General features: G+C 33.6%; 1 protein-coding gene across 1 annotated transcript in view; it reads right to left on the minus strand.

The window, feature by feature from the left end:
* Nucleotides 1–2,551, minus strand: part of LOC128985376 (probable cytochrome P450 6a14) — a 17,388-nt gene extending 14,837 nt beyond the window's left edge. Inside the window, exon 1 of the mRNA XM_054404813.1 lies at nt 2,499–2,551. The gene's annotated coding sequence lies outside the window, so the exon portion shown is untranslated. The remainder of the gene's footprint in view (nt 1–2,498) is intronic.
* Between the last annotated feature and the right edge of the window lie 141,628 nt (nt 2,552–144,179).

Here is a 144,179-nt window from a genome sequence, read left to right on the forward strand (position 1 = left end):
TATCCCCTTAAAATTGTAAGATTGATTTCCTATTCAAATTTTAATGAGTACTTAGGTTTGCTGCTACAAGAAAGGAATGAGGTGTGTTATTTTTTTATATGTTGTTAGCTTAGTATGAAATAAACAAAATTGCCAAATTTGTTTAAAATGTATCCACAAACAAGCAAACTACCACAGATTATTTATTCTCCCATAGAATAACATGGCAATTTTCAATTTACAATTTTTAAATTATCTCCGTAAACGTTAGGCACAACGCTTCAATATACAAAGTTATTTCTTTTCTTTTAAAGCTCTTCGAAATGGTTTGGAAAGAAATTGTAAAATTTGATGTTATGACTCTAAAGTCACAAATAGAAAAAAAATTTTTACCCTATAAAACCGTAAACCCCCGTTCCCGTAGTCCTATCATGCTGGTTCTCGAACACGTTCGATTGTACCAAATTTCATCAAAATCTGCCCATTTTTGCTCGAGTTATCGCGCTAACGGACAAACATATTTTATATGAATTTGAACGGATTGTGTTTTTGCGTCTGGGGACCTCAAAAGGAAAAAGTAAATCGGTCCCGGGTCTAGAACGTACCACGAGACCTACGGTAATAGTTTGTTTCCTATATGGGAAATTCGCCAAAAGTATTTTTGGTAAAATATCAATAGTATTGGATGAAATAAATAATTTGCCAAATTAGATTAATATATAGTATTATGAAGGAAAGGTCTGTATGTGTGTATTTTTGTAAATACTGAACCGACTGGGGTTTTTTTAGGGAGAGGAGGTAAAAATGCTTTTACCCACACAGGTAGAACCCCTTTTTTGCACACAGAATACGCTGGACGAAATGTGACATACAGGTCCAATTGTCCTCACCCTCCATCATCGTCGGAATGACCGTGACAACTGTCCTATTGGGCTTAAATTTTAAAAATAAAGCTACAGCTGCAAGGATTTGTATTAACTATTCCTGCTTCGACATTGCCCCCAAGGATTTTCAAAGTTCTGAGGTGATAGTTATAAAAGTAAATATTGATTGGTCTCCATGAAAACAACGAGCAAACTCATAATTTTTACGTTTCCTTTGACATTTCTATGTAAACAAACAGAAATAGAACTGCCAGGTCTCTACAAAGATCAATTTTGACGGGATTATTTTGTAAACAAAAACTCCTACTCGTGTGTGTTTTCAACCGATTCTAATGTTTGGTTTTATACAAATAACCACATAGACTAAATAATTAACGATTCAATATTAAATGCAAAACTTCTGCTTTGTTTTTATTTCAAAACATATGTTATAGATTTATCCTAAACTTTCTTTATTTTTTAAATTTTAGATTTATTGTAGTGTTTAATCAATATTGTTTATGAAGTGGAATAACCTCAACGGCTACTCTTGGAAAACAACCTAGGAATAAAGATGGAATAGGTTCGTACAGGAAATATATATTTGTTAATTATTAAGTAAGTACTATGACAAGTTCCAATGGGAAGAAAAACAATGTTGTTTAGAGATTTTAAACAGGCACTGTTTGTTGCTCTCAAAAGAGTTAGGAGGGTGTCGATGATTAGGCCTAATTTGATAGAATATGAAACGTAAACATATCGCACTTTAAGAGGTAGGGTATACCACCACATAAACTTACACTAATTGTAGTTTTTGTTTGTTGATCAGAAAACAATCTAGGGTTAAGTTTTGTCAATGGGATGCCTTTACTTTACACTAATGTTGTTGAACCTTAACAAAAGGAGTATAAACTTAGAAATATAAACTGGGTAGGGATGCCTATTTAGCGGGTTTGGCCAAGAACTAAGCTTACCTCAACACACCTTTATTTGCCTTTTCATATTTGATGAAGACAATTTCCTAAATTCCAATCAGAGAAGTCTTTTTTTATCACCATTAACCACGAGACCAAAGCTACCGCAATAAACCACTATTTATTCACAAACAATTATATGTTTGCTGCCTTTAGAAGAGTTAAACCTATGTAGTGATTCGAATGATTTATTGATTTAATGAAAATAACATTATCAAAAACAAACAACAAACTTTTTTTACACAAAAGATATGGTGTACAGGGGGATTCTGACACATAGATTATATATTTCTTAGTTTGTTTCACTATTAGAATTATTTGTTTTATATTATTGAGCTTTTTAGGGACTTATGTCCCTACAATCCACTAGTTTAAATTATTATACTAAACAAATGTAAGGGTTAAATCTATACAATATAATACAAACAGACAAGAATCTTTTAAAGGCAAGTGGAAAGAATAGTAGACACCTTACGTGATTCTTCCTGTATACATACATGCAAATATATTATTTTAAACGAAGTTTTCGCGACCTGGCAGTGATCAAAAACTGTTGCAATGTATTTAGATGTAGGTTTAGGTTATTGCGGCAAGGTGTTAAAAATCATATCCCGTTACAAAAAGTGATACAATGAGTAACCAGGTGAATCAGCGATCTGAGTATACACAAATGTTTACTTACTTGTCAGATGTTCCGGTCCTTGATCTTGGCGAGTAGACAGGTGACTGTTGAGTTTGGAGTTGTAGTCATCTGACAGCGGCAGCTTGCAGCTCTTACATCACCTCCCCTCCACGCCGTCTACAATCTTCGGCAACCTACATCTGTTATTACCACAAGGCCAAGGCCAGACGATCCTCCTCTTCAGCAAGGCCACTCTTGTTTTGGACAAGAATTGCGAAGAGCTTCATGTTTAAAGCTTTTAGGTTATTCTTAGCGTTCTGTAAGGTTGTTACTACAATATAGTGGTTACTTTCAACATTTTCTTTAATATTAGGACAAGAAGGTTTGGTTGGAAAATAATTAGTACAATAAACATTTTTATACTTCTTTATTTTATAGATTTATAATTTATTACATGTGGATTCATCATCCCTTAAAATCTTACTACGTTTACAATTTTTATTCGTAACATAGTTATCGTTGCTTTCATCCTCTTTGAAAATATGTATTTTAGTTGTAGTAGTAAGTTATGTTGAAATATAGTTAGATCAAATTTTATATTTTTGAAAATGCTAATTAGCTATAGCGATTCCTCATTGCATACCATAGCATATTTTCCCATATTAAACTAGCAAATTATACAAAATTAATTGAGAAAACTACATGTTGTTCGTGGTTATGAGTGGCTCGTTCAACTATGTTTTTTTATTCCTGAACAAAATATAGCTAAAGCCGGTTCATGAAGATGGATTATAGATGGTCTATTTCAGTTTACAAATGTCACTGTTATAACTAAATTGTCGCCTAGTATAAAATCAACAGAAATAATGAAATCGTAAAGAATCTGTTTTACAGCTAATTCAAAAACACAAATCCTAGCTAAAAACATAATTGTTAACTCAGTCTCGGGTTGCTTTTAACCGATTTTCCAATCATTGCACAAAGTTAAAAGGATTGATTGATATGCTACATGCCATGATTTTAAAATTTTAAAGCCTATCTATAGGTATCTTTGTGGGTATCCCACGAAACAAAATTAATTTACTCAATCGATTTCCGAGCTAGAGTTTTCAAATAGGGTTATTTTATAAATTCTGTCTTCTCTGTATTTCCAATAGTTTACTTATAGTAGGTTGTCGATTTTTAAAATAAATTCCAGCCTTCGGAGTCTGTAGGTTCTCTGTGCTAAGTTTTTTTGGATTGTACACGTTTCTTATAACCGAAAGCCATAGCGATAGTCCAAACTTAACAATCCTATCCTAAAATATTATAGCAGTAAGGTTTTGAATACATTGAATTCTACACAATTCTACCAGATTTGTTAATAACTAAAGGCAATCCGGGGACGAGTTTAACGTCCATAGGTGATAGTTGTAGCTTATACCCGTACCAAATACATCTGTACAAACATTTTAACATAGGCAGTAGTATACTTCTTGAATCTATGATTATAGTAGTGTCTGCAGAGGCCTCAGGTAACGCATACTGGTTATTCTGGTTCCAGTTTCCACCGAATAATGACTTGCAGTTTCTTGACCTTAGTGAATCGGACCCAGACTCATTGAGATGTAATTTTGTGACTCGCCGTTTCACAAGACCGCAAATGCTTGGTCATGCTGATGATTGCAAAATTACATCGCATTTTCTATTTCGATTCCGTCTTTCTATGGTATCGTTCGATTATGAATCTTATGACTTGTTGGTAAAAGTAAAGATTTTAAGTTGTCTTAAATCATAATCTGTGAATTTAGATAAAATTATAACCGGTTAGTTCTCTAGAAAAGACCTAGAACATCACTATTTTGACAACCAATACTCATTCTGTTCGTGCTTCGAAAACACAAGGCGTGTTATCTGTTATTTCTGTTTATTCTTTCAATAATAATTTATTCTTTCCTCAGCCCTTATGACGGTAATATCAGTCTACCAAGAATGAATGAAACAATAATTCACTTGAAAAATATGCAGTAGAAGTGAACACATATGGAATTAATGTGGATCGCACGAGTAGAAAGCTTTAAACGAAATACATCCTAAGAGGATATTTCCGATTTCCTTAATTGATTTAGAGCTTAAATGATGAATAAACCTTCAACATTCAGTTATCTGTAAGATTTGCCATTTGAACATATTCGGTATAAAATGAATCAAGTTTAATGACATAGTGTACGGATGCGTAAGTTGACTGTACAATGTGTAATAAGATTTTGTGTATAGGATATAGAATGTGTATAGATTTTGTGTAATAAGTTGTACGGTACAGATGTGTGAACGGATCGTTTTCCAGTAATTGGTAGACATCCTTTGAATCTAACTTGTAGTTCTAATATATTTGTTGCTACTTCCTTACTGTCTACATAAAAGTATTGAATACATGTAAGGTTTTTTTAACAAAATAGTATTTTTTACGGAGAGTAAAAAGAGTCATTTTAGTCACTTTGCTCTTTGTAGTGCCACCTACACCTTAGCAGGCATTTTTCCGTGCTCAGTAGAAAAATTTGCCACTCAGCTGGAATTCCAAAATTATTTTCATGGCAGCATAGATTAAAAAAGTTTTTATTTTTGTACTGGCTGTTCCATCAGTGAAATATATTATCTTTTTTATGGCCGGTACATAATTTATTATGTCTTCCTTCAATAAGGTATTTTTGAAAAGTATGGACTACTGCAGTGTTGTGCTGCAGATGGTTGCTTATGTTGCAAAGGCTATGGTATTTTCCAGTCCAGAGTCTTCATCAATATAATAAATACACAAAAAGGTTTACGGTAGCATTTTGTTAATCCAGTTGTTAAATCCTGTAAAAACTCCGGATCTTATCTTGTACAATAAAACTAACATTTTCAGAGAAGTCACCTACAACAACACATTCTTCCTTGGTCAGAGTACTTTTAATGTCTTTACTTGAGACTGGGTGTATATTTGAAACATAGTGGTGGACTGTTCTTTCCCTATGAGTGATTCTAGAAACGTTTCTTGAGGCTTTGCCACTGTGATCGTCTCTGCACGGTCAACAGTAACCCATTGCTTGTATGCGATATCATCAGGCATTTAATTATTTCACTCGACTATGAAAATGTATTTACAAGTGCATTTTCATCTCCACATACCTCTCATTCACCCCTCATACATCCATAGGTACTTATTTACACCACACGCTAATGCTTCTATCAAATCTTTGTAATCAACATTAAATTTAGTTCCGTCTTTCATAAGCTTGATGTTTTGGTGCTTAAACTACCTTTTCTCTGTGACAAGTCAGGCATAATACTTTGCTTTTTTGTTATGTATCTTGTAAGTTTGACAAGACGTTCAGAAACTTAAGTTCTTGGCTTATTTTGTTCCTTGACCATAAAGGTGGTAATAAACTATTTTTTTTTAATTTGTTTCTACTTTGTTGGAAAGTTGACATTTTTCTTTCAACTTAGTTATTAGCTACTCACATACATTACAGTCAAATTGATTTTCATTCTGAATTGGTAAAGGATCAGCTAAACATGCATGGTTTCGTCTAGATTTGCATACAATTTCCTTTTTAAAGTGTCAGATATTTTACCTCCTTTGGCTTTGTTGACACTAGGTCTTTTGTTGGACTTAATTTTCTAATTTTTCAGGCTGGTGAAACATCTAAAGCGGAACAAGTCTGACCGACATGAATGGTTTCTGGATTCACAAATTTTGGATCGTCTAAAGGATCTAAAGGACAGTTGTCTTCTTTGTCTTCTATGTATCTTCGTCTTCTTTGTCTGTAAGCTTAAAAAGTTTCTTATTACAGGTTGAGCATAATGCTTTCCCTGGTACGAGGTTCACCTCAATACCTTTAGGTCTGGATAAGTGGGGTAAAGTCATTTTTCTTAAACTCTTTTTTACAGGTTTTTTAATGATATTGTAGGGGATCACCGCATGTTCTGCCATAAAGATGAAAATATTTGTTTAACAATTTTATTCCATGATACTTACAAATGTTGTGTGACGTAAATTATTGTGTTTGAATTCCTCTAATTCTTTGTTTGGCTCAGCTTTCTTGTATTTGCGCCAAGACTTACTTCCTATAGAAGAAAGGCCATGGCGTGGTTCTTCGTCCGTCGACAACTTCTGGTAATAAGTAGCCCACATTGCTTGGTTCAAACTTTCTACGCATTCTAAGTTATTTTGGATGGCCAATCCATAATATCGTTATAGGTTATCAATTTATACGTCTCTAAGCCTTCCTTCCTACTGAGGAGCTTACCATCCTTCAACTGAACACCTTTCATATCCTTTTTTTAACGTTCTTAGTCTTGTTCCTAGACGTTTCTGAATGTGGCCAACGCATTCGAGTTAGCTTATGGAGACATCTTCACTATAAGGAATATTTATAGGATATTGGCAACCCCTTTTGAATCCCCGTCTCCCAAGTATTGGGTGTAACGGAGTTGCAATTATGTCTCAGAGCGACCACAAATGTTCGTTGCACCTTCCACCTCCATTCCACCGCTTGAGCCAGAGTGGTTAGCTAGTCATGTAATTCTTTATTAGTTCCCAAAGGCTTTCTAACGCAAATGTTGCAATACTTGGTGAGGTACTCAAAATCCAGAACTTTTCCTGTATCAAACTATGTTGTTGTCACGTCCCGTCAAATGCGGTAGCGATATCACCGCAGTTTTCATTCAGTTCACGGGCTTCGTCAGCAGCATATCTTAGGGACGCATCTACTACCTCGGTTACAGCTTTCAAAAGTCTACTGTTGTATTTTCCGGCTCGGCTGTTCGGTTGAGCGATGTTCATAACAGCAGAGAAAACTTTCGCTGACTCCAGGCCTTTGCCGATTGAGCGTAACGCATTCACATTTCTCAAGTTCAGCTAATAAATATTATGAATGCACTCAGAACTCATTGCATTACTTTTCATATCACAAAAATTACAACTAATAGGCTAATGATGCGGTAAAGCAAGCTATATTTGAAATCATGATCTAGGCTAACCTCAATGGAATCCGCACTTCCACAATACCTAGACACTACAAAGGACTTCACTAACTTTGATATTTCTTCAATACGGTACCTAAGTTAAGATAATTTTTATTATCTTTAGTACATTGTGGCAACTTTGTATAATTAATTATTTTAGAACTAGATGACTTCTTAGGAGTAATAGGCTTAGGCCATTCTGAAAATAAACATAAAACAATATAATCGTTCAGTATTTACAACGAAAAACACCGATAGTATGAAACTTCTGTTGGTGATGCGTAAATTAATTCTTTTATGCCTATGGTTATATTAAGAACTAGCTGTGTGCCCGTTCTACGCACGGGGATCTTATCATAGTCAGTTAAAACCTTCTTATATAAAGCACAGCAGTTGGTTTGCATACTTTCAGATATGCTGACAAAACTATTCCTTCGCAAATACAGTATCTGACAGTTTCAAGCCAAAACTAATGCTTCGCAATTAAATGTCACCCGGATCTTGTTGGTCCATATGTTATATCCAATGATTAAACTAAATAAACGGTATCAGCATTCTGACACATACTTTCTCCCATAAGTTTGTCAACAACCTTTATCATGTGTAAGCGGTGAGAGTAAATATACGGAAATGGGATTTGTACAATTTTGTTCAGAATTTAAAGGATTATAACATAATGGTTAAAAGTATTTAAGGTACTACCTCAACCTCTTAATTTAACACTTTATTCGGGTTGACATTTTCATTATCAAGGCGCTCTTGTCCTTTCCGTGAAACATTGAGAAACAAGGACATTAATGCGTTACCATCATACATACACACAAAAATACCGAACTTAATTAGGGAATCTGCTACGCTTTAAGCATAAAAAGGTACATATAAAATTAGTACTTGAAATCTTTGTTAATGCCATAAAATTTGATCATAACAATTTATATTTGCTTGGACCGGAGATGACTCGAAATTCTGTCGAAATGCTATCTGAATCGGTTTGCTATATGAAATGAAGTACAGTAGGCCTACTATAGACGATTTAGATTGGTAATTTGTAATAAAAATTACCAAAATAGGCCACGAACTATTGATACATAAACAACGTTCAAAGTGTTTGAACTAGTCATGATGGTTTGCTGAATAAATGTTTTACTAAAATGCGTTATAGTTTTCTTAGCATAACATTTTGGAATCCAGACAGAAAAAGCAAAAATTATACAGTTAAGACATCAATTAAATTGAATAGGCCTACGCCTGTAATAAATAAGGTGCAACACCAACGATAACTAATTTGTAAATTACTGTGATGTGTTGGTACGTAAAAATGATTCTTGCTGCTACTAAAGGTTAAAAGGAAAAGAACCAGTACCGTACCAAAAACCAACGTTTACAGTTAAGAACTGTAGTACAGCCGACCAATTATATGCGTTAATCAAGGTTATTGATCTCTTGGTTTTGGATTTTCTCGTAAAAAGTTATCGGCAATCAAAGTTATTTCCCATTAATTGCTTTATTTGTACACAACTCTTAATGTAAACTTATCGGTGTCAGTTTGAAAAAAAACCTTATACAACATAACTTTCTGTTATTTAATAGATTACGTATTCTCTAAACAATGGTTGCTGGTATATATATTAACATTATAAGGAAATGTGACAAAAATCACACAACGTTGGGTTTTTGGACGTTTATAATTTTATTTCTTAAGTACCTAGGGAGGCCGTGTATTCTATGGAAAAGTACCGGTATCAAGGATCGTTGTCGAAAGGATTGTTATAATTGGGTAAGCATACGTACCACACGTACCCAAGAGAAGGGCTATGGGCCTATTGGCTGTATTGTCCAGCGATTGCATCACACGGTGAGTAGGAACTATTGACTTTATATAGTCAATGGTAGGAACAGAAAGTGACACATTGGAAAATCGAGTTCAGCATCATCCGTAAACCTCTGTTACAATCACCCACTGCAGTTGTAATTTTTTGCTTTACAATTTACACAACCGCCATTGAAGAGCCGTCAATGAGTGGAACATTGTTTCTAAGCTATTGGCGACAGTCATTAGTAAATTTAAGTTTCCCAGCCGTATACAACACTGATTCAATCTTGATTCAATGTCTTCTTTCTGGTTATCAAAACTCCAAAACAATTTTATACACATATTTCTGGTTCCTGACCTGGATGATGCCTAGTTATTTAATTTACGGTTACACTATATTATTCCACTTGCGATTAATTAAATCCTTTATGTAATAAAAACGTTTTTAATCTCACTTGGATGGGATTTGCCTTCAAAACGTGATCGGAAATGGTTGTGGTGTTTGTAAACAACATTTGTAAACATTTCAGTGACAGCTAGAAAAAATAATCTTGATCCGAACAGCTGTTCGTTGTTTCATAGATGATTATGTGATACAAATTGGAAGAAAACTTGACAAAAATCGCACAAAACTGCATTTTTGAACGGCCGTAATTTTAAATACAAAGTAGTGAGACCATATTTTAATGGCTAAAGACACTCTCGCCAATCCAGTGAATACATTAAAATGACTTGGGTCTTGATAGGTACTCTCGTTTTCCTGGAGAAGATTGCGTAAAATGCCATCTTGAGTGTGTCAGACAGACAGACAGACAGACAGAAATTTAGATGAGACTTGTTTCGGCTTCTTTAAAGTATAAAACGTAAAAATAACCTAAAAATTTATGATTCTGAGCAATGTACAGACAAAACTCTAATTTTATTTATATAGATGATTTATACTCATATGTTTTTAAGTCAAAAACATAAGTCAGCAAAGCATTAGTAAGGCATTGGTAATGCGTCAGTAAAGGACCATTTAATGAAAAATTGCATCTGGGTTAAGAATTGGCCCATTGAATGTAATTTTACAATGCCTTCTTCTATTATAATTTAATTAATGTAAACCCATTATTATTATTATTATTATTATTATTATTATTATTATTATAGTTTTGAGTGTCCGTTGGAAGAGATATGCCTGAGACATGGCTTGGTACTGATGTATTGCCGGTACAATCCGGAGAGAACGGTCGTCCGGATTTTTGGAGAAGGCCAGACCGTGACCGTCCAGGAACATTTTAAATTAGTGAATCTGAAGTTCCTACAACAACTTAACAGCAACGTCAACGCTTTAACGTTATGCTGAATTAGTACTGGGCTCGTAGGCACCAGACCTATCGAAACTAATGTCTTTTGTTATAAAATCATAAATATATTATGTCGGCAGGGGCCCAATTTTTGAAATAGTTGAGAGTTGAGTCAATCGTTAACACTCAACTCAACCAACAACAGGATTTGGTATTTTTGAAATCCAACAGTTGAGAAGTGAGTCTCTTTTTAAGGACAAATAATCTTTTTAGTTCCCTTCATCGGTTTGTTTCATGTTATTTTTAATTGTGTTTGTGTTAAAAGCTTTAATGGATATTTGGTATTGTACTGATAGCACACAGTAATTTAAATAAATGTTATCCCCTTATTAGGTAAATAAATTATTATATTTAAACTAACTATTATGTTTATCTTTACCACAACCTTTAATAAATCATAACAACATATCTTAGGCCTAGTTTATTTCAAAGTATTGCAAACATCCCAACAAAAATTAACAGTTAATAGGAAACAACATTTATTCCACAGAAACACAAAAATAAAATAAAGTATTGGGCGACACGACAACAAAAATACATAGCCTCTAATCTAATAGCCTACTTTTAAACTAACTAGCCTATGCATTTTTTAAAACATAATAACGGGTACATATCCACATTTTGTGCGTTTTTCTGAGCTTGGGGTCAATATCCAACCATCCATTTTTTACATAACCTACTTGGGTTTTTAACTGCCCAACATATCACTTCGGTGTGTCATGTTATTTTTTACCATAATTGTTTACGCTCAATAAACATAAAAACCCCCGCAGCGGCAAACCTGCAGACTAAGCGAATTTCAATTTGTCTAATGGGATTTATACTAAAATCTTACTGATAGTATAAATGTGAAAGTTTGTGTGTTAATTTGTTCGTTTGTTTTAAGTTCAATCAAGCATAAACCACTGGACGGATTGGGCTGAAATTTGGCATGAAGATAGGTCACATTCCCGATTAACATATAGGCATATTCTTATCTGAAAAACCCTTTCGGGCTCCGCTCCACTGGCTCTGTAGTTTCCCATGTTAACTTTATGAGTATTCATATTTAGGGAGAATTAAAGAATTTAGTCAGCTGTTTCAACTAAAAAAGTTGGTTCTATGATTACAAAAGCATTAAAAAGTGATAAGAATTATCAACAGGGTGCAGCAATATTTTTTTGCATTTATGTAAATAGCTAATTTGAACTAAGTAGCAACAAAAACTGTGATACGCAATGAGAACTGTCAATGTAGGATTGTTTACAGTTATCTTTATGTTTTTAATGTCATGAATAGTTTGTGATTTTTTAATAATTTATTTGTCTTTATTGTTTAGGTGAAGTGGTAGAACATTGTGGCTATAGTAGATGTGTAATACCATCAATTTAAAGAAGCAAATTTTATCTAACTTTATTCTCCCCCATTTTAAACGCAAAGCTTGAGTATAACTGCAATAAGCATTTTAAACTTATATGCCAATCCCGCACGAAGGACGGGTACTCTGCTAGTAATTCTGTAAACAAGAAATATTCATTTCCCATTTAAATAACATAACATTATATTTAACGAGTACTTAGGTTTGCTGCCACGGCGAGGCTTAAGTGTTAATTTGTTCCAATATTAGTAGTACAGGGTGAAATTAATAAATTTGCCTAATGTGATCAACATAATACATCCATAAACAAGAAAACTCCAACTGTTTTCTTTTCCTTTATTAGAATAACAGTACAGTTTACTTTTAGATGGTGGAAATCCAAAACGGCCCTTTTCAAGGCCATTTGTAACGACTTCAATCAACATTGAAGGACTAAGCAAAAATAAAGAAATCTTATTAGCTGACTTCTGCAAGAAAAGCAAATGCGATATTTTAGTAATGCAAGAGACCCATCGAGGGATTACAGACAGAAGACCTAGTATTGAAGGAATGAAACTTGTCATTGAAAGACCTCATGCACAATACCGAAGCGCTATCTTCGCTTCTCCGGACATCACTATCAAGTCAATGAACCTGACAGATTCGAATGATAAAGAGATTTTAACCATTGAACTATCGTCATGTACCGTAACATCTGTGTATAAACCACCAGGAGCTGCTTATAGTTTTGACCCCCCATGTAACTACAGAAATACAAATGTGAGAGTTGTACTTGGAGACTTTAACTGTCACAGTACAAATTGGGGATATAATGCAACTGACGAAAATGGGGAGTTACTGGAGAGATGGACGGATAGTGAAGGACTTGCACTCATTCATGACCCAAAGTTACCTGCGTCTTTCAATAGCGGTCGGTGGCAACGAGGCTACAACCCAGATAACATTTTTGTAAGTGAAAACGTGACAAAGAACACAGTTAAATCAGTGGGCCCCCCGATACTTAAGACACAGCACAGACCTGTAATATGCACCATCACTAAAGTCGTTCAACCAGAGATTGTCCCATTCAAGAGAAGATTTAATTTTAAAAAGGCAAAATGGCAAAGTTTCTCTCAAGAACTCGATTCAGATGTAAAACGGTTGAACCCTTGTCCTGAAAATTATGAAAAATTTGTTGTCCTGGTAAAAAATGCCTCAAGAAAATTCATTCCTAGGGGATGCCGAACCCAGTATGTCAGTGGCCTCAACCCCCAAGCGAAAGATCTCCTTGAAAATTACAATAACAACTTTGATAAAGATCCTTTCTCAGCAGAAACTATCGAACAGGGTGAAGAACTTCTGCGCTGCTTGAGCGAGGGAAGGAAGGAGAAGTGGTCCAGGCTTCTCTCTGACCTGGATATGAAATTAAACAGTAGGAGAGCCTGGAAGTTGATAAAAAACCTTAGTAACGACCCAACACAAGCAAAACCAGACTATAGTCAAGTGACTCCAAACCAAATAGCTCACCAATTACTTATGAATGGAAAACCAAAACGTAGGGTCAAAAAACACAAATTGGAGCGATTGAAGAATGAGGAAACGGAAAGCTCTTTAGAGAGGTCTTTTACTATTGAGGAACTGAGAACCGCTCTTAGCCTAATGAAAGAAAATAAGGCTGCAGGACCGGATGATATAAGAACAGAGCAAATAAAACGTTTCGGGCCAGAAACCCTCAACTGGATATTGAAAATGATGAACACATGTATGGCAACAATGAAGGTTCCGAAAATCTGGAGGAAGTCTCACGTAGTCGCACTCCTAAAACCAGGCAAAGAACCAACTGAAGCCAAAAAATTCCGCCCGATTTCCCTTCTCTGCCATCTGTATAAGGCCTTTGAGCGTATGATCCTAGAAAGAATCAGTGCGATCATCGATTCTAAGCTTATTCCGGAACAGACAGGCTTCAGACCAGGAAAAGCATGCGGTAATCAGGTCCTCAACCTTACACAGCATATAGAAAATGGCTTTGAAAAGAAACTCATAACCGGAGCAGCGTTTATTGACCTCTCGGCAGCATATGATACGGTTAACCACCAGAAACTGCTGACAAAGCTATACTCCCTTACAAAAGACTTCCACCTGACAAGCGCAATCAGAATGATTCTACAGAACAGAAGGTTCTACGTGACAATTCAAGGAAGGAAAAGTCGGTGGAGGGAGCAGAGAAATGGCTTACCACAAGGTAGCGTACTCTCCCCACTACTCTACAATGTATATACAAATGATCAGCCAAGACCTAATGGGACTAGAAGTTTTATTTACGCTGATGACACAGTAATCACGGCCCAAGGAAAAAGTTTTGAAGATGTAGAAAAGAAGATCACTGAATCTCTGGAAGCCCTGAGTACCTACTATGAGCAAAATCTGTTAAGACCAAACCCTCAAAAAACTCAAGTTTGTGCTTTTCATTTGAAAAGTAGACAAGCAAGGAGGAAGCTAAAGATCGTTTGGGGTGGCGTAAACTTGGAACACTCAGATCAGCCTAGGTACTTGGGAGTCAAACTGGATAGGACACTAACGTTCAGAAACCACTGCAAAGAGCTTAAGGGTAAGGTTGGTGCCAGGAATAACATCCTTCGTAAACTGACTGGGTCAACATGGGGTGCCTGTCCTGAGGTATTAAGAACAACAGCTATGGGCCTATGTTTTTCAGCTGGTGAGTATTGCGCTCCGGTTTGGGGAGCTTCAACTCATGCTAAGGAGGTTGACGTTTCACTCAATGAAACGGTCAGACTTGTAACAGGCTGTTTGAAACCAACCCCCATTCACAAAGTATATGCATTGGCGGGTATAGCACCTCCCCATATTAGAAGACAAGTGGCATCTGAAAAAGAAAAACTGAAGCAGGAAACAGATCCAAGGCACCCAATGTTCAACCAAGTAATAGTGCCACAACGTCTACGTTCTCGAAGGAGCTTCCTAAAAAGATGCAGGCCATTGGAGACCAATGCAGAAACCAGGCGACTCTCCTTATGGGAGGAGGAAATCCCCCTAATATCGAAGTTTACGGCAAAGGAAGAACTGGCACCTGGGCACTGGCTTCCGTATGATGAATGGCGGGCTCTCAACAGATTAAAGACGGGCGTCTCAAGGTGCAAAAGTAACCTCAAGAAGTGGGGATATGTAGATGAAGACAAGTGTGATTGTGGTCTCACCCAAACCCCGGAGCATCTTCTAGTGTGCAGAGACATGGGCACAATTTGTCTGGAGGACGATATTTTTAGAGCAAATGACAAGGCTATTCAAGCTGCTAGATTTTGGAAGAAGATGATTTAATCAGTCAGTCCGGACACGGAAAGTAAAGTAAGTAAGTTTACTTTTATTTTCTCCGAAACCTTTAATTATACAAGAACGCTTACAAATACAAAATTATTAGTTTTTTGAGCTTAACAAGATGGTCTTGATAAAAAATTAATTTTTTTTAGTTTTAAGGGTAAACTTTAAAAATAAATTTTTGAAAATTTTAAAACCTCAAGGTAGCCCGTTCCCACGATCTTGATGGTTCGCGAACCAATTCATGTTTATGCCAACATATACCCTAAAACCAAATGTCATCAAAATAGGACCAACATTACTTGCCTAACGTGTTTACGGACATGCACATTATGTGTGGTACAACCCCCACATAAAACCACACACAGTGGTTTTAGTTCGTTTGTGACCACTCGCCGCTGTTCGTTAGTTCTTCCATTTCATTACTGTTATTCCATTCGTTTTCGTCCTCGATTCTTACGTCTTTATTGTAAGGAACGCTGAGCCATGCAATCAACGATTGCCTTTTGTGAACTCTACTAAGAGGGTTACTAATTTTCAAGACCCTGATGAAGTAGTTACGTACGTAGATTTGGTTTTGCCACGGCAGCACCGATATTTCTGAAATATCTGAGTTTCCTTATTATACTGTATTGTTAAGAATTAAACAGTCCACTTGTTCTCAGATATTTAAAGTTACACCTAGCGGTTAATATGTAAGTCTGTATAGTTATATAGATACGCTTGAATACTAAACTATTATTTATAAGTGAAATAGTAAATAAGCATGCCATATAGAAGGTAAAATTTTATCTACCAACCAAGTAGTAATTGTTACAACAAATACGGTTAGGCAATTAAGTAGAAAGGACATTATCTAATTGAGTGGAAGTAATGCCATTTAATGGAGCACATTTATACCCAGCAATTCATTCTTACGGAGGATAAATGACACTATTCGTCATACCTAGGAGTCTGAAGTAATCTAATGTGAAAGCTTTTGCTATATCTTTCTTTAAATTTCGTAAAGTTATTAGGTCATACTTCTCATATAGTTTTCGAGATGAAACATTAAATAAAAATACTGGTAAAGTCATGGTATTTAACATGATTTATAACTTAAATTGATATTTTTATAGTTTGGAAGTCCAATTAAATTTGGAAAAGATTTTTGTTTTCTGTATCCTAGTTTAGCAAATCAAATATATTTTCTTACAGTTACCTGACAAAGTGGGCTTCCTTGCACTGATTATAGCACGCCAAGTGTTTCCAATTTCGTTCAACGCTTGGATTTAACCTAACCTAAAACATGTTGTATGGTGTTTTAAAGACAAATTATTTATATGCTTTATAGTAACTGTAGGAAAAATATAATGTGTAACACGAGTGCAAAGTGCCTTTGCTGCGCTCGAGAAACTTTCCACACTCGCCTGTACATTTCTCTCGTGAGTGAGGGTGGTGAAATGTGTTAATTAATGCGAAATGTTAAACCGATTGAGTTTATGTCTTTTAGACATAGTTTTAATATGTAAAGACTATGCTTGTTTTTAGTTTTACGCATACATTTATACGTAAAAAAGTTGTTTTTAATTATAAATTAGGATTTTTCTCCGTAATGTAATGCAAATGCACTTTAGGTTAAGCCCCTTCTACTTCTTTCCTGGCACCACGACGATAAATATATGATATTTATCGAAACTATAATATCAATTTGGTATGGTTGTAAAAGGATAAAAAATCAAAATTTAAACTAAAAATAAACATAAAACAATACATTTGTTTTGTATTTACAACCAAAAGCACCAACTATGAAACTTCTGTTGGCGATCGTTTGATGTGTAACACGAGTGCAAAGTGCCTTTGCTGCACATGAGAGAAATGTTCACGCACGAGCCGCAGGCGAGTGTGGAAAGTTTCTCGAGCCACTTCGCAAACTAGTGTTAATTAACTAGTAATTTACAAAAGGTAAAAACCACATACCTCGCAAAGAATCTATAGGAAATAGCTTCGAACATGGGATGACCTGTAGTAAAAACTTACAAATCTATTTCTCGTACGAAATTTTAAAAGTTTCCACATCATGGTGGTCGCCTAAGTAAGATTTAAACATATGCAGTCCCACATCAATCGGAGCCGCCTCAATACAACACGTGGCGTGGAAATCTATCTCTGTCAGTCACCGTTTCTTTTACTCTGGTCGTTCTTTTGTTTCAACTCTTCCACATATTTTTATAAATTTAAACCTATTATAGTTGCAATATTTAAAGTAAATTTTATTAGAAATACACTTAAATGGAACCATTTAGAAATACACAGGTTGTTGAGCAATGTTAACACTTAAATACAACTGACGCTCTAAAATCAAATTAAAATAAATATTTTTGTATTTTTCTTTATATTATTCTACAATGATCGGCTTTTAATTGGAAATGAGATCTAAAAAATGTTAAATTATACCAAGAAAGGAGAACGGTTTTAAATAAAAAAATTGGACACCAATTACAAGTAAGAAAAGCGTTATTATCTTTCCCACGGATAAAATAGGAAAAAGATAATGCCTCCATAATATCTACATTCAATCAAGCAGTATAAAGTAAATATTTTGTCTTGACTATTGATGAACATAAATTGGATTTACCAAAATGAATTTAATCAAGGACTTTTGAATAGGAAGTGCATTTATTGTCAGCCCTCTTACACTCTTTTGTAAACATAATGACAATGTCATTACAATTTGAAAGAAAGTAAATTCGGCATAACCATAAATTAAACATGAGATACTACTTTATTTATTACTCGTGGCTTTTTACGCACAAATTTTTTATGATACACTAACAGTAATTACCGATGCAAAAGGTGTAACTTTTAAAGTAGTGGTAGGATTATTCCATTGCACAGAGCTCTCTATTTGCGAGAACTATCAAACAACAGAATCGATGTCCGTTTACAACACTACCTGGTCTGCATGTGATTACTAGAACAAACAAAGGAAGCAAGTTGTAATGAATATTTTAGAATTTTAGATAATCTGGTTCAAGGTATTTTTAACTAATTAAGTTATAATGTAATTAGTTAAAATAGTATATGAAACAATGAATCATATTCCCACGCTAAATGAAATTAAGTAAGTATGGTGAAAATATACATAACTAACTGTCTTTTAGCTTTCCTATAATATTTTTTTTTTTTAATCTCATTCCCAGAGACATTTTTACAAAACGAAAAACATATTGTGCGACATCTACTATAAAAATAAAAAAACAAATGATGTAAAATTATATAATGTCCTCAGTGTCGCCTGACCTTAATGACTCTGCATGTGGTGACATTTTGGTAATGTTCAGTATTTTGCTAAAGGTAAAGTCTTGGTTCAATAAAGAGAAAAGTCAAAGGCTATTGCATGAGACAGGTTTGAAGACAAGTGTAATCATGGACTACTTATAAATTAGCTACCATCTTGGAACTGGGACGATGAAAGTGTCTTTAAGTAACCAAGATTGTTTCACAAGCACTTGAAATAAATGAAAATGTATCAGGCTAATTGGTATGTCTGACTGGGTAAAGATTTAAATTCTGCTAGTGGCAGCGTCGTATTGGCTAGTAAAGATGTGGTTTTATTTTCAAAACAAGGTTTTAAATACTTCAGTATTTGTAAATCCAGTTTGTTGACCCAACTGTTATTTAAATTAATTCTTTACACGTACAAATTTAATGATTGATTTAAATAATTGATAGGATCACTGTGCAAGTTTTATTTAAATATTATACTTGCGTTTGGACTATTTTATTGCCCTTTATAGCTGCGTGTTGTACATGGAACTATACCTTTTTAGTTTGTATTATACTAACGTTATTAGCCTTATAGTCGAAATACTCAGTTGGCTACTAATTTTGACTGCTTATGAGCCTGTCACCACGTTTATATAAGTAGCTTGAATCTAATATTTTGGTGTTGTGTATAGTTTTTCTATTTAATGTCAATCTGTTTACCTTAGACAGCTGTTCTAATATAATTTAAAACTGAAAAATAAAGAGCTCAATGATAATGCAATTTAAATCAAAGATATTTTACACATTTTAGTCAAAATAATATTATAAGAATAAATATCCTTAACTGGACGAAATATATTCACCGAATGATGTTTCAAAGTATGTTCATAAACAAACAAATCCTCAAATAACATCGGAGGAGAGTTTTAAGGTGCCAAATGATGGTCATTACACTAAGATCTTCTGTGTGAGTCCCGAGGCGTTTCAACCAAACATTTCTCGTAACTCTGCTCTTGGTCTAAAATATAGCAGAAATGTGAAGAAGAGATAATAATATGTAGTTAAGACGATTAAATGATTCGACCCTTCTTTATAATTTTAAAATGTTTATTTAAACGAATAGGATTCTATTGACTTTTTTTAAATAATTGGTTACACACGATAAGATAAAAACTATGACAGGACAATAAATCATAACCAAATATAACCATACAATACCGTGTACTTGTTAAGTAACTTCATACGATTTTTGAAGTATACATGTACGTTCGATTTAAAGAATCAGTATAACTTGGATTTTGTGACGCTAAGTTTTCAAACACCTTCTACCATTTATACGGAGCTAATAATGTGTTCAATGACATTTATATGCTCACAGAACGTAACAGGTGGAAGAGAGCTCGGCAGCGCCAGCAGCTGATTATAGCGTCCATAACGACTGCCTTATCAGACGCCTCCAGCTGCCAAGTCATCGTTTGCATTTCGCTTCGAATCCCAGGGTTCGGTTTAGATGACTGTGAATTTTTAGCCTACCACCTAAAAATATTTTCCACAGTGTTAGACCCGTGTTACACTGTAAAATGTTTTATAAATTATCTATATTTATAAAAGACGCCGTCCATCTTTTATAAAAGATTTGAAGCGTAATTCTTTTATAAAACAGCTTTTATAAAAAAACAAGACTCTTATTTAAGAACCTTTACAGTACAACTGTTGAAGATCGCTTCGAGGTCACTCTGAGATTTTTAATGACCAGAGAGAGCTTCAAAAACCTGCAATATAGGACCAGAATAGAACACAATATCTATGATAGTACCTGAAACTTGTGAAGCAATTCATAAATCACGTAAATAGGAGGTTTTTAGGTAACAATTAATTTATTATTTCTTGAAAACAATGTTTATAACTAAATTATAAATAAATAAAAGTTAGGATTTTTTAGGTTAATCATTTTTAGGAGTCAGTATTTTCTACTTATGTAGTTCAAAGTCCAAAGTCAATTCCTCGAAAAATTTACATGAAAAATGCATGTGGTATCTTTTTTCAAAATTTGTCAAATGTTGGGAAAAGCCGTAATTTTTAACCGTGGTTTAGGCGGCTTCCCGTGGACCGATATTTGGCAACTTTTAGTATGTCACTCTGCACACCCAACACTACAAAAGAAAACCATAACACGTTTTCTTGCAATTTTTTTATAGTTTGCCTGGACTAAAGTACCATGACAGGAGAGACTTATTTTGTAATTCAGGTGTGAATGAGTTGGGTTCAGTAATTAAAAATAAATATATCTAACAGTTGATGGAAGCTTATTGTATTATTCCCAAAGAACTTAACTTATATGAGCATTCATGTAACAGTAGTTAGTTAACTGTTGTTTCTTCTTTATTGTCAATATTGCTCATGAAATCATCACCAGTACTGTAGTTGACGCTTCAAGAAATCGTAGCATAAGATACCAGTATACAGTAGGTGCACTGTATAGACATCGTTGCCGTTGGTACCACTTCTAATGCTGTTCAATACCTGTGGAAAATGATCATTTATTAGCAATAACTGTACAGTTATTAATCAAATCTGGGAATAACTATTTACATTATATTACAACAGATAGAAATTCTAACCTAAATGAACTTCACATTTGGGTTACGTTCTAATAATAGTTCATCTACAATATTAACCCCATTTCATATGTTGTATAATCTATAAATTTGTAAATAAACTCATTAAAACATTATATTTTCTTGCCTTAGTTTTTTTTTTTAATTGGTTCCCAAGTCCATTTTTTTATCCTTTACTTCTTCAACTGAACAACCAGGTTTCATGATGTTTATTCAATCTGCAATCTTTAGATACAATTATTGGGTTGTTTTTTTTTATTCTGGACGTTTTGGCTTTTACAGATGTTCATAGCATTTATCTATCTATATATTAATAGGCAAGCATGTTTCTTTAAAACCTTTTTTCTCAGCTCGTGTGCATCGTTGGGAAAATCTACGCATACTGTTAGAAAGCTATTTTCCTGTAGGTGTGCAGAATCCCTTTATACATTAAAATAAGCTCAAAAATAAGCACAAAAAATGAATTTAAAATTTTGAAAATTTTGACATGGATATTATGAGTTGTCATGCTGGTGACGAAATAACAACGAAATATAAAGAGAAAATCAAAACAAATGTAAGAAACTCCAATCACATGTTCTATTCAAAGTTTGGAATGAAAATAAAGAAGTCTGTACATTAAATATTTTTGGTCGAGTTTCGACCACTAGACGACCTCTAGTATTAATAAATTAACAGTTTTTTTTTTGTTTCTACTGACCAAGCTTTGAGCAATTTCTTAGGCCTACAACATAACCAAACATAACTTCTAATGCAGTTCTCCAACTTTTATATAAGATAATGTCAAAAAGATAGCCTATTAGTCTTTCAAAGATGTTTGTCAAAGAACTTTTATAAAAGTTTTTTTTTCCCTTTTACATTGTAATACATAATACATTGTAGCAAAAGACAATCATAAGGAGGATTTAAATTCAAGGATTTAATCCTCTGCATCTCTGCATCATAACACGTTATTATTAATAAATGTTTACCTATAAATACATTATTTTTTGTTTTCAATGATAAATACAAATTTTGAGCTTAATATGCTCTCTGTTATTTTGAATTTGTACTGTTAATATGAAGTATGGAAATATATCAGTCGGAGATGTGAACAGAAATAAGCTGTAACAATTATAAAAGGATTAGTAAAGACAGCTAGAAAACAAACTGTAAACGTATTATAGTTAGATTAGCAAAATATTTAATTATTAGCGTGTTTTCAAATAATGTAGGCATTGTTTGGTTAAAATATTAAGCTGTGATTCGCAAATCAAGCATTCACTAATAATTTCCAACGGGATTGGGCTTAATGTAATTACACAAAGGATTTGTTCATTTTAATTCGTAAAACAAACTTATTAGCCATTCATCCAGAGTTTTCAGATCGAGTTAAAAACAAACGACAGTTACGTTTTACAACAACTTTTGCTTAAGAAAATTTTATAAAGCTATAAGTTGTTTCAGTTGGATTCTACGAGCTTTATATGTTGTCACTCACATATTGTATTAAATAGCTTTGTCGATTTTAGATTTCTAAATTCCTAATACGTTTGTTATAGCTGTTAGCAAACAATTTTACTGTATGAAAATATTGTCTGAAGTAATATATTTAAAACAACAATTTGTCAACTAATAAAACAATTTAGGTTTCTTTAATTTTAATGTAGGACCTATACCGGACACTTAAGCGTGGATACTGGTTTAAGTTTTTGCACATTATTAGCTAATCTAAAATAAAAACATTGCAAATACTGTGCACAGTAAACATACAAATTTTGAAACATTAAGCGTTATATTTAATTCTTATAGTTTCTCTTCTCTAAGCACTTTTTACTTTTGACGATCAAGATAAATCATTTATATTTAGAGGGAGGACTTAAGTCTGCAACTGTATAGTGGGATGGATTTGTTAATCACTATGGACCTATCAGTGCGATCCGTCTTATTTAGTGAAGATCTCCATCAGCTCTTTCAAATCCATCAATCGCTTTGCCTATTTAAATAACTTTGAATATATATCTTGATTATTTGAAAAGAGCTCCAAATTTCTTAAGAAATCATTATATTTTCAAATAGCGTGATAACTATTCTTGGCATCTTAGTTCTAAATTAATTTAAACGTTATTTACAATTTTAATTTTGTGAATTTGTAAATTTATTGTTAGTCTAGTCAATAAAGGGAATGTAGGTGTAGAGGACATGGAGAGGGGGAAATTTTTTCTGCGGGAATGTGTTCGGGGTAGTTCGAAGATAAAAAATACCAAAAGTCCTTGCCCCTGGCCCTGCTGCTTCAGCGGGGGGAGGGGGGGAAAGACCCCATTTTTTATGTTTTACTTCTACACTGAAAACCGTGCATCGTACGGAAAAAATGTAAATTATAAAAAGAAAGGTGGTGAAATTCTCTACAAGAACGGTCCTATTCATTTCTTCTGTATATGCATTAGTTTCAAAGATATTCTCAAAATAATATGTATTATGTGAAGAAACCACAGAATAATCAAAAGAGTTTGCGTATAATTGGACAGTTAGACCTCTGTCGGTGGAGAGTAAACAACTCTTCTAAATAACGACACGCGTAATGACTTTAAATTGTCCACTAACTGTTGGTACTTATCACAGAATTGTATCCTCACAAGACTGTCAGTGATATCACGGACGATTTTGATAACCGAAAAAATGTAGACGATTTGCATGTAGGGTTAGATCAACACTACGACAGCTGTCCATGCTGAGATGGAAAATTATCTAAGTTTTAAAATAACGACAGTGGGTAAACTAGGTTCCGCTTATCACTTCTGGACCAACGATCCTGGAACAGTTCCTGATTAACTCGGACCTAGTTATACAGTTTCCAACTGATGACTGTGAGTTATGGCACGTTTTTTGTAACTACAGTTTTCATTTTCATTGTTGTAATTTACATCACTAGTGTACATGTTGGTCGAAATCGAGCAATTGCAAAGTATTACAGGAGTTGCTTGAAAACGACTGACGGTAATAATTATCGAAAGAGTCAACACAAACTTCCCAATGATTATTTAACTATTATATGGAAATACTCACGATGTTCATAACAGGTTAATGTAATTAACATTTCTTGTAAATATTTTATCATTGTTCAAAGGTTGATCTCGTTTTTAGTGTTTTCTAATAATGTTTCCCACTTAAGCCGGGTTTTCCTAGGCGCGGAGTCGGCCAGCGGAGAGAGGAACGCGGAGAGCGGACTCAGCTTGTCTTAGGTAATAAGGGGGCTAGCCTAGCAAAAAATTTCAAATTTTTCAATTTGTTAAAAATATAATTTTTTATTTTGTGAGTTCTTTCTGAACATTTTGGCACCAGAATTATAAAGATATCTATTTTTTTAGTTGAGATATGACCAAAAACATTTATCAGTGCACATGCCTTTTCATTGTTAGTTATCCGATACTTGTCCGCGACTTGGGGCAAGTGTCCGAAACTAGTGTTTTTTCTTACTATTTACATGATATCTTCTAAGCCAGTTGAGATATCATTACCAAATTTTTACAGGATGTTTATACCATCAGTACCTATGACCTGAACTAGAATTATAGCAGTAGGTATGGTTTAGGTAACAAAATATATAAATTTAACAAAATATAAAATAAAATATTTTTTTTATAATCTAAAATGTTAAGCCAACTAACCAATTTCAATTATAATAAGATATTTTTAGTTCAGGCTATAGCCCTAGGCATAAGGAAAAGAACCATACCAAATTTATTTGTGTAAATTAAATACAAAAAAGCACAATATGTAAAATTGTTACCTAGGTTTTTACAAATATGAAATTTAATTTTTTTATCATAACTCCCAAACTCATCAACATTTTTCAAAATATTTTAAATGATTATATGCCCAGATTTGTGCTTAAAATGCCCTGAAAAATTCAAAATCCTAGGTCAAAAAGTGTATTCACAGCAAAATGTTTTCTATAAACGTGCGTTTTTAGCTAGGCTAGCCCCCAATGTTACTGTTTTCCTAGCAGTGGAGCGGAATGCCATGTTAATTTCAATTCCGCTCTCCGCGTTCCTCTCTCCGTTCGCCGACTACGCGCCTAGGAAAACCCAGCTTTACAGCCGCATTAGGTTGTTTATGTTTATCTTCTATATAATTTACACAATGATTGTTTTACAATTAACATCCGTTCTTCTTCTCACTTTTAATTTCTGACAACAGCTGGAGTTTCATAACAATTACTGTTTCCCATGTTAATCTTATGGAGAAATACTTTTAAGGGCCCCAGGGCCTCACTCTCTTCCCTAAAAAGATAGTTTCCTGCACAACATCGATTCTGTTGTTTGATAGTTCTCGCAAATAGAGAGCCCTGTGCTATGGAAAAATCCTATCACTACTTTAACAGTTCCACCTTTTGCATCGGTAATTATAGTACTGTCAGTTTACAGTTTTTAACTAGTGTCCCTGTTGCTCGAATTCGAGCAATTGTCAAGTATAACAGGCGACATTTTAAAACGGATAACAGTCATAACTTCTGATGACCTGAAGAATCGACTTAAAGATTATGGAAATATTAAGATGTACATAACAGATCGATATAATCAACATTTAATGTAAATTTCTTAAAATTAGGTTGTACATAATAACTATTATAAATGAAAACAAAACTTAATATAAACTAAAAATTATTTCTATTTCTTCTTCCCAAGTCAGTAAATGTTTGTAGCAAACTGTTAAATTAGCAAACTTATTGCCTGTTTAAAATTGAAATTTGTTCTTCTTATCACTTTTAATTTCTGACAACAGCTGGAGTTTCATAAAAAAAAATTGTTTCCCATGTTAATCTTATGGAGAAATACGAAACTTTAAAGGGTCCCAGGGCCTCACTCTCTAATTATTTTCCTAAAAAGAAAGTTCCCTGCATAGCTTCACGTTACGCTCTTTCCAATGAAACCAAAAACATGTCAATCGGTTCAGTAGTTTCGGAAGAGTAATTGTCACAAAAAACCTGCTTGCGTATGAAATAAGTATATAGATACTCGCATGTTGCCAAAATTACAACGGTCTATTAATAACGCACGAGTTATAAATGTCCACAATTGACTTCTTAGAAGCTTTAGAAAATTAATATTTAGAGTATTTTGATGTATTATAAAATGAAATAAATCTTATGAATAAATATGATATGTTAAGGGAATATTATAGTGAAATCAAGCCTGAAACGTAACTGCAATAGTGCTTTATTACACGCAACTTACGATTTTTGAAAAACCTAGAATTGCGGTTCTGGTATCCCATAAAAAACAAATTTGGGAGGAACTAATACACGTGGGAGGAAAGGTAAGAACTTGTATTACACATCACGGACTTGCTTTTCTATGCATGAACTTTGTAACATATTTTCTCTCTTTATTTACATAACCACATTTCTGTTTATACGGTTCTTAAAACAAAAGTTTTGTTCGTACATGTTTTAATTGAAAGCTTTTCTTGAAACAAAACTAGTTGAATACTTTTCTTTTAATTACCGTAGTGAAAAATTTTATTTTACACACACAAAACTAAAACACGCTGTTTTGTATTTGGAAATACAACAAGCACACTACAAACATACGACGACAATATGCGGAAGATGGATCATAAAAACAAAAAGAGAAAAGACGCTACATTGATATAGCTGGGAATTTAAGATTGAAAGCACAATTGAAAATTCCAAACGCCTTTTGAATTTTGAAACAATTTATAATAGTTCAAAATAGTATATATTTATTACAACGCTGGTAGTCACAGTTTAACTTTCTTCTGCTTAACAGATTAAAACGTAACCTAAGAATAAAACATAATCACTTTAAGAAGTTATAAGTAATGATTTTTAGTAACTAAAACAATGTCGTAGGTAAAGTAGTGTACACAACTCGCGTAAATAATGTTTTTAAGTTTTTAAGTCACTCGCCAAGGCTCATACCTTAAATTTTCTACTCGTGTCGTTAACACTATCGTTACGCAATCGTTGCGTAAACTACTATTAAAACCTAAAAGAAGTATTTGAAAAATGTTTTATTCGAATATTGCATATATTTTAATGTGGATGTTTTTGTGGATTCTCTATGTCACACATAGAAATAAATGCAATTAGAGGAAAGATGTCCGTTGTTCGATGAACATTTTTTGATTGGTTATGATGAAAATCATTGACACTAATGTGGATGATTAATGTTTTAGCAAAATACATGAGAAGCGGTGTCTTCAGGAAGGGATTGGTTTCGTCAGCGGGTTGACTGGTAGAGGCTACATTTCTTTTGGCATTCTAATCCTCTTCTCAAACCCTATAGACATTTTACGCCCCAGTGGTTAAAACTCTAAACTAAAGCTAAATAAAAGAAGACTCCTATTGTGTAGATATTTGGTTATTAGATTAAATTACATACATTTTCATTCCTTAAAATGTAATCCAAAATTAGATAAACTTCTCAGATGTTGTTTTGTTTACATTTTGACGAGTATTACGGTGTTTATTTATACTCTAACTTTTGCATTGAGTTTACAAATCTTCTAGATTACGTTATGTTGTATCATTGTTTTCAGAATAAATACATTTCATAAAACTGTCAATAAATTTTGCTGGTGCTAGAAGTAAAGCAAAAGAGTTAAATAAAATATTAAATAGTTTATCGGAAAAGAGGTATTCAACTATTTTAAAGCTGTATGTAGTTCCAGGCAGACTACGTTTTACAAGAATACATGTTATCGTTTTTATTGTTCTCATAAGTAAATTTCATTACAGGTAAATATAAACCTTTATAGTAATTCAGTATAATTAAATTTTAATTGATGTGTATTCTAAGCCTTTGTTTCTTTTTTCTATTGCATCCTTCCTTTTATTAATTCTCTTTACTTTTATTCTTTCTCCTTCTTTCCCTGCACCATCAACACGATAATCTTCAGGCATTCTTGTGTCATATGTATTGTTTGGGTAACATTTGGCCTTTTGTTTTATGTGGCTTGGTCTTTGAACATTATCTTCGTCGACAGCCACATTTTCCCGTTCATTTTTACCAGCCACTTTTTTCATTTTTCATTTCATTTTTTATAAAAATGAGAGTCGGAATGTAAATGAGTGTCGTTCTTACAATTTTAAAAACTTATAACTTTGAAAATTTGGAGAATATAGATACCAAACGTCAAAACCTAATCAAACTTTAATACATAACTAGCTGTACCCGCGGGCTTTGCCCCGTTTTACTTCACAAATGAGCTTGTTCGCATGGCTCAATCACGTCCTGGTTGAAGTTCGTTCGCTACGCTCACTCACCTTTGGGTTGGAGCTCGTTCGCTGCGCTCACTTTCCTTCAAGTTAGTTCGTTCGCTACGCCAACTCGCCTCCAGGTTCAAGTTCGTTCGCTACGCTCACTCACCTTTTGGTTGCAAATTAGCTGTTGTCATAAATTAAAAAAAATAAAAGTGCTGCACCCTGTTGGTAATCCTTGTAACTTTAATGCTATTGCACATTATGGAACAGAACCAACTTGTTGAAACAGCTGTGAAGATTCATTAATTCCATTTAAATATGAGTACTCATAAGGTTAACATGGGAAACCCCAGAGCCACTGGGGCGGAGCCCGAGAGTCCGATCAGAATAAAAACAACTTAGTTATCCGATTTAATGCTTAAAGAATCAGTGTACCAAATTTCAGCCTCCTAGGTAAATGGGAAGTGGGAGAATTAGTGATGAGTGAGTGAGTCAGTCAGTCAGTCAGTCAGAGAGGGCTTTGCCTTTTATATATATAGATAATAGATACATACATAATGAATTAATTTGTTTTCACAATTTTTGTCTGGTAAAATGTGTGTCTGGTAAAGCATAAAAAGAGGTACATTTTATTTAAAAACTATTATTTCAAGACTATTGATTTATAATAAAATTGTAATTTTGTCATTGTATTTAATAAAAATTTCATGTTTTTTATTAGACCTACATGTAGCATACTGATACTTTATTCCTCTATAATTCACCTAAATTATTACTCTTACAAATCTGAGAGAAATTTTTTAAAATTATATTGGGTGGAAGATAAAAACGTAAAAAAATAAATCCTCACCTCCAGTATTGCCGTAGTGGCTCCCAGCATTCTAGTATGCGTCTGACACACATCTGCAACGACAGCCAACGAGTTTGGCCAGGAGCTAGCAACGTTCTGGGGCTCATGTCGGGTTAAAAAAAAAAATTCTGGAACTTAACAAATTCCGCAGTGCGCTTAGGGCTCCTCTTCATGTCATTGAAGTCGGTTCTTACCAAATCTTCTAAAGAGCTCGGTAGCATCTTACAAGCATAAGATGCTACTAGATATATAAGATGGCAAGAACATTTCACAATCACAACCTTCGGGTACTTAGATGCAATCTTGGTCGCTACTGAGTTTTTATTCCCCATCATTACTGAAGTAGTGTCTGAGCAAAACACTTCCCAGTTCTTAAGGGGGATTTCCAGCCGACAAACATTGCATGGTTGATGATGCACCGCAGTTTGTGCCTGAAGTCTGTGACGAACTGGCTTTAGAGATCATGTGGAATGACGTTTTGGGCATTGTGACTCATGTTGGTCGATGTTCTGTTGGAGTTGAAGCGGACTGTCCGGGTCATCTGGATCTTCCGGGTGCTGATTGTAGCTATATCCCTAGTCCTGTGTAAATATAATCTTGAGTATGTTACTGGCAAACTATGAACGGAAAGTAATAACAAGAGGATCAATTACACTTTGCCTAGGCATTCTGTAGAAGGCCCAAATGTGTATCTGGCAAAGCATAAAATGAGGTAAATTTTACTTAAAAACTTTTTTCTTAAGAGTATTTATTTTTTCTGTGTATGGTTCGGTTTGGTTGGTTAATCTTAATTCATTTTGGAACAGACTGGCTCGTCCCAAAAAAGGAATCAAACGTCTAAAAATATCCTTTATAACAGTAGAAAATGTGTATATGGTTAGGTTAGTTAATTTTAGATCAGATACGCTATTGCCAAACAAGGATAAAAAAGCCTGGCTTATAAAACTATGTCTGTTGAATTTAATCTGTATATTGCACTGGTACATTGGCTTGCACTGTATTCACAGTTGTTTTGATTTGACAACCTCACACACAGATTTTTAGTCTACCTATGTAAACCTCAAAAGTACATTATATTTAAGGAAACAGTAATATTTCTTACTTCTTCTTCTTTAAAATATTTCTTAAGTCTTTTGTTGGCTTTGAAGATTCAGACAACTTGACGGTTGGGTGTTTCCTTATCATGTGTTTCTTTAAATTTTGAAATACTAGTTTTAAAAGTTTATGTTTACACAAATAAGAAACTAAATATTTCACTACGTTCTTTCCTCGATGATGAAGCTTCAGATGAACTCATTTTTCTTGATACTTTATTAGGTAAACTTTTGGGTGGCGTCATTTGTGTCACCAGTACCCAGTGCGTTGCTTACATTAACGTTTCACAATGACAAAACATATTGATATGTTTTGCTTCCTCAATCAATTTCACACTTTTGGAAAAGTACTGGTAGCATTGTGTGTGTGAAATAATTATGTTGTCTTGTTGGTAGTTCGTAAGCCGGGTTTAGAGATTTGACAAAAACCTCTAATCCCTTTATTTTCAACCACACTGAATGGCTACATGTCTAGGGTAAAAAGCTTCGTCAACTCTTGATCTATTTTCTTTTTTTGTCCTACACCTTATTTACTAGAGATGCAGTCATTCTCTGTTGCTTACGTAATGAAGATGAAGGTGGCTGAATCGGCCTAGTCTAATGCTGCGGTGGTGCTGGCGGCTCTCGACCAGGATTTCCAGCCGACAAAAATTGCATGGTTGATGATGCACCGCAGTTTGTGACTGAAGGCTGTGACGGACTGGCTTTAGAGATCATGAGGGATGACGTTTATGGGCATTATGGCTCATGTTGGTCGATGTTCTATTGGAGTTGAAGCGGACTGTCCGGGTCATCTGGGTCTTCTGGATGCTGAGTGTAGCTCCAAAAACTCTGAAATAATAACATGTCATATTTTAAATAGACGTGTCTAAAAAAATCTTTATATATATATCCATAGCAGTATTATATATAATCTGAAAGCATAACGCATAAAATGAGGTAAATTTTATTTAAAAACTATTATTTCGAGTGTATTGATTTATTTTGTGCATGGTTATGTTCGGTTGGTTAATTTCAACTCATTTTGAAACAGACTGGCTCGTGCCAAAAATGGAATCAAACGTCTAAAAATATCCTTTAGAACAGTAAAAATTGTGTATATGGTTAGGTTAGTTAATTTTCGATTAGATACGTTAATTGCAAACAAGGATACAAAAATCCTGGCTTATAAAACTATGTCTGTGGAATTAAATCAGTATATTGCACTGGTACATTGGCTTGCACTGTATTCACAGTTGTTTTGATATGACAACTTCAGACACAGATTTATAATCTACCTATGTAAAGCTCAAAAGTACCTTATAATAAGGAAACAGAATCAGCAATGGAAATAAAAGTTTAAAATATGCCTTACCTTTTTTGTTGATATTGAAGATTCAGGCAAATTGACCATTGGGTGTTTCTTTAAATATCCCATTTACGTGAACCAAAAAGACCACTGACTTTGGATACTGCAAGTGGACATCTCATTTGCGAATAAAAGATGTAGCATTGACTTTGGGTTCTGCAAGTAGACATATCATTATTTATGTAAACCATACTTAACATTGACTTAGCATTCGGTAAGGATACATCTCATTTACGTGAACTAGATTTAACATTGACTTTGGATACTGTAAGTAGATATCCCATATACTGTACCTATAACAGACGTAGCATTGACTTAAAAAAAAAATTGATTAATATGCTTGCTCCGCTCAATATTGCAAGCAAACGACTTCATTGCACACCTAATTTATTTTGAAACAGTTTTTCTTTGTCTCCCCTAATTTGACAAATCGGCTGGACGTAGAAATTTGGTAGAGGTGTCTAACGAAAAGTCTTGGTCTATTAGATGAGGCATCAAAAATGAAACATGGTTTCAACCTTTAAAGTTTCTTCCACATATTTGTTTACATTATGACCAGATGGATTTTTATAATATTTTTTATGTAACAGCTGTTAATATTTAAATTCTATTTCAAATGTCATGTGTTATAAGCATTTACTGAAGCTGTCAAAATGAAATTTTTACATTATTTTGTGTATATTGGGTTTCCACTGCATGGTAAGCTTTTTGATAGTTTGAACAAAATCATGAATTAATTTATTTTGTTTGTTTAAAAATCTTTGCTTCACGAGGCTTCTACCCAGTCAATTCAACAGATTTTTTCGGGCCCCCTTGCAAACATATGTTTCGGGCCCCCTCTCTCGAGTCATTTTTAGACCACCGGTACAACAAAATCAAACGCCCTCCCCTCCCCCGCTTCATTAAAAGGCCTGTTAAGTATTTCAGTCAGTCATGGTTTGATGATGAATAAAAATGGATATTTTTTTAATCCGTATCAGATTGTTTTAAATCATTGAAGTTTGATATACACATTTTATAATAAATTATTTATTCGGTTAGTTTTCGTCAATTTTTATGATTAACTCATACACTTAAAGTTGGTTAATTTAAAAATTACACACTTTAAGCACAGAATAAAATATTGCATTTTTTAATTTTATCTTTATATGAATATCAAATATTGACCTCACCTAGGAATACAAATATATTTTAAGTATTGATGTATTGTGAGGAAAAATAAGTAAGAAACAAAGTCAGTAGAGTAGCAAAATGTTGTATTTAACTGAACACAATCAATATTAGGGCAAAACCAAAATGTAAAGTAATTATTTGCTTTTAGAAAATTGTTAACAATGTACTATAAAAAATGGATAAATTCTTGGATTTTAATAGATTAACTTACAGTTTAATTAACTTGATTGATATACTTGAATACCAAAATGACTCCTGATTAAAACAATGTTATACAACAATTCTTTAGTATTAATAAATTGTGAGGTAGGCCTAAAAATGCAAAAAAAAACAGTAAGCTTAATAGAGTAGCAAAAAGTTGAATTAACTGATTAATGTTAGGGCAAAACCAAATTGTGAAATTATTATTTGGTTATTGAAAATTGTTAACAATGTACTTTCAAAATTAATAAATTCTTAGATGTAATTAGCTAACTTACAACATTTACAAATAACTTGTTTTGTGTTTGAATACCAGAATGACTCATGAATAAAACAAGGTTAACAAAATGTCTCAAACTCAAGTTCTTCTTCACTTAAACCTGCTCATTCGTACAGAGTTTTGTGAAGCAAATGCTATTATCACCTCTTTTAAATCAATATTCCTTGCCGTTTCGCGCTAAGTCCACTAAGTCTTTCTTGACACATGGTACTTCTTAGATAGTTTTTATCAACTTTAACTTAGAAAACGATCTTTCAGCTGAAGCAACAGCTACTGGTAATGTCAAAAAACAAAATGTATGCTGTGCACACGTTTGGGACGCTGCAAGCAACACAATAATACTCAATCAACAAAAGTTCGCAAATTGCTTTTACTGATTTCTTATTTACGATTTCTGTTTTCAAAGTCCTTCGAAAACTAAGAATTTGGTGAGGAAAATCTGAAGTAAAATCATCTTTATATTCAGCAGCTAATTCTGTCGATTTCAGATTTAACTGTTCGTCCGTGGATGGCGATAAATACTCCGGGGTGAGAAAAGAAAACAAACTACTGACTTTGTTTATCCCCTTAAATTTTGACGTGATTTGGTATCTTAAGTTCCATTATTGAGCGGAGCGAGAGTAGCTCTTATACGTCGACTCTTATGCATTTCGTAATACGCAAACTCCTCCTAGATGGCTGAATCAATCGTTTTCAAATTTTGCATGGTGATAAAGACGATATCGGTGAGTGCCAACATCTATATGGCGTTAAAAAAGTATCTCAAGAATCCGCCTCACTGGGTTTCAAAGTTTCAATGTAATCCTTATGGAAACAGAATTTGACACATAAACAAAGACATATGATGAGCTTTTGACTTTTGAATGCAGTAGATAAGAAATAGCCGATAGCATTATTCCACAGATAACAGACTCGGTATGGATCATAAATATAATCAAATGACGACAATAGCTTGACGTCCGTGACGTAGGAAGTGGTGAAGGAAGTAGTAAAGGTGAGCAGTCTGAAGTGTGGAAACTGTTTTTGACGATTAGATTAAGGTATCTGCAACCCTAAAATGCTATGGGAAGGGAGGGAAACAGGTTTGTGACGTAGGAATTGGTGAAGGAAGTAGTAAACGCGAGCAGTCCGGAGTGTGGGAACTGTTTTTGACGATTAGATTAAGGTATCTACAATCTTAAAATTCTACGGGAAGAGAGGGAAACAGGTCCGTGACGTAAGAAGAGGTGATGGAAGTAGTAAAGGCTAGCAGTGCAGACTGTGGGGAATGTTTGTGGCAATCAGATTAATGTATCTAAAATACTAAAATGCAATGGAAAGTGATGACAACAAGTCCATGATGTAGGAAGTGGCTTAGGAAGCAGTAAAGTATGAGCATAGTGTGAGAACTGTCTGTGGCAGTTATATTAATGTATCTTCAATCCTAAAATGCTATGATAAGGGAAGGAAACAGGCCCCGCGACGTAGGAAGTGGTAAAGGAAGTTGTAAAGGCTGGCAGTGCAGAGTGGGGAACCGTTTGAGCAGTTAGATAAATGTATCTAATACTTAAATGCTATGAGAAGGGAAGGAAACAGGTATATGAGGTAGGAAATGGTGAAGGAAGTAGTAAGGCTTGCAGTACAGAGTGTGGGAACCGTCTTTGGCAATTACATTAATGTATTTGCAATTCTCAAATGCTATGGGAAGAGAGGGAAACAGGTCCACGACGTAGGGGATGGTGAAGGAAGTAGTAAAGGTGAGCAGTGTTGAGTGTGGGATTGGATTAATGTATCTGCAATGCTAAAATGTAATAGAAAGAGATTGTAGACTAGGTTTAAATGATTACGAAGCAAGAATCGATACATATTTCGATACATTAAATCGTTTACAATTGAAATTTACAACTGAGTTGACAACAGCTGATTTTTACTTCCTTAGAGGCTAAAAACGATTTTTACTCCATAGAGGCTAAAAACGATTTTTACTCGTTAAAGAGTAAAAATGTTACTTTAGCCCCGCAACGCATGCATTAAAAACTACTGTTTTTACTGCAGTATGACAAAAACAATATAATATGAACCTTGATGACTCTGCTCAATTTTGTGGATGCCTCTGCGAACGCCACCTAGTATATAACGGTTTTAAAACAACGGTCAGGATTCGTTAGGCGTTCATCCTCTGCTAGTTCGTCGAAATGTTTTTTAACTCTCTTGTCTTTAAATTTGGTCTCAATTCCCCACTGTTGAGCAATTGGAGTTGCTGTAACAACTGCTGTGTCATAGTTATTTCTAATATTTACCAGTTCACTTTTTGAGTCATTTAATAGTTTGGTTGCCTTATGTAGGTCCGTGTCTTCTCTTTGAAGTTTCTTTGATACCAGGTTTGTTGACTCAAGGAATAGAGTGTGTAACACGACTTGTAAGACAAACTCGAAGCTCTTCAAATGTTTTTTAATGAAATTGCTTGTGATTTCTCATTTGATTGAGATGAGTTTAATATGATTGTTGTTAAAGCTTTCATAATGTCCACATAATTATGTTTAAAAGCTTTTAAGGAGTCTATTCGGGATGACCAGTGTGTTGGGCAAAGTTTGTTTAACGTATAGGTAGTTGTACCCTAAGGGAGTATGTTTTATCTATGGTTGTACTTAGTATTTCCCACCTTTTTATACTTTGGCTAAAAAAAAACATACAGCTGTTCGACTGTGTCAAAAAAAGTTTCGGTTTTCTTGAATTTTCTAGATGGCATAATTTAAAACCAAGTTCAAATTGTGGGCAGCACAATGCACGTACTTGGCAGTTTTCTGTTTATTTTCGATTCTTGATTTTACCCCTTGGTACACCCCAGACATATTTGCCGCCCCGTCGTAACCCTGCCCTCGGCATTTTGATAACTTCAATCCCTTATCTTCAATACTTTTTAATATATCTTCTGCTAGACCTTGTCCCGTTTGGTCGATTACCTCTTTAAACCCCAAAAAACTTTCTTTTATATTCAAACTAATTGGTCTCCCTACTTCATCCTCTGAAATTGAAACGTATCTTATTACTTGGCTCAGTCGGTCTTTTTTAGTTACATCTTGTGTTGTATCCATAATTATAGAAAAAACTGTGCTGATTTAATTTAAAATACTATTTTCAAATTTGTTTGATAAAAGTTGTATGAGCTCATTCTGTATCTTAGGGCTCATATATTTATCGCTATGCTTAGGTCCAGTAACAATTTCTTGTAACACTGGATCATTACTCAAAAGGTCAATTATGGCCAAAAAGTTTCCACTGTTCGGCCTACTAATGTTTTCTCTATGGCCCCTAAAAGCTAAATTAGAAGCAGCCAAAGTAGGCGTTACATTTACCATTCGATCCAACACTTTAATACATTCGTTGGTTTCGTTTTTAACGTTGGATTCCATATTAACGTCAACAGTTTGATTTTTTCTCCAAAGGTTGAATACGACACATGCGTTCAAATGACTATAGCTAGACTCATGTTTTTCATTTTTTTTTTTGAAAGACCTTGCCAGTCTCGTACACCATCAATCCACGTTGTTGACTGTATGTTTCTTCTTTCCGAAAACAACCAGCAGGCTTCACAGGATACAGAATCTTTTATTGGCGAATAACCAAGCCATTCTCGTGATATTTTCAATCCAGTTTTTGTGGTTTTAAAATAATATTTCTCAGAAAAAGATTTGTTACTTTGTTTTGAATCTTTAGGAAAAGGACCGCGAGGTTTGCAAGGGCCTTTTCTGATGAGGAACTTTTTTGTTTCGTCATCTAAGACCAAAGGAAAATTTGCGCAATCAGTTGGATATTCATAAACTACGTTTTGTAATATTTCATTAGTAGTTTTCTTAGCCTTGTCACTGGAATCTTGAACGATAGGATTAGGATTAATTAAATTTGACATCCGTAGCTATGTTTACGCTATCGTCCCTTTCTGGTGAAGGTGAATCCTCCCTGAACGAACTTTCGCCACAATTACTATCGTCTTTTTCGATTTTATCAATCGAAGTTAGCTGAATTTTTGTGAAACTTCTTGAGTATACTCTTGAGTAGGCCTATCCGTTTATTTACTCCTTGTATATTATAAATGGTAAGGACTGCAAAGATATTTACTTCAAACAAGTTTAGTAGTGGGCAACCGAGAAGTGTTTTGGAAATTGTCTACAATTAATAATAACAACTCTCCATCTCTATATCATCGATACAAATAAGGTTCTGGTGGACGATTAGAAAAAAATATTAGAAAATGATATGGCATTGAACCCTTTCTTGAACCGAAGTCCAAGGTGCTAAACCACTAAGCTTGCAACAGATCTTTTGGGTCCTATAAATGATTTTTCATGGCATGAACTGCAAGAGACATTCAGTATTTCGAAGACTTGATATAATTTGAAAAACAAAAAGAAAACACTAGTAATAATATATATACACGTAAACTGTTGACTCACAAGACGGTAAATACATATGAAAGATGGTAAGTGGTGATCGATTTCGATTGGACACTCCAATCATCATCAGGCCCAATAGGCGAATTATGATGATGATCTCTATTAGTCCAAACAACATCAGATCCACCGCCATCTTGATTTACCGTCCGATGTTGTTTTTTGTTTATTCGATAATTTACCACTCCTTTTGGTTTCCAGCGAAGGCAGACTATCGAGATTTTTCCATGAGATTTAGTTGGCAGTCCTAAAACATACTCTGTATTCGGTCTGTTTACCGAGTTTCCATCTACTTCCTCATTTACAGCTGAAGTCAAAAGCCCATCTTCAGGAGATTTGTGACTAGGTCATTTCTTCAATTTAAGTCACAATTTGTAATAATATTGTCACGTGGGAACTGGCTAACCGCTCAATGCAAATTACATAATCCATTTTATTTCTTAGACCATCGTTTCCTGATTGCAACTTATTGATCGAGGACGTTATATCACTTACGGTAATAGCCAGATCCACTATGTCGTCAAAGGCGAGTTTGCGTTCCCTGAGCTTAACGAGCTTAACCTCACATGAGTCACAAAACCACTTCACGTCGTCCCCTAGGGCCTGGACTTTCTTATATCTTTCAGATGAAAGTTTAATACATCTAGCGTGGTACCATGTGTCACAAAAGGTGTCACACAACACCGCTTGATCGTCAGATTTGACTAATTTATCGCAGACACGGCACGGATAGTCGTCGTCCACTGCCATTACGAACCGGAAATCTAAAGAGCTTGGTAGCATCTTACAAGCATATGATGCTACTAGATGTATAAGACAGCAAGAACATTTCACAATCACAACCTGCGGGTACTTAGATTCAATCTTGGTCGCTACTGAGTTTTTATTCCCAATCATTACTGAAGTAGTGTCTGAGCAAAACTACCCAGTTCTTCAGAGGAATGTGGCATTGTTGTGGGGCTTCAATCGTCTTGTTAAATATGCCCTCTGCAGTAAGTTTCTTTAGTTCAACAACATCTATAACTTCTACTTTGGTTTCAAATTCTTGGCAATCAAAATTGCATGAAACGATTTCCAGCTGACTGTTTGTGGTCACATCCATTGTTTCATCAATGCTAAGTTCATTGTTAAAATATGGCCTCAGTCCCTGCCTAATCACATTTGTTGCTTCATGTTTGCCCAACTATTATTAACTGCTTCTTTCTCAGGAAGGATTTTACAGAATGTTACCTATGGTTCTACAAAACATAAACATAAACATGCACATTGAGGCTTGAGATACTACCATTTTTCAGCTCTACAAAGCGGATAAACCTGTTGTGGTTATAAGATACTGTTTATTATTTACTGTTACTATTTATTTTTTATTTTATTTATTTATTATTTATTTATTACTTTCTTGGAATCACTGGTTTATTTCACGATTATGTGTTGTTTTCTATTGGCAAAGGCCTTTTTTTGCCTGGAGTGTTGCCGGGATCCACCCATGCTGCAATTTCCTCTTCATTGGACGATGAATCACTGTGACCTCCTTCTTTTAGTGATATTAGAAGATTGTGTATCATCTCCTTCACTATGGGAAGGGTAAACAAATTTAACAATATAATACCAAGTAGTAACTCCTAAAAATACTTGTAAGCTACTTCATTTTGTTGTCTTGGGAAGGATATAATTGTCAGTTTGGATCATTTTTCCGGGTTGATCGAAATGTACAATGTTGTGTTGGTATGTTGTTAGGGGTGCACAAATCATGTCTAGCCAGGGGTGAACCATCCTCTTCTATTGCCTGGATGATATCACCACTAGCATCAACGTCGACATTAAGGCTGGACCAGTTCTTCATTACGGGGTACATTTTCTAACGTTATCGAAACATCCATTTCCTCTAAGGGCTCTCCTTTCTTCATTTCAATCGTCCCGCCGTCCATGGCCATCAGCAGCTTGCTGACTCTACCTGCATTTAGGTCTGCGTCATGTGAACTGTAATATAGCAGGTGCGTTTTTCTGTATGGCTCATTGCTTCGGAAACTAACCTAAGACCCTCGTCTGTTAAATTTAGGTATCACAATGATACCGCCAATTGCTTTCTCAATCTTGTACCTGTGAGAAGCCTCCACTCCCTAGCTCCACAGTTTTTAGCGAATCCGGTTATTACAGGGGTGCCTTCTATGTACCAGTCATGGGTGGCAAAAAAGTATTGTTATCTTTTGGTATGTTTGCCATATCCCTCAAGGAAATTATTAGGTCGTAGTGCTCCAAGTCCTTCTTGGCGACGATAAGTGACGCCAGACTTTTCGTCAACTTCAGTCGCTCGAAGCCTTAAAGCATCAACCTCACCTATTCTTCTGCAGTTGAAAATCCACGACTTTAGGAGAGGCTCTTTCATTAAGTTTTGTAGTCTTGTAAGTTAATCCTTCTCTCAAAATTGTCATGAGATTCTTTGGTTGTATTTTCAATGTAATCAATTTGTTTTTGTACTTCGTCCATTGAAGGCGTCAGCTGCCTAGTATAGTACGTTCTGTGGTCGGCTTGCTTTCTTCCCTGTCAATCGAAGTCTCGGATGAATATTTCTTGCCATTCCTTGAAAACGATAATGCCGTTTAGATTCCATTTAATGGCCACTCGAGTGAGTTTGGCTGCATATTTTTTGAGGTTTGATTGAATGGAAAAGAACAGCACTCCATCAAAATATTTTTGGTTGAAAATCTTTAATGTAGTGCCCAGTCACTGCAATTTCCTTATTGGCACTAGTACAACAATCAGTGGTCAGACAAAACAGATTGATACGTTTTGCTTCCTCCATCAGTTTCACACTTTTGGAAAAGTACTGGTAGCATTGTGTGCTACCATGTGTGGAATATGTTGTCTTGTCAGTAGTTCGTAAGCCGAGTTTATGAGATTTTACAAATCTTCGAAACCCTTTATTTTCACCCGCACTAAATGACTACATGTCTAGGGTAAAAAGCTTCATCAGCTCTTGATCTATTTTCTTTTTTTTTTGTCCTACACCTAATTTACTATGGATATATGCAGTCATTCTCTGTTACTAACGTGATGAAGATGAAGGTGGCTGATTCGGCCTAGTCGATTTCTTCGGTGGTGCTGGCGACTCTCGACCAGGATTTCCAGCCGACAAACATTGCATGGTTGATGATGCACCGCAGTTTGTGACTGAAGTCTGTGACGAACTGGCTTTAGAGATTATGTGGAATGACGTTTTGGGCATTGTGGCTCATGTTGGTCGATGTTCTGTTGGAGTTGAAGCGGACTGTCCGGGTCATCTGGATCTTCCGGGTGCTGATTGTAGCTATATCCCTAGCCCTGTGTAAATATAATCTGAGTATGTTACTGGCAAACTATGAACGGAAAGTAATAACAAGAGGATCAAATTACACTTTGCCTAGGCATTCTGTAGAAGGCCCAAATGTGTATCTGTCAAAGCATAAAATTAGGTAAATTTTATTTTAAAACTATTTTCTTAAGAGTATTTATTTATTCTGTGTATGGTTAGGTTTGGTTGGTTAATCTTAATTCATTTTGGAACAGACTGGCTCGTCCCAAAAAAGGAATCAAACGTCTAAAAATATCCTTTAGAACAGTAGAAAATGTATATATGGTTAGGTTAGTTAAATTTAGATCTTATACGTTACTGTCAAACAAGGATACAAAAAGCCTGGCTTATAAAACTATGTCTGTTAAATTTAATCTGTATATTGCACTGGTACATTAGTTTGCACTGTATTCATAGTTGTTTTGTTTTGACAACCTCACACAGAGATTTATAATCTACCACACAATGCCACTGGCAAAGCATGAACGGAAAGAAACAACAATAGGATACACTTTGCCTAGACATTCTGTAGAAGGCCCAAATGTATGTCTGGTAAAGCATAAAATTAGGTAAATTTTATTTAAAAACTATCATTTCAAGATAATTGATTTATTTTGTGTATGGTTATGTTCGGTTGGTTAATTTCAACCCATTTTGGAACAGACTGGCTCGTGCCAAAAATGGAATTAAACGTCTAGAAATATCCTTTAGAACAGTAAAAAAATTGTATTTGGTACGGTTAGTTAATTTTAGATTAGATACAAGGATACAAAGATAATTTTATTGGCAAACAAGGATACAAAAATCCTGGCTTATAAAACTATGTCTGTTGAATTTAATCAGTATATTGCTCTGGTACATTAGTTTGCACTGTATTCACAGTTGTTTTGATTTTGTAACGAGTTATTTTTCCTAGGGGGGTAATTATTTGCTATTTGGCCGCGCACCGATTGTTGAGGTAAGCAAGCGGCGGTGGCGAACCTGGCTAGCGCCCTTTGACCTGGCTTATCAGTTCGGATAAGCTTGGGTATCCCGGGACTACTGGATAGCCGAGAAGGACATTCAATTCGTGGATCCCGTGCAGTGAAGAGCGAGCGTGTGTCTAGTGAGACGTCCAGTGGTGTACGTGGATTCTCCTAGGCAATAGTCTAAGGCAATTCTCCTAGACTAATAGTTTATTACTAAGGGTTGTGTGTAATTTTATTTAGGAGGACTTAATTAGGTATCTAAGTCACTCAACGAGGTAAAAGACTATTTATACTTATATTTACTTAAAGTTAGGCTTAATTAACTTTTTGTGACTGGGATGACCGGATTTCTTTTAAGGTCTTCTACTATCATGCACCAACAGGCATTTAGTACCATAATTTCTTGCAAAGTCAAAATATAGGTATTTTACTTGAAGTGGTATAGTGAGTGCTGCTTCTGTCAGTGTTTAAGGAAATCACTACGCATCATAAGTATCTAAGAAATCATAAGTATTTTTTGTATACTATTTTATATTTTTCTTTCAATCAGGGAGTGGACGCTATCCACCTCCTAAACAAGAAACAATTGTTCTACCCTAGCTTCAGCAAGAGTACATTTGAAAGAATCGAGTATACAGATATCTATATACAGATATCTATATACAGATATTCAGATATACTTGAGCATAGCTAAAAACTATTGTTCGTAGTTGGTAAACATTAATTTTCTAACAAGGTGTTATGGTTGCTTCAGAAGGCTGCTTCAAAAGGCTGAAAATTATGGAATGAATTCTCTTTAATGGGCTGTGAGCGTTTAACAATTGAAAGAGAGCGATCTACAATTCAACCCTTACGTTTTGTGGTCAAAATTTTTAACGGCGACAACGTTTTTTTTGTGCATTTATATAAACCTTTGCCAATAAAATGTTTCCTATTTGAATAAACGATAGTTACGTTTTACAAAAACGTTTGCTTAAGACAATGTTATAAAGCTATTGTGCAATAAGTAGTTTCAGTGTGATTTTGTGAGTTCCATACGTTATCACTCACATATTGTATTAAATATCTGTGTAGATTTGAGTTTCCTAAATTCCTAAAAGGTTTGTTATAGTTATAGTTGTTAGCAAAAAATATTACTGTATGAATATGAAAATGTAGTTTAAAGTGTACCTCAGTAATATGTTTAAAACAACAATATGTAAACCAAACAAAACGGTTTACGTTTATTTTAATTTATGGCCTATACCGGACTCTTAACCCTAGATACTGGTTTAAGTTTTTGCACATTACTAGCTAATCTTAAATAAAAATACTGCAAATACTCTGCACAGTAAACGAAGAAATTTTGAAACAATAAGCGTTATATTTAATTCTTATAGTTTCTTTCTCTAAGCATTTTTTTACTTTTGACGATCAAGATAAATAATTTATATTTATAGGGAGGATTTCAGTTTGCGATTTTGTTAATCACCAAGGACCTATCAGTGCGATCCGTCTTATTTAGTGAAGATCTCCATCAGCTCTTTAAGATTCATCAATCGATTCGACAATTTAAATAACTTTGAAAATATTTCTTGATTATTTGAAAAGAGCTCCAAATTTCTTAAGAAACCATTATATTTTCAAATAGCGTGATAACTATTCTTGGTATCTTAGTTCTAAATTAATTTAAACGTTATTTAAAATTTTAATTTTGTAAATTTGTAAATTTATTGTATTATGTGAAGAAACCACAGAATAATCAAAAGAGTTTGCGTATTATTGGACAGTTAGACTTCTGTCGGTGGAGAGTTAACAGCTCTTCTAAATAACGACACGCCTAATGACTTTAAACTGTCCATTAACTGTTGGTACTTATCACAGAATTGTATCCTCAACTAAGAACATACGACATGTACTCACAAGACCGTCAGTGATATCATGGACGATTTTGATAACTAAAAAAATAGACAATTTGCATGTAGGGTTGGATCAACACTATGACAGCTTTCCATGCTGAGATGGAAAATTATCTAAGGTTTAAAATAACGACAGTGGGTAAACTAGGTTCCGCTTATCACTTCTGGACCAACGATCCTGGAACAGTTCCTGATTAACTCGGACCTAGTTATACAGTTTCCAACTGATGACTGTGAGTTATGGCACGTTTTTTGTAACTACAGTTTTCATTTTCATTGTTGTAATTTACATCACTAGTGTACATGTTGGTCGAAATCGAGCAATTGCAAAGTATTACAGGAGTTGCTTGAAAACGACTGACGGTAATAATTATCGAAAGAGTCAACACAAACTTCCCAATGATTATTTAACTACTATATGGAAATACTCACGATGTTCATAACAGGTTAATGTAATGAACATTTCTTGTAAATATGTTATCATTGTTCAAAGGTTGACCTCGTTTTTAGTGTTTTCTAATAATGTTTCCCACTTACAGCCGCATTAGGTTGTTTATGTTTATCTTCTAGATAATTTACACAATGATTGTTTTACAATTAACATCCGCTCTTCTTCTCACTTTTAATTTCTGACAACAGCTGGAGTTTCATAACAATTACTGTTTCCCATGTTAATTTTATGGAGAAATACTTTTAATGGCCACAGGGCCTCACTCTCTTCCCTAAAAAGATAGTTTCCTGCACAACATCGATTCTGTTGTTTGATAGTTCTCGCAAATAGAGAGCCCTGTGCTATGGAAAAATCCTATCACTACTTTAACAGTTCCACCTTTTGCATCGGTAATTATAGTACTGTCAGTGTACAGTTTTTAACTAGTGTCCCTGTTGCTCGAATTCGAGCAATTGCCAAGTATAACAGGCGATATTTTAAAACGAATAACAGTCATAACTTCTGATGACTTGAAGAATCGACTTAAAGATTATGGAAATATTAAGATGTACATAACAGATCGATATAATCAACATTTAATGTAAATTTCTTAAAATTAGGTTGTACATAATAACTATTATAAATGAAAACAAAACTTAATATAAACTAAAAATTATTTCTATTTCTTCTTCCCACTCATTTCAACCAAGTCAGTAAATGTTTGTAGCAAACTGTTAAATTAGCAAACTTATTGCCTGTTTAAAATTGAAATTTGTTCTTCTTATCACTTTTAAATTCTGACAACAGCTGGAGTTTCATAAAAATAAATTTGTTTCCCATGTTAATCTTATGGAGAAATACGAAACTTTAAAGAGTCCCAGGGCCTCACTCTCTAATTATTTTCCTAAAAAGAAAGTTCCCTGCATAGCTTCACGTTACGCTCTTTCCAATGAAACCAAAAACATGTCAATCGGTTCAGTAGTTTCGGAAGAGTAATTGTCACAAAAAACCTGCTTGCGTATGAAATAAGTATAGATACTCGCATGTTGCCAAAATTACAACGGTCTAACAATAACGCACGAGTTATAAATGTCCACAATTGACTTCTTAGAAGCTTTAGAAAATTAATATTTAGAGTATTTTAATGTATTATAAAATGAAATAAATCTTATGAATAAATATGATATGTTAAGGGAATATTATAGTGAAATCAAGCCTGAAACGTAACTGCAATAGTGCTTTATTACACGCAACTTACGATTTTTGAAAAACCTAGAATTGCGGTTCTGGTATCCCATAAACAAATTTGGGAGGAACTAATACACGTGGGAGGAAAGGTAAGAACTTGTATTACACATCTCGGACTTGCTTTTCTATGCATGAACTTTGTAACTTATTTTCTCTCTTTATTTACATAACCACATTTCTGTTTATACGGTTCTTAAAACAAAAGTTTTGTTCGTACATGTTTAAATTGAAAGCTTTTCTTGAAACAAAACTAGTTGAATACTTTTCTTTTAATTACCGTAGTGAAAAATTTTATTTTACACACACAAAACTAAAACACGCTGTTTTGTATTTGGAAATACAACAAGCACACTACAAACATACGACGACAATATGCGGAAGATGGATCATAAAAACAAAAAGAGAAAAGACGCTACATTGATATAGCTGGGAATTTAAGATTGAAAGCACAATTGAAAATTCCAAACGCCTTTTGAATTTTGAAACAATTTATAATAGTTCAAAATAGTATATATTTATTACAACGCTGGTAGTCACAGTTTAACTTTCTTCTGCTTAACAGAACCAAAACCCGTGTTCCATTTGCTATGTAGTATTTAAATGTGACAAAGATAAGTTGTATAAACAGCGTTCTCAATCTAATCTGCTCTTGAAGCATAACACACTGAAAATGATAAAATAAATTAAGACATTGGCTGTTCCATCGATACCCAGGAAACTGAAACTTTTAATTTAAAGATTTATTCAAATACAATTGACAAATAGTAAATAATTATGACAAATTGGCTATAAAGTTGTATCTTGTTATTAGTTAAGACAGAGTATGCATAGCGAAAGTTTTACGTTAAAGAGAACAGAGTTTGTAGATAATTTGAGTAAGTATTTTTAAAGTTAATCAACGTAGATTACAAACTCGATTAAAAGTTACAGGCGATGATAAGTTTGTCATTCCAGTAATCATTAAAGCATTAAACTTTGCCCTAATATTGAACAAGTTAAGAAATTAAGCCCTTAATTCTTACTTACGTTTTATTTTATTTTTTCCCTTTAAAATAGTTCTTTACTCATTTATTTGGTCCTTTACATCGTTATGCGAGTTTTATTTTAAAGTGCTTTTTACAAACAAGGTTATCAGACATGGATACAACATAGATATCAGGTTTCTATTTTCAAACAGGTTTGTAAATAGTTATTCTGTGCTTAAAAGTTGTTTAAGTGCCAAGTTATATTTCGTACTCTCACAAGATGACCAGAAAACTATAAGTTTAATTGAGCTACGAATATAATACGTGAATGCTAAATGTCGTGTCTCAAGTTTGGCATTTTCTGTCGACAAGAAATTCCCCAATTATTGCCACGAAATACTTAACCAATGGATATTACTGAAATTTAATTTATCTAATGAGCTAATAACAGACATTACTCATTAAGAGAATAGAACAAAGTAATGGACAGTTTACAAGCCTTAATATTGAAAAATTAAATTACTTAAAACTTTTTTCATTAAAATGCTATTAACGTAAGCTTAGATTTATTTGAGAGATTATTAAATTCCACAGTATTTCACAGTAATTAATCATACAATTACATGAAATTAAGTTCATGCAATATGAAAAGCTCGCAATTTCTTTACTTAAAGTAAACTAAACTTAAATAGGTTTACCTTTGACTTTTTTAATAGTTTAGTTTTCAATTAGTTATAGAATTTTTATTGTCAGATATTAGCTTGTATCCATACGATAATGTTAGGCTATAACATTTTACATAAATCTTAAACATATTTATGAACCTTTTTCAACAGAAGCAAAAAGATGAACAAAAATCAACTACTGGAACATTTTAATTTGTTGCACAGATATACCAGTCAAGAGAAGTGATACCAACAAACAACAATTTGCAAATAATTTACGTTTGTTCTAAACAAACCCTACAGGGATACTCCAGCTGGTTGTAAATTGTCTTTATTAGTCAGCCATTACAATAACTCCGAAGTGACAGTGGTGCTCTCATTGTAGCATTGGATTTATACTTTATTGTATCTGATTCTGTAACGGACAGTCCTCGTTGTTTTATTCTTTATTTAATATAATGCTGAACCCATCACACAAAAGTATAGTTAAAATGTATTTTGCTCTGCAGGGTTTAATCCTTGTGAAAGGTATAATCGGTCGGCGGTTTATCGACAGATTATTATACAGACATAAGATTTATATTTATGTCTCACCTTCACATCCTATCACGCGGCATTGTCACGTACAAAAGTCCATTAGTGATTGGCGGGATTTGAACCCGAGGCCTCGGGGACCTAAGACCCGTACTCTAACAATAGACGAGCTTGCTTCCCTGATTACAGATTTATAAAAATTTGTGCATTTTACACTGGCGATAATAAATAAAAAATACTGTCTTAGAGATACCCTTTTACAAGTGAAACCACTAATAATTAATATCAGTATAGTGTTTGTATTGCATTTATTTTATGCATTAGTATTTAATAAAATGGTCGAACTGTATTTCACATTAAATAAAAATATTAAATCAAAGGTCCATTAAGCATAATTGAATTTCTCTTTGTCCTCATTGGATTTTATCAACTAGATTAAATTCGTTTCTAAATTCAATATTCCTTTTTACATTTCTATTTCTCTCTAAATTAGCCCGTATATGCATAGTAATACAATTGTCCTGAAAATCTGAAATCCACATCAATATTTAATTAAACAACTTCATTTTAAACCAAAATCTTCTTTTAAAAAGTAACACACAAAGCTCACCATAACTTTCAATATTATTTCTGTGTTAAATCAAGTAACACCTCAATTATTACAATATCAAGTGTAAACAGCTGCATAATTGCTATTATTTATCAAACAGTACTTATTTCAAATACACAATTAAAATGTGACAATGGTAATTTTGTAATCTTTAAGCTGCATTTTAATTGACGCAAAACTTGTTATAAAAATAAAAAAGTATTTCCCATTTTACTACAATTTTCATACACAAGTGACTTTTACATTCACTGATAAGAACATCCCAACGATACGTTGTAGGGGTTTTACACATTTGATTAACCTACTAGATGATAGAATGTTCTTATTTTTTAGATTGATTTATACCCTTCATGTATTAAAAAATAACATTATACATATGCACAACTTCTTAAAATTACTAATACATTAGACCATTACGTTACATTTACTTTGTTTAATTATAGAATTTTTCATAATGATTAAAGTTACTGCTACATAAACTGACTCAAGTCAGTGGAAATGGCAAGATTCAATCCGCTTTTCACAAGACTTTAGTTTTATAAACTTACTTTTTCAGTAAGAATTGTTGTATTGTTCCAAACAGCTCCACGCTATTACTTGTGTAGACAGTTTAAATCCCTGTAACTACTTGATCCCAAAATATGAGTTTGCTTAGTGCTTATAAGAATTCTGGTGGTAAAAATCAAACGAGATCAAACAGACAGAATTATGAATTACAGTTTAGATAATACGATGTTAATTTATCTTATGACTAATGCAAGAAAACTATAACGTGTTTTCAAAAGAATTTATATACACCTTTGATTGGCAAATATTTAACCATCTTTAGAGATAAATTATGGTCACGCAAAATATTAATCGTACAATGAATAAAACTCTACTCTATTAATATTAGTAACCTACATTAAGAAGGTTAAATTTAATAAAAATGTTCCGAAGTAAGAATTTTCTTGAGTAAAAGTAAAGCCCAAGAGTGAAAGATTCTCACAAATATTGAAAGAGAATCAATCACGTTGGTTTAACTCTGAATCGTGGAAAGAGGTTCTTTGTTATTGAATTTAGTCTTTCTTCTTTTAATGTTCGCGCGATTCATTGGTCCGTTTGTTTAACTGGAAACTCCTTTTTTATGAAATATTTGTCTGAGGATATTTTTTAACTGACACATACATACATACAGGTAACAAACATAGTTACTCTTGTACACTTTATGACCGATATCTGTGATAGGAAAATATTGGTATTTTTAGAAGTTTCTATGGCTGTGCTGTATACGTTAACATTAATGTTCAGGTAATTTGTCAAATAATTAACTGAAAATTGCTCAGTTTGCAAAATACGATTAAAAATTTATTAATTAAAAACAATATTGGAAACAAATATCATGAAAAAGAAGAACTTCTGTAATAATTTAACTTTTCCATAACACATCTCTAACGTTATAGATTAACAAACTCTGTAGCTTTACATCTCCAGCTAACTAGAGATTGACCAACTGTTACATTGGGTTACGCAGCTTAGGAACCAAACACAGCACTCGCTTACAAAACCAAACTTTATTATTAGACCATAAAACATACAAAGAACACAAAGCTAAATCAAATAAAAAGGTGGAGTGGACTGGAACAGTGATAATAATTAGTTTAAAACAGAAACTCCAATTTGTAAAGGACTCTAAACACCAATTTTTAAAACCTAAAAATTATGATTAAATGGAGATGATTTAAAAATAATCGTACCTGTCTAGGGTCCTTTTCTCTTCATCCATGGTAAAATAAGTATACGACGAAACCCCATCCGGCGCTAACGTTTTATCTTAAAACACAACACAATTGCAGTACTAAACACCAAGCTTAGATGAGTTTATGGCGGGAATGAGTGAGTGTGCTACACTGCTAACTAACGCTAAGCCAAACGCAACGTACTAACCACCGCTCAGGGGGGTCTACATAATAACACGCCGAAAACAATCTCACTCTCACTGGTAATAAGTTATACAAAATTGTAAATAAAATAGAATTTAAAATTAGTAAAACTCTGTTACTGTAATACCCCTCGTTACTAGACAGGTAGATACCGTATATCGTTAAAAACTGTTCTCTTGATGAACTATTTTAGTTTCTACACAAATGGGAACAGCCAAGTGGCGGTTGGCGGGAAATTAAAATGCCTTCTCTGGCGCTTTTTTTTAGTTGTACAAATAAAGCTCCGTGCTCACTATCTCCATAATAAGCATCCATAATATTCTATACTAATATTGTCTTTCCTAGACTCACACTCTAGCTCTCCCTGTCATCCAGTACACCACGCTCACCACTACTCACAAAACTGACACAGTGCACTTTTCCCCCGATCCACCGTTCCTTCCTTTCGGTATACCAGTGTTATCATCTCCTAAACTTTCATTAATTGTTTCCAGGGTTCCAGGTGCTTAGTGTAGTTTATAGTTTTCAATATATTAAGAAAACAAGAGCTTTGTAGGACGTTAATTGGACGTTAATTTGTATTTCAAACAATCTTTGAAACAACCAGTTAAAACTCGATTACAACGGGACAGTTGACAAGGTACAAGCCGGTTAGTATAAATAAAGCTTGTCAGCGACATATAAGTTAGCCTACGATTTGTTACCAGTATCACTCAATATTATCAAACAGTCAGTGCTCTTGGTTAGTTTACAATTTAGTTCGCTCAAATGCCGGTGAGTGACGAAGATCGCCGGCAGAGTTAACTTTTTCCAGAGCTTTTTAGTAACAGGTAAAGAGCGATTGAATGTACGGGGCTAGTTGACGAGTAGCCCGTAATATATGTCCCGTGTACTTTACCCGTTATTAGCTTGACTTCCTTGCAGAGTTCTGATGGCCATTAGGTATTTACGCGATAATAATTAAACAGATGAACAGAAACATTAATATTAACCTCATATAATATTTCTGAAAAAAAAAATGCGTTATTAGTCCAGAAAATATGCGATATTACCATACGAGTAACATCTTTTATATAGTTTGGAGTGACGTATCATATGTTTGCCTTTATTACCTTAAATTAACCTAAAGAGAGAAGAAACCCCGTCAAAACCGTTCAACATGTTCCCGTCGACGGACAGGGTGGTGTTCCTGGTCCGTTATTTTTGTCCTTGTAATATACTTCGTTGAAATCATATACACTTGATGTATTTAAGTAGATAACAATAATTGGAATTTTACTACATCAACTCCAGTTAGATTAAAGGATACTAGGGATCAATATACTACTTGATGTATTAAAGCAATCTAGGCGTAATATCTAAGTAAACGCTCACTCTCCCTTGGCTCGCCTTTGCCTTTGTGTTCCTATCCTTTGTGGCTCAGCCTTTCCTATGTTCACTTCTCAGTATTAGGTAATTAATCCAACATCTTGAACTCTGTTACTGACTTGGATATGCTAGTGTAACCTATCACGACGCCTTATTAAATTAACTTGCTCACATAACAACCAAATGAATTATAAAGAGATAAAATTAAAGAAATAACATTTTTAATTTTTTTTTTAGTTTTTCAGTCCTAATAGATAGTAAAAAATACCCATGTAACAGCAAACCGGCAGACTAAACCAACTTCCATTTGTCTGATGTGTTTTGTCTTAAATTCCTTCTCCTGTATCTCTTTAAGACTGTCAGATTTATTATCAATGTAAAGTAAAGTATTTCCGTAAAGAAATCTTATTCCTAATCTTCATATAAATAACATTATTTTTGGCGAGTAATTTGGGGTTGCTGCTACGCGGAAGGAAAGGGTGTTTTTTTTAATTAAAAATGTAAATAGTACGGTATTAAATCATTGATTTTTTTTTTTTTGGGGGGGGGCATTTAAAACACAATTTTTACATTAACCCCACAACACCCTGGTTCTCATGATCCAAACTTGCTTGTTCGCCAATTTATCCCAGTTATACAGCTATAGATGTTCATGCTATTACTCAAGTAATCGCGTTCACGGTCACACATATTTTTATAACACTTACAAATTTTTATGAATGATGTGCTTGGCCTCTGGGGACATTAAAATGAAAAACTAACACCACACCTAGTCCGCACATAGTCTACTTCCCTTTAAGGAAATTCGCTAATATATATTCGTTATGATTGTACTCGTTTTATGTATTTAAAACCCAACATATTCTAGAAAGAAATGTAAACTTTATAATTTCAATGAATTTATAATTGAACTCAATAAAAACTATTAGTCCTCAATAATTAATCATTTCAATTCAGCAAAATCTTACTAAAAATAGATGACACACTTTATTTTTGTGCTGAGTAGTGTTCTTAAAACTTTCAGCGATGTTAACTGACCGCAATTAATGTATATATTAAAATACCACAGTAGGCTTATTCGAGGTGATTTTATTCATGGACATAAAAATCTTACCAGGGTTTGAATAAAGGGATACCTTATACTTATCTATTGAATGTATCGTACTTATACTTGCAATGTATCGTATTATTACCAAAAACTATATTCATATTATAAAGAAAACAAAATTTACTGGTACGTAAAAATGTGCTAAGGCAAGACAATCCTGTAAGATTGATTCAAGCTTCTCCCATTCTCTCTCGACACAAGGTGGGATTGACTGAATGTAAATCCTTCAGATCTGTTACTGTACTCGGGGTTTTCGTATATCCTCTACCTCACAATAAGAACCATTATTTCACTTTTTATATTTTAGATAGCATATACTAAGCATATATTTTACCTACGATCGTTTTTTTAAGTAGCCGTTTCAGTACAGTTCTTAGAATTGAAAAGTATCAAATAACAGCATTGTTTACTTTCATAAAAGAATAGTTTTACTCATAACAACACGGGTAACAGACCAATGAGGTTCAAGGATTTAGAGAGAAGTGAAATTGTAATGATTCGAAATTCAACTAATCAGCTGTTCAGGCCAATTTAATTGTTTATTGGTGCAATTAGTGTTTGATACAATGTTTCGTTGCATCACTGACAGGGGCAATTAGAGATTAAAACGTAACCTAAGAATAAAACATAATCACTTTAAGAAGTTATAAGTAATGATTTTTAGTAACTAAAACAATGTCGTAGGTAAAGTAGTGTACACAACTCGCGTAAATAATGTTTTTAAGTTTTTAAGTCACTCGCCAAGGCTCATACCTTAAATTTTCTACTCGTGTCGTTAACACTATCGTTACGCAATCGTTGCGTAAACTACTATTAAAACCTAAAAGAAGTATTTGAAAAATGTTTTATTCGAATATTGCATATATTTTAATGTGGATGTTTTTGTGGATTCTCTATGTCACACATAGAAATAAATGCAATTAGAGGAAAGATGTCCGGTGTTCGATTAACATTTTTTGATTGGTTATGATGAAAATCATTGACACTAATGTGGATGATTAATGTTTTAGCAAAATACACGAGAAGCGGTGTCTTCAGGAAGGGATTGGTTTCGTCAGCGGGTTGACTGGTAGAGGCTACATTTCTTTTGGCATTCTAATCCTCTTCTCAAACCCTATAGACATTTTACGCCCCAGTGGTTAAAACTCTAAACTAAAGCTAAATAAAAGAAGACTCCTATTGTGTAGATATTTGGTTATTAGATTAAATTACATACATTTTCATTCCTTAAAATGTAATCCAAAATTAGATAAACTTCTCAGATGTTGTTTTGTTTACATTTTGACGAGTATTACGGTGTTTATTTATACTCTAACTTTTGCATTGAGTTTACAAATCTTCTAGATTACGTTATGTTGTATCATTGTTTTCAGAATAAATACATTTCATAAAACTGTCAATAAATTTTGCTGGTGCTAGAAGTAAAGCAAAAGAGTTAAATAAAATATTTAATAGTTTATCGGAAAAGAGGTATTCAACTATTTTAAAGCTGTATGTAGTTCCAGGCAGCCTACGTTTTACAAGAATATATGTTATCGTTTTTATTGTTCTCATAAGTAAATTTCATTACAGGTAAATATAAACCTTTACAGTAATTCAGTATAATTAAATTTTAATTGATGTGTATTCTAAGCCTTTGTTTCTTTTTTATATTGCATCCTTCCTTTTATTAATTCTCTTTGCTTTTATTCTTTCTCCTTCTTTCCCTGCACCATCAACACGATAATCTTCAGGCATTCTTGTGGCATATGTATTGATTGGGTAACATTTGGCCTTTTGTTTTATGTGGCTTGGTCTTTGAACATTATCTTCGTCGACAGCCACATTTTCCCGTTCATTTTTACCAGCCACCGTTTTAACTTTTTCCTTACCTTTTTTTTTTGTTTCATCATATTGTAGTTGCAGTCATTTTTATCCCACTTAGCCTTTTGTATATTTTTCTGGTAAAGAGGTGGTATATTTCCTCTTAGACTTTCTTTAACAAGGGTTATTTTCAATAGTGGTTTAATCTTTCTCTGTATTAATACATACTTCTTCTTGTATGATTTCTTCTTCTATAAAACTTTCTTCATCGTTGTGCCTACAAGTATCGCCTTCATAAATAAAGTGGTGAAAACCAAAATATTACAGCGAAGCACAAGATGCAAATATATCTTCTTTACAATATTTAACTTTACAAATTACTGTCTGCACTAGTAAGTACTCATCAATATCGTCACTAAAACTAAACTCGTAGTTTGTATGTGTAATGTTCTGAGACTTTTCACAAAGATTTTTTAAATGTATTAAGGGTTTTTCATCTTCCGAAGATGCTTCACTATCACGAACATAATTATTTTAATTACTTTCAGTTGTAAACATCTTGATTTATTCTTTCCGCATTAATGCATATTCAAACCTGAAACAAAAATTTAAACTATAAATACGTTTTTTATTTAAGCCCTCTAAGTATTGTGTGTTGTTAAGCTTTGTTTTTTTCACTTCATTACATAATAAGGAATGAGATGAAGATACGCTGCCAACATTCATACGGGGTTTTATCTTGTAAAAATCTTGCATACTATCGTACCGTCCACTTACGATAGTATGCATTATATTCAACCTTCAAAATAAGGTTTCAAAATCGTGCATACTATCATATCTTCACTTACGTTAGTGTGACACATTCAAATAACCACTTATAGCAGATACGATAAGAATTCACCATGTTATATCTTGAAAACGGTTGGAGATACAGATACGAAACTTTGTCAGATTGTGCGCCACACCATAATGAACAGCTGGGTGAAATATGTCAAAATCCGCATTTTGGCAGATGTGACGATATGTTATAGTAAATCTCTAAAACTGTTACAGTAAAATAATTAATTGTGAGTTAGAAATAAAAAAAATGTTTGTTGCATAATTATAACCGGTAAGGATATTTCAATTTTTTTTATGCTGAATGTACTGGCATGCATCCCAAGTTTTACAACAATATCTTTAACGCATTCATTGTCCTCCTAATCTTATTCATTAGAGATTTATGAAAATACTTTATATTCCTATTCTTAATTAAACAAAAGAAACTAAATAGCACAAAATATATTTACAGTAAAAGCCTAACACTGATGGGGTTGGCAGGCCAGGACTAATGCTGGGGCTGGGTCAGTGTGATGAATGACTGTCATTGGAGACTAGGCTGGGTGACGTCACCCCAGTGGAGACTCATACGTCAGCCATGAATTGGAGAAAATTGGTTCCAGTCATACTAAAGGCTAAGTACCATTTAACTTTTGCAGAAAATCCAAGATATCAATCAACGTTAGGAAGTATTTTTTTATTTACTTTGATTGATCATTAATCAATTAAAGGGCTTTGGCTAAAGAGAGTTTGCACAACATGCTTATTCATCAGGAGTTAATGCAAGGTCTATGAGTTTTTTACTAGTTAAATATGGACCAAGTCGTCATTAACTATGGGGATTTTTATAATGACCCCGATAGTAATGTGAAATCAGTAAAATCCCTACACTAAGAAATACACTTATGTTGCTTTTAAACTTTGCTTATATACGTTATGTTTCATTATAAAGATTGTTTACAATAATGTAATGTTTCTAATGTATTAGTAAACACAGATTTAATTTTAATTAAAGTATTAAAACAAAGAAGTCTTTAAAATGTAAATTTTAGTCAAAATAAAAAATAATGGTTGCAAGATAATTAGGAGGATAACAAACTTTATAAACCACTTACATTTAAAATAAATTAGGAACAATAAACTAACACAATACTACTACAAACGATTGTTATTCACTTCTACTAATTAAGTTCTAATTTGGAAAGTTAAAATTGTATTTTTACAAACTCAATCTTGTTGACGACAGCAACGGACTTGACAGTTACAGAACTACGTTCAGTCTATCAAGCGAGACTAATTACTTTCTGTACCTAAGTCATAATAAATCCATCACGGTATCAATATTTCCGTCCAAAGATATTGTTAGGAATAGAAAGAATAAATATAAGGGTTTTACGACTTAGTGGTCTCTGAAATAATAGAAGTTTATTTAATTAGTCAATTTTACCGTAGAAGTCTATGAGACTGTTTTGACTGTCGCCGTATACCAAATGCACGTTCTCCTGAGCTAAAGTATAAGATCAATAGGTTACATTGTCCGTTTTCAGTTTTAAACATCTAGGAGTTGTAGTCTAGGAGCTGTTGACTAGTTTCGGATCAACGACCAATTCGCCAATCTACACCAAATTAGTCCATAAATCCGACGCAAGTCTTCATCAATACATAAACAAATGTCGACACATTAAGTTCACATTTAAACGGTATTTACTCAGGGGAGGTCAAAACGATCAGTAAACATCGGCCTCGGTGGTCTAATGGTGAGCGTGCCGGGCTGATATGCTGAAGGTCCCGGGTTCAAATCCCGCTCGTGGCATTAACTTTTTGTCCAAAATTTTTTTATTATCAGCAAGTTTGGTTGGTTTGGTTCGGTTATGACAGTTTAATTTTATTATTAAGTCATCATAAAATGTTAGTAGAGCAATTTCTAGTTTTATTTAATAAACAGAATTATTTGTTCTATTAATAAACTTTTGTTACCTATATTATTTCATTATCAGCAAGTTTGGTTAGTTCGGTTAGGTTATGATAGTTTAATTTTATAATTAAAAAATAATAAAATTGAATTTGAGGCATTTATAATTTTATTTTATGAACAGAACTATTTTTGCGATTAGTAAACCTTCTTTGCCAAAGTACTCTCTACTACAGCGCTGTTCACGGAGGAATTTTGAACTAATGCCTCATTCGTATCTCCCCTAAGTCAGACCCCATTTAAACACAGAACACGTTTAAAAAAACGCTAGGTCGGCCACATTATTCACGGAACAATATAAAGAAGAGTGAAATTGAAAATATGTTCAACTTTAAGGTAAGAGCTAATTTATTATAACCTTGTATATTTTAAGAATGAAAATTTAGATAAAATGTAAAACCTTGATAAATTTTTAAGCCTATGTAAAAATAAATAATACATAAGGTTATAAATGATGTCAATTATCTACTACTTAAAAATATTAAAAATTGTAAAGTATGAAATAAAAAATCGTCTGTTCGTCAACAATTTAATGTAAAAAAATGAAATTACAATCATAACAGTACATAAGTAGAAAACATAATGCAAACGAAAAAGTAAATTAATTATGGCTATTTTAACCCCAAAAACGAATATTATTAATGTGCCTAGGTTTCATTACTAAGGTTTGTAGTAAATGTGAAAAATATTCTGGAGGTGGGTTAGTATTGATGTGGCGCATAATGTAGTAATTAGTATAAAAGTTGGCGAATATGCACCTGACCCGCTTTCGTTCGACGGTCCGCTTGAGAGGCTTACGATCGACTGGGAAGGAAATGGCAAGTCAACATGTAGATTTCCTGAGTTTGTATTTCTAGCCCATAGTTCAACTTCCATATTAGAAACTAAAGATAAAGTGTCAAGCTTTGCGCGTTGTTGGAGATCAGTGGGGGATTTTCTCATGGTCTTACAAATACTTATAAATAAATCCACATCGTCTGATTCGTCTTCCTTTGATTAATAACTCTTTTATCATCTTTTCTCCTTCCACAGACCTTTTTTCTATGGCCATACATAGATTTTCTCGAAAGTTGGTTTTCTTTTTTGCTTGCTGAGTGGATTTATTTCGTTGATTAGTATTTACATTTCCGGATAAAACTTCTTGTTCATAATTAGGGTGATGACGATCAACTTCGCGTGGAACACTGGTTTTGGTGTTTGTCTCAGAAAAGGAGACGGTGTTGTCCGGCACAGTGTCATATCGGGGAGTTGATTCCCTCAGTAGATCATCGGGATCGTCACTTTCCTCATCATCTTCTGTCGTTACATTGGAAAAACTTCTGAAAAAAATCATTCACTATGGTAACTAGTATAGTAGTTTTGTAACTACCGTTTACCTTACTCTCCTCCATCATCGTGTTATCACTCTTATCAGACCAAGGAGTGGGGGAAATACGTAAAAGGAAATGCCGCGCCGGCTCGATGGCGCCGGTGTGGAAGCGCCATTGGTACTGTATCTTCCAACTTCAAAGACCCAATGCCGCCCAACAACCGAGTCCGCAGATTTTGGGAATGGGCACAGCCTTTGCGCTATCAGAATATAATTACATAATGTTGTTAGGTTGGTTGTTAGGATTAATCTTATCATTGTTGGCTACATTATATTGTAAAGTAATTAAATAAAAAACAAAGGACCATATACATTTAAGAACTCTTAATGAATTCATATTTACTTATAAAAAAATTTAAAGTATGCATTGTTTATTATTTTAACAAATTGTAACATTTTATTTCAACAAACCCTCGCTTTTGTTCAGATGACAACCTGTCTTGTGAAACCCAGCCTTTTTTTCCTTTGATGGAGCTTCAGATCCCGTTCTATTTGTATCGCGGAGCCTTCTGTCATTGGTGTCCTTTATGTTTTTCCACCTTCGTCTACAATCGCCAGCTGAAAAAAAACACAAGGAAATTAAAATAATTTATTATTGCCTTTTAATTAAAAAATTTAAATAACTTCCTGATCAGCATTGTAGGTGTTATTAGATTTACGGTTGTAAAAACTTAACATAGTTAAATTTATTTAAAATGTTTACGTTTAAAACTTGGCCTACTTTGATTTATAAAAAAACTTTAACACTTTTTAACCCTTTTTCAGATTCCTGGCAACTGGAGAATCCTATCATTCACTCCAATTTGAATTTCGGCTGTCAGTGAGTAGTATCAGTAACATAGTAAAGGAAACATTAGCAGCTCTGAAGAAAAAGACTTGTCCCGTTATTTCTGCCTCAACCAACCATGGAAAACCTAGAAGCCAATGCTGAAGAATTTCACCGGAAATGCAATTTTCCAAATTGCGTTGGTGCCATCGATGGCAAGCATATTAGAATAAAGTGCCCAATGAAATCAGGCTATAATTATAAAGGAATTTCTCAACAGTCCTTTTAGCTATCGTGGATGCCAATTACAAATTTATTTTTGTTGATGTTGGATCTTAGTGCAGTAGAAATAGTGTTTAAGGTGAAACTAATTGCAACATAAATTATTCCAGTTAGATATAGTAGGTAATACACTTATAAAAAACATACTAAAAATATACATTTGTACTGTTACGCAAAATACGGTTTTTTAGCCACCATTTAAAAAAGTGTAAAATTTTAAATTATTGTAAAAAAATCTGGTTTGGCATCAAATTATAGAACATTTCATGCTGGAAAAGAATATAATGGTTGAATTTAAAATAAACTGTTAACAGTGATGCACTATGGGCGAAAAAAGGTGCGTTAAAAATGTGGCATTTGAAAGGTTTTTTATTTATAAATTGTTTTAAACTTTTAAAATTTGTTTTTTTTTTCATTTTTGACCCTTAAAACGTAAAATTTTTCAATTTCTCTCTAGACCTTTTTAAAGAGCTTAAAAACAAATAGTTAAGTATGTCAAAGGGTTTTGTACGAATATTGGTAACGGGGAAAACTCAAAAAATTGGAAATTTAAAATCACCATGTTATTCTTATGGAGAATATGGTAAAAAGTTGTAGTTTCCTTGTTTATGGATATATTTCCTCGTTGGCAAGATGCTCTATATGTTTGGAGGACTATACTGTAGGGGAGGCTGATCTGCAGTTTGTTTGCGGGCATGTTTATCACGAACTGTGACGAAGGAATTGTGACAACCAAAGCATGTCTTACAGTGTCATTAAAAAAACTTTTTTGTGCCGTGTTTGGAACACAAAGGTACTCGAAACGTCTTGTATTTCAACCAACAACGCCTAGTCCTTGAAAAGCCATTTTTAACATAAAACCTTCATTTTCAGGACCAACTATTCTGGTCCTGGAAAGGCCGCTTTCCGAATTTTATCCGAGGACCTGAAGAGACAAAAACGTTTTAAACTTATAAAGAGTCCTCAAAACAACGTTTTTGTGTCGGCAAATAGGCCTTTTGAGGACCTGGCGCGAGGACCTATACGTCCAGAAAACGCCGTGTTTGGAACGTTGAGGCACTCGAAACGCCTTATAATTAAATCTATCCTTAGCCCTATTTAAATATAATCTGGGTATGTGAGATGACGTTTATGGGCATTGTGGCTCATGTTGGTCGATGTTCTGTTGGAATTGAAGCGGACTAACCGGGTCATCTGGGTCTTCTGGATGCTGAGTGTAGCTCCCAAAACTCTGAAATAATAACATATCATATTTTAAATAGACGTGTCTAAAAAAATCAATATATAGTAAAAAAAATATATATATATATAATGATATATTATCGATAAATTATCTACCTATATCTATAATCCTATTGTTGCTATTTTCCGTTCATACTTTGCCAATAACATACTCAGATTGTATATAATAAAGCAAAGTATGAACGGAAATTAACAACAATAAGATTAAATACACTTTGCCTAGGCATTCTGTAGAAGGTCCAAATGTTTGTCTGGTAAAGCATACAAAGAGGTACATTTTATTTAGAAACTATTATTTCAAGACTATTGATTTATTTTGTGTATGGTTAATAAAGTTGCAATTTTGTCATTGTATTTAAAAACAAATTTCATGTTTTTAAGACCTACATGTAGCATACTGATGCTTTATTCCTTTATAATTCACCTAAATCATTACTCTTACAAATCTGAGAGAAAAATTATCAAATTATATTGGGATAAAAACGCAAAAAAATCAATCCTCACCTGCTTATTTGCATGGCTTTTATCCTCAAAGAGAACAACCGTCCAGTATTGCCGTAGTGGCTCCCAGCATTCTAGTATGCGTCTGACACACATCTGTAACGACAGCCAACGAGTTTGGCCAGGAGCTATCAACTTTCTAGGGCTCGTGTCAGGTTAAAAAACTTTCTAGAACTTAACGAATTCCGCAGTGCGCTTAAGGCTCCTCGTCATGTGTTTGAAGACAGTTCCTACCAAATCTTCTAAAGAGCTCGGTAGCATCTTACAAGCATAAGAGGCTACAAGCATAAGAGGCTACTGTAGATATATAAGATGGCAAGAAAATTTCACAATCACAACCTTCGGGTACTTAGATGCAATCTTGGTCGCTACTGAGTTTTTATTCCCCATCATTACTGAAGTAGTGTCTGAGCAAAACCCTTCCCAGTTCTTAAGGGGAATGTGGCTTTGTTGTAGGGGTTCAATCATCTTGTTAAATATGCCCTCTGCAGTAGGCTCCTTTGGTTCAACAACATCTATAACATCTACTGTGGTTTCAAATTCTTGACAATCAATATACCATGTAACGATTGCCAGCTGACTCTTTGTGGTCACATCAGTTGTTTTATCGATAAAAACTGAAAATGGAGTTAAATTGAACCTTTCGCTGAGATTTAAAATATGGCCTCAGTCCCTGCCTAATCACATTTGTTGCTTCATGTTTGCCCAACTGAAGTGTATTAACTACTTCTTTCTCAGGAAGCAGTTTACAGAATACTACCAAAGGTTCTACAAAAACCTGTTAGATACTGCTTATTATTTCATTTTAATTAATCAAATTAAGAAAATATGGATTTTAAAAAGTCGAAACTTTTTATCCTTATCGGAATCAGCAAGCTATTTTGTAATGAGCAAATATCATTATCATGTCGTCATTACCCCGTATGACACGACCGTGTCTAATATCATTATGAGTGTCGTCCCATCGTCCATGGCCATCAGAAGTTTATTGACTCTACCTGCATTTAGGTCTGCGTCATGTGAAACGCTGACATTGTCACCAAGTGTGGCCACTCCTCAGCGACTTGTCGTTGTGGCAAAAAAAAACACCTCATAGGCACAATGCGTTGACAACAGAGTTACTGGTATAACCTATGATTTATTGAACCTATTAAAAATACCTTACCAGTCCAAACCACTTCACAATGCAGGGTTCGTGATAAACATGCCCGCAAACAAGCTACGGAGCAGCCTCCCCTACAGTATAGTCCTCCAAACATATAGAGCATCTCGTATCTGAAATAAGTAATACAATATGAAAAATTCAGTAATTATTATGATTGTAATAAATTTGAAACTACGACCAAAATTAGTTTAACCCATGATTAGGACTCATCTGTTTTCATACCTAACATTTTAACTCTTCTATCTGAATGGAATAAAAATTACAAGGCCATTGAGAAATAAGTACAAATTCCATGTTTCTCACCACCATGATCAGCACTGATTGAGATTTTACGGTTGGCGGTGGCGGCAGGGTTGGAGCTGCGGGCTAGGCCTGCTGTTTCTGGCATCGAACTAAAACAAGTATTAAAGAGTTTTTAAACTACAGTATCAATGAAATACCTACGCATGGGTAAAAAGGCAACTGTTTTATCATACTAAATCAGAAAAAAAATGCAACGTGAATAATGTAAATATATAAATCTTGTCGATTGCAACTTGCCAAGCTACTTAAACAACACTGATGAAATTGAAATTACCATAGTTTTATTCTACGTAATCGTATGCAAATAAATATTTGTAGCTCCTTTTTAACAATCAACATGAGGGTCGGAATGTAAATGAGTGTCGTTCTTACAATTTTAAAAACTTATAACTTTGAAAATTTGGAGAATATAGATACCAAACGTCAAAACCTAATCAAACTTTAATACATAACTAGCTGTACCCGCGGGCTTTGCCCCGTTTTACTTCATAAATGAGCTTGTTCGCATGGCTCAATCACGCCCCGGTTGAAGTTCGTTCGCTACGCTCACTCACCTTTAGGTTTGAGAGCTCGTTCGCTGCGCTCACTTGCCTTCAAGTTAGTTCGTTCGCTACGCTCACTTGCCTTCAAGTTAGTTCGTTCGCTACGCTAATTCGCCTCCAGGTTCAAGTTCGTTCGCTACGCTCACTCACCTTTTGGTTGCAAATTAGCTGTTGTCATAAATTTAAAAAAATAAAAGTGCTGCACCCTTTTGGTAATCCTTGTAACTTTAATGCTATTGCACATTATAGAACAGAACCAACTTGTTTAATTGAAACAGCTGTGAAGATTCATTAATTCCATTTAAATATGAGTACTCATAAGGTTAACATGGGAAACTCCAGAGCCACTGGGGCGGAGCCCGAGAGTCCGATCAGAATAAAAACAACTTAGTTATCCTATTTAATGCCTAAAGAATCAGTGTACCAAATTTCAGCTTCCTAGGTAAGTGGGAAGTGGGAGAATTAGTGATGAGTGAGTGAGTGAGTGAGTCAGTCAGTCAGTTAGTCAGAGAGGGCTTTGCCTTTTATATATATAGGTAACTAGCAGAGTACCCGTCCTTCGTACGGGGTTGGCATGTAAGTATAAAGTGACATTAGCGTATGGTTTGACAGCTCCATTTAAGTAATGTTAAATAATGTTTACATTCAGGATAGTGACATCATTATTTTAAATATGATCCTTACCCTCTCTGTTCTAATATTCATGCAGTATTTAAATAACCAGCTGTATGGAATTGTGAAATCAAAATTAATTTGACAGTTAGTACTGCTTGTTTACATTTTTAAACTTTGTAGGTTTGTTCTTTGTTGTCATGGATACCATCAATCAAAATTTACTTTGAAATCTCTCACCTCCGATTTTTGAAAGCCCACGGGGCATAGCCCTAGGACAATATTGAAGCGGGAATAGTTCTATATGTATCCTCGGAACTGTAGCTTCATGTGTGTGCAATTTGAGCCCAATAGGTTCAGTAGTTTTTGAGATTAGCTCATACAAACACACACACACACACACACACACACACACAGACACCACCTCTTCTTTATAATAGTATAGATAGATACATACATAATGAATTAATATTTGTTTTCACAATTTTTGTCTTGTAAAATGTGTGTCTGGTAAAGCATAAAAAGAGGTACATTTTATTTCAAAACTATTATTTCAAGACTATTGATTTATAATAAAATTGTAATTTTGTCATTGTATTTAATAAACATTTCATGTTTTTTTATTAGACCTACATGTAGCATACTGATACTTTATTCCTCTATAATTCACCTAAATTATTACTCTTACAAATCTGAGAGAAAAATTTTTAAATTATATTGGGTGGAAGATAAAAACGTAAAAAAAATCAATCCTCACCTCCAGTATTGCCGTAGTGGCTCCCAGCATTCTAGTATGCGTCTGACACACATCTGCAACAACAGCCAACGAGTTTGGCCAGGAGCTAGAAACGTTCTGGGGCTCATGTCGGGTAAAAAATATTAATTTTTTGGGGCGGTGGCGGCAGGGTTGGAGCTGCGGGCTAGGCCTGCTGTTTCTGGCATCGAACTAAAACAAGTATTAAAGAGTTTTTAAACTACAGTATCAATGAAATACCTACGAATGGGTAAAAAGGTAACGGTTTTATCATACTAAATCTGCAAAAAAATGCAACGTGAATAATGTAAATATATAAATCTTGTCGATTGCAACTTGCTAAGCTACTTAGAAAAACACGGATAAAATTGAAATTACCAGCGTTTTATTCTACGTAATCGTATGCAAATAAATATTTGTAGCTCCGTTTTAACAATCAACATGAGGGTCGGAATGTAAATGAGAGTCGTTCTTACAATTTTAAAAACTTATAACTTTGAAAATTTGGATAATATTGAAACCAAACGTCAAAACCTAATAAAACTTTAATACATAATAGATACATACATAATGAATGAATTTGTTTTCACAATTTTTGTCTGGTAAAATGTGTCTAGTAAAGCATAAAAAGAGGTATATTTTATTTAAAAACTATTATTTCAAGACTATTGATTTATAATAAAATTGCAATTTTTTTATTGTATTTAATAAAAATTGCATGTTTATTATTAGACCTACATGTAGCATACTGATACTTTATTCCTTTATAATTCAACTAAATTATTACTTTTACAAATCTGAGAGAAAAATTTTTAAATTATATTGGGTGGAAGATAAAAACGTAAAAAAATCAATCCTCACCTCCAGTATTGCCGTAGTGGCCCCCAGCATTCTAGTATGCGTCTGACACACATCTGCAACAACAGCCAACGAGTTTGGCCAGGAGCTAGCAACGTTCTGGGGCTCATGTCGGGTTAAAAAAAAATATTCTGGAACTTAACAAATTCCGCAGTGCGCTTAGGGCTCCTCTTCATGTCATTGAAGTCGGTTCTTACCAAATCTTCTAAAGAGCTCGGTAGCATCTTACAAGCATAAGAGGCTTCTGGATATATAAGATGAAAAGAACATTTCACAATCACAAACTTCGGGTACTTAGATGCAATCTTGTTCGCTACTGAGTTTTTATTCCCCATCATTACTGAAGTAGTGTCTGAGCAAAACCCCTTCCCAGTTCTTAATGGGAATGTGGCTTTGTTGTAGGGGTTCAATCATCTTGTTAAATATGCCCTCTGCAGTAGGCTCCTTTGGTTCAACAACATCGATAACATCTACTTTGGTTTCAAATTCTTGACAATCAATATACCATGTAACGATTGCCAGCTGACTCTTTGTGGTCACATCAGTTGTTTCATCGATAAAAACTGAAAATGGAGTTAAATTGAACCTTTGTTTCGTTCAAAAGCTATTAACGAAGATTTTAACGAAAATTTAATTAATTGGACTCGCAACAAGGGCTCCTCACAGCCAGTGATGCAAGGTTGAAATTTTCTGTGTGTTTTTAGTAGTACTGTAGTTTGTTTACACGAGTTCGTTGTTGCAAAGGTTTTATGAAACATCCTTGGCAATGTGGTAAAAAAAAACATTTACTTTGCTGTGTAATTGTTTCAATGACAGTCATGGTTTAGAATTATAAAAGGAATGTTGAAAGCTGTTTGCCGCACCGGCTCAACATATTACAATGTTATCAGTCCTTCGAGTACAAACTACAACTGGACTTTTCCTAATGTGAAAGGTCAACAATACGAATTGTACACAAATATAAGTGTTATAACAACTATCTTATTCAGAAAATATTAATATCAACGTAACTTAGTCACTTAATCAACTCGCTTTCGTCCCTAGGATGCTACCTGATAATCGAAGTCTCGGATGAATATTTCTTGCCATTCCTTGATGTACCCATTTTTATTGTTTAGTTCTACTTGAGCTGGCTCGTTAGGGTTCGATGGATCCTATAACATTGCTAGCATTATCAGATACTGCTAACAGAAAACAAAGCCGTTTAGATTCCATTTATGCCACTCAAGAGCACTCCATCAAAATAGTTTTGGTTCAAAATCTTTAATGTAGTGCCCAGTCACTGCAATGGAACTTTCCTTATTGGCACTAGTACAACAATCAGTGGTCAGACAAAACAGATTGATATGTTTTGCTTCCTCCATCAGTTTCACAATTTTGGAAAAGTACTGGTAGCATTGTGTGCTACCGTGTGTGAAATATGTTGTCTTGTCAGTAGTTCGTAAGCCGGGTTTATGAGATTTTACAAATCTTCGAAACCCTTTATTTTCACCCGCACTAAATGACTACATGTCTAGGTAAAAAGCTTCATCAGCTCTTGATCTATTTTTTTTTTTTTTTGTCCTACACCTAATTTACTAGGGATATATGCAGTCATTCTCTGTTGCTAACGTGATGAAGATGAAGGTGGCTGATTCGGCCTAGTCGATTTCTTCGGAGGTGCTGGCGACTCTCGACCAGGATTTTCAGCCGACATACATTGCATGGTTGATGATGCATCGCAGTTTGTGACTGAAGTCTGTGATGAACTGGCTTTAGAGATTATGTGGAATGACGTTTTGGGCATTGTGGCTCATGTTGGTCGATGTTCTGTTGGAGTTGAAGCGGACTGTCCGGGTCATCTGGATCTTCCGGGTGCTGATTGTAGCTATATCCCTAGCCCTGTGTAAATATAATCTGAGTATGTTACTGGCAAACTATGAACGGAAAGTAATAACAAGAGGATCAAATTACACTTTGCCTAGGAATTCTGTAGAAGGCCCAAATGTGTATCTGTCAAAGCATAAAATGAGGTAAATTTTATTTTAAAACTATTTTCTTAAGAGTATTTATTTATTCTGTGTATGGTTAGGTTTGGTTGGTTAATCTTAATTCATTTTGGAACAGACTGGCTCGTCCCAAAAAAGGAATCAAACGTCTAAAAATATCCTTTATAACAGTAGAAAATGTGTATATGGTTAGTTAGGTTAGTTAAATTTAGATCAGATACGTTACTGTCAAACAAGGATACAAAAAGCCTGGCTTATAAAACTATGTCTGTTAAATTTAATCTGTATATTGCACTGGTACATTAGTTTGCACTGTATTCATAGTTGTTTTGTTTTGACAACCTCACACAGAGATTTATAATCTACCACACAATGCCACTGGCAAAGCATGAACGGAAAGAAACAACAATAGGATACACTTTGCCTAGACATTCTGTAGAAGGCCCAAATGTATGTCTGGTAAAGCATAAAATTAGGTAAATTTTATTTAAAAACTATCATTTCAAGATTATTGATTTATTTTGTGTATGGTTATGTTCGGTTGGTTAATTTCAACCCATTTTGGAACAGACTGGCTCGTGCCAAAAATGGAATTAAACGTCTAGAAATATCCTTTAGAACAGTAAAAAATTTGTATAAGGTAAGGTTAGTTAATTTTAGATTAGATACAAGGATACAAAGATAATTTTATTGGCAAACAAGGATACAAAAATCCTGGCTTATAAAACTATGTCTGTTGAATTTAATCAGTATATTGCACTGGTACATTAGTTTGCACTGTTTTCACAGTTGTTTTGATTTGACAACTTAAGACACAGATTTATAATCTACCTATGTAAAGCTCAAAATTACCTTATAATAAGGAAACAGAATCAGCAATGGAAATAAAAGTTTTAAATATGCCTTACCTTTTTTGTTGATTTTGAAGATTTTGGCAAATTGACCATTGGGTGTTTCTTTAAATATTCCATTTATGTGAACCAAAAGGACCACTGACTTTGGATACTACAAGTGGACATCTCATTTACGAATAAAAGATGTAGCATTGACTTTGGGTTCTGCAAGTAGACATCCCATTATTTATGTAAACCATACTTAACATTGACTTAGCATTCGGTAAAGATACATCTCATTTACGTGAACTAGATTTAACATTGACTTTGGATACTGTGAGTAGATATCCCATATACTGTACCTATAACAGACGTAGCATTGACTTTAAAAAATTATTTGATTAATATGCTTGCTCCGCTCAATATTGCAAGCAAACGTCTTTGACAAATCGGCTGGACGTAGAAATTTGATAGAAGGTGTCTAACGAAAGGTCTTGGTCTATTAGATGAGGCTACGGGGATTCCTAGGAGGGGTGCCGAAATGCTGTGTCTTACTTGTGGGGATGCTGTCCCACCTGGTCCGAGCCCAACAAAGGAATTGGATGGCGATACTGCTGCCGAGGATGTAGACAGAGGTTCAGCCCTACGCAAAACGCTCTCATCTACAACTTTAGGTAGGCCTACTGTTGACAATAGCCTGGGTTGGGAAGCGAGCTGGCGTAGTGGTTAGAGTGTTGGACTTCAGTCCCTGAGATCCCGGGTTCGATTCCCGTCAAGTCACCAATGGATTTTATCCGTATGATAATGCTGCAACCCCTAGGTCTAGCCTGAAGTAATGTGAAAAACAATCCCAGGCTCGTGCCTAGCGTCCTAGGACAAAAAAAAACTGTTGATAATAGTAATGTAGTATTCTTTTATAAATAATCTAATCACAGTTATATGAAATTGAAAGCATAAATCATCCAGTATAAATTACTGTATGTATTTCTTTGAATAAAAACCATTTTAATAATCAAGACGGGCAGAGAATTGGCATTGTTGATTGTATGACTTATTGCAACTAAATAGTAATTGACCTTATTTAAATTATTAAAGGTGTAATATTTACAATACGTTTTTCCTCAGGTGCAATGATGTAGAAAATGGGTGCGGGTTCGTCATCCAAATCGCTTTCTTGTTGTTGATGCGGACAAAAAAGCAACAGGTAAATTAATTAAACTAACGATTTAATTTAATTTCGTAATTCATCTTTTAGAAAATATTCGCCAGGTTAAGTAATGTCACAGTTTAGTTAAACAACATTTAAAAACAATTTAGGAGGTAATACATTTCATGAATTACGTCTTATTACACACTCAATCTTGCTCTCCTCAGGTAAGTTTACCAAACATCATCTAAAAAGTTTGTTCTATATTTATTTCAGGCGTTCCAACTGCTCGCCAACGTCAGCCTCGAGACTATCCATTATTGGTATGGATTTCTTCGGGACGTTGCCCATAAGGCTGCCTGGCACGCGTTTGAGGTAGGCTTAGGCCATTGACAGATTGAAAGAAATGTTATAAAATGACTAAGTGAAAAATATTAACTAATCTTTTCTGTTTTGTTTTGGGTGTATTTTAAAGTTTATTGTATCAAATACAGATATAAGCAAAGGAAATAACTATATGTGTAATGCCGCATGGTTACTTGCAAATTTTGGTACATAGCAATTGGTAAAAGTTCTAATTAAAATTCCCTTTAGTTTGCTATTAACTTTAAACATTATAACCATATGCATGCACTTGTACTGACCCATCTATCTAAGTATACTAGTAACTTAAAACACTGTACTGAGGTGGAGTCTGTCTGTTGCTCTGTTTGTCTTACTAACACATTAAACTGAAGTAGCCGAAACTAAGCACTACAATGGTCCCTTATCTTGATATGTCTTGGGAATAAGTTAGGTGAACACTTTTGTGTTGATAATATATAACTTTTTCTCATTTCCGAGGTTGGGAGGACCACACGATGCTGTCGAAATCGACGAGACTCGCCTGTTCCGGCGAAAAAATCATAGAGGCAGACTAGCGGCCAATGAGCGAGACAAAGTCTGGGTCTTTGGTGGCATGAGTAGGACTACGAAGAGCGTTTTTTACTGTTCAAGTCCCTAACCGCACTGCTGACACCCTGCTGCCCATCATGCAGCAACACATTCACCCAGAGTCGTACATCTGCAGCGATCTATTGCGGGCCTACAACAGAGTCGGTGAAGTATTTTCAGGCCATGGTGCTGTCAACCATAGCACAAACGTTTTGGATCCTACCCGGGAACGGGATCCATTTTGGGTCTGAAGATGAAGATGATGTCTGAATATGAAAGATGTCTTGACCACCTGTTTGTAGGTCCAATTCTGGAACAGTTTCAGGGTCAATGGACATTCAGGGTGTACACGCAGACCATCGAGAATACATGGAAGTGGCTGAAGGACATCCTCCGTGGCGTCAATGACAGGACCTTCGTGCCGAAGTATATGGGGGAATGGATATACGGGCATAGCGTCCTAAAACAACATGCGATTTCGGACGTCAACTTCTGCGAGACTGCAGCCGTGTGCACCCTGGCATTGGCAAAGTGGCAATGCATGACAACATCGACGTCTGACAATATCATGTATGTATGTAGATAAGTATGGCAATATAAGGTTGTATTATCTTTATGTTTTATATAATATTAATATTTTAACAGACCTGACAGATCTATCTATTTACTTATTTAATACGCAAGTAGGTTTTTTTGTGACAATTACTCCTCCAAAACTACTGAACCGATTGGCATGTTTTTGGTGTCATTGGAAAGAGCGTAACGTGAAGTTGTGCAGGAAACTTTCTTTTTAGGAAAATAATAAGAGAGTGAGTCCCTGAGGTCCTTTAAAGTTTCGTATTTCTCCATAAGATTAACATGGGAAACAAACATTGTTATGAAACTCCAGCTGTTGTCAGATATGAAAAGTGAGAAGAACATATGTTAATTGTAAACAGTCAATAGGTTTGCTAATTTGACGGTTTGCTACAAACATTTACTTATTAGGTTAAAATTAAATATTTACTAAGTATTTGAATTTGGGTTGGCGTAAATATTAAAATGGTAAAAAGCGAGAGGGCCTGGATAATTTGATATACTAAAAAGAAAACTGAATCAACACTATGCTGCATTTCTAAGTTATCATTGAAAGAGCCGATTTGCAAACTATGGAAACATAGGAAAGTCATAGATCACCACCAAGGAGAAGAAATAGAAATATAAATTTTGGACGACCTAATGCGGCTATAAGTAAGGCTGTTTGTAGAAAACACTAAAAAACAAGATTAGCTTTTGAAAAATTATAAGATATTTAAAAGCAATGTTGATTATATTGATCTGTTTTGTACATCTTGAGTATTTACATAATCTTCAAGTCGAATCTTTAAAAGTCATCATAAATTATAACTATTATTTGTTTTAAAATAACGCCTGTGCTGTAATACTTAGCAATTGCTCGAATTCAAGAAACAGATACACTAGTTATACTTAATACGCTACATGAAACTGTCGGTTGAACTCCTCCGCCATTTCTTAACCGATTTTATCCATTGACGTCTCATTGGAAAGAGCGTGTCACGTAGATTTGCAAACTGACCTTACATTTTTGAAAAAGTCCCTTGGGCTCTGCCCCAGTGGCTGTTAAAATTCCCATGTTATCCTTATGAAGAACATGATTGTTTACATTTTGATCAGCTGTATATTTAAATTGATGTTATTTTTCATTACAAAGTATTTTAAACTCATCGGAAATTATGATGACTTTTATTTGTTTTTAAATAATACTTTACTTCTTTGCAACTGCTCGATTTCGAGCAACGTGTTTACTAGTATTAATTCGCTACCTGTTACCTTCGTTTTGATATGTTTTTTTTTTCTTCTTCTGTCTATTTTATTTTATAAGTTGCAATATTTCATCTTCTTTGTTGATTTTGTTATGCAGTTGTTAGGTTGTTGAAAGTATTTTATATTCTTGTTACATGTTTCATATGTTACGTGCCTTTTAGGTTCTGTCTTTATGTAATGTTTTTTTTTTTTATCATAACACCTAACTTTATTGCATACCAAGTGTAACGTTTTCAGGTTTTTTGGTTAACTATCTTTTCCAATATGAAACTATGAATCATTTTATTCAGGTGTTGTCTCTTTTACAGTAGTTTTATTTCATTTTTATGTTGCATACAATGATATACTAATGATATAGTTATGTACGTAGATAAGTATGCTAATATAAGGTTGTATTATTTTGGGTTGTATATAATATTCCGATTGCAGACCCAACAGATATTAATTTGTTACCTGTTACTTTTGTTTTGTTATGTTTTTTCTTTTTCTTCTGTCTGTGTTATTATATAAGTAACAATATTTTATCTTCTTTGTTGATTGTGTTATGTAGTTTTTAGGTTGTTGAAAGTATTTTATATTCTTGTTTAATGTATCATATGTTGGTATATGTTATGTGCTTTTTAGGTTTTGTGTATATACTATTTATTGTTATATATATATATATATATATTGTTGTACTACTAAGAACAAAGAAGGTTAGAGAGACGGGGTTTGCTCCATTGGGCTTCACACCCCGAAAATAGGGGATATTCATGGGTTTGTACTGCTTTACTGACCAAATCTCCAAAGCCATATAAATTTAGTAAAAGGGGGGGGGTTTGCCCTCTAACAGGACAAGGGGGCAATATAGGGTTTAAAAGGGTGTATTTGTATTAAGGATAACATAATAAATAAATTTAATGAAAAATATATATTTTATTTGGGGGGCATTTTCCCCCTTGTAAGTAGAAAGGGGGGAGGGTCAGGGCGTCGGCGATGGTTTCATTGGATTCCTCACCCCAAAAATAGGGGCTATGCTCGGGTTTGTACTTCTTTACCGACAAAATCTCCAAAGCTATATACATTAAGTAAAAGGGGGGGGTTCGCCCCCTAACAGGACAAGGAGGGCAATATAAGTTTTAAAAAGGGTGTGTTTGTATTGAGGAAAACATAATAAATCAATTTAATGAAAAAAAAATTATTTTGGGGGGCATCCTCCCCTTGTAAGTAGAAAGGGGGGGGGGGGTTAGGGCGTTGGCGATGGTTCCATTGGATTCCTAACCCCAAAAATAGGGGATATACATGGTTTTGTACTGCTTTACCGACATATTCTCCAAAGACATATACATTTAGTAAAAGTGGGGGAGGGTTTGCCCCCTAAAAGGACAAGGGCGCAGTAAAAGTGTTAAAAAGAGTGTATTTGTATGGAGGATAATATAATAAATCAATGCAAATGGAAAAAAATATATGTTATCCAAAAAATATCTTTTCCCCCCTTGTAATTAGAAAGGGGGGGGGGTCGTAAGGGGGCGGCGATGGTTCCATCGAATTCTTCGCCCCAAAAATAAGGGGGGATACATGGTCTGTACAGCTGTAGATACAAAACTGGAGAAAATCCCTGAAAGGGGTCAAATGTTTGAAAAAATTACCCCGAATAGGGATGAATATCGTTTTAAAATCTCACTCCCCAGAGCCATACACCTACCGGGTAGTCTGCTAAAATTCTAGCCTGGAAACCTTTCCAAACTGCAGCCATATTAGACCCGTTATCGTAGCCTTGACCTCTACAGTTGTTTAGGTCTAGTCCACAAGATTTTATTTATTCATTTATAAGGTCGGAAAGAGCCAGTCGACTCTTTAGACACCGCATACCCAATAAAGCTTTCTTGGACGATGACTCCACCATTAGCTTCGTCTTCTTCATGCACATAGCGAATTGTTAGAGAAGTTTTGGTCCTTGTGACTAAGGACTGGAGTGCAATTTATAATAATTGAAAAATACTTAGCAACCTTTACCTTGTCCATAATGGCTGCTTTTACATGTGAAGCTAAGAGGTTAATGACCTCATTTTGAATGTTGGCACTTAGCATTTGTGAGCGTCTTTCTCCATCTTCGATTCGTCGTAGGTGCTCCATCATAATTGGTTCAAATTGACCCAAATTGGATAAGACCAAGGAAGTTCCCATTATTTTTTGTATACAGCTTTCGTGAACATCTTCGGAACGCAATATTATGTTCCGCCAAGTACATAATCACTGACACTCATCTCTTAAGAATGCTTCTCCACCTTTCTGCTTCATTGTTAATTTGTTGGATAAGACCTTGATCGACAGCTTGTTCGTTTTTTATCCTGATTGTTGCCTCGATCCATTTTTTTTTTTTATCAAAACAACTGAAATGAGAAGGGGATGTCTCATGCATGGAGGCTCGCTCTGTGAACTTTTTCCAGTTGTTGAAACCTTTTTTCGCAAAATATGATTTTGGAATTGGATCAAATAGACGACACGGGAGACAATAAGCTGAATCATTTTCTGGAGAGTATACTAGCCGTCTCCTCTTAACTTGTTTACCATTTTTTGTCACCCTGTATTGAAATTCGTTTGAGAAATGGCGTTTTTCGGTTTTAGGATATTCATTATCGCTCTTTAAGAAGGGAATCGGATCTATTTTAATGACGCAATCTCTCTCTTTCTCAGTCAGCCGTTCTGGCCAAGTGGACGGGTCATTAGATAACAATAACAATTGACTAGTATCACTTTCATGCGAACTATCTGTTGTGATACTATCATCTGATTGATCAACTATAGGGGGTTAAACTCACATTCAGTCTCTTACTTGATGCTTCCTGAGATTTTCGGCTAAAATATTCGATGATGAAGATGATGAACAAATGGCAAAGCTAGCTGAAGAAGTTGAATTACACAACAGAGGATTACTCGCATGATCTCCCTCTTGGTTAGATCCAGACTGAGTGGAGGTCTCATGTTTTGAGGGAGTTTTCAGCAGAATCAATTATTGAATCAGAAGTCTGTGAAGAACATGAAGAAAGGAAAAAATGTGTTAGCTTTGGCACTTTACTTAACACAGCTTCATGGGCCGCTTCAGAGTTCCTGGATAATTTTCTTCTTTGAGCACCTGACAGTTTTTTTGACATACCGTGATACCGCAAGTAACCATGCATGTGTTAATTTATTTCATTTATTGTTACCGCCATGGACTTAAAGAATATTCAGATCCACGTAGGACTAGTTGTTATTTATTGTTAAATTTTGTTGCACAGCATTTATTAATTGTTATTGCTTTTTAAATTTTATACAAACTAGCCTACATTCATGGTTATTATTTTCAAAATTTATTTTAGTTAGCCTACTTTTAATATTTTATTATTTCAATCATGGGGCCCCAAAAGGTTAATTATCACAATGGTTAAATGTTTTACTGAAACAAATAAATTTTTATTATTCTAATTTAGATAATTTTGCAACTTATTTTGAAATTAGGCTATTTGAATAATTAAAGAAATGGTTGTAAGTTAGTAGGCTAGATGGGTAACAAAATAATTATGCAATAAATAATAAAGTAAGTAAATAATAAGTAAATAAATATGCATTTTAGGGTTTGCATGCGATTTTAGAATTTGTTTTTTCATTCTACTCGAAATTTAACGCTGATTCCGAAAATGACGTTCTTTTTCCGCGGAAAACGACCATAACGCGGAAAAAAACTACCAAAACGACCAAAAACTTTTTTTTATCAAAACACGTCATGTGGGTACTCAAATTAACCGGAATATTATGCAGATCACGAATATGCAAGAATTTCTTTGGATCCGACGTCAAATAAGCGAGATTTTTACGAAAATCCTCGACGGTATTTTGGATTTTTGCTCCAACTTTTGTCTGTGTTAAAACACCAGCTGGTCATTGTTTTATTATAATTGTTTATGTTTTAATTGAACAGATTAATTTCCTGAATTAAATTAATTGTGTCTTGGTGTGTTTTTAAAGTCTAATATCTTTTCTTTTTTTAATGAACGAAATTTGTGCGGGTTGTGAGTGGAAGTATTTTGACTTTTGGGGTTTCCAGCATAGTGATATAGCTCGTTTTTTTTTTTTTTTATCATGGATTGATTAAAGAAGCAATACAGTGTCCAAAGCTCAAAAACATAGTGCACATTGACCAAAATTTTAGTTTTTATTGTCAGACAAGAGTTTCCTTAAGAAAGCAAAAGAAAGCCCCTTGTGGCTGGAAGGGGTCCGGCAGAGTTGGAAGTTTTTTTTTGCTAAGACTCATTTAAAACCATTATCATTTTTCCAATTGATTGTCCACTTTCTATTTTTCGATCCGCCTAGCCAACCATTTTTGGCCAGAAACCTAGGAGTCTAACACCACACTGTTGTAGATTGGTACAGTTTTATGAGAGAAGTGTACGTGTACCACGTCTCGAGAATAAGTACTCAGTTGGGTGGCCCGGGTTGCGTGGTAGAAATTGATGAGGCGCTTTTTGGTAAAAGAAAATACAATAGAGGCCGAATCCTTAAAGGGCAGTGGGTTTTAGGAGGCCAGCAGCGGGGATCAAACAAGTGATTTTTGGTGCCTGTTAAAGATAGAACTGCCCGCACCTTGATCTGGCTTATTCGACGGTGGGTTTTTACCCGGAACGACAATAGTCACTGACATCTGGCGAGCGTATGATACCCTCTCGCAGTACGACTTCAACCACCGCACGGGCAATCACTCGAGAAACTTTGTTGACCTGACTACTGGCGCCCACACAAATTCAGTTGAGCGTGGTTGGAGAGAAGCAAGAGCAAGGATTCCAAAGTACGGTGTAAAAACCGAACACTGCTTAATATTCCGGTTAATTTGAGTACCCACATGACGTGTTTTGGTAAAAAAAAGGTTTTGGTCGTTTTCCACGTTATTGTCGTTTTCCGCGGAAAAAGAACGTCATTTTCGGAATCAGCGTTAAATTTCGAGTAGAATGAAAAAAAATCTAAAATCGCGTTCAAACCCTAAAATGCATATTAACCAAATAATTAAAATTTGTTGAGGGTAATTTTCATGTATGGTTGTTAATGTTTGATGTTGTTTATTTAATTTTGATTATTACAGTTTGTTTCTCTCAAATGGCGCGTTGTTCTTGAACCTTCATCCACGGCTCTCTTGTTGTTTGGTAGATTTGTGAGCCGCTCCTCTGGCCTGCGCATGGAATCACGCTTCCAAGTCGTTGGCCTGGGTGCAGGTACGAGGGCGTGGTTCAATACCTTTTATGGCTCTTACAACTGGTAATACTCAAATTCTAGAGCTACAATAGTACATGTTTCACAGCGTCAAACGCATAATCCAGAAAATGGACAGGATATTACTTTCGCTTGTTATCAAACAACGTTTTGGAATCTGTAATAACACTGTGTAACATTCTTCGAAGGAATATATATTTTATGAGTTGATAAAAGCTTGCCAACGTCCTTGTTTTATGACATGTAACAATATTAGCTAGAGTAGCAAGTTGTTGTACTCTTGGGTCATGTTAGAGTGAGATACATGTAAGGCCAGACTTTCGTCGCTGTAAAAACATTGCAGTATATGTTCAGCTAACTGATTTTACAAGCAATTGTGAAACGAGAAAAATTTTTAGACAAATATTTATGTTAGCGAACCTATGTGCTGTAGTAAATACAAATTGTTAATTGCTCTATTATAGTACCATAACACCAGTTATATTATTGTTTTCCAAAATTCGTAGCAATAAAGCTAAGTAGTTTGAGTTAGCCTGATATCAATCTAGTACAATTTATCAAGCAGCAAGCCGACTTTAAAATCACCAGCTCATACATTATTTGTCAGTGTCTAAAATGGATCGACTTTCTTCACTCGTGTCCTAGTGTGTATTGCCAAAGCCCCCCACACACTACCAGACCAGACCTCCAGACCAGACCTCCAGACCAGACCGTCTGGTCTGGCGTCTGGCACTTGTCTTATCGTGTGTGGGGCTGTCTGCAGACCGATTTTCTCGGACCAGACTGTCTGCGTGTCTGATGGTTGAACCCTCAGACCACAGACGGTCTGAGGTTCCCCCACCACTATTTTTGTCTGGTCTGTGAGTGTGTAGCGCTGTCTGTCAGACGGCCGACCATCGTGACAATCTTCATCCATTTGTTGGAGTTCTCACCACGGTCTCTCAATTACGAATTAGGACCGTCTGGTCTGGAAGTGTGTAGAGTCGTCCAAGACGGTCTGGTTGCAGCCAGACGGTCTGGTCTGGAGGTCTGGTCTGGTAGTGTGTGGGGGGCTTAACATTTAACTAACTAAACTATGTTGACAAGATTTGTTAGTACGAAACATTTATGAGTTGTTATCAAATAAGATGTTTGCAAAACTTTTAAGTAAATAAATGATACGTCTAATAAAGCTTAAAACTATATTTACACAGTTTTAAAAATGTATAACAACAGTTGTTATACTGTCTGTTTCAACAAGATGTTTTATATTATATTTGTAAAATATGGTAGTGGTGATTGACTTCGATTGGAAACACCAATCATAATCAGACACAATAAGCGAATTCCACATCAGCGATGTTTCAAGTGTAATTAGCCATGTATTTTTACCTACTTACTTTCCTTAAATTTAGTAACATTTAATATTCTGATTAAGAAGTGTATATCAAAACTTGTGCAGTACAATGTTTCTCATTTACTACTTTGTAAAGGTTATATAATGAGATATGCAAATATCACCCATACATATCAGCCTATACTGTATATGATATAGCTAGGTATCATGTGTAAAATTACATTCATTTTACAATTTTTGTTGTTGTATATTTAGGTGTACACAGATTTTGTAATCTGTTATTGTTGTTTTGCATAGTAACATAATCGAACATAAATACTGCAAAGGAACAAAGTAATCAATTAAATGGCGAAGGAGTAAGAAATAATAGTTTAATTATGAAAATTTCTAAACCAAATTCTAGTTAGGGAAAAGAAGTATAACAATAGTTCCCTGAGGCGGATGTTTCGTTTAAAAAACTGCATAATGTGAGTAGATTCTACTGCAAACTGCTTTTGCAATAAATTGTATTTTTTTTAAGGTTTCATCCGTTACTTAGTAAATAATTGCATTTTAAAGGTATCAATAGTTTACACTCCCATACAATCGATTTAGTTAATTAAAGCACTATGTTTAAGGAACGATTACAACTTTGCACAAAACAAATATGACCCAGTTTCTAACTACTCTGGTTGCATCTAATTGGCAAAGTTTACTGGTAAATCTTTAGGAATTATCGAGCCAAATAGAGCTCTTAATAGTTTAGAAGTATATGTCATATAAACAAACGCATCGATAATTTCTGACGAAATTCTGCAATGTAATATAAAATTTTAAATTTTTAGTTGTACAAAAAATGAAAAAAAGTGTTTTTAAAGATTGATGATTCTTAAAATTTAATGTTGTATGAAAAGTCTTTCATAAACTTAGTCAATTTAAAACGTGGGTAAACTGTTAGTCTACATTTTAGAATTGATTTCTAGTTTTAAATCTGAGTGAAATTTTATTAATAATAGGTCTACTAATTTCTAGAGTGCAATATAGGCTGTGTTTTGTATTGTATTGTATTGTACTGTAGAAGTGTATTTTATTCAACGATTTTTACTGAGTACTGCACGAAATTCTAAAAACTAAATACTAGTAAAACTAACCACAATTTGCCATGGTAATGATCGAAAAATGTTTTTGAGTATTAGCTACTTGCTACTAGATACTTGCAGCACTTGTTTTTTATGAAGGTTTTGATGCCGATGTTGTGTATAAGCAGGAAATTGTCACTAAAACGTGCTCTCAAAGAGTCCATTATTTGTCAGGAGCTCTTGGAATAGATTTTTTTTCTTGTTAGACAAACTGGACTTTTAAAGTATCTCTTTTCATTTGAAATTCATATGAGTTAGAATTTGTTTTTAAAAGCTTCATGAATACACGAAGACATTTCATGGGTGTTAAAATTGGTTGTCCTTAATTTTCTTAATTTTATAACTTAAAAAATAATTTGATGGCTGGGTTATATCATTCCAGACATTTATAAAAGAGTACAATCAATAAAATGAGGTACATTTTTATTTAGAAACCATGTTATTCACAATTACTTTCTATCATAATATCTAAGTAACATATGTGAATTAATATGCTACTGTTACTTTAAGTTTGTTAAAGAGGTATACAAAGGGGGAAAACGACTTTTTAACACACACCAATTACATGAGGCTGACTGGAAGTGATACCAGATGAGGTAGACCCCTTAAAACTTATAGCCTTAAACCCTTATAGGAACTGGTCATGTTTCTTCAAAACAATATGACACATAACTACTCAAAAAGACAAAACAACAACATTAATCTTAATCAAGTAAATAAATGTTTTTAAGACGGGCTGAAGTTTTTATCAAGTAAGATGCATAACTTCTTCCTTAAAATTATCTTAAAACATTGAAGATCAAGATGAATTCAAGAGAAAGTTAAAATATTTCTTACCGATGATGCCTTATTATTCTATTAAAGAATATCTGGAGAAAAACTAGGCCATATAACTTTGACGACCACGGTGCATCAGCGATACTAGTGGTGGTTCACCAAGTATCAAGTAACCATTGCTGTGTTTAACAGCACAATGTAATGTTTTATGCATCTTAAAAACAAAAAGAGAGCCTGTAGTTAGTTAGAACAGGCAAAGTTTTGAAATTCTGGCAAATATTTTTTTGAATGCAAGTTTATCATAAATCAAATTCAAAGTTTAACGAATTTGACAATCAGATAGGCTTTGTTTGTCACCTTACTTTTGAATAAATTTTATTACTCAGATTACAAATGCCGCAAATATAATTAAGACGAAAATCTCAACCGTTTAAACAATTTTCTTAGTGCCAAAAACTTCAGATTTTCCACCTCAATTTCGTATTTGTTTAATTATTCATAAAAGAATATTTGGATATCTTGAAAATCAATTTTCCAGAGGGAGAATATTTGTCAATTATAAATCCTGATTTTATGACGCTTTTTATAAATTTTTGTCAAGGATACTACTCTGTAATGCAATTTCGAGTCTTCGAGTCACTTAAAAAGCTCCAACCTTCGAATGAAAGTGGAGTTATGTTTATAAATGTATTTTCAGTGAAATTTGACAAACTTGGTGAAATTTATTTTTAAATGTGTACAAGTTACCAGGTCGTAGCTTGAACCATCTCCGTCTAGAATATGTGTGATGAAGTACTCGGATGTTGGTTCTTTATTATCATCAACCATAATATTATTATTCATACATACATTCATTGACCTTTTTGTAACGAATAGAGATTTGTATCCAACAAACGTATGTTAATAATAATAGTATCGCTATCACGACAACGGTAAAAGACAATCCAGACCCTAAAAGACAGAACACATACAGTTCACTGCATAATTTGTAAGCGTGTAGAGCAAACTTTACACTTTTTTACGAAAATGTTGTTTTATTAACTACGATTTATTTTCGAAGATATGTCCACAATAACTTATATCTTTATCGTTTAGGCCTTAAACACAAATTTAAATACTTGGGTTAAGAACAGTTATTATATGCAATTTGTAAGAGTGCAGTGTTAGTTGTACTGAGAGTATGTGTTTTTGTACATCCTTCCTGTAAAAATAGTTTGGCTGAAAATGATAATTTTTTTTTGCGTTAAGCAAGCAAATTATGTATACCCGGTGTAAGCAATAAAATACTATGCAAGAAGATCACATCAAAATTAAAAAGCCACATTTATTTAAATAAGATTTGGTTTTAATTTAATATTCAAGATTGACTAATTTACTAAGCCAATAGCTCTAGAGTTTTCTTTCTTTCCTTATTTGTAGGTTAAAGAGAAATCCATTTCCTACACTTGGCAGCAAGAAGTAGTGACCTAAAACAGCCTTAGCAAACTGAATTGACAGATCTCGAGATTGGAAGAAAATCTAGTTATGGCCGGTTTTCGATGCGAATGATAACATTAGTTTCTCCTGTTTTTCTTTTGACGAAATTTTATAACTATCCATAAAAAATTCTAAAGAAATATGGTTGTTTTAGTTAATATTTTATAAGTTAAACAATACCTGCGAATATACGTTTGCATTTCATACAAATTTTAAAATGTCCAGTCCAATCAACCTTTGATCTGACCATAACATAAATAAAATGTAATAAGTCATACAAGAATCTTCCGAAACGCATTAAAGATAATATCACAATTTTTAAACAAAGAAAATCAATGGGCGAAAACTGTTATACTAAATCTAAATCAATTGCTTGTAAAATTGTAATTCTAATACGAAACATATTATCATTCACGATACATTTAATTTAGCTCACAGACCGACCCGCGATAGTTCACGACGTGTATTTCCATGCACTTCTTTGTTGTTTATGTAGCACCACAATTTTAATTAGTGTTTTAAAACCCAAACAAGTATAATTTTCTCACATGTTTAAGGCAATATTTTAGCAAAATTACAGTCAGTCAATGTCAAATCCATAAGTACGGTGTAGGCCTCACAACGGAGGTATTTGACTTCGTGTTCGTCCTTCATATCTATGGGACGAAACCAAAACAGAAGCAGCCTCTACAACTCGTATGTCTATTCTGGAACAATGCCAAACATTTGCTTTAACTGGTAATGAGGAATTATTTTGATTTTGTACGATCATATCAAGAAGTTTTCCCTTAATTTTATGACAGTTTTCCAGACAGACCGCCCTTATCAAACAAAGTATACAGCATTTAGAACGGTAAACGTTTTGAAGATAACTAATGTGTAAAAGACCGCGAAATAAGAGGTAGACTTAAAACTGCTACAAACGAAGAGAAGTCTTTAGACGTATTACAACGTTTTGTATGGACAAGAACCGAACTTCTTAGCTTATGTTGTATTTCCAGATGAAGCTACCTTTACACTTCATGGTCATGTAAGTAGGCGTAACTGTCGTTATTGGAGAAAATCCTCAGTGGATAAGGGAGACCCATACTCAAAACCCCAAATAGTTAACGGGTGAGCTGGGATAGTAAGCAACAAAATTGTTGGACCGTATATAATCGGTGGGGAATTGAATATAGCTTCATGTGAATTATTGTTAAGAGAAACATTTGCCCCAACTTCACGTAGTGTTGGGTCGAAGCTATAACCCAGCATGGTATTAACAGGGTGGGGCAACACCAACTTTGCCACTGAGTATGTGTTGTCATAGAATGTGTAACACGTCTCTTTTTTGTAAATAGTGAAAATTATGTACTAGTGCTCCTTAACGCCGCTTTCAGTGGAAGGGCGATAATTCAGTGATGACAACGGCCGCTTAAGCCTACGAATAAAATTATATTTTGTCGTTGTTTCAAAACACTAATTTAAATGATCATAAATTGTGGTGCTACATAAACAACAATTACGTGTAAACTATGGAAATGTACATCATGATCTAACGCGGGTTGGTCTGTCAACTAGATTTACTGGATCATGAATAAATAATGTTTCGCACTTCGTGCAATGTGAAACTTTATTTGGCTTAAAAACTTTTTACTTGTTTTTATGTGATTCATAAACCAATAATTACATTTCTACACAACAGGCAATTATATTATTCTGAAAAGCAATATCTTACTATGGTCAGATAGAAATTGGTCCACCAATCATATTTATTGGAACCAACCGGGCAATAACTCTCTAACCTCGCTTACATATGAACTACCAGCAACATTGTTAGCAGTATGATACTAGCATTACAAAATATATCAGTCAAAACGGATAAGGATGTAAAATGTTTGGTATTTAAAGTTTGACTTTGTAATCAAAAATAAAGATTATTCGTTATACACGAAAAGAATATTTGTTATACTCATTATTATTTATCAAATTATCATACGCAATTATTATAATAGTTATATACGCAAATTATAATATCCGTGTTATAATAATGGATAACTAAATCCACCATATGTTGTGTCTTAATTCTTTTTAGAAGTACGATTAAAAAAAAAATACAGGTGTCATATCCCTATGACATTAGTTAAGATTGATTACCTATTAGTGTTATGAGACATCCTCAGTGGTGTAAAATAAAACTTATACAATAATACTTATCAAAATAAGAAATATTTGTACCAATCGTTCCTGAACAGGCCCTAGCGAATAGCAACTGATGCCCTCCATAAATAACCCTCATTACTTTAGAAGATATGGCTTTTTGCTGTCATATTGTTACAATAAACCTAAGATTATCAATGTAAGTGGAAATCACAGCAAAAACTACCCTGGTCTGAAACAGATTGACCTGGACCAGATATGGGGGATTTGTGCTATGGCATAGACCAAGTCTACAGCCACCAGTCAATGTTGAAACAACCATATATGCAGTTATATACACGTCTGTACAACTATTGCACGAGTGTCCCCAAACAAGCATCAAAGACTAGCAGATCGTCCAATAAAAAAATTGTCTCAAACTACGAAGGGTGGACCACTGTTGGTTGGACATGAGCTGTACAAACGATTGAGGGACTTCCTTCGTACCAAAATATATACAGCCAACTTGCTGAAGGATGGATAGACCTGATGGATGAAGATGTGCTGCGGATTTACACGCGCCAGTGGGAAAAATGCAAGTTTTTTTCAAAACTGATCAATGGTGCCTCTGCAGACACTGGGTGCATAGAGCAAATTCTGATTTTGTAAATAGTGTTAACATCATTTTGACGCGGTTCTCATCTGAACACCTAGGATTTAGGTAATTTTAGGTGTTTCAAACCATCCTAATTACTCTTAATCTAACTTTTAAACTTTTGATGTATTACAGTTGTGAAAAATATTACAATTTTGTCAAAGGTCAGTTTCAAACAACGTTTAACTGCAGATAAACATCCAGTTAGTCATCAATTGGGACAACGGAACCATTTATCTTGACTCTGCGCTCGTCACCGAGTCTTACAGTTGCTTTTATCTGGATTAGGTTTGTATCTTATGGCTGGGCAACCACCCTTACATTTAATAACACAAAAATGTTAATAAGAAAACTTAAACCCCTTAACTGAATAAAAATTTTAATAGTGTCATTAAACCAAGTTGTAATACTGTTCTTTCTCAAATGTATTATGGATGGGTAACTACTTTGTAAAGAAAATTTAAGGATCCATATTATACTCTTACGAGTTTTCCTCCCATTGCAGAGCACGGATAGAAACAGCTATTTTATATATCTTAACTGTTGTACTAACTATTGTATATAACCTTATAAACAATCAACTCATATTACCTAACTTTGAAGATGAGCTTTTCTTGCTTACCTATAAAACACTGTATTTCTTCCAAAAATATTTGAATACGTAAAGAAATCGCTGTAAAACTGACAAAGAAGGCGTACAATCTGTTTACTTAAATTTAGCACAAAGATATACAACAAATGAAAGTAAATTTTCCTTTTGGAATGTTCATTTCAGTAATAGTTTTTGAGCATCTGCTTTTTCAATAAAGTAGACAAACCCATAGTACCTTGACTTGTGTGTTTCAAGAACCACTATTATTCTACAATCCGAGATTCCACCAAACGTAGCAAACGCTTCTCTCAACTTAACAGCATCGATTGTTGAGCACAGATCTCCGACAAAGATAACATAGTCTTTTCGACGGGCATTGTCACTGGCCCACTCCACCTTCATTTTTCTCCCTTGCAGTATTGTTGTTCCATTCAACGCAGCCAGAGTTGAAGCTGCCCCTTCATGGTCATAATAGTCTATAAATGCAAATAGACTTGATCTTTTATAAATAACCGTTGATTTTATATCACTGCGGAAAGAAAAACAAAAATGTAACTGTTCCTCTGTAACTGAAGCACTGAGGTTTCCAACATACAGTGTTGTTTTCAGGCTGTTTTCGGCCATGTCTGATCAGATAAATTATTTTCGGCTAAAAGTCCCCATAAATATAAGGTGAGCTCTAGTCGCAATTAGCGAAACAGGGTACATTAAGTTATGTGTTTTTGGCTAAAATCTCAAGAACCGTCTGTCATAAGTTAGCTAAAAGTGACAAAATCTTTAATAGGCTACCAAATGAAAGATTTTGAAATTTCCAAAAAAATTAAATACGTAAAGAAATCGCTGTAAAACTGACAAAGAAGGCGTATAATATGTTTACTTAAATTTAGCACAAAGATATACAACAAATGAAAGTAAATTTTCCTTTTAATTGGTATGATTATAAAAAAAATACTCATAACATATTCTATAGGACTTCCGTGCACTTAATCGATTTAATGTTTCGTACCAATTAATACTCGTAACAATTGTCATTGAGTCTTAGCAAACGACGACATAATTTCACACATGTCAAGGTTTAATATCTGTCAAACGTGGAGTTGTGGCTTTCCTCGTAAATTTAATTATTACTAGCGCTTGTATACTTTTATGAAAATGGAATTATATTATTTGAAAGTCAAATGTTGTTAACATTGTATGTCAGCATTGTAAGTCGTAACTACCCTCATTGATTAATTAGTTCGCCCAGGCGCAAATCCCCCATATCTGGTCCAGATAAATCTGTCTCAGACCAGGTATGTTTTAGCTGTGGTGGCCGCTACGGTGACTAGACATTTCCTTTTACTTTGATTATCTTAGTTTTATTGCAATGTTATGTCAGCAAAAAGCCAACTCTTTTAAAGTTATGTGGGCTATTTCGTGGAGACCATAAGTTGCTGTAGGCGAGGGCCTTTTCAGTAACGATTGGTAGAAATTTAACTTCTTAAATTACTTGAGTTATTTTGAATGGTATTATTGTATAACTACAAAAAATAAATTTTAAACCAATTTTTAGATTTTTAATGAGTTTCATTTTGATACCACAAATGATGTCTCGTAGTAGAATGGGCGCAACATGTGATTTTGTAATTAGTACAAAATAGCATGCTCATTTCCTAAACTACATGTGCAAAATTATTTCAAAAATCAAATTAAAATCAGTTTTCTATAAAAGATTATACTACGGTTTTATTTTAATCTTCGGTATCAAATATAGAGTATTTAAAAAGATACCCATGTGATATTTATTTGCAATGTATTCGGTTTGCTGTATTGGAAAAAAAACTGCCAGATATTTGGTTTCCGACAGTTATCTGTAAAACAGGTTTTCTTGTAATTTGGAAAATACAAACTTGATATACAAACTACTCTTCCGAATTAATTAGGTTTAACTTACTAAACCTACCCTAACCTTCGTCTTTAGATCGTGCATATTGCCAGTAATAACTATAATAGTTAATAAACTAGAGCTACAAGTTATTGTGTGAACTCTATTGCTACTAGTTCAAACACATATGCTAGTGTTTAGGGTTAATTTTTTCCAACATTTTCGAATTAGATTAAGGATCTTTAGGTTTAATTAAAGATAAACCCCACCACTACAAATAAGAGGTTGTTGTAAAATTAATACTGAATTTATATCTCTATCGTATGACAACTTTCTAGAATACGCAATAGGGAATTTTTACGCAATAAATTAAGGTATTCAATACAAAATTGAAAGAGGGATATTTTCAAAGATTTATAGCTGAATCTTACTTTAATATGAAAATGCTTTCTTCTTCCAGTAATTCTCTTAGTAAACAATTCTTTTCACTTAAGCAGCGTTATCAGCCGTGGGATTGGGATGACGCCAAATGAAGTAAACAGTAAAAATGCTAAACTAGTATTAACAGAATAAAGCACAATACTTCCTAAACACTGGCTGTTCATTTCAGTAATAGTTTTTGAGCATCTGCTTTTTCAATAAAGTAGACAAACCCATAGTACCTTGACTTGTGTGTTTCAAGAACCACTATTATTCTACAATCCGAGATTCCACCAAACGTAGCAAACGCTTCTCTCAACTTAACAGCATCGATTGTTGAGCACAGATCTCTGACAAAGATAACATAGTCTTTTCGACGGGCATTGTCACTGGCCCACTCCACCTTCATTTTTCTCCCTTGCAGTATTGTTGTTCCATTCAACGCAGCCAGAGTTGAAGCTGCCCCTTCATGGTCATAATAGTCTATAAATGCAAATAGACTTGATCTTTTATAAATAACCGTTGATTTTATATCACTGCGGAAAGAAAAACAAAAATGTAACTGTTCCTCTGTAACTGAAGCACTGAGGTTTCCAACATACAGTGTTGTTTTCAGGCTGTCTTCGGCCATGTCTGATCAGATAATTTTTTTTCTGCTAAAAGTCCCCATAAATATAAGGTGAGCTCTAGTCGCAATTAGCGAAACAGGGTACATTAAGTTATGTGTTTTTGGCTAAAATCTCAAGAACCGTCTGTCATAAGTTAGGTAAAAGTGACAAAATCTTTAATAGGCTACCAAATGAAAGATTTTGAAATTTCCAAAAAAATTAAATACGTAAAGAAATCTCTGTAAAACTGACAAAGAAGGCGTACAATATGTTTACTTAAATTTAGCACAAAGATATACAACAAATGAAAGTAAATTTTCCTTTTAATTGGCATGTTTATAAAAAAAATACTCATAACATATTCTATAGGACTTCCGTGCACTTAATCGATTTAATGTTTCGTACCAATTAATACTCGTTATAATTGTCATTGAGTCTTAGCAAACGACGACATAATATCACACATGTCAAGGTTTAATATCTGTCAAACGTGGAGTTGTGGCTTTCCACGTAAATTTAATTATTACTAGCGCGTGTATACTTTTATGAAAATGGTATTATATTATTTGAAAGTCAAATGTTGTCAACATTGTATGTCAGCATTGTAAGTCGTAACTACCCTCATTGATTAATTAGTTCGCCCAGGCGCAAATCCCCCATATCTGGTCCAGATAAATCTGTCTCAGACCAGGTATGTTTTAGCTGTGGTGGCCGCTACGGTGACTAGACATTTCCTTTTACTTTGATAATCTTAGTTTTATTGCAATGTTATGTCAGTAAAAAGCCAACTCTTTTAAAGTCATGTGGGCTATTTCGTGGAGACCATAAGTTGCTGTAGGCGAGGGCCTTTTCAGTAACGATTGGTAGAAATTTAACTTCTTAAATTACTTGAGTTATTTTGAATGGTATTATTGTATAACTACAAAAAATAAATTTTAAACCAATTTTTAGATTTTTAATGAGTTTTATTTTGATACCACAAATGATGTCTCGTAGTAGAATGGGCGCAACATGTGATTTTGTAATTAGTACAAAATAGCATGCTCATTTCCTAAACTACATGTGCAAAATGATTTCAAAAATCAAATTAAAATCAGTTTCCTATAAAAGATTATACTACGGTTTTATTTTAATCTTCGGTATCAAATATAGAGTATTTAAAAAGATACCCATGTGATATTTATTTGCAATGTATTCGGTTTGCTGTAATGAAATGAAATGAAATGAAAATCCTTCTTTAATGAAATGAAAATCCTTCTTTATTGAGGCGAACTTAGGACCTCATGGTCCTTTCTTACAGTTAACCTCTAAATAATAATAGTAATAACAATAATACATGATATGAACAAAAGTAAAATACACATTTCGTAACATAATTAATAATAAACAACATAACATACATTTATTTTCCTAGCATACAGTCACACACACATACACTCTTTGCAGCAGCTAAGCCTAACGCACGCCATCCCGCCACGCCACTACCATCCGGTTGAGATAATATTCTTTCAGTGTCGCCTTCAGTCGGGATCGGTTTTCTATGGATTTAATGGCATCGGGTATAGAGTTCCATAGGCGGCATGCTGTGACTACAAATGATTTATTATAAATAGTTGTTCTGTGACGAGGAATGCGCAACGTAGACGAGCCAGAGCGAGTATCCCTTGCACCTCTTTCATTCAAAAATTCAAAATTCTTTGCAATGTAATTTGGAATTCCAAGATTGATAGCCGAATGAGTGATTGAAAGTATTCGGAGTTTTCTGAGGTCATCTAATTTCAAAATTGATTCATTTATGTAATAAGGTGTGACGTGGTCGTCCTGCCTAAGGTCAAACAGAAATCTAATACAATAATTTTGTGCACGTTGTAGTTTTGTTGCCAAAGCCACAGTCATATCATTAACCACAGTGTTGCAGTAATTGAAGTGTGGAAACACAAGTGATTTGACCAGTAAGAGTTTAATGTGAAAAGGAAGGAGTCGTTGCATCTTCTTCATTGTGTGAATGGCGGCAAATACTCTTTTACAAGTATCTACCACCGCGTCAGTCCAGTCTAATGTGCGGTTCATCAGCAATCCAAGACTTTTGATTTTGTTTTGATATTGCAAAGTAATTCCATTTACAGTGAGTTTTGGTAAATTGTCTTCTTCAAGTTTGTTTAGTAAACGTGAGTGACCTATAATGATTGGTTTTGTTTTGTCAGGATTGAGTCTAAGTCCATTCTGTGCTGCCCATTGAACAATGTTGTCAATGTCGTGATTCATTATGTCTATAGCTTCATTTATATCGCTGACTTTAAAATGAGAATACATTTGCAGGTCATCAGCATAAAAATGAAACTTTACGTGGTGTAGTACTGTACTAATGTCATTAATGTAAACAGTGAAAAGTAGTGGGCCAAGAATTGAACCCTGAGGAACTCCACAGGGAACATTTCTCCAGTCGGACGTCAAGTTGTCATGACATACACACTGCTTTCGGCTCTGAAGATATGATCTCATCCATTTTAGTGAATTATCAGAAAAACCTAAAAGTTGGAGTTTGGCTAGAAGAATGCTATGATTTACAGTATCGAAAGCTTTGCTGAAGTCAAATAAGGTTAAAATAGTGCATTGGCTGTGATCCATAGCAAATCGTATTTCATCAGTTATATGGAGCATCGCTGTTTCAGTGCTGTAATATTTACGAAATCCAGATTGGAAACTGTTGAGGATATTGTTTACTGACAAGAATTCGGAAACTTGAGAATGGACAATTCTTTCAAGAGCTTTAGAAAGAGCTGGAAGAATACTAATTGGTCGGTAGTCTTGCGGAAGTGATGGGGATGAGATCTTATTCAATGGGCGGACAAGCGCAGTCTTCCATTTTTCTGGGAAAATACCTGATCTGAGTGAGGTGTTGAATATGAAGGTTAATGTTGGGAGGAGAGCAAACAAGATACGTTTAATCAACGAAATCGAGATTCTGTCAGAACCAGTGGCATCAGACGTTATCCGCCTTATAGCCTTCAAAACATCAATCTGCAATATTGGCTTGAAGTTAAATTGAGGAATAGTATTGGGCAAGTGACGTGATTTTAACTGAGTTAAATGGTTCTGTACTACTGTGACGTTTGCATTTGACGAAACTGATAAGAAAAAATCGTTTAAATCATTCAATGGTATTGTTATTGGAACAGGTTTAACTTCTTTTCCAAGTCCAAAACGTTTCAGATTACGCCAGCGAACAGCAGAAGATTGTTTTCCTTCGGAAAACAATCTATGAAAGTACTGAAGTCGAGAGTTGCGCAAATGTTGTTTAACTTGATTTCTAAGCTGGCGATACTGGGCCATAAGCCCCTGGTCTCTAGTTCTTTTAGCTCTGCGATGGACTGAATCCCGCCGAGCCATTAACCTAATAATCTCCTCAGTGATCCACGGAACGGGGCGACTTTTACTAACCCTACGGTTCACAATTGGAGCGTGTTTGTCGTATAATTTTATTATGGTTTCATTAAGTGAATCAACCATATCATCAACTGACTCCAGGGTATGTATGGAGTGCCAAGGTATTGATATAACTTCTGACAAAAACTCTGCTTCATTAAAATTTTTAAAATTTCTGTAAGAGATGAATTTTTGTTTGGGCTTAGGAGCTCTCATGGCAAGGGCGCAATAAATTAGGTCATGTCGTGAAATGGCAGGAACTGGAAGCTGGCCATGGTGGACTGAAAATTCGGGATCACTTAAAATAATAAGGTCTAGTATTGTATCAGCTTCAGCAGTGTGATGCGTCGGGTCCAGTGGGAGTATCGTCATGTTGCAAGAGTCAAACATGTTTGTCAATTGTCTGCAGTAGTAACTTCCAGGTTTGAGTAAGTCACAGTTAAAGTCACCCATGATCAAGACACGACTGGTTACTTTGCTGTATTGGAAAAAAAAACTACCAGATATTTGGTTTACGACAGTTATCTGTAAAACAGGTTTTCTTGTAATTTGGAAAAACACAAACTTGATATGCAAACTACTCTAGGTTTAACTTACTAAACCTACCCTAACCTTCGCCTTTAGATCGGGCATATTGCCAGTAATGACTATAATAGTTAATAAACTAGAGCTACAAGTTATTGTGTTTATACTGACCTTGGATGAAAACAAGATTCAAGAACTAGATTTCTATTACATAGATCGTTGGCAAATCTTGTATTTATACTATCTTTCACAGCTTTTGCCAATACATATATTCCAATACAATATTTTAATATTTTAGACTTGTCCTTATCCTCCAGATAATCCAACAACTGATGGAGCGAGGGTAGTAAATATCCTAAAGAGATACTCTTGTCACCTTGCATGCTGTCAAGTGCTTTAGTTGGAGGGTAGAGAACATTCAGCGTATACCTAAAAAATGCATTGTTACTTTGAAAAGATAAAAACTCAAATAATTTTATTGACAATAATTAATATAAATATATAAAGGAAAACTTTGATGTCACTGTAAAGTTTAAACAGCAATTTGTAAATACTAGTATAGTACAAATATATAGGTGACCAACAAACCGGAAATATAGGTTTGGTGGTCCAAGCTAAAATTGGAATCCAATCCAAGGCTCACAGGCACATCTCTCAGTGTTATTTCAGCCATTTCTCAATATCATTTAACACTCCTAACAAACTAGTAGTTTACATAAGCTATCTAAGTTTATAAAAGGAAAAATCATTGAGTCAAATTAATAATACTGACAATACATTTGGATGAAACCAGTGAAATCGAAAGCACTGACTCCATTTCATTACTGTATCCGATTCTAACCCACATTATTTTTTGCCTGTTCCCGCCTTTTTTTAAAAAAAAGGTGCAGATAGATAAGTAGATAAGGCCTACCATACACGTTCGGTTTTTCCTGCAGTCCCGGACTGTACGTGTGTGGCGATTTCTTCAGGCAGATCGTCGGCCGGACGATCAAGTCTCAAGCCGTATTCGGAAAATACTTGAGGCCGAACTGAAAAAAAAACTGAACGTGTATGACCCGCAGTCTATGACACCTGCTTCCCCCCCCCTCTCACGACATTTTCAGCCTTCGCGCATGCGTATGTTCTAGGTATATTGGTTCGTCCATTCGTAAGAAGTTTCTCCAATCTCTTGGATGAGACTGCAGTTCAGTCAGTAAATTAACGTGATTAAACCTTTTCCTTTTTAGCCATGACTTCGTCCACAGACGTCTGTTGCGCCTTTTCCTATTCGCTAGAACACACAATACCACAGCCATTGCTTCAAGATCTTCAACAGTTGACATGTCGAGAACTAAATGTACACCCTCTCACAGAGCTAGCGCGCGACTAGAATGCACAAGCAGGTCGCGCAAACTGAGCGTGTGTGGGGAGGTCACGACTCCGGCCCCGCCTTGAGGCCAGGACGGAACGTGAATGGTAGGCCTAACTGATAAGACTAACGAGAAAAAGCAAGGGAACAGGCTTGAAAACAGCTGACTGATTGTTTCCTCGTGTTTACTTTTAAGAGAATCCACAAAATACTTCAGAAAATTCATAATGTAGTATCTATGATCTCTAATGTAAAATATGTAAATCTATAATGTAGTAAAACACTTAAAATTATTTACAAAAGGTCTATTTACATCAATTTGATACCGTAACTCACGGTGGGTCAGCACTTATGGTCGCCAAAACATGAGGGGTGGATACCTTGCTTACATTTTTTGTAACAATATCGTGATCTCTTTCTAGGACCCCCATTAGCAGTACTTAATATACTGCAAACTGAGCAGTTCTTCTCTAACCTTCCAGGAAGGTGTTCAATACCAAATTCATTTTGTCCTGGCTCATCTCCACCACCTGCAGCAGGTCGATCACGGTCCAACCATTCTTGAGCCAACTCGTCGATTATTTTTGCCGTATAATCAAACCTGGTCAGAATCTTGCCAGTATTGTTTGCTTTATAAAGCAAGTAGCTGGACCATTCTTGCCATAATATTAAACGCTACCTTACGCCAATACTTGAATGTGCGTCGCTCATCCAAATAGCAGTAGAGCATTTGGTCCGATGTATCGATTCCCCCTATGTACATATTATATCTATCAATTATTTCAGGTTTAAATTTTGTTACCTCTTCATTGTCCCTCCTTTTAACTTTCTCCACAGTGTTTGCCTTATATTTGGTTGACAGAAGGGTCACAGGATTTTTTTGACTTTTTTTCCCTGTAGCTAAGCATTAATAGCTCATTGTTACGCACATAACACTGATGTCCCACTCCGAGTTTTTCTTTAACCTTATAGGGAATTTTCTTTTCTGTTCCTCCTGATTGTCCCAGTTATGTAGGTTTCCCTTGAAAACAAAACCTAGCCAGAGAATGGACATAAAAAAGTTATCAACAAAAACATGGTAACCTTTGTTTAGGTAATTACCAAGTTCCCAAAGTTTGACAACAACTCTGTATGCAAGGCTTTTCTGTTAAGCTTCATCTGGGGCTTGACCTTGGCATTTTTATCTTTATAACAAAAGAAACCAAGGCAATATTTCGAAACGGAGTCACAAATAAGCCAAAGTTTTATCCCCCACCGATGGTGATGCTTATTTGGCAAGTACTGCGTCATCGATGTATGGTTTTTTTGTGCCAATGAGGCTTTCGTCAATAGAAAGCTCACGATGGGGAGTGTAATGTTTTCTAAACACCCGATTTGCGTGGTCAACTAGAACTGAGAACCTACCACAAGGATCATAATTTGGTTCACCGGGTTTAGCAAGAAAAGTACTATCTGTAAGATGGAAAAATCGAAGTATCGTTTCAAAGCGGTTTCGGCTAAACATTAGCCTAAACCAAGGCAATCTTTGACTTTGACTTTTAACCCTCCAGTAGCTATCTATGGTAGGTCTTTTATTTAAGCCCATATTTAAAAAACAGCTATAAAAGGCCTTCATCTCCAATACAGAAACCGGTTTCCAGCTCACAGGACTAGGCATATTTACAAACTTCTCAAAATATTGTGAGGCATACAAATTTGTCTGAGTGACAAACAGCTCAAACAGGGCTTGTGTAAAAAACAAGGAAAAGTAGGATAATGGTTTGGCATCATTTGGGGGGCAATGTTTGTTATCTGGAATTTAAAAAAAATCATGATTTCTACAATTACCAGGGTCATTGTCTTCTATGTAAAATCCCCAACCCTCATTTGCATCAGCCTCCCCAATATGCGATTGCACATTATACACATTGTGATCAGGTTGGTTGACAACCCTAGGCCTACGGTTACGTCTAAGTCTAGGCCTATCTGAAGAATCATTATCTAAATTTTCACTGTTTTGTGAAGAATTTGCACTTTTAGGAGGCCTACCAGTTGCAGTTGATGGAACAGCCTCCTCCTCTGAACTACTCTCTCCTCTGAACTACTCTCTGGTGGACACTGTGTAGGTTCAAAGTCAGGGTCTTCGTCTGTATCATCTACGGGTTCACTGCCATCATCACTAGGCCTATTATATTCATTTTCTAACTAATCTTCTGAATCATTGTCATACATAGCCTCCAGTTTAATTTGTTGTCTATTGTGATGCCAAAGAATTTAGTGGTTTCTGCAGTTGGGATCTCTAGCTGTGACCAGTAGTAGTTTGTTTTTGTATTGTTGGTTATGAAGCTGATATGGACGGTTTTTGATTTATTTATGCTCAGCTTTAGGTTGTTGCAGTAAGATGTTATATGGTTGAGCGTTTTATTTATCTTTTGGCAAATGTTTGTACTTGATTTTGTGGGGATAATTAGCGTAGTGTCGTCTGCTAACAGGATACATTTTTGGTCATTTTGAAGTTGATTTAAAAGTTCGTTGATGTATATTATGAAGAATATGGGACCCAGGATCGATCTTTGTGGTATTCCCCCAGCTGTTGTTTTAAGTGAGGATTTGACTGTAGTTATCATGTTTTCATTTTGGTTGTTTATTTCTACGAATTGTTGTCTGTCCGTCAGGTAATTTTTCATCCCGTTTAGAGCTTCATTTTGTATAGTTATCTGCTGCATTTTTTTGAATAAGTATGTTCCAGTCGAGCGTGTCAAAAGCCTTTTGCAGATCTATGAAAATGCCTGATTCTGATTCTTTATGTTCCCAAATTTTGGTTATGTCATTACATAGTTGAGCTATAGCTGTGTTGGTATTTAGTTTTTTTTCTGAATCCATGTTGATTTGCTGTAATTAAGTTATGTTTTGATATGTGGTCTGAGATTTGGTTGTAGATGACTCTTTTGAGGAGTTTTGGTAGGGCTGGTAGGTTTGCGATCGGTCTGTAATTTGTTGCGTTATTTTTATCGCCTTTTTTGAATTTTGGATTGTTCAATCCCACACTTGGTTTAATTGAACTCCTTTGAAATATATTGATATCGTAGTAGTTTATTTGGATATGTTGTGATGTCGCGTATAAAGTGCTCGTAATTATTTCCGCTATTAAGTAACATGTGTCATTCAGTTTAAGTGTTAGAGTTATTGACTAAATTAGTAAGGAATATTATGTTAAATATGTACGATGGATAAAAGCTATTGAATCTGACATCAGAGGCCCTCAACGCTACTATAATCTTCGAAATCCAACCAGCGACTTTAGCTACAGCGCCGTAATTACCACACTCGGTTTTGCAGCTTAAGTAGGTTGGAAACTTAACCAGAATTTGTTTTATTTGGTACGTTAATAATCCATCTATACCTGATGTAGTTCAATAAAATCTAGTTTGTAGGTGCTTTGACTGAATCCCTAAAGCTAACTTTGGTTTTAGCGAATTTCCCATATAGGGAATAAGCTATTACCGTAGGTCTCATGGTAAGACCTAGACCCGGGACCGATTTACTTTTTCGTTTTGAGGTCCCCAGAGACCAAAAACACCATCCGTTCAAATTCATATATATATATTTATATTTATATATGTGTCCGTTAGCGCGATAACTCGAGGAAAAATGATCCGATTTTGATGAAATTTGGTACAAACGTGTGAACCTACGTTTATTCGAACGAGTTCGCGAACCAGCGTAATCAGACCATGGGAACAGGTGTTTATGGGGAAAAAATGGGGTTTTCCCATTTTTTACCCCAAAAACTAAAAATTTTCCAATTTCTTTTTCAACCATTCTGTAGAGCTTAAAAAACAAAATTTAGTATATTGAAGCGCTGTTACATGCCTAACGGTCACGAATAAAATTAAAAAAAGTGTAATTTAAAATTCCAATTTTGTTCTTATGGAGGAAATGAAAACTGTTGTAGTTTACTTGTTTATGGATATATGTTGATAAAATTTGGCAAATTTATTTATTTCATCCTATACTATTGACATATGTTCAAAAAACACTTTTCACCTTCCCCGTAGCAGCAAACCTAAGCACTTGTTAAATCTAATGTTATTTAAATTGGGAATACATATGTCTTATTTATGGAAATATTTTAGTAAAAATGTAATCAGACAAGTTGAAATTCGCTTAGCCTGCAGGTTTGCTGCGGCGGGGGTATTTTATTTAGTCACCGAAACCTCTTGCATCTCTAACCACCGTAAAAAAAATAAAAAAAAATAAACTCTTAACACCAGCGAGCACATAACACCAGGTTTAATCATAAGCGGAATACAAGAGTGGTCCGTAGCTCTGTACAGATCCACACATACACGCATACGGACAGACATAACTTTGAAAACCACTTTTTTTGGGTTCAGGGGGGCCCTAAACTGATATTTTTCTCTTATAACTCAAACTCGAAAGTGTTGACGAAAACAATACTTTCTCCATAAAGTAAAGAATTTTATACTTTATAAAAGATATTTATGCATATCTCTATCGGGGGATACTATGTATAGGGGTAGAAAGTAAAAGTTCGCTACTATATCGTCGCTACTTCCCAACACTGCATATTATATAGGATTTCCTAGAACTCAATAGGTTTCATCTTTCGTATCAAACAACACATGTCATAACCGTCATTAAGTCTTAACAAACGACACCGTGTGATTACACCCACGTTGATGTTTAATATCTGTCAAGCTTAGAGTTGTGGTTTTACATGTACATTTAATTAATAGCGCTTGCACGCTTTCTGACAATCGCATTATTATTTGAATGTCAAATGTTACATTGTAAGCTGTAACTACCCACATTTATTCCAGAAGTAATTAGGTTTCATAGTGTAAATGTATCATGACAAGAAATTGCCTTTGATTTAATTGTAACTAAAATCAAATGTTTTGTGGTAAATGTCTTGGTGAGCCGATTCCTTAAAAACTGAAAAAACGTTGCATTTTATATTTACATGAAAACAATTTAAGTCTTGCATTTTTAAGTTGTTCATATTAAGAACCTGAAAATGGTGTTAATTTACAATGTAAAACTTATATTTTTATAAGATCTTCCCATATTATTTTGTCGGTTTCAGAGCAAATTTTTTGAAAATTCGTGAATCTCCATCCTTTTCACGTGTGCTACAAAAACACAACACTAAATAGATTTAATTGTCGAAAATTAAATATCCTGAAAGAATTAGATGGAAAGGGGAAATACTCTTTAACTATTCAACAAGGAATATATAGGATATAGATCTGTTTGTTTCAGAACCTTTTCATTGACACTTGACTATAATTAAAAAATCTCTGTTTTATTCTTAAGGTTGGGTAATTCATACAGATAAATTGATTATTTTAAATTAGTCATCTCTTGCTTTGAAACACATAATATCGAGTTTCGTAGCCATCGGTCAAAAAAACTCAAATATAAAAATGTTTCTGTAAACATAATACAAAATTGCGGCTATTTGATAAACTAGCGTTTTCTTTTTTAAATCTCGATTCATTTTCTCTTTTAGTTTGACCCATTAAATTTGTTTATGGAGTTCGGCACTTACTGCATACTCTGTATATGTGAGATCATTAAAAATATAAAGTTATTATCATAATTTGCATATGTCTACAACTCGTTACAGGTGAATGTGAGATGTTGTACACGAGGTATGGCCAGAGACAGCAACCGCGGGTCACGTAAATGTCGCTGTATAACACTAAAGTCACTTACCTCCGACTTATTGAACATGCTCACATCATCGAATGGAACGTTAAAATTGAAATGTACAGTCCACAACGTCCAGTATTTACGAGCTCTTTTATCAGGAAATAATCATTGCCCTTTTAATGCAGTTACTGTACCACCCATGGTTTCTTAAAACTATTGTTGAACTCTTTAACATATTTTCCTATTCCTCTCATTATCACTGTTTTGAAAAAAGAGATAAGAATTGTATTTTTATTGTCACACACTACATTGTTTACCAAAATTAATATTTAAAATTGTACGTATGACTGTTGAGAGTAACCCTAAAATAAAATAAGTGTTCAAACTGGTTCTACAATATATGCTGATGTGAAATAGAGTATATTTACATTTAAACTAAAATTACAATAAGCTAATAAATATTCAAACCGATCGTAAATGAACTTATGTTGTTATTAAAACCATCCCTCCATTATGGATTGTAAATCCTTATATATAATACGTGAAGGCGATTTCTAGAAAACACTACTCCTCCGTTAATAATGGACGGATTTTTACAAACGACATGTCAAAATAAAGTATTTTTTGTGTAGACGCCCCCTTTCACCAATTCATGGAGTAAAAATCCTCGGGCTTTGCCCCACAGGCCATCAAAGTTAGAGTTTCTCCCATAAGATTAACATGGGGGAATCTAAATATTTAATTGGAAACTTTGTCTCCACTTATTTGAGAGAACGGCTGGGCGTATAAACTTGGTAGAGGTGTCCAAAGAAAGGTCTTGGTCTGTAGATGAGTTATCAAAAGAAAAACTAAGCAAAATCCCTTAGGACTCTGCCCCAAAAGCCTTTAAAGATCCCTCCACAGAGTTGTTTACATTTTGGCCATGTGAATAATACTTTTTAATGAAACAGCTGTTCATTTTTAAATTGTATTTCAAACAACACACATTTATTGGGAGTTGCTGAATTCCACCAAATAAGTAATTTTCGATGTTATTTTCTGATTTTAAAATAAATTTTCTTCTTTATCATGTCATGTTTTGCAATATACCGTTCCATTACGAAATCAGTGGAAAATCCTTTTATCACAGCAATTCTTAAAGTATTTCTTATTGACCTATTTTATATCTATTGTACGGGTTGGTGTCTGTCTGTTTCACCACTTTTGCCTACATTTTATCATATTATTCTACACATAGGCTATCAAATATTTATGTAGAAATATCTGCTCTTATCGTGTCTAAAAAAATCCAAGCATAGAAACCTTGCCTAAAATGGTACCCATCTTGACAAATTATTTGCACCTGCCTATATTACGAACTTTGGCGCACTGGGTTGGTAACATTATTGAAAATATCACGACATTTTGGCTGTAATATATGGTACAAAGAGAAAATACTATCTATTTAAGCAGCTACTGTCATGACAGAAAGTCATATTCCTTTTAAACTAGATCAAATAATCCTGTATAAGATACGTTGATTAACAATATGTAAACGTCAATATATAACAGCCAATTTACAGTATTTTTGCTTTTTGTAACGTCCCATTGCTATGTCATTTGCATTATTTGTTGCCTATGAGAAGCCACAAGACCATTATGAACTAGGAGGCCCCTAACAGTTCAAGAATAAAAGCCAACTTCACTTCAAGTATTTCACTACACCTAACATTCTGTAGAGAGATTATATTGACAACTTTATGTTATCGATAAGGCTGAGACAACTAACTCTCATCCCCCATGTCAAGGAATTCCAGCTTTAACAGTAACCCCACAATCAATTTCTCAAAACTATGCTAGAGGGTTCATTAATTGGCACTGAAGTACGATACGAACTGACGTGACGTGACGAAGGAAAAATCAAACTTAGACTGTAACGGATAAACCTCCCTTTGAAGTTAGAATATGTCTTCCCAAAAATATTTTCTTTTGAAATAAAATCACATTTCACTGATGAAATCATGGAAGTGTTTAACAACAAAAGATCCACCAATACGATTTTAATACTATTTAAAGGTTCTTCCAAAGGAAGAGATGCCATATAACATACTAATAATAACTCCGATGACTCCCCATACCGTACGGGGATTATTTTATTTATTGAATGATCAACCAAATTTGGCAACTAACGCAATTAATATCATTATTGTTTTTACACGTATCACTCTTTAAACAACTAAATGCTCAAAATATGTATATTTCACCCAATAATTTATCGCAGTTAGATGACTTAACGTAAGCCTTGCGGAAAGTAACCGTCGATTTCGACGGGTTTCACCTAGTTATTCTCAATAGTATCATGTCTTTAAATCGCTACAGATGTATGTGAGCGAGGGTACTTGAATAAAAGTAAATATTATTGTTTGCCTTTATTAAACTACCTGTCATTTAAGTTTATTTGTAATGCAAGTGCTACTAAAAAATATATCTTTGTGATTTTTTGTAAAATTGCCAATATATTGTTAAATGTACCGGAGAGGTTCACACATTTTCGAAAGTCTTAATCACAAATATTAGCGGAGCATATTACTGGCATTCTTAAGGTTTTGGATTTAAATAGAAATGCGTAGCTTATCCTTTTATTGATAAGTTATAATGTTCTTATCTGATTCAAACATAATTTCTGAGGGTATATTTGGTATCATGAGGGTCCATATAATTATTTTTCGCCACACTATGATGTTTTTAGCTGTTTTACATACGTTAATAATTGGCGGCTGAAGCTAGCTAGCTTTTGGCCCTAGGTACGAAATATACTATTACATATCATAACCTATAATCTGTAGTCTTGTAGACTATGTGTATTACACAACACGTACTGTAGTTATTCTAGCGTACTCAAGTGGAACTTGCTATTAAAACACCAAAACCAATAGCCTGCTCCAGAACATGTTAGAGCACCGATAACCAGGTTCTAGGACGAAGTTTACTTTATTCGAACATAAAGTGTTAACGATAATAATATATTTATTGTCAAACCATCTACCTACTGACACTTTTTTATCAAGAAGAAAACATTTAGCTACACACCATGAGGAGGACATTTACATACATCTCGGACAAAGAACTATTCTGATATTTGCTTTCCTTTATTAGGTATTATGACATGTGTCCATAAGTCCATATGCTCCATTAACTTTTTTGCCTTTGCCAACAAGAAATATAACTTCACATAACATGTGTTAAGCTACCACTTAATACGAGAATGTCTATGTATGTACAATACGAAGACGTAATGTTGGCATATATATATATAAAATGAATTTAGTTGAACACTTCGGAGTCTTACGAGAAAATAAATTAAAATAACAAAATACTTAAACAATATGAGTTATAAATAATCAGTTGCGTTTTTAGTCCTTTCCATTACCCTCCATTGTCTGAGAGCGCCAGAAAAATGGCTGAGTTTGTCTCGGGAATGAAAATGAAACAATCCTTGGTGTAAACAGAGATAATCCTATCTCATTTGAAATTATTGGTGAATGCTGAATCGCAAATCACAGCTTGATATTTTAATCAAACAATTTCTTCATTATTTTGAAAAGACATTGTGAAATACGTGCCTTGAACATAATTTGATGGTTTAGCTATAAACCATTTAAAATTTGTTTTAAGATTGTTTGAGGATGCAACACTAAGAAATATATTAATTAAGCTTTTATTTAAAAATCGGCTTTAACTGTACAGTTTGACTACAAAATCAAACAAGCTTTAAGTTTTACCTCCAACTAAATAACCTATTATTAAACATAACAGTAAGACGTTAGCAGATGACGATTTCATCAATTGTTCTGCAGTATACTTCTGATCGTCTTGGTTCAGCGTTTGCCGTACTGTTGTAATAATACAGTACAACTTTGTTATGTCAGACGACTTCACTAACATTGTGAAAAAGTATTTGTATGAGGTAATCGAAAGAAACATCCCCCATTCAACCGAACCATTGGATTTTAAGCAAAATGCAAACTACGATTTGGCAGTTGGAGTCAGCTGATAAGGCAGTCGTTATAGACGTTATAATCAGATGCTGGCACTGCTGAGCGCACTTCCACCTGTTACATTCTAGAATAAATTGAATCAAATTGTGGATGTAAATGTCATTGGATACATTATTGGGCCCATCTGAGATGTTTGACTACTGCATATCACAAAAACGATTACTGAGAAAATGTATAGCTAGATACAAGCAATCTATATAGCAATTACTGCTGGATACTAAAATTATTAATTTAGATTAGCACAATCTGTCGACATAAACGATTTTGATACAAAAACCCGCTGCCAACTTAAACAGGGGAATGAAATATCTAGTTGTATCGATTGTCAAATGTTATAGAGGTACTTTTGGTTTACACATAAAATTATTGTGTTTTGATGATGTGTAACGTTCGTGTATACCGAAGATATAATCGTATGAATTCACCATTATACAAAGTTTGAATTATGGTATAGTAACATTGGTTTATTATTTATAGCCATGCCATAGTAACTAAATCACCTATATCTTGTCTCAAGTAACCATAAAATAATGGTTATTTACAAAAATTGTATGTCAAATAACCAGCTTGTAAAAGAGTCACGTAATGGTGTGATAACTTATATAATCTCATCTTCACATATCTGTTATATTCTAGACGAAGAGCAGAGATAAGAGTAATGTTTGGTTGAAACTCCTCGGGACTCACACAGATGATCGTAGTGTAATGACCATCATTTGGCACCTTGCAACTCGCCAGTAACGGTTACGTGAGGATTTGTCTGTTATTAAACATACTTTGAAACATTAAGCATAGAAAATATAACGTTAAATTAAGGGCTTCTGATTCCTATAGTTGTATGTGCTTAAATGAAGAACAATTAATCTTATATAATTAATCTTAAAAGGCATTATCCTCGAGCGTCTAATCTTTTTTAGATTATCGAATTCCTTTCCAGAACCAAGCATGAGAATATGTGTACAATTTAATAAAACCAAATGTCCAGTCGTATAAAAGCCCATATGAAGCCCACTGAACGTCTCATATTCCGTGTATGTGGTGTAACGCTAGAGCGGGCACCTTTACAGTCGAGATACTTCGTCACACTGTAAACAGCGGACTGAGAACTCACTATGTGCTGGGAATGTGTGAGTTATTGTACCACAAAGTTGAAACAAATATACCTAAAGGTTTCCTTGCGTAAAGCGGGGCGAGTTTTCTTCGTTTTACCACAGCAATACTAGCAGAGACTATCCTTAGTTCTAGAAAGTATCGAGGAGTAACCTTTGAATTTGAACCTTGCTTGAATCGATAAATAAGTTAAGTCATTTTAGAAATTTGAAAAGATAATAGAATCTAAGACCGTGTATTACTTTCCTAGGCAGCCGCTAGTAAGTTCCACGCTTTAAACGTGTTATGGATATTTTTATCATTGTCCATGATTCTTGTTTTAGCTAGCAATCGGTTTAGGCGAAAATATTTTGCCATTATGGAAATTATCTAGGAATACACTTATATAGAACGCTATCATTTCTATTTTTGAGTTTTATAACTGACGACCATAATATTTCGTTCGGTGTAGTAAAGATTTTTTAAAGTCAACCCTGTAAATATAAATAACTAAATAATTCTAGTACATGCAACTTAAGGACAGTTGTTAAGTATAATTGACAGTTAATTTACATTTCACCTTTACTTAAAACAAAATTCCTATGAATGTAACCTACAAACAAAAACTAGAATTTATAGTATTTAATTAATTTCTTGCTACTGACACAGGGCAGCTGATTTTTTAACAGTTTTTTGTAGTTAATTCTCAAAATAAATATTGGGCATAGTATGTGTAACTTAATAACATAAGCAAATATTGTATATCTATTAAATTAAAGAAACTCATTTAAGTTAAAGGTAGTATATATTCTAAAAGCAACTTTTTGAATGATTAAATCATACGACCAACAATCCCAATGTTTACTTTTATGGAAAATATGACGCAGTTTGACAGCCTTACCTCCTTACATGACATATTAACATGAACTGGGGTGCTTTTAGAAAATATTTGTACCAACCTTGCTATGTTATGTATATGTGACATACAGATGTATCCAACCCCAGGAGGAATGTAGAGCAAGGGACGCTCTTAGGTGTTTAGAAGTCTTGTCAACCACAAAATATAATGTCTAAATATAATACTGTCTTCCAACGACAATGATATTTTATTCAAACAAATCCCACAAGAAAACATTGCTGATGGCAGGGTATCTGATATAGATATAACGTATAGCACTGTGATATATAGCACTGTTAAGACATAGGAATTGTGTCCGGTTAGGATTATACTGTTTTAATTGATATACAAAACTTAATTCTTCAATAAGATAAACTTCACTGGTAGATTATTTAATTACACCTCTCACGGTATCACAATTCAAGCTCTTTTCCTGTATTAAATGTTACATTATTAATTGAGTCATTTGTCTGCTTTTTCACAAGATAGTATTACATTGCATCGTCGATTTAAGTTGATAAACCATTTTACACTAATTTGAAAATCCTGTATGAAGTTGTTTTGTTTTTGGGCTTAAGTGTACTTAAAAAAGTCTGTAAAAGGGACCTCTAATCAAATAATCATAAAGATGTTATTCATTTGATGAGTTTGCATTGAGTATACACGTGTATACTCAACGAAATTAGTAATTAAATGTAACAAGGCCAATATATAATAATTTGTTTTATTCACTATTCATTGTGAATAAAACAAATTATTATATATCGTCCTCATTGAACATTACAATTTAGTTATACATTTCATTATTATTTGCCAATATCTCCAATATAAGTTATCGATGATATTAGTTAACTAAGGTTGATATGCATTATACCTGAACATGTGTTTATAAATTGAAGTTAGGTGTAAGATGTTTGATAATTATAAATTTTTTATCAGTAGAAGCAGTGTCTTTAACCATACGTTAACATTGGTCGAAATATTCTACCTTGAATCCGTGTCAGGTGTACGAATGAATCTCTAGAACTGAATCAGGATCGTGCTGACGAAGCCAATTAGATTCTTTACTTTAATCTGCCTCAGCAAGTGTCATCCTACTCCTGCTGCGATTGGGGTCTATTTTAAACTGTCTTTGCCTCCAAACCTTTGTAATATAACAGTTTTTTTTTTTATTTATTTGATTAGAAATTCAAAAGGAAGTACTACTTTGTCTTATTTCAGGATTGTTCTAGATAAAAGAAATTATGTTTTTATTTATAACTAGCAGAGTACCCGTCCTTCGTACGGGGTTGGCATGTAAGTAAGTATAAAGTGACATTAGCGTATGGTTTGACAGCTCCATTTAAGTAATGTTAAATAATGTTTACATTCAGGATAATGACATCATTATTTTAAATATGATCCTTACCCTCTCTGTTCTAATATTCATGCAATATTTAAATGAATGTTTGAACCAGCTGTATGGAATTGTGAAATCAAAATTAATTTGACAGTTAGTACTGCTTGTTTACATTTTTAAACTTTGTAGGTTTGTTCTTTGTTGTCATGGATAGCATCAATCAAAATTTACTTTGAAATCTCTCACCTCCGATTTTTGAAAGCCCACGGGGCATAGCCCTAGGACAATATTGAAGCGGGAATAGTTCTATATGTATCCTCGGAACTGTAGCTTCATGTGTGTGCAATTTGAGCCCAATAGGTTCAGTAGTTTTTGAGATTAGCTCATACAAACACACACACAGACACCACCTCTTCTTTATAATAGTATAGATTAGATTTTTTAGCTGACAACCATCTACTTTTACAATTTTTTTTTTTAATTAAATGATTATTTAAAACGTTTTAAGATAATTAATAAAATAAAACTATGCCATAAAAATATTAGGTATCTAGCAGAGACTAAAATAAATTCAACGACTGAACAAATCATGGTGTCTTTGTTTGAAATACCCTCACCCCTAACAAACGCTTGTTTTTTAACACAATAACGTTAACACATTTTTAAATATCATAATTATGGAAATGATTACATAACGTATGCTTTAAAATTTATAAATAGCATGTGATATTTGTCTGTTGAAATAAAAACTATTGAAGCACTCTCTCTAAATTCAGTTTCTAAAACGTAGATACCCGTAATTAAAATCATCATAAATATATTTCAGGTTTTACTTTCCTAACTTGACTACAAGAAATTTGTATCTAAAAAGAGGGTCACGAATCCTCAAATGTATTGTGAAATAGTGGAAGATTCGAAATCCAATTTATGTATTCCTTGTAACATAAAGTTTGCTGGGAAGAAAACTTTGTTTAAGGTTTGAACATAGTTTTGTTAGTTATAAAATATTATTTTGTATGCCCTTTTAAAAGTCATACAATGTTTGCTCAACAGTAATACTTTAAATATATTTATGTTGTCGTCTACGTTTATAAGAGAGATGATAAACTAAAACTGAAAAAAAAATGTTCATATTTATCTTCTTAACAAAGTTTATTAGGTTAGCTTCTTTGATATTTTTGTAAAACAACATCGTAACATCTTATTTATTAAAGTATTCCAATTTATATTTACCTAACCTAAACACATACTCACATAAATGGGTTTTATAACTTGTAAGCTCATGTATTTACTGGTGACTTCATAATACATTTAACATATACCGCATCGAACGTGGGGAATAGTAAGTAAAGAGATAACACCACATGTGTATAAACCAGATATTTTATTACGCTTTGACCGTCATAAGTATCCGTTAGCTTTTCATCAGCAGATTATTCATATTTAACGTATTAGATATTGCGAAGCTTCAAACAAGCTTTCGAGGTTACAGGATACATTATATACAAATAGTTTACCTATTAGCAATGTATTTTTGCTACTAAAGATACCTCTGTTCCCGTTGATCCCTAATTGCAACTAATTTTGTATAAATTTGTTTTTTCAACTTTTAAGGTATGATGCATGTATAATAAAACCTCGATCAGTAGAGTATTAAAGCGTATTTATGTCCAAAAAGCGCGGGATTTTGAAAATGAGTTATATCCGGACTCTCAAAGCTTTGTGTGGTTGCGACAAAACCGAGCACTCACTCGGTGTTTTGTACCGCATCACATCAAAGCTTCACGATCTAGGTAAACAATATCCATTTTAGGTTTCACATTTTCGTTTGAGTTTTTACTTTAGGATATTAAACTGCATAAAAGTGTAAAACATGATTTTAATCCTACGAACGCATTATTCTTGTAACTGTGCCAACCCAATATTGTCGTCATCAGTAACATATGTGTTGAACATACAAAGTTAGGTAAACATGAGATACTAAACACGAGGTATGACCACACCAACTACGGGTCACGTATAAGTCGCTTTGTAATACACTCACGCACCTGCGCCTTATTAAACAGGCTTATATCATGGAATGGAATGTAGACAAATGTTAAAATCGTCTTAGATTTAACTTGTTTTCTTAGATTTAACTAGGTTTTTGTGATAAATAACACTTTCAGATATTATGTTTTATTCTGTTTTATAATTATGTATGTAATGATACAATAATTTAAAGGGTCTTGCTTGTTAATTTATGTTTGCCCATTAATTTTACGCTTTTTATTATTTTGTAATTGTTATTTTATTGTTATCAGAAGCCACTCTAACAAGTGTAATCTTCGTACTCCGATTATTCCAAAATAAATTTGTTTATACCTTTAGTATTTTAGACAATGTGGATTAGAGATACTGGACGCATCCTGGTGAACTCAAATACAGCTAACTATACTTGGGACCAAAACTAATAGCCTCAGACACACTCCCGTGGTTCCATGCAACAATATTACCCAAACCTAAAATATTGTACTAACTAACGATTTGACACGCAATTCCTAATTTCTTATTATAAGACTTGTAAATTTTGTGGGACACTAAAATTTTAGTTTTGTATTCTCGTTATATGTTTGAGCGTTAACTAATCTTGATTGTTTTTTGTCAATAATCTCATAAAAAAGCTCATTGACTGCATTACTCTGAATACATTAGTCTGCAGGAATCTTATGTTTTTTTTTATAAGGTTTCTTAAGTTGCTAAAGGTAATTTTAAAACAGCGATACAAAATTTCTGTTTTAAAATTACCGTATGGAGGTATTGTGTAGTCAGCCGGATTCCAAATACGTTCAAGAATTTGTTCCATTTCAAAAAGGATTTTAAAGATAACAAATTTTCAAAAAGTCGTAATTAAAATAACTAATTGCAGTGTTAATCCATTCCATTAAGAATAATCTTTGGCGGTTGGAGAAATGGCCGTGATTGTCTCGAGGATGGAAAGGAACGAATCCCTGGTGTAAATAGAGATAATCCATTGTCAGTTCAATCACAGCTTAATATCTTAACCAAACAATGCCTTGATTATTTGAAGTAGGCTCTGGGAGTTTTCCGTGCCTTGAAATTATGTTGCTTTGTTAATTATAATCCCTTTAAATTTGCTTCTTTTTGTTGTTTTTTAATCAGTTTACTCAATTGTTTATCTTATTATTGTTCTCACACTTGAGACAAAATGTACCTCTTTTTTTAACAGCCGTCATTTTTCAGCTAACTTATGAGTGTCTCTTGCAACATGTTGAATATTAAGATTGGTTCAAAAAGTAAATTCATTTTAAAATATGGTTGTATTATTAATATTTTTTCTCTAAAGCAAAACCTGAAGCTACATCCTTTTACACCTGGGGATAAGTGGCTTGCTATGTACATTCTGCGTCCTGTAGCTCCTACACGAGTAAGTTTGGAGAGAATATGAAGAGGAAATAAGTCTTAGAATTCCTTACAATTCCATCCACATTCTTAAAGGGGTATAAAATAAAAGGTGTTCAATAGGATGTTTAAGTTGCCATATTCTATTCAATTTGTTTTTCAGCTAAAATAAAAAAGTCCATATGTTTGCTACTGTTAAAAATGTATCCATTGCGCTTGACCCCTCTATAATTTGGCTTAGTACATGAGTGGTGAAATCAGAAAAATATTTTTACAAAGTTTAAGACTTATAATTTGTACCAATTCGAAATGGTGGCTATATATTTTAAATGGGACTCATTTTTTTACGCAAAGATATACGTCTAATAACACTAGTAATAATATATTTACACTTATACTGTTGACTCGCAAGAAAATAAATATATATGAAAGATTGTAAGTGGTGATCGATTTCCAATCACTCCAATCATCATCAGACTCCGGTACAGTAGTATTTTTTTATGTTATAGTAGTTTCTGTATACCAATGGTGGCACAGTTAAGTTGTTCGACCTTTACAATTTAATATGATTGTAAATACGAATTATGAAATACCTTTTTAGACATATTTTTAAACACTGATTTCAAGAATTTTGCTTGCCGAATGAATATTATTCCAAGATATAGACATTAAGTTAAATATCTGTTTCAGGATAGGTCCGTAATCATACTTCCTACATATTGACAAACAATTTAATCTTTTATTATACAGATCAATGTATTATGCTTAAACTTAAACATTAGATATTCCATCGCAACACCTTTGTACTGTATGTTTGTCTTAATAGTCACTGGGAAATTGAAGTCTCCAACAAACCTCTGAGCTTTCCGTACTAAATCCGTCCCTCCTAAACTGCTTTTAGGATTACTCTATTCTACAGCTGCCTACAACTCTAATCTGGTGTGAATTATGATTGTCTCTCAATACAAATTAAATTCAAACAAATACATAATTAATGGACTAGTTTAGTGCAATGCATTTGGAGAAAAATAATTCGTAAAATAAAATCGACAACTATATTGTTTTAAATTATGGTGCAATCTCACATTACATAGCAAAGATTTACTAATATAGTATTTAAGCTACCTTAGAAATAAATTGGGTTAGTATAAACTCTGAATCTTCAATTATTTGTGATCTACACAAATATGTACACACACATTAAATGTGTTCCCTTGATTTGCAACTTAAATGTTAACGGCTGTTTTAATAAACGATAATGTGAAATTATCCACCTCATCATAATGTAAACATTTCTTCGTAAGGATAACGTAGAAAATTACGGTCCTAATACAGTCTTACATCTTAAGCAGAATTGTGTACCAAAAGATCCACACCATCTGAAATCACAACTGATATCCTCTCACGATTTTATCAACACTACTAGAATAATTTCTGATGGATCTTTTTAATTAGTTTTTCTGCAAAAGGGACATAAATTAATACATTCATTCATATTTTAAAATCAGAAATGTTAAATAAACATGAACAGATAAATATACAAACACACGTCTTGTTCAAAACAACAGTCTCATTGGGAAAAATATTTCTTAATGCCAAAAACAATTAGAAATAATCCTATAAAAACCAAATCAGGTATAAATAAATAATAACTGTAAAAAGTACTAATAATAGCTTTCAATAATAAAGCGTACAGAAGAATACAGTGTAAAATGTTATCTTTTCCCTAAGTTCAAAACCTTTTAGATTAAACGTTTATTTTTAAATTGTATTATTATGTATAAATAACAGGCGTTATCGGCAAAATGGAGTAGTGAAGTAAATATTTAACTTCCAAACTACCTAATGCACTTTAACATTTCACTTCATATTTTACTTAAGCTTTCCAACTATACCAATCTTGAAGTATTTTCGCTGGCAAACAAATAGGAAGTCTTTTTTATGCACGAATCAATATTTTTCTGATGGAATTTGTTATTTTATCCGAATAGAGTTGAGCTATCGATTGTTTCGAAACTTTAATAAAACATAAGTACAGAAATAACACGCTATTTAGATGTGCAATGAAACCTTACTAACTTAGTCTTATTCCAACCCGGTTTGTTATAAAAATCATTATATTTAAGTAATTTTTATTCAATGTATTTTAAATTGATGTTGTTTGATAACAATTTTTAAATGCTAAATAAAATTATCCTGGCATTATTTTCATAAAATCAGCCTCTCTTATAATACCTAGTTTTATAAGAATCAGTGGAAATAATCCAAAGAAAAAAAATTGTTTGTAAAAAATACAAAACTGCGGATATCTGGTCAACGAAGCGATTTTGGAAATCGTTTTGTTGTAGATTTTCTCATTATTTTGACCCAAGGAACCACTACTTAAATTATGTCCCCACCTTTTTTTGAACACCCTGTATATTGGGTGGATGATTTGTTAAGCCTTGGTTTTCATTTGCTCCTGAGATTTCACCAGTAAAACAATATTTATCTCTTTGTATTTATTGCTTGTTCATATTTAGGATGATAATATCAATAATTTATTGCGTTATTTGTGTTTAGTATTTGGCTGGTATCGAGCTGGTATATTAGTAGAATGCGTGGATTTTCAGCCCGAGGTCCCAGGTTCAAATTCCACCAATCACCAATGGATTTTATCCGTGTGATGATGCTGGAACCCTCTAGGACTAGCCTGAAGAAATGTGTAAAACAGTTCCGGGCTAGAACTAGCCTCCAAGGATTAGAAGATGGGACATAAAAAAAAATACTATAGCCTTTTCGGTTTCGCCAGTCTACCTTTCTTTTCTTTGTGTCCATAAATCATCACACGAGTAAGCTCCAATGGCCAGTCACTACAGTAAACTTATTATTTCATTTAGCCGACTAAATTCATTATTAAGTTCCGTACCAACAAGGCAATTCCATCTAATGTAAGTGACATACGTTGCTTATCCCAGGAGAGATGTTCTTATGTTACTTGCTGTGTGGAAGTCTTGTTACTCGCTGTAAAACGTTAAACGAGAATGACATTTTATTCAAAGGAATCCCTCAAGTAAACATGAAACATGCTGATGTCATTGTAGTTGATATCAAGAAACAACGCAGAAAGTTTTTGACATTTATAAAAGCTACATATTGTATTGGTTAATTTTAAATAATCGTCTTTAGTATGTTGGCAACTGTTTTTTGTATTTTAATTTTTGTTTAGTTATTATAAAGCAGTTTATTTTCAAAGTGTTAATATGGTTGTACGTGTAGTTTAAATTCAATTTTGAATTATTCAGGTGTCGCTAACAAGCTATTATTACATTTCGTGATAAACTCGCATGGCAACATTATGATACTGGGGGGGTGATAAAACAAAAACTGATTTCAATTATCAGATTCTTTTTAAGACATTTTTCTAATTAATTATTCACCAGATGGTATTCTTGGGAAAACTAAATAAAATAAAATTTATATATTGTTATGTGTAAAAAATAAAAACAGAATTACTGAATTTTAAAAATTTGTTGCAAATATGAAGAAACGTGACTTCAAAATTTTACAAGACTACTATAGGCTTTTAAAACAAAATTGATTGTCGATATACACCACAACTCAGTTACAACTATTATTTACTATACGATGGTAAAATCCTTCACGAAGGCGTCGATTTCAAAGTCAGTATGATGGTACAATAAATGCATTTCGTAATTCTATAACTTGCGATCCGAATGTTACAAAGAGCTTAAGGGGATTTTCCAGATGGTTTTGAGATGTGTTGAGACTGCTTCACGTAACTTCATGCTCGAACAACACTACTATGAATTTCAGTTCTCATTTTAAGTACGTATTCTAATACTTGTAAATCGACTTGATGTTATGACGACACTATCAATATTATCAGCGTTTTCTAATCACAACAACCCTCTATTCATTACTATGTGTTAATATTTATGAATACTATTATATATTTTGTAATGGTAATAGTGAAGTAAAAACGTTTGCAGCCAACATAACATTTGATATAATTTAGATACTCACGTAAGTCACTTGATGCACATTTAAAATTAATTTCATAAAGTTTCAAATATTTCGCTTTATCCTTCTTCAGTAACAATTTAGACTTCAAAAATACATTTATAAACACCATTCTATTTCATGAAACGAGGTTTCTCCCCAAAATGTATTACCTATTAAAATAAAAATACCCCCGCCGCAGCAAACCTGCCGTCTAAGCGAATTTCCATTTGGCCGAATTGATTTTCAATTGATCTATTTAAGTAACATTAGGTTTAACGAGTACCTAGGTTTGCTGCTACAAGGAAACTAATAAAGTAGTGTGTTTTTAGTAAAATATTGATAGCTTACTATAAAATAAATAAATTTGCCAAGTTTGATCAAAATATATCCATAAACAAGCAAACTACAACATTTTACAATATTCTCCATAAGAATAACATGGGAATTTTAAATTTACCATTTTTTTAGTTTTCTCCGTAACCAATAACCGTACAAAAACACTTTGATATACTGAATTGTTTGTTTTTTTAAGCTCTTTAAGAAGGTTTAGAGAAAAATTGGGAAATTTTGTGTTTTGAGGGTAAAAAGTAGGAAAAACCAATTTTTACCCCATAAAACCCCCCATAAAACCCTGTTCCCATGGACCGATCATGCTGGATCGCGAACTCATTCAAGTTTATCCCGCCATACACCTTCAAACCAAATTTCATCAAAATCGGATAAAAATTACTCAATTTATCGTGTTCACGGACACATATATATTTATATATATATAAATCTATATGTCTAGCACCTCGGCATAAGCCGGTTTTTCACGTATATATCTATATATATACAGGGTGAATAAAAAGTCAAGACCCCCCCCTCTAATATTTTTCCAAGTAAATATACAGAGATATGCTTTTGGTGGTCGAGCAATCTTAGCAGGAAGTTTCATTTTATCATTTTGAAATTTTTGAGTGTCCCCCCAAAAGGGGGGATTTGGGGGGCAACTAAAATATTTTAAATGTAAACCACCTTCAAGTGACACCTCATTTTGAAGTGTTTACAAAAACTTAAAGAATGGTGAAAACTAGAGGTCACTATCTCTTCTCTATCCAAAATGGTAGCCCGTCAAATGTTGTGGAAAATCAATGGTAAAATTGTTAATATTGGTTGTCATTTTAGATAGAGAAGAGATAGCGAGCTCTGGTTTTCACCATTCTTTAAGTTTGTTTAAGCACTTCAAAATGAGGTGTCACTTGATAGGGGTTTCTATTGAAACATTTTTAGTTGTCCCCCGAATCCCCCCTTTTGGGGGACACTCAAAAATTTTTTTGAGGTGTCACTTGAAGGGGGTTTACATTTAAAATATTTGAGTTGCCCCCCGAAACCCCCCTTTTGGGGGGACACTCAAAAATTTCAAAATGATAAAATGAAACTTTCTGCTAAGATTGCTCGACCACCAAAAGGATATCTCTGTATATTTACTTGGAAAAATATTAGAGGGGGGGGTCTTGACTTTTTATTCACCCTGTATATATATCTATATATATATCTATATATATATATCTATATATATATATATACATATATAAAAATTTGAACGAATGGTGTTTTTGGCCTCTGGGGACATTAAAATGAAAAAGTAAATCGGTCCCGGGCCTAAGTCTTACCATGAGACCTACGGTAATAGCTACTTCCCTATAGGGAAATTCGCTAATAAAACAAAATATAAGATGACACGTATTAAAGTGACTCAAAGTCCTTTACAAGAACTATCCTTGAGAATAAATAGTAAACATCGTCACGAAAGCATTTTAGCGAATTTCCCATATAGGGAATAAGCTATTACCGTAGGTCTCATGGTAAGACCTAGACCCAGGACCGATTTACTTTTTTGTTTTGAGGTCCCCAGAGGCCAAGAACACCATCCGTTCAAATTCATATATATATACTGTATATATATTTTATTTATATATGTGTCCGTTAGCGCGATAACTCGAGCAAAATTGATCCGATTTTGATGAAATTTGGTACAAACGTGTAAACCTACATTTATTCGAACGAGTTCGCGAACCAGCATAATCGGACCATGGGATCAGGGGTTTATGGGGGGTTTTATGGGGTAAAAATGGGTTTTTCTCATTTTTGACCCAAAAAATTTTAAATTTCTAAATTTCTCTCTAGACCATTTTGAAGAGCTTAAAAAAAACAAATAATTTAGTATATTGAAGTGTTTTTGAATGTTCATTGACTACGGAGAAAATTAAAAAAATTGTAAATTTAAAATTCCCATGTTATTCTTATGGAGAATAAATAAACTGTTCTAGTTTGCTTGTTTATGGATATATTTTAATCAAATTTGGCAATTTGGTTTATTTCATACAAAGCTATCAATATTTTAATTGAAAAAACACACCTCAACATCTTCCCCGTAGCAGCAAACCTAACTACTTACTAAAATTAATGTTGTTTAAATAGGAAATAAATCTGAAAATTTATAGGGAATATTTTAGTAGAAATCAAGCCGGGTAAATGGAAATTCGCTTAGTATGCAGGTTCGCTGCGACGGGGGTATTTTGGATAAACGACAGTTTTCCTCCCACTAAAAAGTTGATTTTCCAGACCCTCGCATTAATTTTATAAAGGCCAGAAACCTAATAGTATGAAAGTGATATGAGAAATATGAAGTTCTTGGCACGAAGTTAATTTCAAACAAGGTTGAACTTTTTGTCTTAAGCCTAAATTTTTCTATTGTTAAATGAATAGTAATGAGATTAAATCAAAAGCAAGATGACAAAAAAGCGTCTCTGGTTGTTCGATCCTCTTTTAAACTCACAATGTGATTTATAAACTTATATTCAAGACATAATAGTAGGCCAGACTTATCTTTGTCCGTTCTAACAACAAGCTCTTAAAAATTTTAAAGATATGCTTATGAAATTCACCTTTATCTATTTATATAGTTTTGAAATCCTTATTTAAAAGCTAAAGCTAAGCTTTTAACTTTTGTAACATCGATTTTAACGGTGGAATGTAACTGTACGGCGTCAAAATAAATATTGTACTCGGTTATAGATATTTGGAGTTAAATAAGCCAGTCCTAAAACCGAGATGTATTGAAAATTCTAGAGGGACAAAAATTCTTCATTACTCACAATCTAAGGGGAATTTGTGAGGATATCTAACAAAATACACGTTTCTATTTCTACAGATTAATATTTAAGGAGCTTTAAATCGCACTATGTTCAAATATATGTCTCTACGTTAAAAAATCTTAAAAACAAAATTGATGTCTCTTAAGAATTAATAAAAAGAGAAAAACATTACTTTAAAAAAACTATTATGCCAAGCCGGAGAAAAAAAACTATTACAAGAGTACCTTACAAATAATGGGCCTTTTGAGACCACGTTATAGTGGCAATTTCCCGCTTATACGTAACAACAGTATCAAACATTGAATTTTAAAACACAAGCTGCAAATAACCATAACTCTCGGGACACTTTTCAATCTTATACATGACAAATAGTGGTTAGTTTTGTTTTTATAATTGCAAACCATTAACGTGTACAACTGGAAATTGACTTTCGTATAGAGTTTTGTTTTTCTATTAAAAATGGAAGAATACATAATGTTTCTAGTAGTTAAAGCTTAGAAATGAGATTGTTTCGTGGTACAAAAATAGTATTTGATGATGGGGAAAAATGGTGTTTTATTTCCACAATTTATAAAATGGATATCCAAGTTTAAAGTGAGATTTAAAACTTACTAAAATGTTAACGTTAAGATTAATAAAGCTTACAAATACAGATACTTGATTTGCAAAATTAAGCTACTACTAATTCGTACTACTACTAAAATGTACTAATTCGTTTCCAAATAAAGTTGTTTTCACATCTTTTTCATATAAAGATTTAAAAAAATATTTCCGGTAAACTTAACCAATTAGATGCAACCAGAGCTTTTGGAACTGGGTCGTATTTGTTTTATGCGAGTTATAATTGTTCCTTGAATTTACATAATGCATAAATCGATGGTAAATGAGTGTAAATAATTGATCTTCTTTTAATGTAATTATTTGGTAGGGAAACCCCCCAAAAATCCATTAACTAACCATGCTAAGCTACACAATAAGCTGTGTACACGATACATTATGTAGTAGGATCTAGTTTTGTTTTATAGGTATTAAAAAAAAACTCAGGAAGCTCACAGAACTCTTTTGGATAGTTTATTTTCACGATTGACCTGAACAAGACAACCCCATTATCTGTAGCATAAACGGAGTTTAAGGCTTATCTTTCTAAAAGAATGCGGTAAGAAAAAAAATACTTCATATTTAATATTCGTAAGCTAGTACAAAACAAATTCAATAAAGATTTGAATATAATTTACAATTCATGCTATTGCACCTCCTATATTTTACACACGTACAACTGATAGTACAGGTGTACAACGACGAAAGTAGAAATTTATATTTAAAAACACCGAAGGATAGTATTATAGCTTAATAATGTTTTTACAAATTGTGAGAGAATGACAAGGAACAGTAGGGATTAATGATACTTATACGTATTTATTAACTTCTGGAGTATAGAATACAATATTTAAAGGGCAATATTCGTCGTGTGCGTTCATAAGTTGATACATATGAGAGGTAACACTGTAAATGTAAACTTCTATCAAAGAATGTGTCTGTTGAGTGTGAAACGCTTGGAATTGGCCGCCATTAAACATGGTCGTTTCAATAGAATGGGCCATTAGTGTTGAGTTCTTATTGCAGATCGATCCTGCTGAGAGATCCGTCCAACTTTGACACAGGCTGTCCTCCAACTGCCGCTCCGTGTTCTGGTCATTTTTAGGCGTGGAAGAAAGATGACACGAAGATTTCTGCTGTTAACAATATTTTATCAAAGAAATTAATTACTTTAAACATCTGCAAGAATAACTCCACAAACTCTAAAGGTGGCCATACACGTACAATGCTTGTCAGTTTAACAGAAGGTATTTTCCAAATATTGATAGTCCTTTAGAATTTATGTTTTTTTTTTATTTTGCATTTAGTGTTTCATAACTAGACTAAAGTCATCCAGGAACAACAGTGTAAATGACATCTTAGGTTTACTTATTGTGGTAGGATAGAAAATAATGCGAAATATCATTAGTTTAACTGTACAATATACAGTATAAATGTTATAATATAGCCTAAAATGCTTTTAAATGTCTACAATGTACCGTTGGTGGTTAGTTAAAATTTGAAATTAACAAAACAAAATCATATTATTTAACCATTGGCTAGACTAAGATTAAGAAAGAGTGTCCAGCAGTTTAAAAGATTTAGTTTGTAGGGTTGGTAGTGGTGATTGATAACCCATTTCAAGTTTTGTCAGTTAAGTTCACTGGAAAAATGGTCATCTAAAATGTGGTTGCTGTAGAAATTACAGAAATCAACCACATTGATATTGAGATTGACTTCTTGTTCACCTTCTTATGATTGGTCCAGTAGCTTTTGCACCACTTCTAGTTGCTTTGCATGGTATCTGCTAGTGCCAGTTCTGACCATTAAACCAGTGTCTCTGATTAAAGTAAGATCTTTCCACTATTTTATTATTTAGTACAAGATTTGGGAGTAATAAGACCATAATGGATTTTATTTGGAAAGTGTATTTGGTGTAATTTGAGAACCGTAAAATATATATGTATTTGGCCTACCTTGTGTTTAATTTATCTCACTTCTACTACCAGCTTAAATTAGATTCATCCTAAATTGAAGTATACTACCTAATTGGCTATATGGTAGGGGTACACAAGTGCGCAACTCTGCTAATGAATCATTTAAAATTAAAGGCTGGTAAAAGTGAGAAATATGTAGGCCTATGTTAGAAGAATTACAGCAAATAAGTAGAGGCTGAAAATTTTCAACATGTCAAAATACAATTTAAATTATCTAAACAAAGAAGAACTTCTGTACGAGATAAGAATAAGAGGGGAAGAAATGAGTGATAGTGATGTAGACTCTTTAAGAAAAACTTTAAGATCTTGTATTAACCAGAATACCGATTTAACAAATTTAAAAGGTTCATACACTTTATCTGGGGAAATAACTATAATTGGGGAAAAGTGTGAACAAATTGATTCTCTAATTGAACAGTGTAGGGAAAATGTGACTAAACTCAAAATAGCTAAAATCAAGGCAAAACTAGTGCATGTACAAAACCGGACTGCTAATCTATTACAATGTAAGCTTGAACCTGATAAGCGAGTTAGTTTAGACAAATTAAATCAGGAAATCTTAAATAGTTTTGAGCAATTTAAAACAATGCATACCTTCTCAGACCAGGAGATGGGGGATTTTGAAGAGGAGCTGAATAACTCTATAGTTGAGAATGAAATAATTGGGGAAAAATTAAATCAGTCTAAATCGGTAGTTCCACCAACTGAAAACTTCACTTCATCTACACCTCAAAAAGTAGAGATTGATTGTTTTCAACAAAATGTGCCGGGTCAAGTCATAAATAATCAACCAAACTCATGTACAGTTGTAAATAGTAGCCTAAGTCCTAGTAGCCTTTTTACAAAGTTGTCAAACCCATTGGAAATTTATTTAAAAAATTGTCCTGTGTGTAATGGTTTAGAAACAAACACATTGTTGCAGTTTTTGAGAAACCTAGTTACTGTCCGAAATGAAACTTCTTTATCTGAGCAAGATTTGTATGAGATTCTACCAATTTATCCTACAGCACCATTAGTGAATAAAATATTAGAATTCAAGAGGGAATCAAAATCAATTGATTTGTTGCATGCTAATATAATCACCACATTTTTGCCAATCACCTTAAGGGAAAAGCTGAAACAAGATTTAATTTTTCGACCTCAAAAACACCTTGAACCTTTGTCTATATATGTGCATGAAATAAAAATAAACCACCAGGTATTAAAGTGTGATTTAACTGAGAGTCAACTTGTTAGTTTTATTAAGAATGGAATACATCCTGATTTGCGCAACAAACTAATATTTGAGAAGAACCCTGAAACATTTTTAGACTTAGATCATCTTTGTATAAGTTTAAATAATGTAACATACAATGATTACCTCAGAAATCAAGGTTTTCCAGTTAGTAACAGTAGTGTTAGGAAACCTTATCTATCAACTGATGATAAGCCTCGGATGGATAAACCTAACCCAGGAGTTCAACGACCTAAAAGTCACTACTCAAATCGTAACAATGAGAGGCCTGTTTGTTTTAAATGTCAGAGAGTAGGTCATATTGCTCGTAATTGTTACAGACCAGATCCAAAAAACTAGTTAAGCCAGGAAAAACACGTAGCCTAGACTACAAATCTGTTTTTCCGGACGGCAAGAAAGAATTCGGAAATAATAAACCTGTATATAGTTCTCATAGTCCCAATTTTAAGTCTGAACTGAGAAGAGTTGTTAAGGATTTTAATAAAATAAATTCACCTGGATTAAAGAAAGTAAAAGCTAAAACTGTAACTCATTTACCCTGTATTTCTGTGGATTTAGGAAACAAATTAAGTGTGGGAGCTTTGTTAGACACTGGAGCTAGTCAAAACTTTATAAGCTTGGATTTATACAACAGATTATTGGTAAATAAATTAATTATGAGTGAAAATACTTGGCAGGGAACCATAGTAGCTGCAAACAATGAACCTTTGAACATAAATAAGCAATGTGAAATTTTGATTAAGATAAAATCATTTACCTGGAAACAAACATTTTTAGTGGTTGAGTTAAAATATTTTGACATGATTTTAGGATACCCTTTTATGTGTGCAAGCATGTTAAACCTAAATATGGATCGGCAAATGGGTTATTTTACATTTAAACCTGAAGATGAAATTAAGTTAATTCCAAGTACAAACCTGAGTGAATTAAGCTTAAGTAGTATTAAAGTAGGAGATGTTGAAATGTGTGAAGAAGCTGAGAAGTTAATTAAGAATTTTCCTACTGTTTTTACAGATAAGATAGGATCAGCACTTGATTTGGAAATTGAGCTTAAAGTGACGGATGATAAACCTGTTAGTATCCGCCCTTATTTTTTAAGTCCACCCAAAGTAGAGAAGATGAAAGCTATAATTGATGACTGGATAAAACAAGATGTCGCGGAAGTTTCCACTAGTCCATATAGCGCCCCTGCATTTTTAACTCAAGATGATAGATTTGTAATTAACTACTCTGAACTCAATAAGAAGTTAATCAATGTAGATTACCCACTAGGAGATATGCAGAATATGTATCAGCATCTAAAAGGAGCTAGATATTTTACAGTCATAGATTTAAACAAAGCATTTTTACAATGTCCAATCGCTTTAAAATCCAGAGACTTAACATCATTTAGTACAATTTTTGGTAAATTCCGTATGAAGAGAATTCCATTTGGATTGAAAATAGGCAGTAGCGTACTATCACATTATTTGGACAAAATATTTAATGACATCAAATTTCAGTATATGATTAACTTTTGTGACGATATAGTTGTATATAGCCCTGATAAGAGAAACCATATTGAGCATGTTACAGAAGTGATTAAGAGATTAGCACAACACGGACTTACAGTAAATCCACAAAAAGTCAAATTCTTTTGTAAGGAAATAAGTTTTTTAGGACATATTATTAAACAAGATAGCATTACTATAGATCCCGAGCGAACTAACTCATTAATGAAATTTCCTGCTCCAAAAACTGTGAGGCAAGTGCGACAGTTTATAGGAATGTGTGGTTATTGGTCTCGATATATTCCAAAGTATGCTGAGATATGTTTACCTCTGTTTGCGCTGAAAAAGAAAGGTGTAAAATTTAAGTGGAATGAGGAGTGTCAAAATGCATTTGAAACCTTAAAGAGTAAGATAGCAAATCCGCCTATACTACAAATGGCCGATTTTTCTAAAGAATTTGAATTGCATACCGACGCAAGCGACCTAGCAGCTGCTGGTGTTTTATTGCAAAGAAATGAGGAGGGGAATTTAATGCCTATTGCTTACTATTCGAAGAAATTCACACCTACTGAGATGCGTTATAGCACTTACGAAAAGGAAGCTTACAGTGTAATATTGTGTGTAGAGAAATGGCATCAATTCTTAGAAGTAAGAAGTTTTAAATTGGTTACTGATTGTCAAGGTCTTAGTTTCATGCTCAAATCTCGAAAAAGCCGGGGAAGATTGTCTAGATGGTTTGAAAGGTTGTTTAGTCTTCCATTCACAGTTGAACATGTAAAAGGTTCGGAGAATATAATAGCTGATGCGTTATCACGTATGTTTAGTGGAGAGAAAGAGAGTGAGACGGAAATTCACGAAACAAATCTGTTAAGCAATATCAACAATGAAGTCTATTTTTGTAATGTGTTAAATGAAATACCATTGGATCTTAAGGACATTAAAGTACATCAAGAGAGCGATGAAGAGTGTAAGAAAATCATTGAAAGCATCAAGAATAAGACTAATAATGAAAATTATACCCTGAAAAATGAAGTTTTATTGTTTAAAAAGAAGATTTATTTGCCCAAGAAACTGTTTAGTGTAATATTCGCATTCTATCACAACTCATTAATTGGTGGTCATATGGGAATTTTTAGGACTCAAAGTAAAATAAATGAAAGTTTTCACCATCCTGACTTAAATGAATTCGTAAAAGGTAAAGTCCGTGAATGTAAGATCTGTCTGATGTCTAAGTCGGAACAACGTAAGTTTGAAGGTCGACTGATATCTGTTCCTGTAACTCAAGCTCTAAACACAGTGTTTATTGACCTAGCTGGACCATTTCCCCGATCAAATAAACTCAATCAGTACATTTTAATTGTGGTTGATGCATTTACCCGTTTTGTATGGTTGTACCCTTTGAAGGATTGCAAGACAAAATTTATCATAGAAAAATTGAAGATAATTTTTGATAGTTTCTCAGTACCCCGAATACTTGTGTCTGATAATGCCAGTTATTTTACATCCAAGGAATTTAAGAAATTCATGTTCAATAACTATGTGGAACACAGAAAGCTAGCTGCGTATAGAGCAAACGGAAATTTGTCGGAACGATATTTGAGGGAGACTAATAATGCTTTACGGAGTTTTTATGGTAATCAACATGATAAATGGGATTCAAATCTGGGACTGATTGCCACAAGTTTGAATACTGCTGTAAATAGTTCGACTAAATCAACTGCTTTTAATTTAATGTTTGCCCATCCTTGCAACAATGCGCTGACAAACTTATGGAATGTTAATGACATTATTTCGGAGAAGTTAACTCCTGATCAAAGGAGGGAGAATTTGGAAAAAGCCATTAATAACGTCAGAAGGAGTATTGCCAGAAATCAAAGAAGGGAGAGATATAGCTATCCTCGGAGAAACCATCCATTTAAGTTGAATATGGAAGTATACATCAAGACACATTATCTAAGTAATGCAGCGAATAAATTCAGCAAGAAGTTAGCGCCTAGATACGTTGGACCTTATGTAATACGCTATTTTCTGAGTGATTCAACTGTACTAGTACAAAATCCTAGCAAGTTAGAAGACGTGAAGAAAATTCATATAATTGACTTAAAGAAGAGTTAAGTAGTGAAGAGGACCAAAAATAACCAATGTATTGATGGAAGAGGAAATATGAAAAATGGAATTAAATGGAAGACTACGTAGACTGAAGCTAAATTGGTCTTTATGAAATGTCTGTAAAATAGAAGTTAGATTTGTTTAGTTGAAATATTAATTAGTTAAGGGATTTTAGCAAGCTAAGAGGGAATTTGAAATTTTGTAAATTAGTACTGTGGGAGTTGTTTTAGGTTCTTAAGAATTTTTCAAGGTTTTAAAGTGTTTTTAGTAAAGAGAGTGTATAAATGTGTATGTATTGGTGAATGTGTGAGTATTTGTGGAAGCAAAAGGTAGTATGAATCTGTATGAATCTAAAATGGAGTCTGAACGTAGTGTATGAGTGGGATTTTTACTAAAGGACGCACAATAACATTTTGATTAATTTTGCACTTGTAAACAGGGAAAATAACACAGAACACAAAACACTTCACACGAAACACACGAGGGAACATAAAAACAGGGAATATAACACACTGGGATAAATAAATTAAGGGAAAACTAAAGAAAAACACAGCACACGCAAACGACATAACTAAACAAAACTGCAGAAGTGAAAGTTTGTTTGTCTGAAGTTGTTGTTTAGAGGGGTCAGTGAACTGTGAGCGGATGTGAAGAGTTCAAATGAGAATTAAATAGGCTTGTTTAAGATCGCTTAAGTAATTGGGGGTTTTAAAGAAAGGTTTTATTTTAAGGTATAATTTTTGTAAATAGGATTGATAATATTTGAATTGTCTTAGGAAAATGAAATGCTTCAAAATGAAAAATTGTGTAAATAGAAGTTGTTGTTTTGAGTAGAGGGTTCTGTAAGGTGCTGTAAACATGTGGAGGCTATTTGAACTAGGAGTTAGTGTTTGTAGAATTTGTTGATAGGTAGCGTTAGTTGAAATTTCAAACGGAGATAGGATTTTATGATTTGTTTTGAAAGGTTTGTTTATGTTCTTTTGTAGAGTTGTTGTTTTAAAATGAAATGTAAAATTAATTTTGAGAAAGAGTGTATAATTTTGTTTATGTAATTTCAAGTTAAGGAGGGGAAATTCTGTACCGTTGGTGGTTAGTTAAAATTTGAAATTAACAAAACAAAATCATATTATTTAACCATTGGCTAGACTAAGATTAAGAAAGAGTGTCCAGCAGTTTAAAAGATTTAGTTTGTAGGGTTGGTAGTGGTGATTGATAACCCATTTCAAGTTTTGTCAGTTAAGTTCACTGGAAAAATGGTCATCTAAAATGTGGTTGCTGTAGAAATTACAGAAATCAACCACATTGATATTGAGATTGACTTCTTGTTCACCTTCTTATGATTGGTCCAGTAGCTTTTGCACCACTTCTAGTTGCTTTGCATGGTATCTGCTAGTGCCAGTTCTGACCATTAAACCAGTGTCTCTGATTAAAGTAAGATCTTTCCACTATTTTATTATTTATTACAAGATTTGGGAGTAATAAGACCATAATGGATTTTATTTGGAAAGTGTATTTGGTGTAATTTGAGAACCGTAAAATATATATGTATTTGGCCTACCTTGTGTTTAATTTATCTCACTTCTACTACCAGCTTAAATTAGATTCATCCTAAATTGAAGTATACTACCTAATTGGCTATATGGTAGGGGTACAACAAATGAGTACAAAATAAAAAATACAAACTTAACTGTCAGAATATTGTCATAACATGTTTAAGTACCGGTACTCAAGGTATTCAAATTGATACGGGGAACGTAGGCTTTAGGTTAAAATATGGACGTATCAATAGTACTATTGTTACTTAAAAAATAGTTTATTCAATACACCTCTCTCTCTCTCTCTCTCTCTCTCTCTCTCTCTCTCTCTCTCTCTCTCTCTCTCTCTCTCTCTCTCTCTCTCTCTCTCTCTCTCTCTCTCTCAATTTTACACATACACTGTACTGTTTTAAATGTCTTCTGTATGAATTTAATGACATTTGGTATATAAAATATCAAAATTATACCCATATGTCAATGCTATTTAAATGAAAATACTGAATTAAAACTCGTGTGTAGCATGTAGCTGAATTAATACATAGCCCGGGTATTTTACATCCCTATTCTTGCACGTTAATAAAATTTGCCAACCACTGATATTTCTGCCTTCGCCACATGGATATTTCTTTCTAAAAGTTAATACAGCATAGATACTTATTAAGACTTTCTCAAACGCCCAATGGCATTTACGAAACATGACATGTTCACAAGAAAGTCTGTTTTGCAGAAGAATTAATTGGTTGTTCAGTCTAAACAGTAAATATATCAAGTTTAATTGGTGCAGTTTCCACAGACACAGTTTCAAGTTGTTTGTTTGTCCCAAAGTTCTTCAAAAAATAATTTAAAACCTATACCTTACACTAGTATTACCATTACTGATATCCGACCATTTACCTTTAATTACAGTTTATAACCTGTCAAACCTGATCGTATTTGTGATTCTTAAAATCAATCGAAATAAAATTGATTTGGGATACATTTAAAAGCTTTCATAAATGTTATCTTATGAAATCATTCAATAATTACTTAGCGATTTCCTTTCTCTAAGGATATAAGAGCATATATTTCCGGACTGATAGATAACAATTGGTTTACAGTGATCCAGGAACATGGCCCCTGATACAATTCTTAATGATTTTTAATTAGGACTCTGCCGATTGCAGGAGCAACCCCCCCCCCCCCCAACCCCAAGTGTCAGTCCATATGTGATAATACTCTGAAAAAAACTCCATATGCAATCCTCATCCAATCTTTAGGCACACATTACCTTTACTTACGGAATATATAAACGATGTATTGTATGATCATACTTCTTACATTTTTATTATTTTAATGTTTGAAACTTTGCTGAAACATGGTTTGAATGCCTTCAAACTGGGCTTTCGTAACGTTTTTTCTGGCTAAGGGAATGGTGAATAGGGAATAGAATAGATCACAGTCAAGAAAAGCTGCACAAATAATCTGACACCATTCTAATCTCAACCTACAGTCATATAGCTTATAGTGCATTATGCTCTTAATAAAGTGTAATATAACGAGTAGTAACTACTACTTACAAATATATGTAACAATATATGTAATATTACTCGTTATAAGTTTATGGATGGTGATCCATGATCACCTGTGTGATTGTTATACATACATTGTGGTAGATGTATAATTCTACAGAGGGAATAAGTCAATATTTGTATTAACATTTTAATTGATTAAGAGTTTACGAGACACTGCTTTTATTAAACGTCCTATTCTTTGATTTGCTAAAAATATACATCAATAATGTATGCTTCCGATCAAGTATCATTTATTAGCTGCACTTTTTGTCCAAAACAAAAATTAGACATTTTAATTTTACCAATAAAATCATTCGTACTTGCCTTTAACCTCCAACGTAGCAGGGATGATGGATGAACGTTTAAAGGAATTTCATTGTGAAATAGTCAATAATGTAGTCGGTTGCTTTGGTATGCGTTATCCGCAAAGCAGGAGCTGAATTCCAACATTGTGCTCGATACAGTACCATGCTATAATACACCTTGAAATGCGTTTAGTTATAAGTACATGGCTACAATTGTATCACTTTGATGAGTATTGTATGAGTACATTTTTTACGGATTATACTCATTTAAACCTGTAGCGCAATTTAATTGATTTATTTATTATTATTATTATTATTTTTTTTTTTTAACCACTGATTTCTACTTATATTCAAAGCATTTCCCTATCATCGTAAAATATGGGCCAAATCTTGGCATGCCATACAAAAAGTACAATTAAATTAAAACAAGTTTTTAATTAATTTAGTGACCTTCCTTGTTCTTTAACTCAAACAAAGACTGTTTACTTCGCTTTGTAGTTTGTTAATTACTGCGTTTCTTCTGGATAATACATCAATCCACCATTTTACTTCAGAAATCCAACATGTTCTTTATGGGTTGATTGGTTGCCATGTTGGTTTTGCGAAATATATAGAGTCGTAACATATGTTTATTGACAAACAATATATACATATATACATCTAAATACACAACAGCATAAAAATACAGAAAAAATCATAATAGTACTAAGCATATTAAACTACAAGATAAATAACCAATTAGGCTGATGCTGTTGTATAAAATTCATGAGAACATAAAACAAGATCAAGCATCAGAAAGAATGTTTTTTAGAACGGGGTTTTCTGTGAAAATTACTTAGCCCCAGATAGTTAACCGTGTATGTAATTGATGGAATATTAATATTATAGTGGTAACTTAACTGCCTTAATATATCTCTACTACAATAATGATAATAGCTTATAGTATATTTCAGTTTTATTATTTAGCATGGAAAAATACATTGTGGTTTTTTTTTTACCACAAATAATTAGGTAATCTTCTTTAGCCAAAACACTCTCATAAAATTCTCCGCCAATGCAAATCTAAGTAAATAATATTTATAAACTTATCTCATTTAGAAAAAACACTAAGTCGTGGAACCTTCTTATTTATTCTTTTGATTCCCAACAATTGCTTTTCTCGGAAATATTTATGTCATAATGAATTCATTACTTCTTCCAGAAGGTGATTAGTCTTGCTTGATAGATTTAAACGTAGTTCTGTAACTGGCATATCCGTTGATGTCGTCAACAAGATTGAGTTTGTAAAAACACAATTTTAACTTTCAAAATTAGATCGTTATTCAGCAAAAGTGAATAAGTACCGTTTTGTATGGGTGTTGAGTTGGTTTATTACTTATTAGAAACGTAAGTCCTTTAGAAATATTTTCCCACCTAAAGTTTAATCGTTTTTCTTTTGACTTTGTTCAAACATAAATTCAACTTTTGTGAGTTTAACTTTATACTTACTATGAACTAATTTCTAAGTACCAGGGAACCGACCATTGTTAAATTTTTTAACAGTTGTATTTATTTTTTAGGGACAAAAACAGCATGAATAAATATCCATTATTTACATTATTTTATGTATATCATGATAATACATTTTGTTTATCGTCTAGAACAAAAATATACAAATTTTGAAAGGTTATTATACTGTCAAAATATTGGGGTTATCTATACAACATTTTACTCACAAGCTTTCATCTTAAGTCATTAAAAAGCATTTTATATAAACATGAATTATTTTCACTGTCCTTAAAAATAAGAAAATAAAAATACCATCATTTAATACAGCATTACAAAAGTAATAGTTTGCGAAATGGCTGTTTAAAATGTTTCTATATATCAGTATATTTTCAATTTGATGGCGTTGAAACAATAAGGTATTTAAAAGTAAAACTTATAAACATATACCATTATGTGTGTGCTGTGATAAATAAATTGAAATTTCTGATTTGGACACTTGGTCAAGGGGTTTTAATTTACAACGAATTTCAAATGCGTTTTCCTCGTAAAATGTATTTAAAACAATAAAATTTTAGCAAATATTAAAAATATTTTAGTTGTACTTGCAAGGTGTTCTTATGTCATTGTAGTTAATCTTTGGTTCCCTAACTAAATTCGTCGTTGAAAGGTGTGCCATACAAGGCTAAATGTTTTATTAGTTTTTCGTAATAGATTCTTTGGCCGTTGTCCCTACATATTACATCAATACAAATTGCAGGTTTTTGCTGGGTCTTTATAAAATATACTAATTATTCTAAATCCATGAATTCCAAAGATAAATCTACTCTTTATAAGTATATTAATTGTAGTAAATCTAAATCTTAAACAAGACAGAATAATTATTGAAAACTGCAAATAAACACTTTGAATATTCCGCGGCATATATATTTAAATTTTATCATATAGTAGAAAATGCTTAACTGAAGAGTTTGGAAGATGACACCTGTCATAGTCCTAATTTTATGCTCTAGATGTTATGTGTGTGGTGTGGTGTGTGTGGTTCAACGAACGGTGTGGTTATATTAATTAAGCTAATGTTTACCCCTTAGAAAGCTTAAAACCCAGGTATCATATTTTATATACTATATCATGCTTTGATGAGAAATATCTGATTGTTTGTGGATTTTATAACAACTTGTAATTAATGAACTAGGGGAACAATTTGGCTGGAACTTTAGGAATCAAGAGTTTTTGAGTTGGGGGGCCGGTCCCAGTAACGGAGGGAACTGAATGAAGAGCTTTTAATGTTGTTCATAAAAACTCGTTTGATGATTTAAAGTCTTATCAATAGACTTGTGGAGTTTTACATCAGAAAATTTTCAGAAGCATAACGATATTTGAACTTGTGATTTCCTTAACTAAACCACTACCCACCATGAAATAATAACATTGAGATACACGATGAAAATTAATGACATAAATTTGGAAACTAATACGATTTATTTTATTTTGTATATTTATCATCTACGAGGGTGAAAAATGAACAGCACTTCTTAACACGAATATTAAAACCGAACGTGTATAGATCATAAACATAAACAAATGACGTCACTGTGCCGAACCTCTCTACTTATATCCGGAACAGCTCGATTTAAATAATATTAAAACACGTTTACTTTTTAGTGACACATAGTAAAAGATCTATGTAGTATGCGAAGATCAATAAAAAGCCTAATCAAATGTAGCCTCTACCAGTCAACCCGCTGACGAAGCCAATCCCTTCCATGATGAGACCGCTTCCCATGCCTGAAACTTTATTCTTTCACAGTTGTGTCACTGATATCCATTATAACTGTAAATCAATTTTTACGACCAGAGGTTCTGTTTGAGTGAATATTTGTTTTTCGTTGTACAAAAAACCGCAAAAATACCCCCTAAAACATATACAATTTTGGAATAACGCAATATACATATACCATATTACGTTTTTAAATATATAATTGCTTATCATTTTGCTGTCATAAATCAATAAAAAAGTGAAAGAATGGTTCTTATTGTGAGGCAGAGAATATTCGAAAACCCCGAGTACAGTAACAGATCTGAAGGATTTACATTCAGTCAATCCCACCTTGTGTCGAGAGAGATTGGGAGAAGCATGGATCAATCTAATGGGATTTTCTTTCTTTAACACATTTTAACCTGTAATTTTTTTATGATTTACAAATGATACTTAATAATAACTTATGAAATGGGTGCTGTTATAGTAAAAATAGTGATAGTCAAAACAAAAGTTCTGGATTTAAATGCGATGGATCTAAAACTATAACCTGTAACGGGTCAATAGCCCCATCCTTCTTTGTCAAAATCCAAGTTGACTTTTGAATTTTATGCAAGGGAATAAAATATTTACTTTGGTTAATTTTTCCTAATCAATAAATTAACTGTTGTGGCTAGCTATCCTTATTGACAATTTAGGAGAACACTATTTTACACGAATAGGAGCGAGCTATATTATTATTATTATTATTTTTTTTTTTTTTGTAAAAGATACTATATAGGAGTTTTATGGGTTGTAATGAATAAATAATGAATTGTTTATGACAAATGATTTTACCAAGCCCAAGATAATACACATAATATAATATAATACAACATATATATTGTAAGCATCATAGAGCTAATACTTCTTGATTTAACATGCAAGATCATAAATAAATAAATGGAGTACAGACATAATCAACACTTATATTGATTTATCTTTTGAATTTATATAACATATTATTGTAAATAATTGTAAATAGAACAAATTGCACACTTTTATTTATAATCCAAATAGTTTTTATGCAAGTAAATTACTTAAAAACCTCATGTGATACGGTACACTAGCGATCCATGTTAGCAGCAGAGTTGTATTAAATAACTAATACTAAGAAGTGAACTGAACATAGGAAAGGCTGAGTCACAAAGGATTTTGACACAAAGGCAATTGAGAGTGACCGTTTACTAAGATATTACGGTAAAATAATTCTAAGCTGTGATATCAATAGCTAAACGTTTAAAAAAAAAAACATAACTGGATAGAAAAACCTTTTTTTAAATATGTTTATTTTAGTGGTGTTACGTGGAAAATAACTATCGTTACCACTTATTTATTTAAACTAAAGTTTCTGTATGCATATATTTCATCCTTCTGCATAAGTTTAATCACTATGGAGGAAAACATGTTCGGCAATACAGGAAACTAATAATGCTGCTTTACTATTTCTCCTACGTAGTAGGTGTGTTTTGCCATCATATTATTTTTTACGGTAAAGCGGAGTAGGTCAGAGAACCATTTACTTTCATTTAAATGTTTTAAAAATAAAAACAGTTTAAAATATATTTGCTGGCCCGTTCTATGTATCAATTGAAGTTGTTTTTATTATAAATATTAGCGGTGATTTAAACTTTTTTAAATTACTGTTTTCTTAAGTAATATCATTTATGAAAACTTGCTAACATTGTAACATTAATCTTAATAGTAAAAATAAATTTCATAACGGGTATACGTCCAAATAACTTAAAATGAATTTACGACAAGAAATATGCAAGAATGCCAGGGACACAAACAAAAGCAGAAAGTGACAGAGACAGACGGTGAGAACATGACCGATTGTTGCTCTGAGGAACAATATTTGTTCTGAGGAACGAGTAATCTTTTTGACAAACATGCTCCAACAGTAACTAAACGTTTGACTAAAACACGTCCGGCACCATGGATAACCCCAGAAATCCGCAGATTAATGGCTAGACGTGATTGTATTTTTAGGAAAGCTAAACGTTCTCAAAACCAAACAGAAATGGAACAATATCGTTATCTTCGAAATAGAGTGAAACAGCTTTTGAGAAATTCAAAATTAAGACACATCCGTATGCTTTTTGAAAATAAAAATCAATCCTCTAGGGTTTTATGGCGCAATGTAAAAAGTCTTGGGCTTGGGAAGCAGTCTGAACCACAGAGAGTGAATGTCCCTCTCAATGAATTAAACGCTTTCTTCTCTTCATATGGTCAAAATATCGACCAACAACATGTTGTAAATTACATAAACGAAATCAGAAACCTCCCTGATCAGGACCTAGGACATCCTAAGTTTACTTTCAGACCTGTAGTGCAGTCAGATGTTCTTAACGCAATTCGTCGGATTCGTAGCAACGCAGTCGGATCGGATGGCATTCCAATTTGTTTTATAAAAGACATTCTCTTTGCTATACTCCCAACTGTCACATGCATTTTCAACACATCACTAAGGCAAAGCGTTTTCCCTATTTCTTGGAAGTCTGCCCTTATTCGTCCATTAAATAAGATCCCAGCCCCGGCATCTTGCCAGGATTTCAGGCCGATCAGTATATTGCCCGCATTATCAAAAGGCCTTGAAAGAATTGTGCACTGCCAAATGACGGAATTTCTGACTGACAACAACATACTTTGCAGCTTTCAGTCTGGTTTTCGAACGGCTCACAGCACAGAAACAGCACTATTACGTGTGACGGACGACATTAGACAAGCAATGGAACGTCGGCAGGGTACAATTCTAACACTATTTGATTTTTCGAAAGCTTTCGACTGCGTAAATCATAATCTTCTTCTGGAAAAGTTAAGGGCCATAGGGTTTTCAAATGGTGTATTGGACTGGCTGGGATCTTATCTGTCAGGCAGGCGGCAATGTGTTGAGGTTGATGACGTACGATCTGACTGGGAGACAGTTACTTGTGGTGTGCCTCAGGGGTCAATCCTTGGCCCTCTACTGTTTGTACTATACATAAATGACCTGAGCTCAGTCCTCACACACTGTAAATACCATATGTATGCCGACGACTTACAGATTTATACGCATTTCTCAGCAAAATATGTCAATGACAGTGTTCTAAAAATCAACGAAGACATCGAGAAAATCATTACCTGGACTGAAAAACATGGACTTAGACTAAACCATACAAAAACAAGACCAATAATAATTTGTCATTCACGTTTACGAAACTCAATTGACTTTGACACAGTGAACTCAGTAACTATAAATGGGACAGCTTTACTTTACTATGACAAAGTGAAAAATCTAGGACTTACTATAAACTCGACGCTTACTTGGGGAGATGCAGTATTAGACATACGTAAAAAGGTGTTTGCATCAATCCACTCACTGAAGAAGTTACAGAATTTTTTACCTTTACACATAAAGTTACACCTAGTAAAATCACTTGTCTTCCCTCACTTCACTTACTGTAACTCTGTGATCAATGACATGACTGTAAATCTCGCTGATGCTCTCCAACGCACTCAGAACTACTGTTTAAGATTTGTTTATGATCTGAGACGTAATGAGCGCATCACTCCTTTTTATGTTGATTCTAAATTACTAAAACTATGTGACCTAAGATCAATAAAAATTCTTATGATAACCTATTCAATATTAAAAACAAAATTTCCAAAATATTTTTTAAACGACTTCAAATTTGTAGCTGAAGAAAGTGTAAGAAATTCACGTTCTGCTTCAGTAACTTTGCGTATGCCTCATCATAGAACGGCAGTTTATGACAGAGCGTTTGTTGTTTCTGCTTGTCGCCTTTGGAATGATCTCCCTCTAGCCATAAAAACCCTTGATAGCCGTTCCCGGTTTGTGACAGCACTAAAAAATCTGTTTTCTGGACGTATGGCCATGGTTGGTATATCCTAGGTGTGCGCTTGGTTGATCACTGACAGGTGTGCGTGTGTGTGTGCTAGTTCTTGCGAGTGTGTGTTGTGTGTGTGCGTGTACGTGTGTAGGTGTGTGTGTGTGTGGGTGTTTATGTAAGGTGGTATGTTTTAAAAGTGTATTGTTTCTTTTTACATTAAATATTGTAAATAGATTATAGTATTTTATTTGTATTGAAAATTGTTTTGTTTTATTTGTATGTTTAGATTTGTATAAACAGGTTAAGTGTAAGAGAGGGCCATGTGGCCCTAACTTTGCCTGAATAAATAAATCATTTTCATTTCATTTCATTTCATTTCATATTTATGTAGCATGTAACATACTGTAGTCAGTGACGGTTTACAGTTTTCTTGATACATACATATTGTTCCTCAGAAAAACAATCAGTTATGTTCCCATCGTCAGTCACTGTCACTGTCTACTGGACTACAGTATGTTTACAGTTTTCATGATACATACATATTGTTCCTCAGAACAACAATCAGTTATGTTCCCATCGTCCGTCACAGTCACTGTCTACTGGACTACGGTATATTTACAGTTTTCTTGATACATACATATCGTTCCTCAGAAAAAACAATCAGTTATGTCCCCATCGTCCGTCACTGTAACTGTCTACTGGACTACAGTATATTTACAGTTTACAAGATACATACATATTGTTCCTCAGAACAACAATCAGTTATGTCCCCATCGTCCGTCACTGTCACTGTCTACTGGACTACAGTATATTTACAGTTTTCATGATACATACATATTGTCCTTCAGAACAACAATCAGTTACGTTCCCATCGTCCGTCACTGTCACTGTCTACTGGACTACAGTATATTTACAGTTTTCATGATACATACATATTGTTCCTCAGAACAACAATCAGTTACGTTCCCATCGTCCGTCACTGTCACTGTCTACTGGACTACAGTATATTTACAGTTTTCATGATACATACATATTGTTCCTCAGAACAACAATCAGTTATGTTCCCATCGTCAGTCACTGTCACTGTCTACTGGACTACAGTATATTTACAGTTTTCATGATACATACATGTTGTTCCTCAGAACAACAATCAGTTATGTTCCCATCGTCAGTCACTGTCACTGTCTACTGGACTACAGTATGTTTACAGTTTTCATGATACATACATATTGAATATTGATTTAGTTGTTTAGAGTGATTACTAGATAAGCGCACTGAATATTAAGTATTTAAAAAGGAAAGTACACTTCAGAATCTATCTAGTAATTTAGAATGATGAGTGAGACATATTAATGAGGCAGATCATAAGAAATGCAATCACTAACTTCGCAAGACATTAATGAGAGAGAAAACTGGAACAAAGCCATTTGTTGTTGTCTCATCATCCCTTATTTGAGTTTAACAGTTATTTTCCAGCACAGCTTAGTCATTACACTTAAGATCCTTCGAATATATTTATAATAAAAAATAAAATTTAAGCAATGCAACTAACAGTTTCAATGAACGAAATATTTATTTTGCTAACTTAGTTCAAAGGTGAAATCAGTGCACTATATACCAAAAGAGATGATTGAACTATATTTGGAATAAATACTGTTTATGCATTATGCACGATTTTCCAGCTATTGTATTTGTGAGTAATTTACTTACTGTTACAATGTCGTATTGCTGTTTTAATTTATCGAAATATTTATTATTTATTTGAGCTAAAAGAAATAAGAGTTTAGTTGATTGAATAATTATTAACTCAATAACCCTTTTTTAAATGTCAGATGAATTATTTTTGTCATAAAATTTACCTGAATATCCCCACTGAAATGGGTTTAATATCGAGAAATTGTTTGTAAGGATAATGCAAAATGACGGTTACAATAAAAGTAACGCCGTCTGACAGAGACATATTTCCTTGCCACGTGTTTGATTGAAGCGAAGTGAGTCTAATATGTTTTAAGCCTGTCCAGATGGGAACACTTTGAAATGTTCATACATTGTACGGGTAAAATAGATTAACGTCTAAACTACCAGTTTATTCTTTTTTCCATATTTAGTTTATCTTATATTGCCGCAACTAGGTTTCTACCTTTTTGCGTTTGTAAAATTTCTACCTTGCTTTTTTAGAATTTCAGTAGTAAAAAATTACAATTCTATTGAGGTACATTAAACGCTGTTTTAAGCTCTAGAAAAAGTTGAATCTAACGGCGAACTTACACAACACTATCAGACTTTTGAGCAAACTAGATCGTAAACCAACAAAGACAGTCATAATTGCTTGTGTATAAGCGAGAAGTAGTATTTTATTTGTAGGTGTGATACTCCCTGTTGTGGATTAACGTCTGCACTTGACTTACTAGTGAATACTACGACTATCCACAGTGGTATCCTGATTTTTATACCAATTCGTTAGTTACAAGACAAAAAAGTGTTTCAGATTCCACTACAAACTGTAGGAACCTGTACTGTAGGCTGTGTAGGCTGTAGGCTGTGGATAGCGGCTAGTATATATACAAAATACATTCCGATTACCAAGTAAAATAGTAATCAATACACTTAGAGACATAACAACGAAAGTGATAGCGCACGGCGAGATTTGATCTGGGTACTTCGGGTTTAAAGAGTAGAACGCTAACCACTACACCGTTATCTCTAGAACGGAATACAGCATTATACTAGACTGACCTTGATAACTCTTAACTAAAAGTTGAAGGGAAAAAAATTGAGATACTGAGGTGATGATGCATTCTGGCAATCATGTTAGTTACGCCCTTCATAATTCGAATTGTATACATTTTACCTTAATAACCAGAACAAAGATTTACCCTTGCTTGAAGGATGCCCCAAAGGGTCTTACGGCCTTCATAAATATGATTTTGCTTATCAAATGTATGTCATAAAATTTTTTTTATTGTTTGGATAAATTGATGTTTTTTTTTTGTTTTTACAAAATTACAATTTTACAGTTCTTAAAAAGTACTGCCGCTTAGATAAAGAAAGGCAACTAAGATATTACTATTTTAACAGATTACAAATAGAATATAAAATATTAAGACAAATGACATTTTGCAAAGACTGATCTAAGAGCATACTCATCATTTGCCACGAGTGAAGGTTGATAACAATACTTACAGTTTTATGATTAAATTAATAAAACTGGGCTGTGGTCCCAGGTACCGATGATCTATAACTTCAGAGGAGTGTAATGGAAAATCATACGAATCAAAGATTTTTCCTTATATTAACACATGACACTAAACTAATTAATTTAAAAGTTTTTCAGCAAGGACAGCTATCTTCAATTTATTCTCATGCAACTTACCTCAAGCTTACAGTAATCGTAATTAACATAGCTATACAAATTAAATTTTTCCTACTAATAATAACTGCCATGGGAGACTTTATGTTTATTCCACAACATAAAGTATATTTTTAGAAATTTAACTGCAATGCTTTGGGTACACTGTTTGCTTAATGATAGTAAAAAGTCTTAAAAGATTTATTCGAAATAAAATATAGTCTCGATTATACGAAATTGCACTTTAAGACAAAGAAACAGTCCAATGAATCGCGTAAACATTAAAAGAAGAAATACTAAATTCAATAACAAAGAACCTCTTTCCACAACTAACTCTGAGTTAACCCCTTGTGATTGATTCTCTTTCAATATTTGTGAGAATCTTCCACTCGTAGGCTCTTCTCTTACTCAAGAATATTCTTTATCGGTGAATATATATATTTTTTTAATTTTTTACGATACTTTTCAGCTAAGATTATCTATATTTTAGAGTGCCAAATTTTATTCATGTCCGTCTGTCTGAGTTCGTTTTTTAACAGAATTCTTATAAACAAACTCATATTAGGAATGACATATTTATAGGGAAAATAATTGTGGAACTGTTATTTAAAATAAGTAGTAAAGTTTTTTTGGTAGTAAGTAGTAGTAGTAGTAAGCAGTATATCCCTTCGATGGTTACAAATATTAGCTATGCAACCTAAAAATCTGTTGTATTGCAAATAAATAAACAAAAGTTAAAATATTTAAAATAATTGTGGTTATCATTAAAAATCTATTGACAAAACTGTATCTGAGTAGGCAACAAACTTACAATGCCAAAAAATATATTTAATTTACTTAAAACAGAATATTTTAAATTTAATCACGAAACAATACAACATTACTGCACCAGGTTACAAAAAATACTACTGAAAAAAATCTGCAAGTTTAAGTAGCAATAACTTTGGTAATTTTAAAATAACCTAATATGAACCACAGAAATTGATGACCTAAACATAGAAATTTAGTATATATAAATAACGGTTTTCTTTTTATCTCTTCTGGTACGTTGTGTTTTATCATAAAGCGATATGTGAAATGAAAGATATAAATTAACAATAACAGATTTACTTGTTTTTGGGATGTTCTTCCCGATGAACATAAATGTACAATGAAATAAAAATGAAATGAACAATCAATTATTTACAGAGACAAAGTTAGGGCCACATGGCCCTTTCTTACACTTACCTGTACTTACCAATACCTTGTATTAAAATAGGAAACTACTTTTATACAGTAAATGTGACAAATGTGTCAATTGAAGGCATTGCAGTACAACATAAAGATTTAACATTACTATTTTCACAGTTTTACGTAATTTCGTACAAAAAACCTACGTACTTTTTTAGCTTCATTTTTAATAATTTTTTTTTTTTTACTTTTATTATCACAAAATATACAGGGTGTTTTTTTAAAAACTTGCATCTTTATTTATGTAAAAACCGCAATAGATAGAAATATGCAGTTTGCGGGAATCATCTATTGACGTAGGGGGCCCAATTGTTTTGAATTCAACGTTACAATCACATTCCCCCCCTTTCCCCCCCTGCCCCCAACTTATTTTTTTTAAATAGCAAGGTACCGCTCGTGACATATCAAATGAAAGAGCATATAAAAAGAAAATGTTTGATGAAAAAAAATTAAAAATCGGTTCATAAATTTGCGAGATATTTCCCCCCCCCCTTCCCCGGAACTTGATTTTTTTTATAGCAAAGTACCCCTTGTGACATATCAAATGAAAGAGCATGAAAAAAGAAAATTTTTGGTGAAATTTATTTGTCATTTGATATGTCACAAGGGCGGGTACCTTGCTATTAAAAAACAAGTTATGGGTAGGGGAAAAAGGGGGGGATTATCACACAAATTCATTAGCCGATTTTAAATTTTTTTCCACCAAAAATTTTCTTTTTTCATGCTCTTTCATTTGATATGTCACAAGGGGTACTTTGCTGTTAAAAAAAATCAAGTTCCGGGGAAGGGGGGGGGGGAAATATCTCGCAAATTTATTAACCGATTTTTAATTTTTTTTCATCAAACATTTTCTTTTTTCATGCTCTTTCATTTGATATGTCACAAGGGGTACCTTGCTATTTAAAAAAAATAAGTTGGGGGCAGGGGGGGAAAGGGGGGGAATGTGAATGTAATGTTGAATTCAAAACAATTTGGCCCCCTACTTCAATAGATGATTCCCGCAAATTGCATATTCCTATCTATTGCGGTTTTCACATAAATAAAGATGCAAGTTTTTAAAAAAACACCCTGTATATTGATAGTTCAAAATTCAAAAATATTAAATTTGCTAAGCTTTTTGTGTTATTTTAAAAAGGCTAACCTAGTAGCTTTTCCGTATGTATTTTGTAAGAGAGACAAAATATCCTATTTAATTTACATTGGAATTTAACTTTGTTCATAATAATCCAATGACAAAGTGAGATCCAGTTAGGGTTAATGGACCTTTGATTAAATAATTTTATTTCAAGGGAAATGCGTCTCATCCATTCTATGAAACACTAATGTATATTAAATGTAATATCAATACTAGTCTGCTATTTGTTGGTTTAACTTGTAAAAGGAGGTCTGTGCTTCTACTTTTGTAAATGTAGTATAAAAAATATTTTTATGTAATCTGGGGAGCGAGCTGGTCTAATGGTAAAGCGAGAGGTTTAGATCTTGGAGGCTCTGGTTTCAAATCTCGTTAACCACCAACAGATCTTTTTCTAATTGATAATGCCGCGACCCTCTAGGCCTAGCCTGGAGTGATGTTTAAAACGTCTCTGGAGTAGAGCTTAGCGTCCTAGGATGTAAAGGTGATACATAATACATAGTGTAAAAGTAGCCTAATATTTTGATAAACCTGTGATGTAGTTCTTTCTCTAGGATTTTGCAAAGAAAAATAAATGCCATGATTTGTGCCATGACACACGTTGCTCAATACGTTAATGTGGCGAGATTTTATCATCAATAATAAAACAACGAGGAACCGTCCGTTACAGAATCAGATACAATAAAGTATAAATCAAATGCTCCAATGAGAGCTGCTCCACTGTCACTTCAGAGTTAGTGTAATGTTTGTCTAATAAAGACAATTTACAACCAAATGGAATATCACTGCAGGGTTCGTTTACAGCGCTACGTAAATTATTTGAAAAAACAGTTGTTTGTAGATATTGCTTCTCTTGATAGGCATTTAGGTACAACAACCAAGATAAGATGAAACGTTCGAGCTACTTAATTTCGTTGTTCTAATTTATTTTGTATTGTATTAGTGAAAAAAGTGCATTGAGATTTATTACTCCTGTCTTAAGAGTTAAAAATAATGATAATTACACAAATACAAACTACTTTAGATTTTTTCCTATAGTGATAGTAAATAAACAAGTAAACATTTTTAAAAGTCAATTGTCATTTAGGTTAGATTCTAATATACAATTAAGACATGGTCTACAATTGTCTCTGGGAGTATTAAAAAGAAAATGTTAATTGGTTCCGGGTCTATGTCTATGTCCATGAAACCTACGGGAATAGCTTATTAACAATATTATTTGTTTTATAAGGATATTCGCTAACAACACAGATATATATTAATATTTACAAAAAACATACACAGTTTATTACCCTCCCTCGGCCCTCGGGTACTTGTAAAACCTAATGTTATTTAAATAGATTTAATTAAAAAACAACTATGTAAATGGAATTTCGCTTAGTATGCAGGTCTGCTGTGGCGGGGGTGATTAAAAATAAGAGAAGAGTTCACATATATAATTTGATAAAACATGAGTTGAAGTTCTCCAATTAATGTTTTCCTAAATTTAATCGTTTGTGAAATATCAATGATATAAGTTAAGTTGTGTTCCTTGTATAGAGCTAAATAAATAAGGAGAAAACCAATTTAAAAGAAATAAAGTAAATTTAAGTAAAAATAAAGTAATTTCGTAATTTGCTTAATGTTAAAGCAAAGTTTAATTCTATAATAATATAATTACTTGAATGACAAACTTATCATCACTTGTTACTTTCGATCAAGTTTGTAATTTACGTTGATTAACTTTACGATACAAATACTTACTTAAATTATTTAAAGGCTCTGTTGAGTTTTAATTTTCACTTCCACAGTGTATAATCGTGTAATGTATTTTTTGTCCACGTACACAATTTAACGTTATAGCTGATTCGTCGTAATTACTTTTAACTTGTCATTTGTATTAAATAAATATTAACCGAATAAAGGTTTTAGCTTTCTGGGCTTCTTAACTTGTTCTAATCCTGTTGTAAAAATATTCCCGCTGCAGCAAACCTGCCGACTAAACAAATTTCCATTTGCCTGGATTGATTTTCAATTAATCTATTAAATTTACATTTAACATTAACATTAAGAAGCTTAACTTATTTTTCATGTCTTTTGTATCATGATATAGTTAAAGAAAATCTGATTGAGAATGCAGTTAACATATCTCTCATGATGTTATCTTTTATTAGATCTAAAAACTACATAACAAAAAAATTGTGGATTCGGATCTGTTAATCCGTGATTACCATTGTATGGTTATATGCAACACGGACGGAGGTGAAATATATATATTAAGGTATACATGAACTAAAGTAATAAAATTGAATTAATTTTAAATTAAAGTATAAAATTAGATTTCTTAAATTTCAAATGTATTTCGCAATTTATTTTATGCTTAAAATTTTAGAATTTAAAGCTGTATCAATTTGGAATTCATTGTCCTACTTCTGGATATTGCTTTATATTAATTAAATTATTATTGTTACCTTACAATATCCGTTTGGTGTTGGTAGATAGACAACTACATGTTTCGTGGCGACTGCCACATCCTCAGGTTATCCTCTTCTCAGATTCGTCATCAATTTAAAAATATAAAACACTGAACACACGTAGAAAAACACATTACATTAAACATTTATTTTGATACCGTCACGGTGCGTGCACGCGTTTGGTCGGGCCGGCGGCGACTGCAGATAACACCATTCATGTACAATATATGTCTCGTTATACTTAACCTGTATCAATTTAACGGTTTACCAAACATCTCTTGAACAAACGGTTTGTATGTTATATGTTAGTGTTGTTATGATTTATATTAAACGTATAGTTTTACTAGTTCAGGAGTCTCACACTACAGGCTGGCTACCTGTGTGCGTAAAAGCATTACCCTCCTCTCCCTTGAAAAAAAATGTTTTACTAGCAGAATAGCCGTTTTCCGTATTATGCTGACGCTTATTTGTATTGCATATTGAAATACAAACCGACCCCTTTTTATTGTATGGTTGTGAAATACAATTTCACGTATAGCTATATGTTTTAAGTAAAGCTTTCATGTTACAAATATAAGAAC

The sequence above is a fragment of the Macrosteles quadrilineatus genome, unplaced genomic scaffold (genome assembly GCF_028750875.1).
Source record: "Macrosteles quadrilineatus isolate MER2022 unplaced genomic scaffold, UCM_ALF_1.0 Scaffold_2__2_contigs__length_208266976, whole genome shotgun sequence".
Classification (NCBI taxonomy): domain Eukaryota; kingdom Metazoa; phylum Arthropoda; class Insecta; order Hemiptera; family Cicadellidae; genus Macrosteles; species Macrosteles quadrilineatus.